Source organism: Acomys minous (genome assembly GCF_964271855.1).
Source record: "Acomys minous genome assembly, chromosome: 9".
Classification (NCBI taxonomy): Eukaryota; Metazoa; Chordata; class Mammalia; order Rodentia; family Muridae; genus Acomys; species Acomys minous.
Genome location: NC_140490.1, coordinates 35,622,354 through 35,748,963, shown reverse-complemented (window position 1 = coordinate 35,748,963; position 126,610 = coordinate 35,622,354). Strand labels below are relative to the sequence as shown.

General features: G+C 45.5%; 3 protein-coding genes, 1 long non-coding RNA gene and 1 pseudogene across 11 annotated transcripts; 1 reads left to right on the top strand and 4 right to left on the bottom strand.

Annotated features, from left to right (window-relative positions):
• Window positions 1-5,131: 5,131 nt before the first annotated feature.
• Window positions 5,132-12,025, bottom strand: LOC311605996 (spermatogenesis-associated protein 31D1-like). The gene is made up of 3 exons (XM_084796893.1): window positions 11,945-12,025; window positions 9,764-9,820; window positions 5,132-8,893 (listed from the first exon to the last, which is right to left on the bottom strand). Exon 3 carries the CDS (start codon window positions 8,873-8,875, stop codon window positions 5,948-5,950), a length of 2,928 nt encoding a protein of 975 aa, XP_084653019.1. The 5' UTR covers window positions 8,876-8,893; window positions 9,764-9,820; window positions 11,945-12,025; the 3' UTR covers window positions 5,132-5,947.
• A 10,081-nt stretch (window positions 12,026-22,106) lies between these two features.
• Window positions 22,107-35,942, bottom strand: ISCA1 (iron-sulfur cluster assembly 1). The gene is made up of 4 exons (XM_084795890.1): window positions 35,757-35,942; window positions 28,855-28,908; window positions 25,504-25,609; window positions 22,107-23,657 (listed from the first exon to the last, which is right to left on the bottom strand). The coding sequence occupies exons 1-4, from the start codon at window positions 35,835-35,837 to the stop codon at window positions 23,509-23,511; spliced, it is 390 nt and encodes a 129-aa protein (XP_084652016.1). The 5' UTR covers window positions 35,838-35,942; the 3' UTR covers window positions 22,107-23,508.
• Window positions 35,943-37,725: 1,783 nt separating this feature from the next.
• Window positions 37,726-94,959, bottom strand: TUT7 (terminal uridylyl transferase 7). 7 transcript variants are annotated; one of them, XM_084795885.1, is made up of 29 exons: window positions 94,443-94,959; window positions 92,629-93,179; window positions 89,167-89,348; window positions 88,771-88,887; window positions 88,146-88,323; window positions 85,351-85,439; window positions 82,099-82,150; window positions 81,177-81,246; window positions 80,043-80,169; window positions 78,853-78,972; window positions 72,943-73,095; window positions 69,781-69,961; window positions 67,433-68,514; window positions 66,563-66,713; window positions 64,603-64,689; window positions 63,659-63,759; window positions 61,157-61,214; window positions 58,112-58,215; window positions 56,277-56,366; window positions 55,839-55,871; window positions 55,653-55,730; window positions 54,768-54,945; window positions 51,808-51,855; window positions 51,633-51,724; window positions 50,511-50,626; window positions 48,781-49,106; window positions 46,380-46,444; window positions 45,987-46,050; window positions 37,726-38,687 (listed from the first exon to the last, which is right to left on the bottom strand). In XM_084795885.1, exons 2-29 carry the CDS (start codon window positions 93,146-93,148, stop codon window positions 38,620-38,622), a joined length of 4,530 nt encoding a protein of 1,509 aa, XP_084652011.1. In that variant the 5' UTR covers window positions 93,149-93,179; window positions 94,443-94,959; the 3' UTR covers window positions 37,726-38,619. The 7 variants fall into 7 exon arrangements, with proteins under 7 accessions (XP_084652011.1, XP_084652009.1, XP_084652008.1 ...); XM_084795883.1 differs by having other exon boundaries at window positions 55,839-55,952; window positions 94,549-94,957; XM_084795882.1 differs by having other exon boundaries at window positions 55,839-55,952; window positions 94,443-94,956.
• On the bottom strand, window positions 64,712-66,548 carry LOC311605390 (guanine nucleotide-binding protein G(I)/G(S)/G(O) subunit gamma-5-like; annotated as a pseudogene). The gene has a single exon. The product of its transcript is annotated as a guanine nucleotide-binding protein G(I)/G(S)/G(O) subunit gamma-5-like (transcript).
• A 26,936-nt stretch (window positions 94,960-121,895) lies between the features above and the next one.
• LOC311605392 lies at window positions 121,896-123,094 on the top strand. The gene is made up of 3 exons (XR_014781921.1): window positions 121,896-121,922; window positions 122,752-122,814; window positions 123,014-123,094. It is a non-coding gene; the product is annotated as an uncharacterized lncRNA (long non-coding RNA).
• Window positions 123,095-126,610: the final 3,516 nt, after the last annotated feature.

The following is a 126,610-nucleotide window of genomic DNA, read 5'->3' as shown; positions in this document are numbered from 1 at the left end:
GAGCAGGACAGGGCAACATTGCTGTCCCTGGTCCCTTGACTACTGTGTCCCTTGTTCAGTGTGGAGTCTCAGACCACAATTGGACAACACACGTCCAGTGTCTCTAGCTTCCGTCATAGTGGGGTTATCCATCTTGCAAACACAATTCGATCCCACAACCAATCCTCCAGGTGATGCACACAAGGCCTCCTAATTCACACAGAGCCCATCTTTGTTTATTAGATTCAGATCACTACAACTACTAACTAAGGAACACTTCCAGTGTGTAACACGGCAGGGTCTCTGCACTTCCAGTGTGTAACACGGCAGAGTACTGCACTTCCAGTGTGTAACACGGCAGAGTACTGCACTTCCAGTGTGTAACACGGCAGGGTCTCTGCACTTCCAGTGTGTAACACGGCAGAGTCTCTGTACTTCCAGTGTGTAACACGGCAGAGTCTCTGCACTTCCAGTGTGTAACACGGCAGAGGTTCTGCACTTCCAGTGTGTAACACGGCAGAGTCTCTGCACTTCCAGTGTGTAACACGGCAGAGTCTCTGCACTTCCAGTGTGTAACACGGCAGAGTCTCTGCACTTCCAGTGTGTAACACGGCAGAGTACTGCACTTCCAGTGTGTAACATGGCAGAGGTTCTGCACTTCCAGTGTGTAACACGGCAGAGTACTGTACTTCCAGTGTGTAACACGGCAGAGTACTGCACTTCCAGTGTGTAACACGGCAGAGTCTCTGCACTTCCAGTGTGTAACACGGCAGAGGTTCTGCACTTCCAGTGTGTAACACGGCAGAGTACTGCACTTCCAGTGTGTAACACGGCAGAGGTTCTGCACTTCCAGTGTGTAACACGGCAGAGTCTCTGCGCTTCCAGTGTGTAACACACAGTTTCTGCACTTCCAGTGTGTAACACACAGTTTCTGCACTTCCAGTGTGTAACACAGCACAGTTTCTACCCTTCTAGTGTATAACACATTGGTGTCTCTGCACTTCTAGTGTGCAACACATTGGTGTTTCTGTCTTTTAGTAAAATCTCCTCTCACCTGTCTTTGATGAAGCATCCTCCCTGCAGGAAACTGAGGAAGGGCTCCAGCCAACAACCAGCAAGCACGTGATTGACAGCCTCAGCTCAGTAGTCTTGAGTTAGGGAACCATGACAGAGTTCCATAAGCAAATGTGGAAATGGGTTGTTCCCCAGTCAAGCCTTCCAATTCCAGCCTTGTCTAAGACTCCAAGGCAGGGAGTGCAGGGCTCACAGACACTGAGGCAGTGGATTAGGTTTAACCACTCAAACTTAAGGTGCCCTTACCACCAATAGGCGATTAATACCTGCTGGGGCCATTGTGACTTCACACAAGGAGGAGATCTTCTCTAAGGAAGGTAGAGGTCCATCCTCAGAGATCTGCACTCCTCAGGGACTGCCCTCGTGCTGTAGATAAATGATAGCATTTACGCTAGAAAGTCCGTGCTGGCCTGCAGAAGTCAGGGACTGTCGCATGGAGGAGGCCTTGAGAATGGGAGGATGGCTTCTCCTCCCACTCTTCTCTTCCTTTCCTCCTCCCAATTCTGACTTTGATTCCCTCTCAGTTTCCTCTTCTCTCAGTCACTGGGTGGCCATGCAGGCCATCTCCTCAGTGACTGCTGAAGGGCCGTTTGTTCTACTGATGTCAAGAAGCCAGCACCCTGGAGAGTTTTCTGGGGTGGGGAGGCTCTTCCTTTCCCCTCAAGTGCCCATCTGTGTAAAAATACCTCATCTTCAAGTTAGGAACAGGACTAGTGTCATTGCCAGAGAGAGCAACAAGCCACCGTAAAAGCCAGTTCCTGGAGCCCAAGCCAGCCCCGATGCAGCAAAATCGATGGACACACATTGTGCACAGTGGCTATGCACTTGTGAAGTATTCAAGCCAGTATTTTATTTAAAATTTTTTTTCTTTTTTTCTTCCTCCTAAGACAGGGTTTCTCTATGTAGCTCTGGCTGTCCTGGACTCAAGTCTATAGACCAGGCTGATCTCGAACTCAGAGATCCACCTGCCTTTGCCTCCCAAGTGCTAGGATTAAAGGTGTATGCCACCACCCTCCTCTCTCAATCCTCCCCCTTCTTGACTTTCCCTCCCCCATTCTCCCCCCACTCTCCCCTCCCCCACTCTCCCTTCCCCCATTCTCCCCTCCCCTTTTCCTCAGAGGAAGGGGAGGTCCTCCATGAGTACTAAGCTGCCCTGGCACACTAAGTCACTGCAGAACTAAGTGTTTCCTCTCCCACTGAGGCCAAATAACAGCCCATTTAGGGGAATGGGGTCCAAAGGGAGGCATCAGAGTCAGAGAGGGCCCCACTCCAGTTGTTGAGGGATCCCCATGATGACCAAGCTGTGCATCTGCTACATTTGTGCAGGGGGCCTATGGCCAGTCTATGCATGCTCTTTGCTTGGTGGTTCAGACTCTGTGAGCCCCCGTGGACCTGGGTTAGTTGACTCTGTAGGTCGTCTTGTGGAGTCCTTGACCCTTCCTGCTCCCTCAGTCATTTCCCCAACACATTCACAGGACTCCCTGAGCTCTGTCTCATGTTTGGTCTTGGGTCTCTGTATCTGTTTCCATCACTGCTGGGTAAAGCCTATCAGAGGACAGCTATGCTAGGCTCCTGTCTACAAACATAACAGAGTAACATTAATACTGTCAGGGGTTGGTTCTCTCCCATGGAATGTGTGTCAAGTAGAGGCATTTGGGTCTGTGGATTGCAGCATGGTTATCCTGTACTTTATGGCTAATACTCACTTATAAGTGAGTACATACCAGGCATGTCTTTTGGGGTTTGGGTTACCTCACTGAGGATGATATTTTCTAGATCCATCTATTTTCCTGCAAATTTCAAGATGTGTCCGTTGTGTCAATGTACCACATTTTCTTCATCCATTCTTTGGTTGAGGGACATCTAGGTTGTTTCCGGTTTCTGACTATTACATGTAAAGCTGCAATGAACATAGTTAAACAAATGTCCTTGTGCTATTACGGGGCATCTTTTGAGTATATGCCCAGGAGTGGTATAGCTGGGTCTTGAGGGAGATCTATTCCTAGTTTTCTGAGGAACCTCCAGATTGATTTCCACAGTGGCTGTCCAAGTTGGCCCTCCCACCTGCAATGGGGGAGTGAAAACTTTCTCCACATCCTCGGCAGCATGTGCTGTCGCTTGAGTTTTTGATCATAGCCATGCTGATGAGTGAAAGATGGAATCTTGGGTCATTTTGATTTGCATTTCCCTGACTAAGGATGCTGAACAATTCCAAGTCGGTACTCTTTAAGAAAAAAGTATCAGAAAAATCTCCCTAGGCCTGGGCCCCTTTACAGCCACAAGCTCTGTCTTTTCTGTGTCTATGAAGAGTAGATATTAAAGCCAGGTGTGGTGGCGCACGCCTTTAATCCCAGCACTCGGGAGGCAGAAGCAGGCGGATCGTTGTGAGGTTGAGGCCAACCCGGTCTACAAAGTGAGTGTAGGACAGCCAAGGCTACACAGAGAAACCCAGTCTTGAAAAAGCAAACAAACGAACAGAGTAGATAGAGGGAAGGGTGCATGCAGACTGTTACCCTTGCCCAGAGTGTCACAAAGAGTGGGAGCAGGGCCCTCACCACAGCCTTCCTGAGGGACAGAAGGATCGCTCCTGTGAGCATGTGATTTTCAATCCCCATGAAAGGATGAGATCAAGCTTTCTCTCCATCACTGACTTCAGAGCCTTGGCTCCATGCTGCCAAAGCAGAACTTTCTGTGGGCCGCAGGAGGCACCTCTGTCTTCATCGTGTCAGAAGATGCCTGCCTCTGTGGCTCTGCTGTGTAGGCCAGTGAGGGTACAAGGGAGCAGCACTGTCAGTTTTCTTTACCGGAAACTGTCTGAGGAGGGTGGTGAAGCTGTCTCAGACTGAGAGCCACTGCTCTTACAGAGGCACCTCACAGCCACCTGCAACTCCAGCTCGAGGGGAATCTGATGTCCTCTTCTGATCTCAGCTGGCACCCACACATAAATACACATACACATGAATAAAAATTTTAGTTTTAGAAAAGGAAGGCAGATCTGTTTGAACCCTGCCTGGTCTACAGAGCAAGTACCATTGCAGGCCAACTAGGGCCACATAGTAAGACCCTATATAATAATAATAATTAAGAAGGTGACTGGGAATTTTCAGAATAAGCCTCTGTATGGGGGAAAAGACACAAAACAGATACATGCCCACTTAGCACAGTAAAAGCAACAACAGGGTTGTCCCCTCTGGCATTTGAACAGTGTTACGGTGCCAGGCACGAAATTCCCTACTTCATGCTTCATGATGCAGTCACATCCATGCAATAGGGTCTGTCACAGCCTGCAAGGCCCAGCACTCGCTGGTTTCTGTTCTCCCCTGCAAGCTGCATAATGCCGCCTTCCAGCCAGAAGCTTCCCAACTGACCCCTTGTAGGGGAGCATGCCGTCGCTTTGGTCAGAGAAGTGTCTTTTGGCAGTGGGCAGCAGCTGATGCAGAGATCCAGAGCTGGGTGAGGTGTTGAGAACAAGAGGCGAGCTGAGCCCTCCATGGGCTGCTCTCAACCAATAAGGCTCAGGGACTCAGGGAAGAGGGGCAGCGAGGAGTGCTTTGACACAGTCACTGAAGGCATGACACCATGGTTACATGCACAAAGCCTATACAAGATCAAGTCAGCCACAATCCACCACAGATGTGGTAGACGATATCCACACCCCACCTACCGAGGAGCTGCTGGCAGTGGAAGGACCATCTTCTAAAGAGATGTATTTACGAGTAAGTATGTATGTTGCCATGTCTGCCACATGTATGGGTGCCCACAGAGGTCCGAAGTCATCATTTCCCCTGAAGCTGGAGTTACATAAGCTGCCTGACGTTATGATGGGAACCAAACTCAGGAATCAAACTCAGGTCCTAGGGTTGAACAGCAAGTACTTTTAATGACTGAGTCACTTCTTTCCTGCCTCCTTTTTTTTTTTTTAACGATTATTTATTTATTACATATACAGTGTTCTGCCTGCATATACACCTGCAGGCCAGAAGAGGGCACCAGATCTCAATAGAGACAGGTTTGAGCCACTACGTGGTTGTTGGGAACTGAACTCAGGATCTCTGGAAAGCAGTCAGTGCTCAACCTCTCAGCTATCTCTCCAGCCATCTAAGTCATTTCTTAAAATAAGATTTATTTATTATTTATAGAGTATTCTGTCTGTATGTGTGCCTGCACGCCAGAAGAGGGCACTAGATCTCATTATAGATGGCTGTGAGTCACCATATGGTTGCTGGGAATTGAACTCACGCCCTTTGGGAGAACAGACAGTGCTCTTAAACTCTGAACCAAAACTCCAGCCCCCAGACTCATTCCTTCTTGAAGATGTGCCTACCAGAAGGTTGCCCATGCTCCAAAGGATGGTCCATTCTTACACATACATGGGCAGTACTAACTGGACCTAGTGGCTTATATAAAAGACGTGAACTTGGGATGGAGTGCGTGGTAGGGGGAACACGTGGAGTCAAGTACTAGTGGTATAGATATACTTCATCATATACATGTGTGAAATTCCCCAAATCAAAAAATGTTTCATAAGCCAGTGAAAGCAAAGGACCCAGAACTAACCTGGAAGGGCATTGCCAATAGCATCCATTTTACTAGAACCTTTTTTATGAAGCATGTGTTGAGAAGTCCCACAACCCAGGCCCGCAGTTCAAGACCCAAAGAACTCCAAGCTAGCAGGAGAAACATTTATTCTTGCTTTTGTTAAGTAGATTATTCTCACCACAGGGTACATTGCTCTGAAAAAAAAAAAGTTTTTAATTTTTTTTAACAAAGAGTGGATTCCACTGTGGAAACTTTACCTTCACACTTTCTGTAGAAGAGTCGGGTGGATCACCATGCCTTTAGTAGATGTGAGGGCAAGGGAAGGCAAATGGCACACCCTCGTGCTCCAATAGGACTAGGACTCCTGGGAGTCAGAGGAGGAGAAGTAACTCCAGAATTGTGGCCGCTTATCAAAGGACACGTGTGGGTGTCTCCGTATGGAACTCAGCATAGGTCTTGGGCCAGGGGAGATGGTTGTCTGGGGACAGGGGCACTTGTTTATTCCTCCTCCGTGTTGGGCAGAGGCAGCCCCGCGGTTGGGCCCCGGCAGGTTCTTCTTCTGGTTCCACTCCGAGAGCTCAGATTTCCGCCCACACAACAACTTATCCTCCAAGAGTTTCCCCAGGGACGCCATGAGCTCATGGGCTTCAGGAGGCCCGCAGCTCATAAAGAGAGCCCTGTCTTTCTCAGATCTGTGTCTTGTGCTGTCTTTGCTGGAATGAAGCCAGTGAAAAAACTGTCCCATCTTTTTTCTGAGGTAACTTTCAGAAGCCTGGGGCTTCTTGCCTTGTTCTACTTTAACAGGCTGGCTCTTCTTTCCTGCTTTAGACGTCTCTAATCCTGGAGTGTCGCCTCTGCCATTTTGTTTTCTGCACTCTGGTAAGTCAGGTGTGAGATTCTTAAAGATTTGTTTGAAGACCGTTGGTTCCTGCCATGGATCCACACTGATCCTTGTGCTATGCAAGTGGGCATGCATGTCTGTGAAAACCGAGACGTCCACACTAGAAATGCTGGTGGAAGAAGACGGGAAGTAACCAGTCAAGCTGTCTGAGGCAAAGGATGCCTCGCTTTCATAGCCTCCAGTCTGGCTCTGGGCCTGACTGGCCACCTTGGACTTCAGCTCCATAAACAACTGTTTCTTAAAGTCTGACACTGCTGGGTTTTCAGGAACTGACATTCCCGATGGACTGTGTTCTGTGCCCACCAGAGAGTCTGGCTTAGTCCTGCCTGCGTTTACCTTTGAGGCACTTCCCCACTTGCTGCTAGAACTGGATCTGGATAGAAGAACGCTCACCTCCTCGTCTGTAAGGATTTCTCTGAGCATGCTAGGCGTCAACATGTGTTTTGGACTCTTCTCCACCCTCTGTCTGTCTTCTGGATGAGAAGAAGTAGTCGCCATCTCACTGTCTGACTCAGGTCCAGCCATTTCGTCCTTTGCGGGCTGCTCCTGTATGGGCCTGTTCTGTGGAGCAGTGTCATTCTGCCTCAGCGTGTCCAGGTTGGTGGGTCTGTCAGCCTCCATTGTCTGGACCTGCTCGGTCACCTCATAGCCAGAGCTAAGGTGAGATGGTCTCAGGGACCTCTCTCCTTCCCTGTCTACATGTGGGACCGTGAGAGGAAGGTGGTCTGTGATGGAGGCCAAGTTTGCTGTTCCCAGCTTGTTGGCGCTTCCTCTGAGGGCACTGGGGAAGTTACTCTTCAAACCTACCCGAGAAATACTGTTTGAAGATGAGGGGAAATAAGACTGACGAAGTGGCCACATTTTGTCTTCTCTCAAAATATAGAATTTTATGGATTCAATAACCCTGAGGGGGAGGCCCCACTTCTGACTCACTCGGAACCTTATAAGATGGGCTTCCAGCATCTTCCGGGTCCTGTGATCAAGAAAAGGTATTTTGGGAATAGAAGTATTGCAGTAAATATTTCCCAGGGGTGAGTTCCAGAGAGGCACGTCCTGAGCAAGCCATGAGCAACACACATTGATTGGGATCCGCCCCATGGTGATCTGCCAGAACTTCCTGCTCACGTGTAACCTGAGGATGCTTCTCGCCTGCCTTTGGTCCAAGCTCTTCCTTGAGACATTCAGGTATCCATTTTCCAAGCTGATCCTCGAGTGGCACACCCATTTCCCTTCTGTCTCAGGCACAGCCCTCAGTCTGTTCAGTGCATAACATCCTGAGATCACGTGTGGGCTGTCTAGTGGACGACATTTCCCTAGGATTTGTCCAACATTCTTGGCTGCATCCTTTCTTAGTGGAGGCTTCACTGAGACCCTCTCACAGAAGCTTTCTGAGTGGCTCAGTTCCCCAGTGCTGTGGCCCCAGTGTACAGAGCAGAAAGGCTTAGCATATTTGAGGCTGTGGAAAGACGTCCCTGTTGGTTTGAACTGAAGGTCCATCACTTCTGATCCTCTTGTCCTTTGGTAGGGCTGAAAGCCCCAGGCTGGGATTAGATTGTTTGGTCCATAGGGCTCGAGGTTGTCCTGAAGTCCACTGCTGTAATGAAAATGGCCAGGCCTGGGGACAGAGGTATAGGTCTGTGATGGCTGTCCGAGCGGTGGCAAGCTGGGAACTAGATGGAAGGCAGTTTCATACTGTTGACATTCAGGGACCAAACCCCACAAACTCTCCTGATGATTCTGCAACAAGTGGTGTTGCAGGTGTTCATTTCCATGTAAGGCGTCAGAGAGTGTCCTGTTCGGTGGTATTTGGAGAGCGCTTCCACAGGGTAGAGACGGCGCTGCCACGGGAGAGAGCGGAGACTGCATGTGGGCCTGAGGGTGAACCTGAGTGAAAGCGAGAGTCTGTGGCTGGGGCTTAGCGTTGGGAAAAGGCTGAGGATGCACGGAACTGAGGGGCATGGGCTGGGGCTGGGGAAGGCCTGGGGACCCGGGGTCCAGTTCTAGGGCTGTAGCAGCTTTACAGACCCCATTGAACAACACAAGCTGAGGCTCTAGAGAGTATCTGCTCAGAGGGACCAGGAGTGTGGCCACAATGGACTCGCTGTGCAGAGAGGGGAGACCCCAAAAGAACTGGCTGTGTCTCTGCCCCAGGTCTCCCCTGAGAATCTTCCCACAGTGGAGCTGATCAGAAATCCCAAACTTCCCTTGTTTCTCTTTGAGCTTCAAGCCAGTTTTGGGGAGTGAGGTGTCCTGGTCAATGACAGCAGGACCCAGCGAGTTCCATGAGGCTGTGTGTTGATATTCTGACCTCTTGGGCTCTGGTGATAGGCCATCCTCCTTTTTAACCTCCTCCAGAGTCTGGAAAGTCATTCTCTTTTTCATTTGTCTCTTTAAGAGTTCCTGTGTGAGAACAATGAAGAAAAAAGTAAGGGGCTGCTCGTGTTTATAAGGCAGCATACATCCCCTACCCCGGGGAGCTTTCTCCTGCTGAGAGCCACAGTGTGGCGATCTCATGAGGCGTGTTTTCTGGTGAGGACTGTGGAGCCACCACATTTGAACAGGAATAAGAGATGAGCTACCTACTGTAGACAAAGTGATCTGGTCAGATAACAGGGTGATTTTTTTTTTTTTTTTTTTTTTTAGTGTGAAGTATTTTCAGGGAGGAAGGGTGTTCGGTTGGGGTAAGGAATGGTACTAAGAATTTCAAATCGAAGGGCGGATTAGGTCCTGGTGTCAGAGAATTAATTACCTAGTGACAATGCAAGAGAGTCTGCCAAGGGGGTGCTCTGGTTAGGTGACAAGATGGAGGGGAAGGTGGGAAAAGGCTCGGACAGAGGGGCTAGTGTTGGCTTTCCAAGGGGGTCTAGGGAGGTTGAGAACAACCACAAGAGCCACAGGGGCCAAAGGGACTAGAGGTGGGGCGGTATGTGCCGGTGATGCCAGGGACCTCAACAGGACAGGGTAGTTACTGCAGGGAGCTGCACACATGATGCCCATGCTTGGGCTTCCAAGAGCGAGGTACAGACTGGCATGAGGACCAATACAAAGACCAGGGGGCCACTGGTGGGCAGCCTCAGCTAGGATCATCTGATGTCTGCCACAGCCTGTTACCTCTCTGACCTAAAAGAAACCTAGTTGCTGCAAATCTCCTAGTCACTCTCAGCGATGATCCCTCCCTCCCAAGACTATTATTGCAGGCTGCCCCGAGCTCTCAGGGTGCACAGAGCACACCAGAAAGGGATCAAGGCTAAAGGAAAATACTTAAGTTACCTTGCAGAACAGACAACTTCTTTCCTTCTTCTGTTTCTCTCTGCAAAGTCCTCCAGCCTGAAAAACAGAAACAGTAGTTTATATGTGATTATTAATCTCAATTGTCATTTTGGTGGGATGTACAGCCCCTAGGAACAAATGCCTGTGGGGCATTTTCTAGATTACAATAATGAGCTGGGAAGACCTGTACTAAATGTCAGCACTGACTGCTGGGGTGGGGCCCTGGACTGCACACTGAGGAGAAAGGTGGCCGAACGCCTCTTGTGTCACTGCTTCCTACTGCAGATGCGATGTAAGGAGCTGCCTCAAGCTCCTGTCACCAGGGTTCCCTGCCAGGGCAGAGTAAGCTTTAACTAGAAACCAAAACAACCCCTTCCTCAAGAGACCTTGGTCCGGGTATTGCTCTGTGGTGGGCTCTGTCGGGGTATTGCTCTATGGTGGGCTGTCAAGGTATTGCTTTGTGGTGGGCTCCGTCAGGGTGGTGACAGTAAAAGTAACTAATCCAGAAATGAAGGCTAAGACACAAGGACACTACAAGAGTCCTTTTCTGGGAAACACAAGGCATCTGAGTGCTCCAGAGCAAGGCGCTTTACATGATGTACCTACATCCAATCAACCAACTGCTTCACACCAATTTCTGTATTAGTTATTGTTTTGCTGCTGTGATAAAATACTACAAACAAGCTGGGCATGGTGGCACACGCCTTTAATCCCAGCACTCGGGAGGCAAAGGCAGGCGGATCACTGTGAGTTTGAGGCGAGCCTAGTCTACAAAGTAAGTCTAGGATAGCCAAGGCTATACAGAGAAACCCTGTCTCGAAAAATTAAAAGAAGAAGAAAAAAAAAAGGAAAAAGAAAAAAAGAAAAAAGAACAAAGCAACTTATAGAAGAAAAAATGTAATTGGGTTTACAGTTCCTGAGGGTTGAGTCCACTGTGCCGAGAATCCTGGCAGCAGGCTGGAGCAGCTGAGAACTCATCGCAAGCAGGAAGCAGAGCGAGCAAACTTAACACGGTGTGAGTCTTTGAGCTCTCCCAGGACATCCCCAGGGTCATACTTTTCCCTCCAACAAGGCCACACCTCCTAAGCCTCCCCCAAAACACCACCACCAACTGGAGACCAAGCATTCAAATGCTTGAGACTAGGGGGGATACCTCATTCGAACTGCCACATTCTGAGAGCCAGGGCTCTGAGAAGTGTCTCAGGGGTGACTCTTAAGCATTTTCTCCGAGAGGACCTATGCCTAGCAAATGACGTCATCAGACCATGGGCCTGGGACCTCAGGAGGGGGCTCCCTGCGGGGCTCAGGTGAGTGGGGGAGAACTTTGGCTTTGAGTGTTACCCACTGTTTTTCCTTTAGTTCTTCCCTGATACCAAGAATAAAAGAATGAGGATAGTATTAGCTTTCTGGGCCATCGAGTCAAGAACAGTGACTTCAAATAACAGTTTCCCTCCACTTACTAACATTGAAAGACAGTCATTTTCAGTTGTTCCTTCTTTGGAAAACTTGATGCTCTCAGCGCCCAGTCCCCTGTTCCAGGCATAGTCTCAGGCCAGCAGCCACAGCTTGGGGACAAAGCTCAGGCTCCAGGTTTTGCTCAGAGGCTTAGGGGCCTCTACTGCAGCCCAGCTAAGGAAAGGCCTGGCGAAGGGTCTTGAGAGGTGGAACAGGGCAGACTGAGTGTCAGAGACACCGCTCTGCAGAGAGCCCACCATGTAGAACCAAGCCAATGAGATTTAGAGTCAGTGCTGGGCCCTAGGTCATGGACTCCCTGTTACACATAGAGAGGTGGACTATGGGTCCAGATGAAAACTTTGCTTCTCCTTGAATATCCGTCCCACCAGACCTCATGCCCTAGGCAAGCAGTGTTCTCTTCTCTCCTCAACATCCCACTTCAGGCATCTCTGTGAGACAACCAAACTCTTTTTTTTTTTTTTTTTTGGTTTTTCGAGACAGGGTCTCTCTGTGTAGCCTTGGCTGTCCTGGACTCACCTTGTAGTCCAGGCTGGCCTCGAACTCACAGTGATCCACCTGCCTCTGCCTCCCGAGTGCTGAGATTAAAGGCATGCGCCACCACGCCCGGCTGACAACCAAACTCTTTAAACTCCCCCCAATAATGTGAGAATAGAAATGAGACACATCAGCAACACTCTTTCTGGGGAGCTCACCATACTGCCTTACCTTTTTGAGGCCTTGGCCTTTCCACAGTGATAAAAATGAAGTCAGTATCAGGTGTGACAGACACAAGAGAAGCAGCCCCTGTACTCAGGAAAGGCCAGTGGGTCAGTGTCCAAGAGCACTGAGCCAAAGCTCAACCGTGGCTTGGCATCGCTTTTCAGAAACGTGAGAACCTTCTGCATGGTGTGACTTTCAGGTGTGGCCGCCTGAGGCAGCTGAGATAGGTCGTGTGAGCCTCAGTGCAAGTACCCAGTCTGCATCACAGAACAAGGAGTCATAGAGGGTTTGTGAGGGCAGGAGGCGGGTAGTGAGGGCAGGGAGGAGGGTGAGACCTCAGCATCCGCTCACCCTCTGGTGGAGGCCTCTGTGGGAGTCTACTGCCTCATCCCCACGCTGCTTCCCTCACTTCGTGCCCCACAGGGAACCTTCCTGTCTGCTCCCTCTGTGGTTGTAGCTTCACCTCAGTCCCCCTTTTAGTTTTTTAGCTCGCAGTTCAGATGCAACTATATTTTACTGTCTTGGAAGCCCAACCGCCTACCTGGAATTCTTGCTTTTGTCTGGATTTTGAGTCTCATTGCCACAAGTGTCCTTTTCACTCAGACTAGGAAGAAAAGCCCTTTTACTCCTTTATAGCGCTGACCAGAACGTCTTCATGTTCCGACCAGTACGTTAGCATCTTTAGTCAGGGTAGACTCAAACCAGTGGAGCTTCAGGTAAACCGAGATGAAGTGGAAGCTTCTGGTTTCTTTGAAGACTCAGCTGTGTCATGTGAATGTGTTTTTTGTTTTGGTCTTAAGTGTGGGATGTGGGAGTGTTTAAAATAGGTTTTTGAAAAATTGAAGCCTACACCAGGACTTAGTCTCTCTCTCTCTCTCTCTCTCTCTCTCTCTCTCTCTCTCTCTCTCTCTCTCTCTCACACACACACATACACACACACAAATCAGTGTACTGTTCTTGTGTGTGAGAAGAGCCAGCCTTCCCTCTTTAGATTTCTCCTACATCATTATTTTGACCCCAGTTTCTGCCACCTCTGCCATGTCAGTGATTGCACAGGTGGTCCATGATTCACTCACAGAGCTGGTTGACAGTAGGCCTTTAGAGTGAGTCCCCAAGTCCTTGGTGACAGAGTGGGAGCCAGGATTGCCAAAGCCAGGGAAGAACCTGGGTTGAAGCATCTCACTGATTACCCCTATACTTGCTATCATCACCCCGTAATGTTCCCAAACTGAAGAGTCTGTCCCCTGTAACACAAGCAGCATTTCTTCTCAGGTTTAAATAAACCCAAGACTGTGTGCCGCACCCTCCCCTACACTTGTTCTCGACTTTCTCCTCTAGACTCTAAGCCCGATATCACTTCATACTATACAGGCCACGCCTCTCAGGAGCTCTCCTGTGATGGGAGCGACTCCAAGCTAGGCAGAGCCCCTGTCAGAGGAGCAGGAAGACAAGCTCCGTTTCCCTGGCTTGCAACCTCGGCCAAGTCTTCACCACTAGTGCCTAGGAGAGAGACATGGCTACCGGGTGGTCACAGGCTCTGCTGTGAGGCTCACAGGCTGGTTGAAGGATGGTATTCCGCAGAGGTCAAAGCCGCATGCCGGAAGAAGAGAGCCCAACCCCTCAACAGCTACAAATTGCCAAGCAACCCGTGGGATAGACTAGGGGCTGTAGGTCAAGACTGCTAGGACACCCCTGCTCAGTGAGGCTTTCCTGCCCTTTTCTTCAGTTTTCTGCTATGAACTAACAGTCCTGTGGGAAAGATGCTTAGACAACACTTGTTGCCTTTTAAAATGACATTACTGGCTAGATATTTTCATGTACAGACCTGTACCAAGAGTTAAAACCTACATGAAGTTCCAACAAAGATTCTTTCCCTCAAATCATAATTTGGTTTGCTTCCAATGCCTTCCAGAAGTTCCTCCAAAGCTAAAGGGAACAAGAAACCAAGGACAGTGTTCTCATGTAGATTTGCAACAACTTTATTAGGATGTAACTGGACACTGTGAGGCATATTTCGCGTTGCCAACAATAGCGCCACTAACATTAAATGATAGGCCATCCTACACTGACTGCCAACTATCTCTGATAATTGCTACCCATCCTACCCAGCACCAATCGCCCAACACCCTTCGTGGGCTCTCTCCACAGCCTGGTGACATCAGACAGGCAGCAGCTGTGAGCATTTTCTCAATAAATAAAACTGAGCACAGAGAGGATAAGTACCTTCTGTAGGTGCCACAGTAAGTCACAGAAACTCACAAATCCCTGCTCTCAACGCACCATTTAAAAATGTTTTTTCTTTTAAATATTTATTTATTATTATGTACACAGTGCTCTGCCTACATGTACACCTGCAGGCCAGAAGAGGGTGTCAGATCACATTATAGAAGGTTGTGAGGCACGATGTGGTTTCTGGGAATTGAACTCAGGACTTCTGAAAGAGCAGTCAGTGCTCTTAACCTCTGAGCCATCTCTCCAGCCCCCTAAACAGCATGTTCTTAACAGGTAGGTCCTAGTCTTGAAATGAAAGCAATTCACAGCCGAGAATATGACTTTAATGTAAAGTATTGACCAATTTTTTGTGTGCTTGGTCATCTGCTATGTTCACAAACTGTCCTGTGTTCTCAGCATGGACAACCCCCTCTGCATTCCTGCTTTTGAGGCCTGTGCTGTACACTCATCTCAGTGAGCTGTGTGCTGATGACGCAGTCACGTATTTACAGCAATCTACCTTTAAGATTTGGATGTGTCAGAGCACTTGCCTTTTAGGAGCTAACAGACAGCAGGGGAGCACCCTGGCACCTCCTGTAGCATTTCCTGGAGGACTCACAGTGCCACATAGAAAAGCGGTCCTGCAGCCCATGGCTAGAGGGCACACTGCTGTGGGTCTGTGTTCTTTGTTTGGGACCACACGCCCAACTTCCTAAGAGTTCTGCTCATGCTCTCCCGCTCTCGTCTGTCCTGTCCCTGGGTTAGGTCAAGTGGAAGCTACAATGCACAGACAGAGAAGCAGACACATACACAAACACATTAGAACAATTGTGTAAGGCTGTTTTGCCTGCATATCTGTCTGTGCAACACATGTACACCTGGGCCTGTGTTCTCCGCCTGTGAGCCACCTCTCCAGCTCTACAAGGTTCTTTTCGCCTGTGTGGAGGTCGCAGTAGTTCTAAGATGCAGAAGGATGATCTGGGGGTGACGAGTCAAAGAGACTTTCACTTCTGTAACAACCTTTGAAATGCCCTTTCCCCCATAGACAGTGCACAGCATTCACTGCACCTTTGGTTTGTAGTAAGAGGATGTGTAGTGTCTACATTTTAGCCACTAGCTTAGCTAGCTATTTTTGCTGAGGAGAAACCATCCACTGTGTTGTGGTGGTGGTGTGTGATGTTGGTGGTGTGTGGTGTTGGTGGTGTTGGTGGTGTGTGTGTGTATGGTGGTGTGTGGTGGTGGTGTGTGTGTGTGTGTATGTGTGGTGTGTGCTGGTGGTGTGTGGTGGTGGTGTGTGTGTGTGTGTATGGTGGTGTGTGTGTGTGTATGGTGGTGTGTGGTGGTGGTGTGTGTGTGTGTGTGTGTGTGTGTGTGTGTGTGGTGTGTAGTGGTGGTGGTGGTGGTGTGTGTGTGTGTATGGTGGTGTGTGGTGGTGGTGGTGTGTGTGTGTGTATGTGTGGTGTGTGGTGGTGGTGGTGTGTGGCCATGGAGCATGTGGAGTAAAAGTGTGACATGCTTCTGTTATTTTTAAAGCATTTCTAAATTTGCATAAGAATAGAGTATATGAAAACGTTTTGAATGCCTATTATGTCAACATAAAGGCCATTCACAGAAAACTTCCAAGCTTTGTATGAATGTAAAAGTACATGTAAATAGCCCCTCCCCTCAAGGCTCAGGCATCTATTTGGAGGAAGGAACAGGAAGCCTGTAAGCATCAGAGGTGATGAAGTGCCCCAAGAAAACCGTGCCCTCCAGACACAGCAGGACTGATGCACACATGAACTCTGCAGACTGTCATAGCGCGCACAAGACCACACAGGTGCCGAGGGGCTGCAGGCAAGCCTGTGGGGCATTTCCGAGATCAGTGATGGCAGTGGGAGGGCCAGTCCATTGTGGGTGCTACCACCCAGGCAGGTGAGCCTAGCTGGTGTAACAGAACAGCAGCACCCCTCCATAGTCTCTGCATTTGCTCCTGCCTCCAGGTGCTTGACCTAGCTTCCCTCAACAGACGTGACTCAGGACATGTAAGCCAAACAAACCATTTCCTTCCAATGGTGTTTTAACACAGTAATAGTAACTCTAACTAAGACAGATTGTGGGGTACTGCTGTCACAGACCTGGCCACGCTGTTTTGGGGAGGACTGAAGAAGAACTGAGGAACTTGTGCTAGAAAAGCCAGGATTTTCAAAGCTTCGTTAGCTGTTATAATAACTGGGAAAAGCCAGAGGCAAGCAGATTTCTGTAAGTTGGAGGCTAGCCTGCTCTATAAAGAGTTCCAGAACAGCCAGGGCTATTACACAGAGATACCCTGTCTTGCCAGATTACAGGATAATGCCGTAAAGCAGGTGAGGAGGCCTGGCTTGTGATGTTTCAGATGGAAGCACAGACTCTTACCAGAGCTACCTGATACTGGAATAAGATTCTGTGGTTTCAGTCAGCCCATTCAAAAATCAGCTGTGTAACAAGAGGCTGGAAGAACCGGAACAAAACCTTTGCTTTCCTGGGGCAATGGAAGCCGCTCAGTTAAGACACTGCGGAGGTTAAGAAGAGACCAGCAGCAGTGGAGTGACATCCTCTGGGAGGGTCACACAAAAAGCTGTTCCAGGGGACCAAGGTTTCATCTCACGCTGGCAGTGTGAACATCACCCAGGGGCTGCTGGGTTTGCTCACATGAAGGGGCGATGGACAGCGAAGTCACGGCGCAGTGTGGCAGGGCTAGTCTCTGAAGAGAGCCCAGGAGAGGCGATGGTGACCCCAGCACTTTAGAGATGGCAGCACCGTGGGATGGACAGCAACAGCAGTGAGGCAAAGCAGGCCGGAACCTACAGGAGAAGCTGTGTGCCGCAGAGGGCAGAGCTGGAGAAGTGGCCCGAGCCTGAACACTGTGAGTCAACCCCAGGCATCAGACAGCAAGTTATTTACACTGCTGAGTTTGTTTTGCTTTGTTCAGAATGTGACTGTACCCTGGCTTTCCCTTTTTTTTTTTTTAAAGACTTGTTTATTTATTTTGCTCTGTCTGCATGCCAAAGGAGGGCACCAGATCTCCTCATAGATAGGTGTGAGCTACCGTGTGGTTGCTGGGAATTGAACTCAGGACCTTTGGAAGAACAGCCCTGTTTTTCCCTTTTGAGGTAAGAAAATTTTAAACTCATTTTTTTATTTTTCAGGATCCTACAGTTGAGAGACTTTGAACTTTTAAAGAGATTTTAGAATTTTAAAAATAGGTTTATTTATTTCACATGAGTACTTTATCTGCATGTACACCTGCATGGCAGAAGAGGGCATCAGATCACATAAATGGTACAAAAAGCAAGCACGCTGGTGAGGCCTGGACACATCCTGTCCTGTCTCCTTGTAAACCAAATAAGGCTGCTCCTCGCCAAGTTGGCTTTGGTTAGTGTTTTATCATAGCAAAGAGGATGCTAACCCTGACACTGAGAACTGAGAACTGAAGGATCAAGCTTCATTTTCTACGTGGTAAGATCACTCTCCCAGCACATGTTGATGTTGCTACCTTTTCTGCAGTGTCTATTTCTTGTCGTCTTTGCCAAGAACCACACAGCTGTAGTTGTATGGATTTGTGTCTGTGGTGTCAATTCTATTCTACTGATGTATGTATCCTTTTGTGCTTGTACCATGATGTTCCTCCGGTGAGGGCCCAGGTGTGCTGCTATGGCTAGCAGCATTCTTTTTTCTTAGTGTTTTCTTTGTTATCTGGGACTTGTACTTTGATATTAATTTTAAGAGTGTTTTTCCATTCCAGGGATGACAGTCCTGGAGTTTTGACTGGGAGTGCATCGGATGTTTAGTGGTAGGATGGTCACTTTCACAATATTGACTTTTCTTGCCCACAAGCATGGGAGGTCTATTCAGTGTCGTCTCAAATTCCCTCTCTAGTGCTACTGTTTTCACTGTAGAGGGCTTTCATTTCCCTGTTAGGTTTATTCTAAGACACATTTTGGTGATTATTATGAATGAGCTTGTTTCCTTGATTTCTTCTGCTATATTTATCGTTGGTAATTTTGATAGGAGTGGAGAAAGTTGACCCCTGGTCACATTCCTGGTCTAAGAGTCTAGAAACCCAATTTCAGTACTAACTACACGAATGTCCCAGTGCAATCCTGACCTCAGGAAGAACTTATTTCTGAGAAGCTAATTCTCGGAGCCCACTAAAACACAAAGTACAGGTGAACAGAGCACAGCCTGTGGGACAGAGGAATTCACTTCCAGTCACACTTGGGCTTTACCTCAGATCATGAAGTCACAGCATTTTAGGGTTTAGGGAGGAAGATGTGTCTTTAAAATTTTTTTTATTTTATTTTATGTGCATTGCTTTGTTTGCAATGTGTCCATATGAGGGTGTCAGTTGGAGTTACAGACAGTTGTGAGCTGCCATGTGGGTGCTGGGAATTGAACCCAGGTCCTCAGGAAAAACAGTAAATGCTCTTAACCACTGAACCATCCCTCCAGCCTCAGGTGTGCTCTTGTTCACCATGAGACTAATTATTTGAGGGCCACTAGCAGAGTTACTGTAGCCACACAGGAAGTACTATCTATTCCTGAGGAGACATCAGGAGGGCCTACCCCTGGCAATACATTAGAATTGCCTTGGTGCTGACTCCAACTGTGTGCGTCTGTCCGTGCGTGTGTGAGTGCATATACGTGTGTGAATGTACTTGGCTCATGAACTATTTCAAAGCTGTGCTAACAAGCTTTCTGTACCCTTTGTCAGAGTCACATTTTTCTAAAAGCAAAAACCTCAAACATGATGCATGATTACATTTTAACCAAGCACAGGAAGCAGGTTCTGAAATTAATCTTGACAGCTTCCCAAACACGTGAGAAATTACCTTCTCAATTCCGAGAGTCATGGGCACCAGCTGGTCATTTCTCTGAACTACCTACCATGAGCTGGGCCATGGATGAGGTCACGACAGTTTCTAAGTGTACCCACTCATAACTTTGCTCAGTTGGCAGAACCTGTGAAACTGCCACATCCGTGGTGGTTGGAATGAGAGTGGCCCCCATGGGCTCACAGGTTTGGATGCTTGGTCCCAGCTCAGCTGAGGAACTGTCAGGGGAAGAGGAGGAGCTGTGGCCTTCGTAGAGGAGGTGTGTCACTTTCAGGCTCTTTTCTTGCTCTCTGCCTAAGGATCAGGATGTAGCTCTCAGCCACTTCTCCAGCAGCTTGGCTGCCAGCTGCCATGGCGACAGAAACAGTACATGGGTCATGACATCATCATCAGATTAGCACCATCCTATTTCTTACCAATGTTAAAAAAAAAAAAAGGGTCCAAAACTGGACAATTCTGGACCTATAGAATACTCACCTGTATTTTTTCTTGGAGCAGTAAGGCGTCCAGTAAGTGCATTTGGCTTGCTCTCTCTCCCACTGCTGCTCTCAAAAGCAACTGTTTCTGTGGAAATCCCAAGACACTGTTCTACTTTTGGCACCCAGCACCACTAGGTGAGATGCAGGGGTGGGGCTGTGGGGGAGGGCAGCAGCTACTTCTTCTCTGTGCATAATTCAGTGTGTCTTTCAGTACTGTGGGGCTATGTATCTATGTAGGGAAGTAGAGAGTAAGCCTCAAAAAGTCATAGGCACAGGCTTTAGGAGGCACATGCTTAATTGTGCTGAGACAGCCCAAGACGAAGCTCCTGAGATTCTGATACTTGGCAGACAGTGTGTACTACACTGCTCTCAGAAACCTCCCAAGCCAGGGGCATAAGGCAATAGAAATCTAGTCTGCATGTGTCTCGAAAGTAGACATCCAAGCTGAAGGTGTCCTAAACCCATGTTCCCCCAAAGGCTGCTGGGAAGGACCTTTTGTATGCTTGCCTTGTAGTTTCTGGCAGCAAACCCTGGCATTCTGGGCTATTGGCTGATTCCAACGTTGTCTATGTAGTCACAAGGCTGTGGCCCTGTTCCCCGTGTGTCTTTCTCTTCTGAGAACACCAGTTGAGGTCAAGGGTAGATGGATCCACGTCAGCTTTCATCCCCAGACCGCTGTGCGTAAGGCTGAGTTTGTGCTGAGTCTTGGCTGAGCTTGCCTCTGGCCCAGGTCACTGCTGCCTTGAGGTCTAAGTGAGTGCTCACAGCTCAGTAAGCTTCACAGACTTGTGTTTCCTGATTGCCCGTACATCAAAACATGGCAAGAAAGGCTATTTTTGAAGTATTTCCTGCTAAATCAATCCTAGGAAGTCCTGGGTATCTTAGGGACCCTCCCCAATCTTGTGGGTTTTTCCCAATCTCCGACTCCCCTTTCCTGTTTGAGGAAAAAAAGCCATTCTTGTTGGTGCAGGGCGGAGGGCTAGGAGACTTCCAGAACAATGAAGCACAGCAGGCTGGCCTTCTGAAAGGCTCTGAGTATTTTTAACCACAGTGGCCTGGCTGGTTGGTTCAGAGCTTCCTGATTGGGACACTGAGTTTTTAACTGAGGTCTCATGAAGCAAGAGATCTGCTAACTTGTGAGGCTCCTGGCACAACATTTGGTAGCCTAATCCAAGTGTCACTTAGGGGTGCCACCAAGGACACCAGGGTTTGTGTGGATATGAGGACTTTCCTGGCTAGGGCTAAGGCTCCGATGATTGGACTGTTAGGAATGCAGGCTGAGCCCTTCTGCTTGGAAGAACGATGCGCCTGTGGAGCAAGAAGGCTGAAGCAGTTGCTGAGTTCCTATCTTCAACATTTTAATATCGGGTAAGAGGAAGAACCGCAAGCTCAAACTGTGGTCCAAATACATCAAAAAGTGACGCTGGTCCCTGCCTGCCCTCCTCAGAGTTTTACAATAGCTCTTTTCTGCTTTCTTCCAGACTGCCTTACTGTGCAAGTGCAGGTTGCTGTTTTCAGTCTTCCATTTTTTCTTTAAGACAAGGTCTTGACACGCACCCATGCACGCACAGGTCTGGTCTTGACTGTTCAGTCTCCCTGCCTCCGCTTCCCCATGCTATGCGTGTAGTCGTGCACCTTGTGTGCTGGAATTCAGTTGTGTTCTGAGGACGCCTTTGCAGAGCCCACAGCCTTGTCCTCCCTGTGCCTCAGTCTTTACATTTTTTCTTTTCCTTTTTTTTGTTTTTTGTTTTTTGAGACAGGGTTTCTCTCTGTAGCCCTGGGCTGTCCTGGACTCACTCTGTAGACCAGCCTCATCTAGAACTCGGAGTGCTGGGATTACAGGTACGTGCCACCACTGCCCAGCCATTTTTTCAAACCAATTAGTTTTGCTCATTCTCCTCTTTTCCGTCACATTTCTTGTCTTTGAAAACTGAGCTCAGAGGATATAACCTTGCGCCCACCTTCCACCTCTGCCACCCGTCTCTAGAGTCATCAAAACATGCAGTATACTGCTCAGGGCACAGGGCCTGCAGCCTGATGTTATGCTTTATTCTCATGTATGAAAAGGATGCTGTCAGACCTATTTATTGCTTGTAACACTTGTGGCATGTATCCACACATAATGGACACATATAGCACCAGTGCCTTTCAATGTGGCCCGGCTCATTGTCAGCTCTAGTTGTGAGGTCAGGGAAGTCTCACAGAATCCGAACTGCTAAGACATTTCTAGAAGGAAGAGTAGCTGAAGCTTGGACAACAAAAGAAAAGGCATCCAGAATGGGGATCATGTTTTCTCCTGAGGTTGTCTACAAGCATGTGTCAGCTGGATGGACGGTGTGTGTGTGTGTGTGTGTGTGTGTGTGATGGTGTGGTGGTTACCACAGTGTCAGCTAGAGGGATGGTGCGGTGGTGGTGGTGGTGGTGGTGGTGGTGGTGGTGGTGGTGGTGACTGGAAGGAATGCAAGTGTAGCTGTGTGTGTTAGTTACCATAACAGGCAGCAAAGCAAGACAGTAGTGTCTCCAATACGCTCTCAGGCTTCTGGAGACAGCAGCATAAAATGGCAGTTACCCATGGCTTTAGCAGCTAACTACCCAAGCCCTCTCCCCCAGCAAGAAAATTCAGTGTTAGGATGACAAAGATGTGTATTTTTAATTGATAACTCAATCTCTACATACAATATTGCACAGATTAAGGATGTATCAATAATTCAATTTACAATACAAATGCATCAACATTCATATGAAACTACGAGTTGGCGCATTTTGGTGGCAGACAGTCTAGTGAGCATTAAACTTGGCTCCAGGAGAGAACTTGGCCTTCCACAAAAGAACTCACAGTTACCTAAGAGGTCCAACGCAAGCCATTCAGGTGCGGCAGCACACACCCCAGGAAGCTGAAGCAGGAGGCTTGTGGGTTCAAGGCTGGCCTTCACTATGCAGCAAAACCATGGCGCAAGAAACTGGTGATAAAAACATTAAAAAACCTAGCAGTTTCATTAGGAACCAGAAAGCATATGCACACTGGGAACTGTCTGAACCTCCATGCTCTGCTCCACAGTCCTGTGCTTGACAGTGATCCCACTGTGGCAGGGTCCGCTGTAAGAACAAACTATTGTTTCCAAGTTCTAAACAAACAAGATGGCAATTCATACAAAAGGGTTTAAATAAGACTTTTCTGCTCAAAAAACTAATGCAATCTCCATAAATTAAGAAGAAATTATCAAAATGCTGACCAGGTGAGGAGGCCAGGCCACCACCCATCGCCACTGTGCGCATCATAGACCCTGGTGTAAGCTGCGGGGGAGGGACAGCTGGGAACTGTCCTAGCTCTTCTAAGTTGCACACAGAGGTGGACACAAAAGCTCTGACACATAGTCTCCGTACATTAGGGCTAAGTGAGCTAGCTGGCTCCTGACCATGAGAGCTTCCAACTGAGCGGTCTAACTAAGCAAACCATCAGGAAGGACGTCCTGGGAGACCCAGGCCTGCGGTTCCCACTCCTGATCATAACCTAGAACTCAAACTTGGAAGGGTCAGCAAATGAGGCCTCTGATTACCACATTTTTGGGATAAAAGGGTAAAAGGCCAGGGCAGAGGTGAGGGCCATTACATTGTTACCCACAGTTGTCCTGCCTGAGGCTGGGAGCTGGCAAAAGGCTGAGAAAGCCCAGGAGACAACTCTCAAGCCATTTACTATGATCTTTGGGTGCACACCTGTTACCCCAGCAAAGCAATGACCACGAAGCTGGTTCTAGCTCAAGCAATTACAGCGTTAAAAGCAGGGTAGGAGTTTCCATACAGAGTGACTTAAGGAAACCAATGGCTTTTCAGGTTCTGTGCCTACAGAGAGTACAGGTACCGTGCTTCTGGGACTCTTCACACGCTGGCTTGATTTCCAAATGCATCACTTTATTTTTCCCACGAGGCAGCCACACATTATAAATTCTGAGCATGTGACAGTCACATGATTTCTTCAGTAAGCTCCAAGGCAGATCCCGGCTCTCCTGGAGCTTGGAGTCCTGAGGTTTCAAATGTTAAAGCTCTCACCACAGCCGCACGTTCCTTTGATGTTGGGGTTATTGAAAACAAACTCACTGGATAGTTTGTCCTCCACATAGTCCATTTCTGTTCCTAAAAGTGTTAGCTGTGCTTTCTTTTCAATGAACACTCTGACTCCTTGGGGAAAAGAAAACACATGTCACAAAGCCTGCAGTGTGCAGAACCTGCAGCTCAAAGCCCAGTGAGTTTCCAGTGAGCACCATCAGCAACCCTACAGCCTCTGGGAGACCCCAGGGTTTCCATACAGGGAGGAGGCACACAGCTTCCTGCTAGTGAATCTATATCCAACCAAATATAATGTGGAAATACCATAGCATTTCTTTGAAACTACAGTTTGCCTTTCACTGTATTTTACCCATTTTTATTTCAATTTGCTATAGGGGAATGTGTAATTTTATGAAATATCTGTACCTGACACTGTCAGGTAAAAGAGCCACTGAACTGTTGTTCCATGGGCCATTTCTAACTAGACCTAAACTAAGACCACACAATGACACGCAGACTTCAGAGAATGCCCATGGGACCAAGAGCTCTAATCTGCTAACCGCTTTATTTTTGTTTGTTGTTGTTTTGAGACAGGATTTCTCTGTGTAGCCTTGGCTATTCTGGACTCGCTTTGTAGACCAGGCTGGGCTCGAACTCACAGAGATCCACCTGCCTCTGCCTCCTGAGTGCTGGGATTACAGAGGTATACTACCACATCTGGCTCTGATGTTTTTTTAAATAATTAAGAACATTTTTAGAGTTTCATGTATATGGGCTGTAGGTATGTGTGCAACGCCTGTCTGTGGAAGAGGACACTGGGAAATAAATCTAGGTCCTCTGGAAGATCCAGAAGCGTTAACCTCTAAGCATCTCTCCAGCTCCAATTTTTTATAATTAAAAAAAGGCTATTATTGCTTAATTTCAGTGAAACATGAGGAAATACTGTTGGGAATATAATTCCTGCTTGTCTCACACCAAAAGGGCTGCAAGTTACTAACAACATGCCTCACATGCACAAACCTGCCCACAGAGCCTGTGTTCTCCCCTTGTCCAAGGCTGCAGTGTTTAAGGTGTCTTACACAGGATCTTACTAGCTCAGGCTGGCCTGACTTTATCCTGAACCCCAAACTTAAGATCCCCATCACCAATGGTAGTAGCATTAAGCCCGAGACACCATACCTCACTCTTGAGTAGGTTTTACAAGATCTGTGTGTGAGTGGTGAAAGGTTCGGGGAGTAAAAGCAGCTTACTGTACAGGGCTGGCTGCGTTCTGAGACCCAGAACCATGGTCAAGTGAGAGAACCAACACCCAAAAGTTGTCTTCTGACTTTCACACATTAACACAACTTGTGAGAATGTGCTTGATGGTAATTATAATTGCAGCCCTCAGGAGGTGCTGGAGGGAGAATCAAGAGTTCCAGGCCGAGCTACACAGGGAAGACCCTGTCTCAAAAACAAACCAACCTCCCCTCAACCTTTCACAATATTTAGAGCTATAACAAAACACAACTGTCTAATTCATTAGAGAGAGAATGGACTGGGTTCAAAGCTTCTCTTGGTCCTTTTCTGGACCTAGAGCTCTCCAGCTATTGAGCCTCTCCTTGCACCGGGTTCAACAGAACCCAGGGAAACCATCGCCTCTCTCATTCCCACGGCGCGTGTAAGTTACATAACAGGTCCTAGAAAGCCTGTCTACCAAGACCAGGTGGCAGCCAGCAGCACTCCACGATTCTGAACACGCCCAGCAGTGCTTACATGGGTTTTGCACAAGGACACAAACCTTCATCAGGACAACGTGCCCAAGGGTAAAGGAACAAAACCCCCACTATCTACCAGAGCCAAGCATGGGAGTATATGCCTATATCCCATCACTGGAGTTAGAGCAGGAATTAAGGTCACTCTTATATCTGGCTACACAGAAGCTCAAGGCTAGCCTGGGCTATAAAAGGACCTGTAGCAAGAAAATAAGAGAGCTCACCATCTTGAATAACTTCTTCATCAGAATCTCCTTTTGTCTTTGTATACTCCAGACTATAAGATAGGCCGTTACAGCCCCTGGTTCGCACGCCAACTTTCAGACCCACCTGAAGAGAATTGAGAATAAATATAAACTTAGTGTTAACAGTACAGCCAAGTGTGGTGACTCACACTTAAATGCTAGTGCCCACTCAGGGGGGTGAGGCATGAGGACTGTGGCAAGCCAGAGGCTAGGCCAGGCCAAAGAGCAAGGTGCAGTCTCAAGAAGGGCTGCATTAGCTCTGAAAAAGGCTACTGGGCCAGCACAAGAACCTAAGGCAGATCTCCAGAATCCAGATAAGAAGCCAGGCCAGGCGACCCAGGCCTGGACTCCGTGCTGGAGAGGGAGGAACAGACAGGCCATTTCTGGGGCTTGCTGACCAGCTCATATTGGTTTACACCTTGAGATCTAGACCAACAATAAACTCTGTTTCTGTGACCTCTGGCCTCAGACACATACATGAACACACATATCTAAATATACACACAAAAATACTAATACAAAATATAAAGCCTAATATACTTACCTGCATACACAGAATAAAAGCAAAAAATAAAGAAAAAAAAAGCAACCTTTGATATTTATTACACTATTTACTTTCTCCTACACTTGGTGCTAAGTAGCAACTTTCTGGTTTACAATGAATGCCCCTGTAGGAAGGACAAACATATCCACAGGAGAGGCACACTGGAGAGCCGCACAAGCCCTGCTGTCCAGGAAAGCACTTTTCCTGTTTTCCAGTTCTGGTCGCAATTGCACCTGGATAGCCTATTACAGCATTCACAAGTTTCATTCCATTTTACTCTGTGGATATAAGACCTCAGATTTACAAGTGTTTGTGTTCTTAACTATAGTTTGGAAGTAACGTGAACATCATGAACATTAGTTGCTTTTCTGCAGTCAGGCTGGCCTCACACTCATAATCCACCTGTTTTATCCTTCAAAGTGCTGGGAGATCATGGGTGTGCATCACCACGCCTGGCTTTTCTTTACCTTTCTTTTTTTTCTCTTTTAGCACAGGGTCTCAAATTAATGGCATCAACTTGCTACATAGCCAAGCCTGGTCTTGACTCATAACCTGCCTGCTGCTACCTCTCAAAGGCTGGGACAGAGAGCATGTGTGCTACCACATCTGGCTTTTTTTTCTTCTTTCCTTTTTTTCAATTTTGAGACAGAGTTTCTCCATGTAGCCCTGGCTGTCCTTGAACTCAGAGACCCACCCGCCTCCACATCTATCTTCTGCTCTTCTTTTGATGGCAGAGATTTTTATTTTGCCTTTAAAACCTGGGCTTCCTTTCAGAGGTTTTGTTCCACTTTTTACTGTGCGATGTTCTCTGGTGGCTTCTGTGACTAGTGAACACAGAGCATGGAGGCTCATACTGTCACCTGGCAACCATCCTGTCTTTTTGCTAGAAGCCTCCTTTCTAGGGCAGTCAGGTAAAATATTCCAAAATACCAGCAAACCAAAGATCTCAGTAGTTTAAAGAAAGGGGGAAGACAGGATCTGAAGCAGAGGCCATGGAAGATGCGGCTTATTGGCTGGCATGGTCCTCATGGCTTGCTCACCTGCTTTCTTACAGCACCTAGGACTGCCCCGCCCCCAATCAATCATAAATTAAGAAAATGTCCTTCAGGCTCCCCTGCAGCCCAACCTTATGCAGGCCTTTTCTCAATTGAGGTTCCTTCCTCTCAGATGGCCCCAGCTGTCTCAAGCTGACATGAACTAGCGAGAACACGCATTCTCTACCTATGCTCTCAGTACTGGTGCCTGCCTTTTCTTTTAAGTAACAGTCAAGCACTAATATTCTGACTCTACCCTACCAGGGTACTCCTCTCCTGTGAGAGAGACACTGTTAGGTGCTTGTTTCATGAGCTCCATCACAAAGGAGTTGTGCTTTTGCAAAGCTTAGAAGAAATTTCTTACTCTGGATGTGATGTGCTGCCTGGATGAATTTCTGGAGTTTTAGTTTCTATCTCTATAAGCAGGAAGCCCTTAAGAAAACCGGAGTCCAAACATCAGGCCGTAGACATTAGAGTGTGCAAGACAGGGTTAGGAGCGCACAGCAGCAGACTGTCTAGAATGTCTCAAGTCCTGTGTTCACTCCCAGAGACAAAAAAAGCAAAAGCAAACAGAAATCCTCTTCAGTATTTGAAAACAGTTTTAAGCCAGGCTTGGCAGCTCACACCTGCAGCCCTAGAACTCGGAAGGTGGATCTCCAGTGAGTTCAAAGGCACCCTTGTCTATGTAGAATTCTAATCCAGGAGGTTTAGGTGACGGGAGTTTTGGGAAAGAAGTTGTTAATGTTATAAAACACACATTTTCACACATGAACAAATACCTTACAAACCTACAAGGCTAATTTCATGGAGTTGTGTGTGTGTGTGTGTGTGTGTGTGTGTGTGTGTGTGTGTGTGTGTTCTTGGTCAATTTATGCACTAGAAAGTCCTGGAGGTGTGAGAAGTCCTGTCAAGCCCAGAGCCTAACAGTGACTACCCACAGACTGTGGCTTGAAGTGATTCAGTGACCCAACTGAAGTGCCCCACATGAAGGGACAGCTCCTCTGTGGGCACAGTAAGCCAGGCTCCCAGGTCTACAACACAGGGCCTGGCTCACTTCACCAACAGCTGGTAAATGATGTCTGTGACAGGCACGAAGACCCAGATACCTTTCATACAGAAGGTTAGTCGAACAAGCCAAACCTTGTCAGGAATATGTGAGGCCATGAAGGGGGGAGGTCTTTAGATGACGAGCTGGAAGGTCTTCAGGCTGGATCGCTAGGGTGAAAACAAGTGTAACCACTGCGTGTACTGCACGCTGTTGTCTACGGAAGAAGACATGCACGCACGCACAAGTACCATGCAAGACAGTGGTTCCAAAGGGAGAAGCTTTGGTTGTTACAACCTAGCGAGAGAGAGGATGCTACTGACATGCGGCAGGCAGAGGCCTGGGATGCTCCAGGACACTGCCAGCCACCCTAAGACATACAGTGGAGGCAGGGGAGTACCAGCCACAGTACACACACAGACAAGCTCAGGCTGCTTCTGGCCTAAGAGTGACAATGTGGAGTCTGGCCGTCTAGGGTCATTGGCAGCTGCTCTGTGGTAATGCTCCCCAGGCAGGATTCAAGAGTTTGGGTGTTGTTCCCCGTAGAGCACTTGCCTGAGGGAGGCCAGGAGTTGAATCTTTAGCAATGTAAAAACTAACAAAAACCAAACACCTTAGGTAATGAAAACATACTTATTTGCAACAAAATGCATTTGTCCTGAGAACAGAACTTTAGCCCTGCTAACGTTTTAGTGGGCATTACTTACATGCTCTGGCTTGTCTTTAAGAAGCTGCTTTATCTTGTTCACAGCTGAGGGGGTCTGGAAAAAAAAAAAAAGAAGAAGAAAGAAACAGTTATTCAGCTCATCTTCTGAATCCCAACTGGCTGAGCCCCCCCACTACAGCAGCCTGCTGTAAGTGCATGTGTGCAGTTTTGCCAGAGGACCGGTGGATTTCATCCAGCAAAGGGAGCCACAGTGAAAGCACGGTGCTATCTACCTGGCAGAAACACACCTTTCCTGGGAAGATGGTATTTTGCGGACACACTGCACGCCCTGCAACAAGCACAGTCCCAGACTGAGATGCCAGTCAGTAGAAAAGCTAACCTCCAGCTGTTTCCCCACTGGGTCAGTCCCCTTCAGCTCCATCTGAATGCAAGGCCAGAAGGCTTCTGGGCCAACAACATGCTTGGATACCGGTGGCAGCCACTTTACTCAGTGACAGAACTAAGTTTGAGGCTGTGTTTTTAAGAAGCAGTTCAGCCTAGTCCAGTGGTCTTCAACATAAGAAAAAAGTCCTGGGCTGGAGAGATGGCTCAATGGTTAAGAGCGCCGCCTGCTCTTCCAAAGGTCCTGAGTTCAATCCCCAGCAACCACATGGTGGTTCACAATGACCTTTAATATGATCTGATGCCCCGCTTCTGGCCTACAGGTGTATAGGCAGGCACAACACTGGATACATAATAATAAATAAATCTTAAAAAAAAAAAAAGTCCTGATGTACTGTCTCAGATCAGTGTCACCAGTCTCATAGAGGATGCTGGGAACCTGGTCTGATCTGTAACATTCCTGGACTGCTTCCTGGGTGTGTCCAAGGGTAGACATCTTGAATACTTTCTTCTAATGTCCAGCTTCCTACTGGGTTAATGGGACAATCCTCTCCCTAGGATTCCTGTGAAGACTGAATACTGAAAGGCAGGGCAGGGAAGGCAGCCCAGACAGAACTACATTCTGAAACTCACGAGGGAAGGGCACAGTGTAATGAAGGTGAGAGTACCACAATAAGGAATGATGTCCTTGCTATGTTGTATTCATCAGCTATTCCAGCTGGCAGGATCCTTTATGGTCAAGCTTAAGGACCATCAGGCAGTGCTGGATGGCTGGGGTGGGGGACCAGGGGTGGGGGACCCGGACAGGACTACAGATCACAGGCTGGCCCTAGACCAAGTTCTCATTTGTAGAAGCGTAGACAGATGATGATGTACAAGTACAATGTGGAACCAAATCAAGAGGGTCATTTGCAACCAACTTACGAAGTACAAAATCCACATGAAAGTGACATGAACCAGGAAGCCGGGTGGGCATTGCAGGCTGGGAAGGCGCTCAGTTGGAAAAGTGCCTGCTTTGCAGTAATGAGGACCTGAGTTCAATCTTCATAAAACTCAACAAACAATAAGCTGGCCAGGTGGGGTGGGGAGGCAGGTAGCCTAGCCTAGTTGGAGAGCTCCAGGCCAGTGAGAGACCTTGTCTCAAATAAGAAGGTGGAGAGCCCTTGAGGAGTAGATGAGACTGGACATGTCCTTCAGCCTCCACACATACGCATGCATGTGCCAGCAACTGCGTCACATGCATACTCCCACACGAAGAGAAAGCCATATAGTATGTATAAAGCAGGTGGCTGATGTTGAGTGCACTATTTAAATTACTGGTGTATAATTTATGTGGATTTTTCTTATTGTGTAGCACTGCAAACAAACAAACAAACAAAGCTAGGGTGATCAGGAAAGGCCTGACCCTCAGTTAAGGTGTTTCAGGCCAAATGAAGCGGCATGAAGGGCTAAAGAAAGGAATGCTGACCTCAAGGAGTTAACAAAAACATTCCTCAAAACGCTTAGCAAGCCAGGCATGGTGGTGGCATGTGCCTTTAGTCCCAGCACTCAGGAGGTAGAGGCAGGTAGATCCCTGAGTTCCAGGACAGCCAGGACCACACAGAAAAACCCTATTTTACCCTTCCACATCCCCCAAACACCTCTAAGTAGTGGGGGCTTGTTAGGAAGAAGAAAGGCTTCAACAGAGAGGGGGTGTGGGATGACAATGACCTAACTCAGGATACAGGTGCATGTCAAAAATTAAAACAAACTGTGCAAGAACTAACAACTCCTAACTTGTGCTCACAGACTAAGTTATAGCAAGACCGTGAACTTTTCTCTGATTATTTGGCAGTTTTAATTATCACAATTTATAAACACAATTTATAAATGTTGCCATTATTTGTACTTCTCATAAAATAAGGCTATGTTGCTGAGCTTGTTCTCCCAGGATTTGAGCATCTTTTGTGAAACAACGCCCCAGGAACTCCAGTGGAGCACAAGGAAAGAGAGACCTGGCCGTTGCTTACCTACCCACCTTAACTGGCAGGCTGTCTGCTCAGGAAAAGCCACTGCACACGCGGGGTATGGAGTGTCATCATGTGCATTAGCCTAGGATACTGCTATTCAGTGACATCAAATGTTGTCAGAATATACCAGTATTTGCTAGTTCACATGTGAAGTGGTCGTTCTACAATATGGCCTAAGAAAAGAAATAACTTTTAAGACAGGTGTGGTGGCGCATGCCTTTAATCCCAGCACTTGGGAGGCAGAGGCAGGTGGATCGATCTCTGAGTTCGAGGCCAGTATGGTTTACAAAAGGAGTCCAGGACAGCCAGGGCTATTACGCAGAGAAACCCTGTCTCAAAACAAAAAACAAAAAACCAATCCCATCCCCTAAAGAAATAACTTTTAAATGCAAATTTGTCTGGGAAGGGATTAAATAAATAAGCAAAAATTTAATATTCTAATAGATGTTTAAATTATCTAAATTTAATTTCATAAAGAAAACATAATTTTAGTAAAAATGAAAGGCTTATTAAGGAGCTGGATGGTGGTGGTGCACACTTTTAATCTAGCACTTGGAAGGCAGAGGCAGGTAGATCTCTGTGAGTTCGAAACCAGCCTGGTCTACAGAGTGAGTTCCAGGATAGCCAGGGATAAGGCAGAGAAATCCTGTCTTGGAGGGAAAAGTTTATCAAGATAACTGGAACATTTAGAAATGTGTTTATTTATTACCCTTCTGACTGCCAATAAGTGCTTCCTTTCCTGTCTTCAGCTGTACATGTGCACATTTCATATAAAAGCGCCAAGGAAATAAGTCTGTTTTCTGGCAACAGAACACAACGTCTGAAAGGAATCTTGCAAGAGAGGCTGCAGAAGATTCCGCGGCTGTGGTTCCGAGCATCACACAGTGGCCCACCACCATCCATAGCTGTAGTTTCAGGGACTCCAATGTCCTCTCCCTACCCCTGGGAGCACCAGGCACTCAGGGTACATGTTCATCTATGTAGGCAAGACACTCATAGACAGAAACAAAAATAACTGAAAACAAAAAAACTTAGAAGAAAAGGCATAGCTTAGGGAAAAGTTTGTTGGAGCTAGAATCTACAGTGGAGCCTGGGTTTGGAATGCACAGGTCGAAGGTGAAATGAAGCCTACTGCACTGTGTCATGAGAACACAGGGGCTTTTTGGTTAACTGGGCTTGAGTTTTATCCCTATAAAGTTGTCTAACTTGTTTTCTTCTTTTCTCAAGTCTTAGAAAACAGTTAAACAACGATGGCCTGTAATTCTGGCGACGGGGGAGGCTGAGGCAGGAGTACCATGAGTCTGAGGTCAGTCTGGTCTACATAGCTAGGTTTGTCTCAAAACAAAACACGTTCAACACAGCAAGAAAAAGTTTGGTGGTAGAACCGTCCACATGTTGAATACAGGGAAAGGCATGCAAGGGAAAAGTAACATTTAAAGAATCCAACTGTCTGCGAGCTGCTGTCAAATGAGCAGAAATGGATCTTAACTTAGCTGTGCTCCTCTGTTACTAAGGAGCTCTGAACCAAGAGGGTGTGAGCAGCTTAAACTGGCCAAGTGGCTGCTCTGTTTCTGTCTTGCTTTGGAGACAGACTCATGTGTACCAGGCTGGACTTAACACTTGACCCTCACGCCTCTGTGAGCTGCCATTGTTCAGCTGAGGGACTGATTAGTTCTGATTAGTCCAAAGAAATGAATGACAGGTCCAACAGCGCTGCAGATGGGGTTGCCCTTTTGTTCTAGGTGTAGCACTGTACTTGGTATTAGACAGAAGCTAAGTACCCTCTTAGCCCCAGGTGTATGTGCACACCCTGGCAATGAGGAGGTTTTCCCTGAACCCCACTGCAAGTCTAGCCACTCTCTGCTGTGTCTGCACCCCCTAGGCCAGCTCAACCTGAACCTTCCCAAGAAATCCAACAAAATTTAACAATGCCTTTTAGTCAGCTCCTTTGTAAACCATAGGAACATGGCTGCTCAAAGTGAGAACACATTGAAGATGTTTTTAAAAATTATTAAAGGGTTGGTGAAGTGGCTCATCAAGTAAAGGAACGTGCCTAAACACCTGAGGGCCAGAGTTTGATCCCTGGGATCCCCACGATGGAAGGAGACTCCCCTGGGTTGCCCTTTGATCATATAATCACAAAGGCACTCATGCCCACATATATGCACGTGCAATAAATAAGTGTAATTTAAAATATTAAAAAAACACAAGCCAAACAATTCTTCCAAGGCTGTTTTGCTGTGAGGATGCTGGGAAATGCTCTTCAAGTGAATGTTTCAGAACTACTTCCCAGGGCTAGCTGGTGCCTGGACACTGGAGCCCCGCCCTCCCTGCTTCCACCCCAGCACTGGGATTACAAGTATGCACCACCCCATCCCCCAACGTCAGCTTTTTTATCTGGGAACCAGAGAGGAAGCTCAGGCCCTCAGGCCCTCAAGCTTCCCAGAACGTTTTCTGCCAGCTGAGGCTCCTCCCCCCTCTGTGTTTGTTTTACACCATTCTTTCAGTCTTACAATTAAATATCTGCAAGGGCTACTAAATTAGTGACCGAAATGTCAACAACTGTAAATACATTCTTTACAATGAATACACAATACGTCACCAAGAGCCTTTCTCCCTCTCACACTGTACCCTATGCAGCTGCTCTACCATTGGACTGGACCCTGGCTGTGCTCTGCAGGTTTTCCTGGTAACAGCTTCTGAACCACGTGCACGTGCTAGCTGCTGTTCCAAAGGTCTTCGGGTCCTACTCCAGCGAAGTAACAGGTCCTCATACACAGGCCTCAGTCGCTCTCAGTCAGGCTGTGCTGGGAAGCTAAGGCCTCCCGTGGCTCCTGTGCAGGGCACTAGCTTCTCAGCACGCATCAGCATGGGCACTAGCTAGGCCCCACCGTTTACTCACAAGGTGAACTTTGTGCCTCTATTCATGAAGTGCACTAACTGTGCCACGTACAACAATTACAAGGATGGAGATCACGCTGCCTGTCAGCCAGGAGGTGCTTAGTGGTCACACTCTCCAGTCACATCTGTCAACTATGTATTAAGGCCTGCCCTGACGGGGGTGGGAAGGCGCCCACTCTCCTTAGATCTCTCTGCAACTCACACTGATGTGGTGAGCTGGAGCCATTCTTGGTGTGAGGACATTACCAGCCTATCCCACCACCCGGTCTGCCAGCCCATCAGTTCTGTCCAGGACTCACACGGCTCAGGGAGATAACCGGGGCTCGTGTTTTTCTTGCAGAGGCTGACATCTAGTTACTACGCACTACAGTGCTCTTCAGATGTCGCAACATGTCAAATTCCCTGCTGTCAACCCCACAAGGCCAGGCGGCATTTAACCCTTATCAGTTTATCTTATTAGTTTACTTTTGTTCTCTCAACCATCACCTCACGGCTTTGGCTTCTGCTATATGCCAGGCTTCAAAATGTTTAACAAACACCTGAAAAACAAACGCAAACCACAACAGCTGCCAACCAGCTGCAGCGCCGTCTCATGTGCTATTCCTCTCATACCAGCTCCCGCGAAAGTCACAGGAAAAGGAGTCTAGGGGCAGGCATAACAAGAAGAATTCAGATGGCAGACTCCACAGCCAAGCCAGGCAACGCGGAGAGGGTGTTTACTGACATCTGCTACGACAGGACATAAGCAAGCAGATTCTACTGCACGGACAGAGACCAGGCCTGTGCAAATGCGATGATACCCCTTGTAAGCATGGCCTCTGGAGGGCGGGATCCGGGTAACCCACTTATTTCTTGTCACGAAACATAGCAGGTCTTGATGATGTGTGCAGAAAAGGTAGGAAAAGAAAGACAGGGAAGCTCAAATATTCCCAAGTATAAAAGTAATATGCCAAATGGTGCTTTACAACAACAACAACAACAACAACACCCCCTAGCCAATCATACAGCAACAGGAGCAGTAGCAGCAGCAACAACTGGTCCGGTAGGCCGAGTTTTCTGGGACCTACTATTTATTACTTGTATGAGGATTTTGTTATAGTCTGAGTAAAATATAGCCAGAATTGTGTTTGCACAGATTCCATGGCATACGTGCGGAGATGAAAACAAGCCTGCTCTAGAGGAGAAAGAATGCAGCCTGATAATTGGGGACAAACTGAAGGGCCCAAACAATAACCTATCATAAAGACAGATTCTGCCACTTGGTCACGACTCCCTTCTATTTTACTTCAACTAATTATTTGGCAAGAGCCTCCCCGTAGGATACTGGGTGGAGCAGATTCCAGGGCCCCATCTAGACGGAATGATTTTCCCGTCTGCACGGATCCTGAGCTTGCCTCCCGGGTGACGGAGGTAACAGTCCTAAATGCCTCCAGGATGGCTACCCAGAGCCGCGAGGCTCCTCAGCGCGTTCCCTGCGTGACCTTTCTCCCAGAACGCTGTGACCTCGGCCGCAAACGGCCGCCCGGCGGCGGCACCTACAGCCCGTCCGCTCCCCAGAGCTCCGCGCACGGCCCGCCGGGAGCCGTAGTCTGCGGGCCAGGCTTGCCCTGCCCGCGCCCCGGGTGGCCGCCTCCCCGCGGACGAGACTCACCAGCGTGAGCGCCGCCCGCGTGGGCTGCAGCTTCCTTTTGCTCACGGCCCGCACCGTGGCGCGGACCAACGACGCCGACATGTTGACGTCGCGGCGCCCGCAGCCTCGGGCTGGAGCGTGGGACCTTCAGCCTCTCTCCATGGACACGGCGGGCGCTTTGACGCCACAAGCTCCTGCGCAGGCGCCACAGGCTCCGCCCTGTACTGCCCGCCCCGCGCCACCATTGGACAGTCCCGGTGAGTGACGGGCCGGGCCGCGTGGCCGTCACCGCTGACGAAGCACGGGACGTGACCTATGACCTTGCGGGCTTCGCGGTCACGGTGCTACCGGAAGTGCAATGGCTTCTTCTGTACGTACGGCGCGTACTAACACCAGGCCCCCGGAAGTGGGGATGGCGTCCTGTGACCCAGAAGCCGCTCCGACAGTAAAACAAGCAGAGCGCATTCGACAGTTTTCCAGTTATTGAAATGACACAGGGTAGCAGATTGTGTCATGAAACCGGGCACGTGACCTAGCAGCCTCGCGACCGACGAGGATGGGCACACTGGCCCGGCGGCGGCTTTATCCTGGCGCTATCTGATCGCGGCCCCGTGCACGTTTAGCTAGCTTTCCTGTAGGCGGCTCCGTTTGACAGGCTGAAGGCACGCGAACACGCCTCGGCATCCTTTGGGGCCTGTGCGCGAGCTTTCGTGATGACTAAGAACAGGAGCTCCTTTATCTCGGAGCAGCAGCTGCCTTGGCGCTGGAACAGAGTGGGCGTGGGAAGTACTGAGGGAGCTCGCTAGCTCTAACCACCCTCCGGGGGGCCAGGAAGGGTGAAGGAGGAAATGGAACTGCACTTGAGGATTCGGCCTCGGGTCTAGGCTCAAGTGGAAACCGAATCCTAAGGCGGGTGGAGGTGGAGGGCTTTGTCATGCTGGAACATTGAGTAAGATGTTCTACGTTGTTGCTGCCTAGGAGCAAAGAAATGTTCTGACCTTTTCTTAATAGCTTTACCAAGAGCAAGTATATCATGTTTTCAACTGTTTTTAATGCCTGCAACACTGCGAACCCCACTCATCCACTGATGCAAGGAATTTGTTTCACTTGGGAAGCTCATCCCCCCCCCCCCCAATTAAAATGGAAACCACTTTTGAAGCAAAAGAAAAATAGACTCAAGCTTGTAGAGAACACTGAAAACACATCTTCCACCATGAAGCTTGCCAAAGCTGTCCACAGTGACCAAGAGACTGGCAAAAAGTGAAGTGGATTCCTAGTTTCCATTGTTTTAGGATGGGAACATGCCATCTGGGACTGGAACTGGGATCGATTGTGAACACGGCTTGACAGGGCCGTGGCTGCTTAGGAGCCAAACAGTCAGTGCGCGCTATCAAACCCCAGCCTGCGGGGCAGAAGTTAAGAATCAAAACAAAACGCAGGAAACCTTTTTAAGGATAGAAGAAAACATGGCAGTTCTGTTTAGGAATAAAGGTTGGTCTGGCCGCATATTTCTCTTGTGCTCTAAAAGCAGAGACAACATAAGAGCTTTGCCAAGTGGGTGTGGCTTTCCTCTGGCCACAGTGGCATGCTGTCACTTCAGAGCAGAGGCAGGAACGCAGGAACAGCAGCTGAGCAGTCACGTAGCAGGGAGGCCCGGGTTGCACAACTCATGAGTTTGTTGGTCACCATTTTTATTTTTTACCATGATTTCCAAATTCTCAAGACTTCATTTTGACAGGACTGTTCCACAGCTATGATATGAGCAGAAGTGCACATACAGAAGCACCTTCCCAGTCCTCAGTCTGGCAGTGTTCTCAGGCAGCTCTCTCCGCCCCCAGCCTCCCGCATCCCAGAGCCAGCACAGTTACCAACAACCCGGGACACATCAGAGGGGAACCTCACAGGCATCCTACTAAGGAGACCTGTACTATCCCAGATCTTCAACTTTTTCTAATGAGGATCCTTTATAAGAAAATAATGTGGATAAAACTACAGGTTGAAAGTTGGATTTTATTTTAAAATGATAAATAAACTGAGGCATAGTTCTGACTGTGTACTATTTCAGAAAGGTGTGTGAAGTTAGAGAGGCCTCCAGTCAGACCCAGACGGATGCCAGAGTTGTGACTGGCAGGGACAGCAGCCTCTGTCATCTTCAGGTTGTACAAGCACTCCACCCTAATCTCTGAGTGCTATAAAAAGTAAAAAGCACATTTATTCTGTCATTTTCCCTTGAAATTTTCTTTTTTAAACCAGCAAACAGGAATACTTGTTTTTATGACTTCATTTTTATGAGAACAACAGTTCTATGTCAATTTACTTAGAGAAGGAAGCCCCCAGAGATATGTCAGTGGTGCTGTGGTCCACCGAGGCCCACATCGACAGGTGCTTGCATTCCACGTTATCACTTCTACAAAAAAAAAAAAAAACCATGAAGAATGCTCATAGGCCCCACGTACAGCAGTACAGTCCACATGGATTTGATGTGCATCCACACCAGGATCCGGTAACAACAGATAGAACCCCTCTTGGAAATCATAAAGGGATGTGTACAAATGGAGGGACCCCTCCTCTGCTGAGCAGCACACTATTTCCAGTGTGCTTTAAAAGAACTAAAAACCATGACGCTGTAGTCATCGAATACTGGCCCCTAGTTATATTTCTTCTTTTAAGTTGACTTTCTATTAAAATCTTCAAACCTATGGGGATTGGTGGTATGGTAAGACTGTATTAAAAATTTTCTTTTCCTCATTAACAATTTCATTAAAAATTTAAAAATCCCGACACCCCCCCTCAACTGTTCTGTTGAGGCCTGACATGTGTCGCTGTCCTGTGACGTGAACCTAATTTTCCTAGTGGCCATTTTCCAGGGCTGCAGCTCCTTCCCTCATGATTCTTGCTGGGTCCTCTTCACTGAGGCTTTCCCCTGAGTCATATATTTACTGGAAAGGCTACCTAGGATGGAAAACAAAATCTAGCATTAATGACAAGAGCCTTACTTGATCAAAGTCACACAATACTTATTGTCAGCTACTCACAGAAGTGTGTCCCACTAGACGGGGCATTTGTCCTGAGACAGGATTTAAGCTGGATATAAACAAGTGTACAGACAGGCTCTTTTCTGTGCAGACAAGTTGCTACAGTGCAGCTGTTTAACCCAGCTGCAGGCTGTGTTCCTAGGCTGGTACTGAGGCCAGAGGAAACCAATGTTTTAGAAGTTCTTTACATAAACCAGGCGTGGTGGCACACGCCTTTAATCCCAGCACTCGGGAGGCAGAGGCAGGTGGATTGCTGTGAGTTCGAGGCCAGCCTGGTCTACAAAGCAAGTCCAGGACAACCAGGGCTACACAGAGAAACCCTGTCTCAAAAAACCAAAAATCAAAACAAAACAAAACAAAACAAAAAGTTATTTACATAGGCCTTCATCTGCAACCAAACAGACGGCAAAGAGTTCTCTGGCTGGGAATTAAATTCTCACACCATTACCCAGTTAGAAATCTGGTGATACCTATGGATGTACACGGAGGAAATAAAATTCACTGCACTTACAGGTGAGGAACAGGAATGAGAATTACTTAGCAGGGAAGCCAGCCACGCCTTATGACACTTGCTGTGCTCTGGTCTGAACACAGAAAGGACAAGGCTCAAGACGGGGAGCTCGAGAGTCCATGTAACTACTACTACGTAATGAGCGCTCTATTCAAACCAACTAAAAGATACACGTATTTAATACTTTGTCAAACACTTTTTTCTTTCTTCTTTTTTTTTTTTTCCCAGACAGGGTTTCTCCGTGTTGGCTTTGGCTGTCCTGGAAGCGATTGCTAGACGAGGCTGGCCTTGAACTCACAGCGATCCGCCTACCTCTGCCTCCTGAGTGCTGGGACTAAAGGCGTGCGCCACCACGCAGCGATCCGCCTACCTCTGCCTCCTGAGTGCTGGGACTAAAGGCATGCGCCACCACGCCCGGCTTCTTTTTATTTTTTCAAAGACAGAGTCTCATTGTGTAGCCTTGGACGGCCTAGAATCCATTATGTGTACTCAGGCTAGCCTGAAAGAGATCTGCCTGCCTCTCAGTGCTGGGATTAAGGGACCATGTCACCGCCACCATACGTGGCTCAAATACATACTTTTTGAGGGGGAGAAGGAAGCTGGCTTCTTTTTTTTTTTTTTTTGCTGGCTTCCTTTTTAAATGGTTCTCTTTGTCATTTCCAAATGAATTGTAGAGTTAAATGTAAATAAGAGAATGTAAAGCATAAGCAGTAGTGGGCATTTTCAAATGCATGGATATGGATTTCCTCTGGAAGAGGCAGACACCGCCTCTGTGTGCTCAGCCCTCACTGTCAACGTGCCCAGGGTTAGCGTGCTCAGGGAGCGTGTCTTCGGCTTGTGTGAGGACAGCCTCAACTGACGGAAGCCCCGGCGGCCCGTGCGCTGGTAGCAGCAGGGGCTTACACAGGCTTCTTGAGGACAGAGGGGAGAATGTCTCTTACACGGTTTTGCTCATTCTATTCTGACAACAAACTCAGCCCCGTGGACAGAACTGTGACCATACTGACATCTACAGCAGTGTGGATGTCTCTAAATCCTAACTTTGTACTTTGTAGAATTCCACTGATGTGTGTATAATCATTACAAGTAATTTTCTGTGTCATGCCACTATAAGATTTTGGGTCACAAATTTAAGAATAAATTCAGGCCAGGCAGTGGTGGCACATGCCTTTAATACCAGCACATGGGAGGCAGAAGCAGGCGGATCTCTGTGATTTTGAGGCCAGCTGGTTTACAAAGCGTGTTCCAGAACAGTCAGAGCTACACACAGAGAAACTGACAGGGTTTCGAGACAGTTGAAAAACCAAAAAGAATGAATTCAGGTAACTAAGTGGCACTAAGTGGAAAAAATATCTTCCATTCCTAACCTCTTAAGCAGCGGTTCTCAACCTGCTGGTCACCACCCCTTTGGGGTCAAACAACCCGTTCATAGTGGTAGCATATCAAGTGTTACATTATGATTCACAACAGTAGCAAAATTAGTTATGAAGTAGCAATGAAAATAATTTTATGGTTGGGGGTTACCACAACATGAACTGTACTGAAGGGCCACAGCACTAGGAAGGTTGAGAACCACTGTAAGTATTTCTATTGCTTTTCATTTGCTCTCTTTAAGACTATTTTAATTTCTCTGTGTTTACAAACTGTGAAACCAAAAACATAAGGAGCAACACACACACACACACACACACACACACACACACACACACACACACGGGGTGGGGTGGGGCATGCGTGGAGACAGGGTAGGGGAGGAAGGGAGAGGCTTATCCAAAGAAAAGAGGAATACTCCTTCACATTATATGAGAGTCATTTTTGGTAAGTGCATAAAATGTAACTTTTAATCAAATTTTATAACATTTATTTTGACCATTTATACAGTCAAAATAAAAAAACCACAGGGGCTGGAGAGATGGCTCAGTGGTTAAGAGTATTGAATGCTATTCCAGAAGACCCAGGCTCAGTTCTTAGCCCCACATGGCATTTCACAATGGTCTCGAACTTCAGTGTCTTGACACCCTTACATAAGACAAGCATGCACACAAAACACCAATGCACATAAAATAAAAATAAATAATTAAAAAAGCACAATGTAGGGGCTGGGGAGATCTGCTCTTCTAGAGGTCCTGAATTCAGTTCCCAGCAACTACGTGGTAGCCCACAACCATCTATAATGTGATCTGATGCCGTCTTCTGGCCTGCAGGTATACATGCAGTTAGGGCACTCATATACATAAAAATAAATAACTTTTTTTTTAAAAGCACAATGTAGGAAAAACTATTATAGCTTGAGATTTAATAAAAAGTTTTAAAATCTTATAACTAATTTTGTTACAGTTATGTATGTCAGAGCAGTCAATAGAAACTATTAGCGAATAAGATATTCATACAAGGGGATTTCAAGTGATAAATAAAAAGAATGACCAGACAAGCTTTTCCTTTCTTCCATTTTAATCCCATGGCTTGAGATTTTAAAAATCAGAGATTTTTTAAAAAGAGATTTGTAGCTTTCTGTCATCCTTTTTATGTATAGTTCATCACTGACCAGAATTTACAAACCCTGTCCCTCCACCCCTAATATGCCTGTGTGTATGATGTTGTTCATGGTTGTGCATGTTTATATGTGTTTGGAGACTGTATGTGTGTACTTGAACATATTGTGACAGCTTGATACTGGATGCCTTCCTCATAGTTTTCTCCTTATATACTGAGGCAGGGTTAATTAGCTATTCAGCTTGCTCTGGCGCTCCCTGCCCTCTACCTCCTGTGTGATGGATTACAAGCAGGCTGCCATATCCACCTAGCATTTGCATAAATGCAAGGATCCAAACTCTGGTCCTCATGCTAGTATGCAAGCATTTTGCTCACTGAGCTATCTCCCCAGCCCCTTCAATGGTCGTTAAAATAATTTAAAACAACAAGTAATATTTGCTGAAACAGAAATGCATCTGTTTCCCAAGATCAGCAAAATCACAAGCCAAGAGTACAGCTGTCCATCAACACATGCTCACTAAAGAAATCACAAGCAGGTCAAAGACACAGGCTACAAAGGGATTCAAGAGAAATTAATTCCACCTATAACACAGATGGTTCACATGCTAACAACATAATTTACACCTGCACACGACAAGACTTACAGTTGTCATTAACCGCATTACTTATTTTATGGGCGAGGACAAACTTTAGCCATCTATAATTTTTCTTGTAGAAAGCAGAAACAATTTGTAATAAAAATTCAAAAAAAATTAAGTTAATAAGTTTTTCAGTTGCGGGATTTTTACCTAGTTGAATAACTAATAATTTCTTTATAACTAAGTAAATGTCAGTCGGCCAAGCCATTTCTAGGTACATAACTAATATCTTCATTTTTCTTTTTCATGACAGGGCTTCTCTGTGTATCCTTGGCTGTCCTGGACTCACTCTGTAGACCAGGCTGACCGCGAATTCACAAAGATCCGTCTGCCTCTGCCTCCCGAGTGCTGGGATTCCAGGTGTGCACCACTGTGCCTGACTTCTTTCACTCTTTTAAAACTTGCAAAATTATAGTTAAAACTCCACTCTCAAGATGTGTAAAGTCTTAATCCCAGCAACACTGGTCTATGCAGACTTGGAGATTGTAGGAATAAGGTCAGTGCAGTCATCACCAGGAGCCTGTTCTCTGCACACACACACACACACCTGCTCAAGTGTTCACACATGGCCTCTCAGCAACCTCAGCAGTCAGTTCTTAATAACCTCTGGTTTATATCTGAGGCAGAGGTGTGTGCAGGTCAAGGATTTTCCCCAGCAATTGAAGTGGAAACTAGACTCATGCAACAAGCTGCAGAGCAGATGTTTACTCTGTTCCTTCGTATGCCTGGCGTCAGTCAGGAACATCAGTATTTTTGCTGTGTAAAATGTTTTGGGATATCTGCTCAGGGTCAAAGTTGCTTAAGATAACATTCTTTTGGTCTGTTTATACATAGTACATCTAGGATCTTCAAACTCCTAGATCTATGGTGAAAACATCCCATTGATTGGTGGTGTCTGTTGCCCCCACCTTCCAGAATGCTGGGGTCACGTGGAAGTCAGTGTGGGTATACTACTGCCCATGTATCCTCCCCACCCATAATCAGCTCAGCTGTGGACACCATTCTGCTTTCACTTCTGTTTACTGGATTGGGAGGGTTCCCAACAGAGCTCTTATTTTGAAATGATGGAGAACAATTACAAATCTTGTGAACTACTGAAGCTTCTGTTCCCTTAAGCTGCTTATTTGTCACGTACAATGTTCTCCTTCAGGTCTAAGGACAGTTCAGACTTGGAGATTTCTGTCTCAGTGGCCTGCCCTTGTTCTGCACAACAGCCTCAACGCTCACGTACTCTGAATTTTGTGTGCTAAGATTTAATACCAGGGGACGTCAGTCAGTAGACAGTGGAGTGCCTGACTGGCGAAGCTGACCTCAGTAGTGCAGTTCTCACCCTCAGCTACACAGTGAATTTAAGGCCACACAAGATCTGAGCTTAGAAAAGAAGAATCTGACATCATTTCAGTGTTTACACACACACACACACACACACACACTAATTGAAAATACTTGAGATAACTTCTCTTGCTATTGAAAAACTTGAGTCAAACAAATTTACAATTCCAGTTTTTTTTTTTCCTTCTCTCTTCATGAGCAGCATTCACAGTAGAAATAATAGAAGTTCCTAGCTCAAGGCTTCCTCAACTTTCCCAGAATGTGGTCAGCATCCTTGTCTGGACAGAAGAGGCCAGAAAGACCAGGAAAGACAGCTGATCGTTTGGAGGAGCCAGGGAATCTGCCATGGTCTGACCTCAGCTAAGACTTCTCTACTAAAGTCAACACTAAAAAGTCAACACTTTGTAGCATTAGATGTCATTCCAAGACTCCCCAATGGAGCCGGAAACTGTAGCTAATCTGTGTTCTACATGTTATGTGCTTGTTTTATACACCCACACTTGTGCCATTGCTGTAGTAAGAGTTACATACTTGTTCTCATTAAAAATGTCACTTTTTGGGCATTGGAGATGGCTCAGCAGTTAAGAGCATTTGCTGCTTTGGCAGGGGGCCAGGCTTAATTTCTACCACCCACATGGTAGCCTAGAAACACCTGTAATGCCAGTTCCTGAGGATTCGACACCATCTTCTGATCTCCACAAACACCATGCACACATGAGGCGCACACAGATGCATGCAGACAGAACACTCATAGATACAAAAAGACAGCCCCATTCATGTTTAATAAACGATGCAAGAACTCGTGCTGGAGCTCTCTGTGCTTGACTCCTTTAAAGAGGTGAGGAGGGGCCAGGACAGGCTAGCTAAGTGAAGCTGCTCAGGCTGTCCCTGCAGGGCTCTGCTGTTGATGACCTGCTTCACAGTTTTGTTATTTCCTATAGCAGCACTGGAAAAGAAATCACTCTTTTCTTTGACCTCAGTTTTGCCCTTTCTTATTTGAGACTCAGAAAAACACTTGAAATGCCAGGAAAAGACCATCTTGCCCTGATGTTCCACCATGTTCTCTTCAGCATCCCTCCAAAGGCCTGGGACATAGCAGAAGGGGGCTCTGCCCTTGATACCACAGTCTAGGCTAGGCAGGCTCCAATTTGTTTTCATGGAGTTCTGAACCTTGTTACCAAAGAAAAGGTTCCTAGCAAAGGGTTCGGTGATTTATTTATTATTATGTATACAGTGCTCTGCCTGCATGTACACCTGCAGGCCAGAAGAGGGCATCAGACCATATTAAAGATGGCATCAGACCATATTAAAGATGGCAGGGAGCCACCATGTGGTTGCTGGGAATTGAACTCAGGACCTCTGGAAGAGCAGTCAGTGCTCTCAACTTCTGAGCCATCTCTCCAGCCCACCCCCCACTCCACCCCTTCTACAGACTTCTCATAGCACCATTCTTCCAGCTAAAAGTTCTGGCAGCTTCTCATCTCACTTAGCAAAAGCCTTCCATTCTCTCTGTCACTGCTGGAGTTTCAAGACACTAGACTCAGCTCCTCCAACCTCATCTCCCACTGCTCTCCCATGTCACCACCATTCCTGCCAGACTCAGGCTAGAGAGCAGAACCAGTAACATTTCAAGGTCTATCGTCCTTTGGCTTGACCCTCATTTCCTGTGACTCGGCTGCCTTGAGACTTAAAGTATCTGTCAGCAGACAGCTGTCCCGTGTCGTAGCTCACTTCTCTCTCTTGTCCACTTCTGACAAGAGTGTAAAGGAGGCATTCAGTGCAGTTACAGGGTCTCAGTAGATATTTACTGAGGGATAAATACATGAAATAGTTGTTTGGATGCAGATTGGAGGGTTCAGGGTATAACTTTCTTTCCTTATTCTGGAGCATGGCAGATAATCTCCACAAGGAGAATACAGCGAGGGCAAGGCAATAGCAATTCCACAACAGTCACAAAACGCACAAGAAAAGATTCTATGGTTGGGTATTGATTCTTCCTCAAGGGAGGCAAAGTCACCTGGAATATCTGAGAACTACACAGGCTGCACTTACCCGTTGATCAATTAGAGTAAGGGTATAAGGTGGAAACAAGGCAAGAGGCTTTTTCTTTTTTTAAAAATTCCCTTGAGAGGTTCTGATATCCCTCTGTCAGAACCACGAAGGAAAGGAAGAGTCTCAAAGGCATGTGGTAAAATATCCAGAAAAGAAAACAACACACATCTGACCCTTTAAAACCACATACCTGACTGGGGACTCAAAAATATGGTTGTTTTTTGTTTCTTTTTGTCTTCATGTAAAAGCACTGCCTAAAAAATGAAATAGACTGGTTTACAAAAACTGAAGGTAAAAGCAACAGAAACAGCCTCACACCGTGTCCAAGAAGAGCTAGGATTAGGCACAGGGTGGCAGAAGTGTGCACGTTAGTTGGAAAGACAGACATGTAAGCAGGAGCCATCCAGCAAGCCCCTACTATTAGGGCCCAACAAGCCTTATCACACAGTACATGTGATGCAGAAGGAGTAAGCACCACAGGCCAGCCAGGAGAGCCCAGTATGCAGCTGCAAGCACTCCAGAAGACTGTGGGGGAGTGAACAGGACAGAGGGGCTCCCCTCTCAGGTTTGGGCTGGCTTTTACCTGAGCAACTGGTCTCAAAGCGCTAGGTGAAGAGTATGCAGACACACAATCTGACTTATACAAACCTACAGAAAAAAAGGAACACTTTTCGTTCCTACTTTAAATTCCCACCAAGTAGTCCTTGCCATACTCTAGACCATGAGTCCCGGATGCTCTCAAGTGCTTACTGTTGGCTTAAGTTGTGGATGCTGCATAGGGAATAGCCAGGTTTTAGAGCAGGGCGTTTTCCTGAAGATTGCTAATCCTTAATGTTAGCCAGGTGTCAGAATTGCCACTCTTAAACTTGTATGTGTGCATGTATGTAAAAATGCATGTGTATGGCTGGGTGTACATATGTCTGTAGAGGCCAGAGAGCAATCTCTGAGTTCATCCCTCAAGAGCAAAAGGGTCTCTCACTGGGACTGTCTTACTCAGGCTAAGCAGGCTGGATAGGGAGTCCCATGGATTTGCCTCTCTCTGCCTCCCCACACTGGGGTTAAAAGCATCCACTGCAATGCCTTGCTTTTCATGTGCACACTGGGGATAGAGTTCAGGTCCTTGTGCAAGCACTTTACTGACTGAGCTAGCTCTTTTGGCCACACTCTAACAGCTCTGAGATATGTTGGTCAGTAACTAAAGCATGTTACTAGTCAATGGAATGCGCCCGACTATGCTGGAGGGGGTGGAGGAGGAAGGGACCACAAAGATCTGCTTCATGCTGTCTGTAAACAGGAACCTGAGTTTTTCTCAAATATAGTATATAAGAATAACTACGTTAAATTATATCTATACGGTTAAGTTCCAACTAGGTTTAAGGAGACAACTTTCTGAGCTAAATGAGATTATCTTTAATTATACTCAATATTGAAATAGTGCCAAACTGGCCCTAAGTAACATGTTAACTGAACGCTAATAGATGTCAATATTACTCCTCCTCCTTTTTTTTTTTTTTCGAGACAGGGTTTCTCTGTGTTAGCCTTGGCTGTCCTGGATTTGCTTTGTAGACCAGGCTGGCCTCGAACTCACAGAGATCCACCTTTCTCTGCCTCCCGAGTGCTAGGATTAAAGGCATGTGCTACCACATCTGGCTGAGACTCCTTCTTACAAAGGAAAATCAATGTGAAAGTTGAGGTTAAATCCTGAGCTCCTTAGAACAACAAGACTAACTCAAGCTGTGGGAGTCTGCCATACAATCACAAATACTCAAGCAATACTTAAAATAAATTCTCCCTCTATAAAGCTCCTTAAAAAATAGATATGGATGAGTTGGGTATTATAGCATAAGCATGTGATGTCAGAATGCAGGCGGCAGGAGGATTCTGAGTTTGAAGCCAGTTAGGACTACATAGTAAGGTCTAGGTTGGCTTTGACTACAATATTGAGTCTCTGCCTCAAAAATCCAAAATGAGGGTGTGGGGAATAGGAAATCTAAAACTTTCAGCCTTAAAAATCTAGACAATCTACCTAGCCGACTTAATATAATAAAATGGAAGAGTGCATCAGTGTTCCCCCGACACGGGGTCTTTGGAGAGAAGGAACTACAGAGCTGCCCTCACTATCAGCAAATGAGCAGTAACAATTACTCTTTAGTGTTCCTTATCTACCATTATCCAATTTCATCCAGGCTTGGCCTATAGATCAGTATAGTATAAATATTGTTTTGAAGATTATAACTTACACATGTTAAAGGTGACCATACCTAACAAGTCGATTCAAAAGGTATCCATCCAGGACACTTAACCTAGTCAGTAAAAACAACCACTTCACATCCAGCAACGTAAGGGTTGATATTTGGGGGTGATTTGGTTTTCTGCTCAAGATAAGGTCACACAGCGTTGCTCAGACTGGTCTCACTCTCCTGGGCTAAGATGTCCTTCTGCTTCAGCCTCTTAGGTAGCTCTGACTACAGACGTGGACCCTTGCATCCAGAAGATTTGTAGCTGACTCTGAAGTGTGGGCTGTTAAAGGCTAAAGATGAAACCCTCTCCAGCTCTCTGCAGACGCCAACATTGTCAATGTCCTTCCCTTCTCTTCCCTACTCACCTGCTTAGAGTACATGAATGAAAATATTGTACATGCAGCATCCTGAGCTTCCTCAGTTACCACCTCGCCCAGGGTCTAGGCAGTGCTGTGATGCTCAGATACAGACGGTGAGCAGCAGCCTCTAGGTGCGACTGTATGGACCGTCACTTCACTGTTCACCTTAGACTTACACAGGACTAACTAAACCTAGGAATAAGCAGTTAAGTCACACAGAGGGTGAGTATTTGAGGTATGTGTGAAGGGGGTGTGTGTCACTTCCTTACACAATCTTCACTGAGTAAGTATATTCCTTAAAAAAAGAAATACAAAATGTGGAAAAACTCTAAAACGTCAACATGCCTTGAACATGAACATCAAGGTTTCCGGAGGGTGTCTGTACCTGGAGAGCCTTTGAACTGTGGACATTCTTTTTTAATGTGTCCTTCTCTTCCACAAATGAAACAGCGCTTCTCTCTTAAGTCTCTGTCATCCTGTCTCTTCCACTTTTCGGCTGGTGTCCTGAGAACCTTCTCCCGCCCCAGGTCAATAGCTGCCCTCGCTGGCTTTGTTTTCACAGCTGTGCACTGTGTAGGCTTATCTTCTTTCACTGACACTTCTTTTTCTGTGTACTTGTTCTGAAGGTCTTTGTCGTCTTTGCTTCTTTTTTCCTTGCTCTCAGAGTGTCTTTGGTTTGGGGTATCATCCTGGTCTCGCCGCCGCCTCACCCTATTGCAGAGAAGATAATAATGGGAACAGTGTCAACAGAAACCAACAAAACATTGAGATATGCCCAAAACCAGAGATAACCAGGGCCAGACAGTGTGACAGGGAAACCTAGACTGACAGTCCGGCTTCTCTATGAACATCTCTGCTGCTCTTTGGCATCCACAGGGTGGGTAACAGGAGGCTCAAACTCAGACCCACAGCTCTCAAGCCCTTGGCCCTCACAGCCCTCTCAGTTACACTGTACTGTGGAGGGGATAACAAGGGACCCAAGTCTGAATATTTTGGAGCTAGATGCACTAGTTTCCAAACATCCTGCTCTGCAGTTGGCCGAAAGTGCAAATGTGAAAGTCTGGGCACAGAGCCTGTCTATCACCAGTGCAGCAAGCCAGTGTTTACTGGGCAGACTCTGGAGCTCAGAGCCTGCTTTGATCCCTGTGTGATGAAACTCAAATCATGTACATGGAGGGCTGCTGATCAGCCTTTCTGATGTATTAGCTTATTAAGACTTGAATTCCACAGAAAAATTTTAACAATGGTTTTAACGGGGTTTATCTTCAAGAATGTTAGCCGTTTTCCTTTATTTTCTAAAACTGATTTTATTTCATTTATATGCTTGTGCAGCACATATATATGTAAATGTCCACAGAGACCCTGGTAGTGGAATTACAGGTGGTTGTGAGCCACCAAATATAGGTGCTAGGAATGGAACCGGGGTCCTGTGCATGAGCAGTAAGTGCTCTTAACTACTGAGACATCTCTCCAGCCCCATTGTTTTCTTTTGAGATAATGTCACATGTAACCAAGGCTGGCTTCATAGTCCCTTTGTAGCTGAGGCTGGCCTCGAACTCATGATTCACTTGCCTCAGCCTCCCAAGTACAGGAAGGAATAGTAAAAAGCACGACACCTGGGCATCAAGATCATTTCTTTCTGCCTGCTGATCACTAACTATTCCTTAAATCCCAGGCCATGACCTGCTCTGCTCAAGTGTGTTTTAAAATGAGAATAGCACTGTTTAATTACGTCAGCCAGGAGAGCAATGACCCAAGCAGACCATAAAAATATCCCCATGCCTCTCACAATCATCATCAGGAGAATGCCTGGTGCCCAGCACCTGGTCTCCTGAGAGCAATCACTAAGGATTAAGTCAATTTAACACCAAACACCACACCTGGCATTAGGAAAGAGCACCTGGAAGGTGGTCATCTTCATATGACCCGGCCCTCAGCATCTGCATCCACAGCCACAGACAGATCACTTAATTTTCTTTTTTAAAAAAAGATGTTAAATTTATCTGAAAACAGCTCAGTTTCATAGGCTGATTGTCTGTACCAAAAGACCCACATTTAGAAACTGGCACAAGAAGTACAGAAAGAACCACCCTTTCAGATGTGAAATGTGCTTACTTTCTCCTCATGGGACAGTCCTTCATGAAGTGTCCAATTTTTCCACAAATTCGGCAGCACCTGTCATTTGGAGCCAGTTCTCCTTCAGTTAGGACATCTGGATCAAAAAAGTATGCCTACAAGAACACAGCTGTATAAAAGGAACTGCAGACAAGACCACAGCACACCACACACCAGCATGAGAGCAGGCTGGTGCTTTAATATTTGTACTGTCCTTCCCAAACAAAGCCTTAACACCAGTGAGAAGCACAGCTGATACAGACTAACCCAAACCCTGTTTCTTTTATTCCCTCAAGTTGGGGATACTGGCAAATAACACACACAAGTGGCTTCAGCACAATAGGAGAAGCTGAGGCCACAAAGAAGGAGTCAGGAAACAAAATGGTTAAACTGCAGTGAACTGAAAAACACAATGTACAAATTCTATATTAAAGCAAAGTAAGGAGTTGGCACTGGTGCTGGTGCTGTGTGTTTCGTGAGGAAAAGCATGGCAAGGACTGCTTCAGCATCTGCTGCAGGAATGTGTGGGAAGCTTCCTCCCACTTGCACACCTACTCAAGAGAGACCTTATCTGAACAGACTGGAGTGCTACCTGACATGAGCACAGTGATTGGTTAAAAGTACCTCACACCCACATGAGGAAGTGGCACCAGTCTTCCTGGCTGGAAGAAGGGAATAGAAAGCTGCTGTAAAGGGGACAAAGTCTGGACAGAGAGACGGAACCTGTGTGGAGAGATCTACTGCAAAGTAGTGGCTACAGTCAATAGCACATGTCAAAATAACTGCATAAAAGTGCCACACCATAAAGTGACACAGGGGAAGACAGACACATTAGCCAGCTTGGTTCAACTGTTTCTTATTGCATACTTATTTGGTACTTAAATTGTGCATCTGAATTGCTTTCTGGCCCTTCTTTCTTTCCTTTTTCTTTTTTTTTTGAGGCGAGGTGGTGATGGTTTGAGACAAGGTTTCTCTGTGTAGCCTTGGCTGTACTGGACTCACTCTGTAGACTAGGCTGGCCTTGAACTCACAGAAATCCACCAGCCTCTGCCTCCCCATGCTGAGATTAAAAGTGTGTACCATGGCTCCTGGCTGCTCTCTGGCATTCCTGACAACACTCACCAGTTTTGAGGGGTGGTCCTTTGGAAGTCCTTTGACTGGAATTCCAAATACTCTTCTACCATTGATAAAAGCTTTCATTATAAAATTAGTCACTATAAAGAAAACAGCAAAAATTCAATTACATGCATTAAGACCACAAGAGATTGCAACAAGTTTACAAGCAAGAGTAACTTACTTTTCCTCGATAATCCAGCACCAAGATTATGATTCAAATCAAAGGGATCTGAGTAAAGAAAGTTGAAGAGACAAATACGATAAAAAAATAGGAAATGCCACCGTGCATCCCATAACCTAGGTACACGTAACAGTAATAAGACAAAAGTGCTACCTACTTTGCTTACTAGTAAGAGTTACGCACAGCTGAGCAACAGACAAACCTATATATGAGGCAAACTCTTCCAAAAGCATTAATCAGAAAAGGGCACTGCATCATCTTTACAACCTTTATAAAGTCCTTCATATTATATAGGTTGCCTACTTCTGGAAAAATACTGAGGCAGACTCACTAACCAGGTGACTTAATGACGTCCATTTTGTGTTCACAATAGAAGTCACAAATGTAAATAAACCAGGCATGGCAGTGCATGTCATGTCTATTATTTCAGCACATGGGAGACAGAAGCAGGAAGACCAGGGATTGGAGGCTAGCCTGGGCTATATAATTGAGTGCCAGGACAATCTGAGCTACAGAGTGACATTGTGAGGGTAAATATTGCTTCTCAACGGCCAAGGAGACAGTTCAGTGTGTTACGTGCTTGTTGCACACTTGTTTTACAAGAACCATGGAGAGACAGATGCAGTGGAAGGGCTGCAGGTGTGCAGGAGGAGCAGGTGTGACAGATGTGGGCTGCGAGGGAGTCATTACTATTAAGCACTGCTTCCAAAGCCAAATATTATTTTATAGATGATTTAAAATACTATACACATGACTAATGATTTGGTCATCATATGATGATAGATATAATTTTCTTCCTAAGACAGTACTGAAAAAGACAAAGGGAAAAACCAGGATGCCTCTTGTTAGAGCCCTCTATGGGGACGTGATGGACTACATATGCACAGCAACACAGAAGGATCCAGGGAGTGAAGCTGGGCACCATGACTTGGCCAATGTGCTTCCAGCTGGACAAGCATCAAGCTGGGGAACGTGACATCAGATGTCACAGACCCCTTCCTTTGGTCTCCCCTTGTAATATGTGCGATGAACCTATCATCCCAGTCAGACCAGTCTCTTCTGCTGGTCTGTGTGCATGTGTTGTATACTGGTTGTTTGCTTGGTTATAAAAGACAGACCATACATTAGTTACCATATGGCTGAAAGTATTGCTACTAAGCCAGGCAAGGTGCTGCATGACTGCAACCGCAGTGCTTGAGAAACTCAGGCAGGACTGTTTGAGGGTAACTTCTCAGTGCAGAGATTACAGATGTGGCCACCTTTTCACACTCTCAATTCTGCTTTTTTTTTTTTTTTAAAGTTCACTTAGTATGCTGACCAACAACAAAAGGCATGGTAATATGAGTAGACTATCCCCTCCCCCAATTCTTGCTTCGATAAAAGAGTCTAAAACACAGGCCCTACAAATAGCCAAATCACTATGGATGTAACATTTACATAACTGATGATTGTCTCATGGTTCTCCCTGCTGTATGTAGTTTGTTTTATTCATGTGTAATAAAATAAATATATATGTAAAAAAAAAAAAAAAAAGAAAGAAAGAAATAAAACACAAGTCCCAGCTGGGTGTAGTGGCACATGCCTTTAATCCCAGCACTCGGGGAGGAAGAAGCATGGATCTCTGTGAGTTTGAGGCCAGCCTGGTCTACAGAGTGAGTCCAGGACAGTCAAGGCTACACAGAAAAACCCTGTCTCGAAAAACTAAACAAACCAAAATGAAAACCAAACCAAACCAAAACCAAACTCCCAAGTCCCTACTCATACAGCCCAGGCTTAGCATCACATCCAACACTATCCAAAGTAATGAAGTAATCATAAAGTCCAAACACCATCTAAATACTAGCAGATTATAAGAAAATGGATCCTGGGGGCTGGAGAGATGGCTCAGCAGTTAAGAACACCCACATGGTAGCTCACAACTTTCTGTAATTCCAGTTCCAGGGGCTCTGATACCCTTACACCAATGCATATAAGATAAAATTAAATAAATTTTAAAATATTATTAAAAAAAAAAAAAAGAAACAAAATGGAACCTATAAAACCAGGAGGATATTTCCTCAGCCTCTTCCTAGCTCATTTTAAAACATTTAACCTTCATTTTTTTTCTTCCTAAAAACGAAATTCCTACCACTTAGAAGCAGCCAATTATAAACATCAATGGGTCCACTGGATCCTTGAATTCAGTAGGGAGACCTGATCCAACTGCCCCAGCCTCTCAGGAGTCACATATGCCCAGCTAGAAGAAAAGGTGTTCCCTTTGATCAACACTAACAAGTTGTTACAGGAAAATTCTTCTCACAACAGTAAGCAAAGGTACTAAAAATTCATTTCTAGTAGCATTTTTCAATCTTCAGTAAAGTCTTATTTTTACTTTAGTTAAAAAAAAATAAACTTTATTATGAACGACCCATGCAAATACATAAAAACATCACACACTAAAATGAACCAGACCCAACCTTTATACAGCTCAATGAATCTCTACACAGGTAGAACAGGTGTACGAATTGGGAGCTGTGAAGCTTCACATTAAAATGCACACATTTAGTATCAAATGTTTTATGCCCTTAGCCATGACCAAAAAGGGAGAAAAACCCATGGCAGAATTAGAACTAGAAGAACAATTCACTTTAGTTTGTAAACATGCCACTATCTTGACACTGTCTCCTCTCTACTGTGGCCCTGTGCTCCTCCATGGGTCCAATAATAGGGAAAAATTTATCTATTCTGCTAAACAAAGACTTTCGGACCCATGCAAGGCCCCACCTGGAGGCATTAATCATTTAAAATGAACCTTTAGGGTGGTATGGGCCACAGCAGGGCTGCTGTACTGCACACTATAGGCAGCAGTTTAGAGATGTGCTGGGCAAAGAGCCAGAAGGTGCTCACAGTTTAGGCTTCACACATCGCCGCTTGCGCATGCTAGGTCAAATACCTCACTTCTAATCTGACTTTATTCATACCTTCAATAACAATGTATTTTGAGGTCCACTGTTTCTTAAAAGTCGTAAGCAAACTTTTTCTTCTGATGCTGATTACGTGTTCCTTAAAGTCAAACTCTTCTGTGTAGAAACGTAGAAGTCCCAACCACAGCTGCCCAACAGATTCTGTATTTTTTCCATATTCTGGCCAGTAAGTGGGCTACAGACAGAATGGAACATGGGGTGTCACTCTATCATAAAAGTGTTAACAGTAGCACTTTAACAGTTAATATTTGCACCTCAAGAGTTAACCTGGACTAATCAATTGGCTTATATACACAAAAACATAATTGTGAGCTGGGCGGGGTGGCGCACCCCTTTAATCCCAGCACTCGGGAGACAGAGGCAGGCGGATCACTGTGAGTTCGAGGCCAGCCTGGTCTACAAAGGCGAGTGTAGGACATCCATGGCTACACAGAGAAACCCTGTCTCAAAAAACAAACAAAACAAAACAAAACAAAAAAAATTGTATAAGTTTTCTTCCATGTTTTAAAACAACATTCCCACGAGGCTATTAATCTCTGCTCTATGACTTCGAGGTAGGGAGAACTCAGAATTTCCAATGATGTATCTCAGAACATGATGGCAGGGGAATCTGTAGAAACTGAAGAGCTCAAATGAACTCAGTGCACATCTACACAAAGTCTTCGTAAGCAGAATCACACAACAAAAGCATGGTCCCCCAGAGTAGTCACTGACTGCCAACAGCCAGCTGACAGTGCTGGCTGAGTCCATGCCTGTGAATGCACCCAGCTTAACGAGGACACTTGTGAATGACAGTCTTCATGGTGATAACAGAAGCTACATCACAGAACAGGAAAACTTTTAAACAAGGCTTAGGAAAATCTTTAGTATAAAGATACGTACCAGTTCATTTATTTGATCGAAAAAGTAAATATTCCAGCCATCAACAAGTATTTCCGGTTTCTTCTCACCTTTGTATATCTGAAATTAATTTAAAAAGTATTATTATAGGATAACAAATTAATGCGTTAAGATTTGACTACAGAACAACAGCACGCTAGCAGGGGACAGTCCCCCGGGGGCACCTACCTCTTGAAGCACGGGGATGATGGGTGGAGACCTCTGCTGAAGAAAATATAGCACCATAAGAGTGTACGCATAGGATGACAAGCTGCCTCGTGACGCGTCGCCAATGTCACACATCTAGAGGGAGGAGACCAGTGCTCTGAAGACCACTTCTACCCCGCTTGTAGCCACCTGCTATCATACTACCTCACTGAGGAACTGAACGTAAGAAAGCAGTAGACTTTTGGCTATAGCGGAGTATCATGGAAAGTCCAGGACACCAGGGCCAGACACTGTGGTGCACACCTTTAACCCCAGCACGGGGGAGGCAGAGGCAGGAGGAGCTTTGTGAATTTGAGGCTCCAAGCTATGGCACGGTGTGGCAGGGTCCCATTTATGCTCTCAGGAAGGTTTGGGAGTGCAGAGCAACCCCCAGATAAACACAAGCAGCAGCGCACCCACCTTCGTGAACACTTTCATGGTGTAGCACAGATACCTCACTCTGGGGTCAATGGCCGAGTATGCAGAGAGGAGCCTTGTGTTATGAAGAGCCTATTGAAAAGAAGAACACTTACAGCCGCGCAGTGGGGGCGCACGCCTACAATCCCCGCACTTGGGAGGCAGAGGCAGGGGCAGGTGGATTGTAGTAAATTTGAGGCCAACCTGGTCTACAAAGTAAGACCAGGCCAGCCAGGGCTACACAAACAAACAAACAAAGGAAAAGAAAAAAAGAAAGAAAGAAAAGCACTTATATGGAAACATGGGACCTGAAAGGTTCATACTGCAATATATTTTAGAGTTCTCTTTTCTTTCTGAAATAAGCTCTGTTAATCTAAGAGATAATGACAAATATATGTAATTTCTGATTTCAAAATAAATCTCTAGTCTGCATAAATTGGGGAAAAAAATCCATTAAAATAAAGCATGCTACTAGGTATAGTGACACAGGCCTGTCGTCCTAGCACTCGGGAGGTGGAGGTGGAAGGATGAGGAGTTTAAGGCCATCGCCAGCATGCGAGGCACTGTCTCAGAACACTAAGGCAGTGAAACCAAATAAAATAAGGGGTTCCTTTAAGTAGATGTAAGGCTCTCCCACTTTCGGTGTGGCATCTGTGTAAAATTCTCTCAGGTTGGGGCTGGAGAGATGGCTCAGTGGTTAAGAGCACTGCCTGCTCTTCTAAAGGTCCTGAGTTCAGTTCCCAGCTACCACATGGTGGTTCACAACCATCTATAATGTAACCTGGTGCCCTCTTCTTGCCTGCAGGCAAAAAAGCAGACAACACTGTATACATAATAATAAAATAAATCTTAAAAAAAATTCTCTCAGGTCCCATTGGGTCTCAAGACAGCCAGGTGAGAGGCCAAAAACAAGGGATACAGAACACACACCAAATTATAGACAGGTTCAAGGCAGGCAGGCAAACCTGCTGCTCTGACTTTATTTGAAGTGAATCTTCACAGGTGCATGGACAGGCAGGCGCACGCAGGCAAGTACTCAGGCACGCATGCGCGCGCGCGCACACACGCACACACACACACTCCCCCTCCCTCCCCTGCCCCTCTCTCTCATATGCACACATACATACTCTCACACTTAAACTGCTGAGCTTCATATTTTTCCCAACTTACTGACTTGATATAAACTAGGGGTAGAATGCTAGGCAAATATCCTACCACAGAGCTACATTCTTAGCCCATGTATATATGAATAGCTACTGAATTCTCCATAGCCCCAGCCTCAGAACACTACAAGGCACACACCAACCACTTAGACTATTCCCCAAGAATAAGTAAAACATGGACAGAGAGCTGCTTACCCATTTGGGGCTAAAATTGACCAGGGTAAGGAAGATGAAATGACTGTCTTATTTCATTTATTTACTCATTTTTAAAGAGACATTCATTCCTCTTTATCTCCCTAAGAAAATGTCTGGAACAGCAGGCATGGTAGGATGTGCTTGCACTGTTATAATTTGTCTGTGGGGCAGAGCCAAGGAAGAGCAGAGCCTTAAGGTCACCAAGAGCTGTTGCAGCAAGTTCACGGCTTGCCTTATGCACAGAATGCTGTCTCCACCTCCCAGCAAAAGAGACCAGACAAGAGGAAGAAAGAAAAGGATGAGGAGAAGCAAGCAAATGGGCCGGGGGAATGAGGGGAGGGAGGGACTCAAGGAACCAAAACGGGAGATCTACGACATGGCAAGTGAGAGGCCAGACTGGGCTAGGCTACTCATTGAGACTCTTTAAAAAAAAAAAAAGATGGAAAATAGACAGGCTGGGTAAGCCCTAAGAAGTCTTACCAATGTGTTATACAGGCTGATGTCCACCTCTAGACCACTTCTTAGATGGAAGAACTTCACGATGGGCACCTTTGCTGTTGTGATAGGCAGGATGTTTCTCAACCCTGTGGGAGAAACAAGGCGCATAAATAAACACAACTTGGGAAAGATGATTGTCATGCTAACACCCCACGATAAACAAAACCTTACTCTGCTGCCTCATTGTGTTCATTACAGCCAATCAAAGAATTCTGTAATTAAATAACCAGGGAGACACCTGGCAAAGTATGTTCTGTTAAACACACCAATATTTGAATCACAAGAACCAAAAAGTCCACTGTCCTCCACAAACCAACCAGCTAATGAGAAATGGAAAGTGAGTGAGTGTGCAAGGGGGCTGTTTCCATACAGGAACTACTGGAGCTTGCACACCTGAGTTCTACTACTCTTTCCATCTGCCTAGTGTCCCATCACCTCAATGCTGGACACAGTCACCATGGGGCTAGAAGCAACGAATGGAAAAGGAATTGACTTTCAGCATGTGAGGAGAATGCCTGAGCTACACTTTGAAGGAACATGCTGAAATAGTGAAGGTGGAGGCCATTTACCAGGCAAAGAAAATGGCACAAAAAGGCTTCAGGGCTCTTCCACGACACTATGTAGGCTGAAGAATGGACTTGAGACGAAGGAACATGTGTTATAAGAACCAGGAGAGAAACAGAAGAATTATCCTTGAGGACTACGAAGCCAATGAGCTGGCATAAGGGCTGGAGAATCATGTAACAGAGAGTTAGAGCATGTTTCTGGCCAACAGTAGGCCAGGGGCACAGTGATAAAAGCAGGGTGACCACTCCTGAAGAATACCTGGACTTGAACTGTCATGGTAGCCTGAGAATGCAGAGGAGAAGGGAGGAAGGTACCACATGTAATGGGGATTCAGAGGGCCCTTCACAGCCAGACCTGGCCTTGCAATAAGGGGTCACTTAGGAACACGCAGCAGTCATGTGCAGCTGGGTGTTGGGCTGATGCCAGAGCAACTTCAACTTCCCTGGCCTATCTATGGACACACCAGCCCAGCAGTCATTTGCCTATTTTGTGGATTCCACAGATGGCCAGTGCTGAAATATAGCCGAGATTTAGAGCAAGAGCAGGGAGAGGAAGCAGAAGGGAAATGTAAAACAAGCAAGCAAGCAAGCAAGCAAGCAAGCAAGCAAGCAAACCCCGATTTGACACAACACAGAACCAGTGAAACCCTCCACAATTTGCTGTGCTCCTTTTTCATAGGGGATCTCCTATGGTAGAGCTCACATGATACTCCCAAGCCTGTCCTTGAAGAATTACCCCTTGCATGTCACCCTGGCTCCACTTTACAACCCCAGAGGCTTCTGTTTCTACCCACACGCCTCTTAACTTTTACATACCAGGCATTCAATGCCATACAGAGCTGGAGAGACTGCCTCTAAAGGCATTAGGTTTTAAATGGAGTCCTCTAGCTGCTGTTAAATTCTTTCTTTGTGTAATCTGTATTTCATTTCTATTATATAGTACTCTATAAATCACTCAACAGAGTCACTTCTGTTCTAAAAACAATCAGTGAACATGGTTTGTCCTTATGAGATGTACACTGATGATGCTTAGGAAGGAACATGTGTCTCAACTCAAATGATCTAGAAAAAGACCCAGAGCAAGCAAGGGTGGGCTACAGTACATGCCAAAGTCCAGTTCAGTACTAAGGCTAAACACTCTCGAATCTAGGAACTTCAGCTTCTTTACATAACCTGGGAGTCCACACAAAATTTATCTTTAGAGATGGACTCTCACTTGGGGAAAACATCTTTTCAACATACAAAGGAAACTGTACCATTGTGTGTGTGTTCACCCATAAGTGTGTGAATGGGGGTCATGTTGCTCACCGTCATACTTTGCTCTTACTACAGAAGTTTAAGAAATTCTTTTTTTTTTGCCCCCCCCCCCTTTTTCTTTGGTTGCTTGTTTTTATTTTTTGAGACAGGCTTTCTCTGTGTAGCTGTGGGTGTCTTGGACTTGCTTTGTAGACCAGGCTGGCCTCAAACTTACTGAGATCCACCTGCATCTGCCTCCCAGAGTGCTGGGATTACATGGGTGTGCCACAGCACCAGGCTCAAAATTAATGTTTAAGAAAGTATTTTGTCAAGAGTGGTGGCTTGCACCTGCAATCCTAGGTACTCAGGAGACTGAGGCAAGAGTTGTGAGTTCCAGGCCAGTTAGAGTGACATGAAACCCTGTCTGAAAAACAATAACTCCTCCCAAACAAACAAACCCATGCCAAGCCAACCAATTAATCAACCAGCCAACCCACCTAGCAAACAGATGGCCAGACATGATAGTGAGCCTATAATCCTAGAAACTGGAGGTGGAGGCAGGCAGATCAAGATTAGCCTCAGTTAAGAGTGAGGCTGAGGCTAGTCTGGGTTACATATTTAAGAAAGAGCTGGGTTTGTAGTTCAGGTGGTAGAACACTGGCCTCTGGTGTGCAAAGACTCAGATTCTACCCCCAGCAATAGACAGACAAGCAAGCAAAACAACATTCACTTTCACTATTTGGTCCACATCTGCCCCAAGAGCATTTCATGTCTGAACATCATCTGCAGGACAGGATGTACACATTTTATATCTCTAAGCACTTCAGAAAGCACCTAGAACCATCTTCTAGATTTGTGATAAGAAAACATCAAGCTAAATTAAGCATCTTGTTTATGGTTCACGGTTGTTGAGCAGAAGGGCTGCAAACACAATTCTGCAGGTCTGAATGCTCTTTACCATGTTACGGGCTTTCAGCAATGCCCACACTTGGATTCACATGTGAAGACACCTGCCTGGACTATGCACTGGAATATACACTCTAACAAAACAGCGAACACGAGCATACACAGGATGGCTAACAGCTCTCTTCCGTATCAGACCACAGAACATTTTAGTGGCACTCAATACTGCACACATTTATAAACGAGTCACATCCTTCTCATTGGCATGGAGAAAGTCCAAGTATATGAAACACTAAAGAAAAAGTAAAGTGTATAGAGGTACCTGAATGCTTTCTGAGGACTCTTGCCAGTTCCTCAATAGTCCTTACGCAGTCCAACCCCTGCAGCAAAGGCACAAACAATGGAAGCTAGATCAGAAAACAAGCTGGGTCTGTTGGTACATACCTGTAATCTTAGCTGCTCAGGAGACTGAGGTAAGACAGTCACCAATTAAAGGGCTGTCCTGGGCTGCGGAGTAAGTTCAAAGCCAGCTTGGGTAACTTAGTGAGACTAAGGGGAAGGGCTGGGATGTAGCTCAGTGCTAGAGTGCTTGCCTGGCTTGTGTGAGGTGTCAGGACATTACACATGTGAAAGACAGCACGCACAGAAGTCTGAGAGCAATGTTCAGCAGTCAGTTTTCTTCTTCCACTGTGGAATTGGGGCCAGGGATCTAGTTCAGTGGTAGACCCTGACAAACTCTAGGCATTAGGGTCCTACTGCAAGCACTTTTACCTGCCGAGCCATCTCATGAGCCCGACTGCAGATAGTTTTTGCTTCCCTCCCAGTGAGTGTCAGTTCCTATACACAGAAAGTACCCTAAGCTAGGCAGTCCTCTAAGATGTTTCATATTCCTTTTGGATGTACAACAACAGCCAAACCAGAGCGTCCAGACAGGCCTCTGAGGCGTGAGGACACTGGCCTTTCTGCTCTATCACTTGGAAGAACACCTGAGGGAAGGGTAAGCAAGAGGCTCCTGTGCTTCGCCTCCTTTGTGCTGGGCAGATCTGCAGACAGTTTAACTAAGAACTGATGAGTTGCTGTGGAGAGACACTGAACTCACTTTCCTTCCTGGTAGGACTAACTACAATTAAAGCCACACAGCAATTCCAAATGGTGTTTTGGCCAAATCATACTTTGTTTTTTCTGTTTTTAGACCAGCCTCTCTGTACAGCCCAGGCTAATCTCAGATTCGAGGCCTATTTCCTGTGTCTCCCAAGTTTTATGATACAAGCACATACCACTGTGCCTTAGCATGTAAGAAACTTGTTTGTGACCCCTACTGGCGTTAAGTCCTTCTGATGGTTATACAGATTCTACAACATATTTAGAATTTTACTTTAGAAACACTGTCAAAAGTAGTTTATAAACCACATTAATGAGAATCAATTTTGAGGAGATAGAGTGGGTCATTCCAGATGGCAGACCTAATCTCACCCTGTATCATTCACCAAATTCCAGAAAGATCTTTTTTTGCCTATTCTCCTGAAGTCAGAAACACACTCAGAATACAGATTCAGAGAAAAAGCTACGAAGAGCTCCTGAGCAGTGACCATAGCTCCTACACCACCGTCACTCCTGCAAAGCGTCCCTTTAGTGACATGTGTGGCTCCAAGTATGGCCTCTGCCTGGCATGCAGAAGGCACTGGATCCCATCTCCAGCACTTTTCAGACTTACTCTGTTATCAGAGAGAAAGCAGCCACAGAGAACACATACAGGATTGGGTGTGGTGCTATGCTAATAAAACTGTAAAAATGTGCTGTTCGAGTGTCATAATGGTACATGCTATAGTCTCAGGATTCAAGCTGAGGCAGGAGGATCAGGAGTTCCAGACTAGCCTGGACTATACAGCAGACCCCCATCTTTAAGGAGAGGGGAAAAGTCAAAACAACAACAAAGGAGGCTCTGCAGGGCATTTCAGCATAAGGCTCTCCTCTGCTGTCTCCTGACACATGATCCAAGCCACCTAAGACAAAACTTCTCAAAGTGACGGGGAATAGAAATTATTATTAATTTTTAATAATGATTTATTTATTTATTATTTATATAGTATTCTGCCTGCATATGAGCCAGCAGGCCAGAAGAGGGTACCAGATCTCATTTCAGATGGTTATGAACCACCATATGGTTTCTGGGAGTTGGAACTCAGGACCTTTGGAAGAACAGCCAGTGCTCTTAACCTCTGAACCATCTCTCCAGCCTGGGAACAGAAATTAATACTTTTGTTATCTACCAGAGGACACATGTTTTGGTGATGATAAGACCAAGTTTGTCTCAAATGCATGTCCTGAGCTATAAAGATAATATTCACCATGTACAAGCAAACCAACAGCACAGATAACTGGGAGTGGGAATAGTGTAGGTGTACTAACTTAATGGCCAAGGCAATGGGCACTGGTGAAGGTGGACAGAATTCAGGCCAATTTGTGCTATACTAAAAAGCCCCTTCAAAGCTATCTAGTCAATGTGGTTTGTTTGTTTGTTTGTTTGTTTATTTTGGGTGAGACAGGCTCTTGCTATGTAGCCCAGGCTGACCTTGAACTTCTAGCAATTCTCCTTCATCAGGCTCCCAGATGCTCGGATCACAGGTGTGTACCACCCATGCCCAGCAAGAGCTTTCTACTCTTCACATCCCCTCCAAGAGTGTCAGTGCAGGTGCAGAGGCTGCGCTTCCTGGTGCACTGCATGTGGAATGCCCGGCACATTCCAGATGCCTCGCAGTTCTGCCAGTGAGGACGGCGCTAACCACATGTTCACAGCACATGTGTGTTCACGTGGCAACCGTACCTCAGCAGTCTCATGTCCGTTAATTGTCATACAGACGTCAAGGTCACTCTGTTTGAACCCAAATCCATTTTTGGAGGAGCCAAACAAGCTCAATTTAGTTCCTGTTAGGGACAGATGACAAGTAATAGCTCATTACCTGAGTACATTTAATTGTTTTTTATTTTTAAAAATGGCCCTTTTATGAATCCAAAATACCAACTGTCTCATAGTTATGGTCTTTAAAATAGTTTACTTATAATTATTTATTTATTGTGTCTCTGTGTGTGTGCACATGGGGGTCAGAGGACAAGATGAACATGCAGGGGGTGGGTTTCCCTTCTGTCATGTGGGTCCTGTACTCAGGTCATCAGGCTTGGCAGCAAGGTTATTTATCTGTTGAGCCATTTTGCCAGGCTCAACGTTTTAACTACACATTTACTCTTAATGATTCCCTTTGTTGACTTAAATGTACAAGCTGTATACAACATGAAGAATTGTAGATATCACTTTATACCAGAATGCAAGAATATTTCTAGGAAAACTGTGGACCATGCTGTAAGAGCAATGCTTCCATGCATTATAAGATAGGTTTTTACTTGTATGTCTGTCCAGATACATGAGTGCACATACCCACAAAGGTCAGAGGTGTCAGATCCCCTGCAGTTGGTCTGCAAGGAGACTGTGCATTCTTAACTGCTAAGCCATTTCTCTAGCTCCTGTAAATATATGTATGAGTTATTATAATTCCAAATGAGTTCACATCTTGTGTGCTAGGTGATCCTACACTGTCATCCTCCTGTTAGTAAAGTAGATGTGGTGGACAAAAGCCCATCCCAGATATATAAGCCATCTCAACTCTGATCCTAATCATCCATGGTTTTCGAATTGCTGCTAAAGTTAATGTGCCTGTAATACCTGTATCCTTTCATTACATTTCTTCTCCTAAAGATAGAGAAATCACTTACCTGGAAAGTCCTGTTTTATGAAGCTTTCTAGGTTTTGCCGGATATGTTCACGAGCCTGATCTTCTACAATAGTTGGAGAAAAATCCTCTGTTTAAAAACAAATAGATACAATGAGTAGGGGAGTGGCTAAAAAAAATTGATATTCTAGAAAAGGCTAAAAAAAATTTTTTTTTGAGAAAAAGAAAACTATACAAGCTTCAAAAACGAGATTTTTTTTTTAAAATGGAGCCAAAAATTTGTATGCTGTTTTATTATATGCTACCACCAGTGTATATAAAATAGTTAAACCTTGTAAAACAGAAATCCATGAAAATTCAGAGAGGTAGATGTTAAGGACTGACAAGTAGAAAACTGTATGTCATGGCACGTGTTACAGAGATTCTTTTGTACAGACTTCAAATTTAGTTCTCTGAATGTTCACTGCTTGAGAAACATGACTACAAGAAGGAGCAGACTTTCTGGGGCCTGAAGGGATTTGTACTTGAAGGTACTCCAGTCAGCAGAGGGTCATGGTGAGTGTTCTGCAGACAGAACTGTTTCAAGTCTGCAGCTGCCTGGGAAACCTTCATGTGGTTGAGCTGGGCCTTAGCCAGAGCTGCTGAACCACCTTTTTCTTGGTGGTGATGCTGGAAGAACCTGACATGGCGCTCGGGACAGCCTTGCCGACTCTTCAGTTCAAGTGAGGAGCCAAAAACCAGATTTGCATACCTCCTCAACAGACAGTGCTAGCAGCAGAACAGCTAGCATGTGTCTCCATCCTGTGGGCACAGACGTAGCTCCAGCACGGGAGGTCCAGGCTAGTGGGACACACAAGGAAGCCCTGCCTCAGAATGAGTCTAACTCCAAGGGCTGCTCTTGAACTAGAAGCTCCTGGGACAAGGGCTGTAAGCCTGGCTTGGCAGAATCCTCTAGAATTTGAACAGAAGTGTCTGTGGGTCATTTTGTTTTGAATTGGGAGTCTAGTTTTCTAACACTTGAAAAAGCTTAACAAAACCAAAATGCCAGCAGTAGATGCACATGGTCGTGCATGTTTCCAGCCCTGGATGTGTGGTGGGCTGAGGTAGAGGATCCCGTGAACCCAAGAACTCTGTAACAGTGAGACACTTGGAAAGAGAGGGAAGGCAGGATTCAGTTGGACATGATAGTACCTGCCTATAATCCGAGCATCCAGGAAGCAAAGGCAAGGCCATTGCAGTTTCAATGGCAGTGTCAGTTGCAGAGAGGGAGAGGCCTAGGGGGAGCTTTTTAAGATTTCTGTCAATGTGGAGCACTGAGTACATCCAGTCTAAGCAGCAGCAGCAGGCTTCATTTGGAAATAGAAACTGAAACTTCTCTCAGTACCAATACTTCCCCAGATGGATGTTCCTTAGAGAGCTTGCATGGGGGCTATTAATTAGTGTTCACTGAAAAGTATTTTTCCTCCGTAAGGCTCAGGAACCATTGCAGAAAAGGCAGCAAGCAAAAAGATCCCAAGAGCCCAAGGTCAAGGAACATCAGATCAAAACAGTGTCTTCTGGCCATGTCAGGGTCACTGCACTCATGAGGCTGCCTGCACAAGAGCAAGCCAGTCAATCCTCTAGCATGGAGGGGTTAAGGAGCCCTCACAGCTACTGAAGACTTACACAGTTGATGGCTTTTGGGGGAAGGAGAGTTAGTTGTTGGTTTTTTTTTTTTTTAAGGATATGGGTCCAGTTTATGGCCTCACAGGCAGGAGTCTATGGGGAGCACAAGCTGGAATCAGTGGGTTATTAAAAAGAACAAAGAGGACAGGAAGTGGGAGTGGATGCAGGATTGGGGAGGCATGGTCACAGCACACTGTGTGCAAGCCTCACAGTGTACCTGCAAGGCTGACAGCGACTGCAGCACGCTGTGTGCAAGCCTCACAGTGTACCTGCAAGGCTGACAGGGAGAGAGTCTTGAGCGCCAATCCTGTGACACATTGGGGACACAGAAGACTTACTGTAACACTGGATGCAAACTTGATCTAAGATACTTGAGAACTTGGGTGTCAGTGGTGGCAAAGGTTCCAGCTGGATTCTCTTGAAGTCCTCAGGGCAGTCCTTCTTTAGATGACCTTCTCGCTTACACAAGCTGCACACCACTGTGGGAGACTGCAGGGATGTGGTGAATCAAAACAAGAGTGAGTGGGACTCTTTGTTTAATAAAGGGTCTTTTAAAAAATTATCTACACATATACTCTAATTAAAAAAAATGTATTATTATGTGTACAGTGTTCTGCCTGCATGTACTGCTGCAGGCCAGAAAAGGCATCTGATCACATTATAGATGGTTGTGGGCCACCATGTGGTTGCTGGGAATTGAACTCAGGACCTCTGGAAGAGCAGTCAGTTTTCTTAACCTCTGACCATCTCTCTAGCCCACATATACCCTAATTTAAAGCCACCCCAAAAGCCTGAGAGGTGGAACATGCTTATGGTGATGACACAAGAAAAGAGAAGTGAACTGTCTGTGGCCTACACATAGCTCAAGGAAGGGCATGGATCAAGTGGCACAAAACAGAAATGTGCTATACCACAACCAAATGGGCAGCTACTGTCCTAGTACACAGAAACTGAAATCAGGGCTGACAAATAGCTCAGCTGTTAAACACCACTTACTGCCAAGCCTGGAAACCTGAGTTCAATTCCTGGGACCCACATAGTGAAAGGAGAGAACCAATCTCCCAAATTGGCCTCAAACATCCACACACGCAATGGCACACATGCCCATTCCTCACAAGTGATAAATGGATACATGTAATGAACAAAACCCACAAACAATAGCCATTGGAATGAGATTCCCCAGATCTAAGTCCACCAACAACCATTACCTTGCCCTTGGTGAAGGTCAGTTTTCTAAATTCATAGAAGAACTCAGGCTGGTCCCCGGGTGAGCTCTCCTCAGTAAAGCTTTCTTCTTTAAGACTTATTCTATTTAGGTCTCTGAGCAAAGCCCCACCCGTGTGTTCTCCACACTCTTCCAGATCTTCACCCTTAGCAAGTTCAGCCAAGTCATCATCTTCAGAGAGTGGATCTTCCTCACCTGACGCAGTGTACCTGTTGTCCACCTGATGTTCATTAGCAACCCCCTCCTCATCTTCTGTAAGGTTAATGCTGAGCCTCCGTTCCTCCTCATCCTCATCCTCATCCTCCTCCTCATCAAAGTGCATGATTGCTGATGTCTGGCCCTGGCCTAAAGGAGAAAAGCAATTCAGAGCTTCTTCTTGGTCATCAGCTCCTTCTGTGCTTTCTTCATTGACATCAGTCTTGTCATCCAGAGAGGCACAGCTGTCACACTCTTCTGCTCCAGGATTCCGGAGCCCTACTAACTCCAGAGTGCTGTCTGCCTGGAGACCACAAAGGCTGCCACAGTTTTGAAGTTCTGGGTGCTTGCTGCTGCTTAAACCTTGATCATCAGTGCTCAATGGATGTCTGACCTTCCTTCTGATTTTCTCGTTGTCACTTCCTGTTTCTTGATGCTCTGCTGTGGCATCGTCATAACCCTCACAGCTGACCTCTGCCTGGCCATTGCCAGAGCTTTCCTGATGGATCTGGCTGTGCACACCTCCCATCTCCTCCTTTGGAGGGCTTCCTGTCTTCTCAGTGCTATTTTTAAGAGCAAGTGGTTGTGCCCTGCAGGTGCCTGAGGTTTGAACACCAGCACCCTGAGCCGCAGCTGCATTCCCCAGTCTATCAGTATCTGTCACATGGAGCTCTGGGCCACAGTTCCTTGCTTCTTTATAAGGGTCTGAGACAGAGGCAACTGGGCTGGGAGGCTTTGTGAGGTTGGGTTTTGTAGCCTTGTGTGGCAGAGCGAAATATTTATATGTTGTCCTCAAACAATGAAGTATGTACTCAAACACAGGTTGGTTATTCAGGGTCCTTGCCACATTTCTTTTAACAGAATAGGGGTCTGTAACAAAGAGAGAGAGAAAAGAAAGCCACCACTTCATACACTTCTAGTTCATTATGCTTCAAGCTAGACTTTCAAAGATGAAGCAGGTACCAGACAGCAGGAACCTGGACCATGCCTCTTACATGCAGGAGTGAGTAGCAGTTTAAGAGCTACAAGCAAGGCTTCTGAGTGTCCTGCTCTCCAGGGAGCACCCACGGGAACTGATTCCTTCCCTAGCTGCTCAGTTACTGGAGGTAAGAAACATCTCTTTGTCAGTGTGGTTCTCAAGCCCTGGGGACTTAGGACTTTCCGACAGGCTTTGTGGCTGAGTGCTCTGCACCCCACTCAGCCAGCCCTGCAGCGTGTCAAGCTTACCTCCACTCTTCCGCCCTGGGAGGCCCCGTCACTGAAGTGGCTGGCCTGAGTTTCAGGGGCGAGAGGGAGGCACCAGGAGGAGACACCACTTCTCTCAATCTTTTCTCCTCCCCTAGAACTCCAGCAGGTTAGGCAATTGGCCAGAAGAGCTGAGCCAGAGAAACTGCAGGGGAGGGTTTAAAATGTGAGATTCCCCATGACTGCACACAGAAGTTATGCAAAAAGAAAAAAAAAAAACTTATGCAACATAAAGCTTGAAAAAAAAATATCAAGCAAAACTGAGATCTCCATGTAGGAGTTTTGCTGTTGTTCTTAAGTTAAAGGAGGAGAGCTAAGATTTCTAGAAGGTTCCAACCTCCTGACTTTGCAAAGCTGAGAGGAGCTCATCCATTCAGTGACACCAACAGTTGTCACCATCTAACAGCTGACTCTGCAAAGTGACAGCCTTCACTACAAAGTGTTTTTCTATGAGGAAGTCACTGCTTTCTCCTTTGAAAACAACTCTGTTCCCTCTTCTGTAGTCAACCAACTTTAAGAAAAAGAACTTCACTCATCTTTGCAAAACTAAACCTCAACAGAATTCCTGAGAGGGTAGAATTTCAAGACACAAAAGTGAGGGCAGCAAGGAGGAAGGTATAAGAGCCTACAGACCACAGGGCAACTGTTAAAGTACCTAAGTTCCTGAGCAACTCACAAAGCAGGGCTCAGATGCCCTTAACCAGTCACCTGACAGTTAAGACACTGTAGCTTAGGGGTAAGCCCTTGGTCCCTGATACCCAATGCACTGCATGCAGGCCCCTAGTGTGTATTTTACCTTCAGGCCAGGCCTACCCCTGGTAGGAACTGTAAAGAGAATGTGATCAAATGGGCTTAGATTGGCACCATGTAAAAGTAATCGAACATTATTACCTTCAATTGCAATGCGCTTTTTGGGCCAGTCCTTTGATTCCCGGGATATCAATTCCTTAACACGAATACTGATCACTAAGTCAGCCAGGTTAAACTCTAAAGCATAGAACCGCAGCAGTTCCACCCAGAGCTGCCCAACGGGCACTGAAGGCTGGCACTTTACATTAAACGTCAACGGCACCTATGAATGACAAGGTACATAGAGGCTAATTCAGACGTTAGAGATCAGACAAATCTAATGACAAATCTGAAGACCCTGGAAACCATGAGCTGGACAATCCATCTAGATAATCTAATCATAGCTTCTGTGTGGTCAGACGTGAACAGCACTGCACTGCACCCTGGGGTTCGAGCATGTTAACACTAAGCCATTTTCCCAGGATTTTCACCACAGGAGCATACAGGACTGCTGTCATGTAGCCAGACAGCACAGCTAACTGAAGTCTTAGCAGGTGGAGAGGCCCCTGCGAAGACTGCTGCTGTGCTCAGGACAGCCTTCACAGGGGTGGATATCCAGAGACCGGCATGCTAAGGCAGGGAGGAGAAAGAAACTCACTGTCAGTGCCCCAACACAGTACACCTGCCAAGTGGCCCTGAGTTGTAAAGTCAAATAATACTTGATGTCAGAAATTGACACTAGTTTGACAAGCTCAAACAACATATGTGACATAATGAAAATTATAAGACTTAAGATAGAAGGGAATGGGGGAAAGGTCCCACTGTGACTCTGCCAGCTCACAGCTAAACTCTTGGTTGGCAACACAGGCAGGATAGTGGCCAGGACAAGTGGCTGTGACAACATTAGTTTAAAATCCACACTCTGCCGAGTACTGGCTGTGATGAGCTTGGTCACAGGCTGTAACCTGTCTAAGGCTTGGATCCCTCACCTGAAACCCAGGGATAACAGTACCCACCTCATAGGGCTGTTGGGAGGACTGAGTGACATAGTGTCTGTAAAGTGCTTAGCACAGTGCCTGGCAGACTGTTCAAAAAATGGTCGCTATCATTATCTGCAGAGTAGGGACGATACACCTATAACACAGGACAGTGATGAGGATTAAATCAGCAGCGAGGGAGAGCAGCTGGAGATGTGCTTGCTCTCTGCACGTTCTCAGGTACTATCTGTTGTAGAAATGCAAACATCACTGAAACACAATGGCACTCCTATAAGATGCTCTTTCAAGGTGATTCAGTTCAACTCTCAGGTGCTACAAGAAGGAGCTGAACTTCCAAGCCGGTCTGTGATTCATTGGTGACACTACTCAGCAGAGGTCAAGCATAGCAGCACTCCAATGCTAAGTATGTTCTAGAGGTTGCTTAACCTCTCCAAAGAACAATTTCTAAATAAATTTCAAAATTTCAAAATAAGTGGACAATAGCAATGACTTCTTCATCACATTATTCTCTAATTCACAATGAATGAAACATTTTTCCATGTGAAGTATATAGATTTGTCTACAATCACACTTCAAAATAAGTGGTATGATACTTCATTAATTAGTAAATCTCCGGCACATGGATTCTGCCAGTCATGGAAGTCACCTGGTGGGGCTGCAAGGCAGTGCTGCGACTTCTGATTGGAATGGACAATGTCTAGGCCACACACACTGTAATCGAGGACATAGGAAGCCCACGAATGTAATTGAATTTCACCTCTTTACCCATAGCCATTCATAGTCTTTTAAGTCTCACTTAAGTGCCTTCAAAGCATCATAGCATCAAAGGAATTTCAAAACACTACTGGCTTTAACCTTTCTTTTCAAAGTGGAGAACATTATTTTCCAAGTAAAGTAAGACTAGCAGCCAGTGCTGACCAAGTGCTGGCCACACGCCTGCACTGAGTTAAACACTCCAGCAGCCAGTGCTGACCAAGTGCTCAGCACACGCCTGCACTGAGTTAAGCACTCTAGGAGTCAGTGCTGTTAGGAGGGCACCAGAATTACCTGTGGACAGGAAGCTGGGGCACAAGAAGGTTAAGTGCCTGCCCAAGGACACACAGCTACAAAGACAGAGCTGGGACACAGATCCACACACTGTCTCAAGAGCCTGAACCACACATACAGCAGGGTGGTGCTGTCAAGGAGAGCAGGGCCAAAGTATCTCCCTGTCTTCCCCAGGTCCAGCAAGCTGGAGTCCACAGCTCACCACTGTCTCATCTGAGGTATCGTAAGCCATGAACTAGAGGAGTGACATGTCGTCTTAGTGTACACTGGGCTTAGAACCATGAATCCCAATCTCAGAAGAATTTTATGGCTAGTACAGTCACCTTACATCAAAGGACTCCACTCAATATCTTTAAAAGGCCTCTGCACAAGGAGGAAGCCAAACAAGTAAGTGGACTAATGATATTGATTTTTCGGCCTTTTTCATTACTTGTTTATTCAAAAGGCTGGATAGAAAGGGAAACAGTCATGAGCTGGCACATCAGTATGTGAGCTCCTTAAGAAATAAACTGGACACCATATGCCCTACGTTCAAAAGTCAGCCTACTACAGGAGGTCTTCAGACCACGTTTACCAATGCAGTACTTGACCATGCTGTGAAATCAGCCTAGGCACATGGATGAAGAAAATATGGTCTCTGTATATAAAATGAAGTTTTATTTGTCCATAAAATGGAAATTATGTTGCTTGCATTAAAATATATAGAACCAGAGATTACCACATTAAAATAGGTCAGTCTCACAAATATGAGCATCTCATATTTTGTCTCATATGGAGAATGGAAGATGAAAATAAGGTAGGACAGTTTTTTTTTTAAATGGAGTCTATAAAGGGACAGGGACAAGGAAAAGGAGTAGAGGACTGGTGGACCAAGAAAGGGTAACAGAGGAATGGACAAGGTCAAAGCATATTATAGTCACACAGAGAAATGCTGTATGCAATGAGACACATTCCTTTGCACTACATCTCAAAAACACTTAAGATACAGCAGGATGGCAGCTCATGCCCACAATCCCAGGACTTCCAGAGGCTGAGGTTGGAAGACCACCATGAGTTCCAGACCACCCTAGGCTACATAATAAGCTCCAAGGTCAGCCAGGGAAACAGAGTAAACAAACGGGTAGTGAAGACAAAGTCAAGGAGACAGATCCAATGCAAACACACCACAAAGAAGACTAAAGGAAAAATCAAAGGTATGACTAAAAAGGAGAAAACAGACCTGTCCCTTCTTTGCTGAAGTCTCTTTTGGAGCCTCCTCTTTGGCCGTGCTGGTATCCCCTGTGGTGTTATCCATGTATTCCCAGATCACAAAGTCTTTCTCAACGCCTTTAAGGCTGAAATTTCCTAATTTATTTAATGAGAATTCTTCAATCTAGAAAAAATAATCAGACATATTGTACTATAAAATATGAACTATTATATGACAACCAGAGAATATTAAAGTGCTGGTAGAGGCGAGCATCGTGACACAGGCCTTTCATCCCATTATTTGAGAGGCAGAGGCAGGTGGGTCTCTGTGAGTGTAAGGGCAGCCTGGTTTACAGAATGAGTTTAGGACAGCCAAGGATACACAGAGAAAGCCTGGCTCAAAAAACCAAAAAGGAAATTTTTAAAAAGTTGGTAGGGATAAAAACAACACATGCTGTATTTCACTGAAGATATGAAAGAGAGGATGGCAAGACAGTGGGCAAAGTACTTGCTGTGTGGGCCTGGTGACCCCGCGTGTGATCCCAAGGTGCTGTGTGGGCCTGGTGACATGCGTGTGATCTCACGGTGCAATAGAGCAGGGGCTCCTGCAGGCTGGCCTCTGATTCCCACACATGTGCACATTCATACACAATAATGAGTAATAAAACTATTAAAACAATACAGACAGCTCATCAACTACTTTGAGATTTGATAACTGAATTCTATTTTTAAGGCAAAGGGCAGAGTTCTGATTTGTAAAAGCTACAGTGACTCTGCAAAGTAAAACTTCAGTATTCTGGGGCACAGCTTAGCTCTAGAGTACTTGCTTGCCTGGCAAGTCTGAGACCCTTCACAGAACTGGAAACCAACATACAAATGAACGGCAAAAAATTTTAGAACTTAAAAAGCATAATTCAGCCAAGTGTGGTGGCACACACCTTTAATCCCAGCACTTGGGAGGCAGAGGCAGGTGGATCTCCAAGTTTGAGGCCAGCTTAGTCTACAGAGCAAGTCCAGGACAGCAAGGCTACACAGAGAAACCCTGCCTCCAAAAACAAAATTTTTAAAAAAGTGTAATTCATTTAAAATTCAAATGATATAGCTTATAGTTTTAGTTATCTATGAAGATTTCACTTCTGAGAATTCCAGTTTTGGTTTACATGTGTAAGTCTCTGACCCATTCTGAGTTAGTCTGGGTATAATGGTTAATGTTTGTTTTCCCCCCATGGATATTCAGTTTTCCCTAGCACTTTTTAAAGACTTCTCTTTTCCTCAAAATTTTGCTTAGATACTTTCATCAAAACCAACTGACCACATGACAATACTGAGCCCACAAAGACACAGTATACCAATTTACCTATGTTTTATTTTGTGTGTGTGCATGAGTTCACACATGTATGCATATTTTATGAAACAAGGTCTCACTATGTGCCAGCACTCAGTATATGGCCCAGGCTGTCACTGAACTTGTAACCCTCGGGCCTGCACCTTCAGAGTAGCAGGTTTGCAGGTCTGTGCCAATGCGTCCAGCTGCTTATGTTTAAGAGCCCCTCAGCGATGCCCTCTAATGCTCAGTTGGAAACTGGGCATGTCTTCTGTTACAATTATTCAGTCAGTACTGTTAGTGGATTTTTTGTTGTTATGAGATAATGTTATCCAAATGGCTTTAAACTCACAATCCTAATGCCTAAGACTAGGTGTTTGTATTACAGGCATACTGCACAAGTGGCTCAATAAAAATTTTGAAACCTAATTATTCAATTACTTGATGCTAGCATGTAAAAGCACAACTATTTTTTTTTTTGCATGTAATTTGTATTCTATGGTCTTTTAAAAATTTTTATTATTTATTTGCTTATTTGTTTGCTTGTTTTCTGTTTGTTTTTGGTTTTTGGAGACAGAGTTTCTCTGTGTAGACTTGGCTGACCTGGACTCACTTTGTAGACCAGGCTGATCTCAAACTCACAGCCATACTTGCCTCTGCCTCCTGAGTGCTGGCATTACAAGCGTGCACCACCATGCCTGGCTTTGGTCTTTTTTTTTTAATTCTAGGAGTTTTTTCTAGTTTAAAAATGTGTCTCTCTCACACACACAAACATTTGCTTCTTCAACTCTTCTTTCCTTACTGCATTGACCAGGGTTTTCTGAACATGCCCAATATTCACTGTGGGTTGGGAGACACCCTCTGCTTCTACTAGCAGAGTAGAAACACCCAGCATTCCACTACTAAGCACAAGGTTTCTGCGTCCACAGGGTGTCCTGGCCAATGCCCTGTGTAGGACCCAAGGCCAAAGACAACCTTGATAGTGTGGGAGGTGCATCATGCATCCATCTTTACTTATTTCTCAGAATTCTGAGGTAGGCGTGCTCTCCCATTTGACAGAAGAAGAAATGAGAATTCAAGTTTCCATTACCTGAGAGAAGTTTTAAATGATAAGCAATACACATGAGCTAAAAGAATTTCTTAAGCTGTGTCATGGTGTGGTAGTCTGAGTATGTTCATAAGCCTCAGACATTTGAATACCTGTCACCAACTGGTGGAGCTGTTTGAAAAGGATTAGGAAGTGTGACCTTGTTGAAGGAAGTGTTTCATTGCCTTCTGCTTCTGGATCAAGATATGAGTTCTTAGCTGCTGCTCCAGTGCCATGCCTGCCGGCCCACCTGGCTGCTGTCATGTTCCCTGCCATGATAGTGATAGACTGGACTCCTATCCCTCTAGAACTGTAAGTCCCAAATAAACCTTTCCTTCTAGAAGTTGCCTTTGTCATGATATGTCCTGGCTAGTTTTATGTCAACTTTACACAAGCTAGAATTATTTTAAGACAAGGTAACCTCAACTGAGAAAATGTTCCCTCCCCCCATATTGGCCTGTGGTGCATTTTCTTGATTGCTGACTGCTGTAGGAAGGTCCGTCTACTGGAGGCAGTGCCATCCCCAGGAAGGTGGTCCTGGTGCTATATAAGAAAGCAGGCAGAGAAAGCCATGGAGAACAAGCCAGTAAGCAGCACTCCTCCATGGCCATTTCTCCTGTTCCTCCCTCCAGATTCCTGGCTTTAGTTCCCAGGGTGATGGACTTATAAGCTATACAGTAAAATAAACCCTTCCTTCTTCAATTTACTTTTGGTCATAGGATTTTATAGAAATAGAAACCGAAAGTAGGATATAGCATTTTATTACAACAATAGAAAAGTAGCTAATACAAAAGTCAGGATATCATAGCAGAAAACAAATTGGCTGCCTGTGGAGGGGACCAGGCATGACAAAGCCACTCTTGTGATCATTAATTTAATTGAAGGTGGCCTCCCAAAAACTCTGTCAGCACACTAATTTTATTAGGTGTAATAGAGAGTTTAAGGACACTCATGCTAAGGTATGCTGGTATGGGTGGTGGCTGGGAAGCACCTTATGAGAAGGAAAAGCAGAAGCTAGCCAGGCGCCTGCAGCCAGTGCACACCAAGACAGTTCCAGGCTGAACGCTGATGCAGCTGCCAGCAATCAAGATGGTATTAGCCTGCACGCCAGTTACATATATGTGTTTTCTTCCAGAACCTTTAAATAAAGGCATTTTTATGTGTCAAAAAAAGAAAGTGTGAAGTTAGCTGTAAATGTTTTCCACAGATTTCTACTGTCACACTAAGGAAGTTGCCTTTTCTTGAAGCCTTATTATTTCAAATTCAACTTCCTTAGTAGAAATAAGGCTTTTGGCTAGGTGTGGTAGCCCATGTCTTTAATCCCAGCACTCAGGAGACAGAGGCAGGTGGATCTCCATGAGTTTGAGGTCAATCTGCTCTACACAGCAAGCTATAGGTTAGCCAATGCTTTTAATGACTGAACCCATCAGTCTTCTTTCTTCGGCCTTCTGACTGCTGGGATTACAAATGTGTCCCACATCTATATCAGTCTTTTATATCCGCGGTGTCTGACAACCACTCATATTTAAGAGAAGTATTGCTATCATTGGCTCTAGGTTAGGCTACTCTATATACTTTCTGTCTCTTGAACTCTTTTATTTTACATCTCATCTTTCATCAAAGTTACCAATGCTGGGCTCAAGTCTTTGATGGCTCTCACCTCTGGGTCACTTTGGAGTCAATGTTATAGTCTGCAACTTATATGTCCCCCAAAGTCCCATATGCTGAAGGCTTAGCTGGCATCTATGGTGCGTCTGGGAGGTGGTAAAACATTTAGAAAGTGTAGACCCGTGAAAAGAAGTGAGATCACTGCAGGCACACAATACATTTAAGGGGTCCTGGGACTTCAGACATCTCTTTCCTGTGTGTGCTTGCGAAAGCATGGGAGGTGTTTCTCAGGAGGTGTCTACACTGATTTTGGAGACAGATCCTATCATTTGGTCTGACACCCACCAAATTAGGCTGTGTGACTGGCCACATTGCTCCAGGGCCCCACGTGTGTTGGTGTACCCAGCAATGGATTGCCAATGGACTTCACAATGGCTAGCTTTTATGTGTGTTTTAGGGATTGGACATGGGCCCTCATGCTTAGATCACCAACCAAAGCCTCTCTACAGCACGTCACACCTCTCTCTGCTGTGGCCATGCTGAGTGAACAGTCTTTTATGCTGTGTTCCTACTGCAATGATGTACACACAGGGCTACTAAAGGCCAAAGTAACAGAGCCAAGACAACATAGAATGAAGCTACAGGCAAGACAACACATGTTTCTGTAAGTTGATCACCAAAAGCCAACTACACAGGACCTGCCCTTGGTCGAAGCTCCTTGGCTTTTTGTATATTAAGCATTTTTAAAAATTGCATTCAAAGTACTATAAACAATTGTTTTATATTGTGAAAAGTTTGGATCCTTTATGCTTTAACAAATGCTGACAGTTTTGTCTGTTTTATCAATTAATTAATTTGGTTAGCAAGTAGCAGGCTCTAACACCTTCTTCATGAAATAACTACTTAGAGACTTTTTTTTTTTTTGAGGGAGGGGGGTACTACTATATAGCCAAGGCTATCCCTGAGTGCACTATTCTCTTGCCTCAGCTTCCAGAGTGCTAGGGTTACAGGTATATACCATCACAAGTAGCTGGGAGACGGTCTGTATGCCTCAGTTCAGTTCCCATTCTCAGTGCGTAAACATAGGGATTCATTAGACAAGTGCTCAACATTTCAACCACATCCTCAGCCTCGCCTTTTTACTTTTTCAAACTATTTTTTAAGACAGGATCTAGTTAGGTAACTGGTTTTGAACTCACTTTAGCCCAGATAAGCTTTGACCTTGTGGTCTTCCTGCCTCAGCCTCCTGTAGAGCTAGATAACAGATGTGTATCCTCAGGTCAGACAAAAGTGTTCTATTGCTAAAGGTGATTGCCATAAAGGTAACTTAAAATACCACTGAAGGAGTGACTGCAAAGCTCTGCATCTCATGGTGCCGGCGATCATCAGTCTCTGCTGCTTTTGGTTTTATAGGATACAGGGAAAGCAGGGATACAAAGCAAACTTCCATACAAAGTGCTATGGAAGTCTGAGACAAGAGGATATGCTGAACCCAGGTACTTGGGAAAGCATGGGCAACAGTGCAACTCACTCTCAAAAACAAATCAACAAATGGTAAAAATAAGACATAGAGATGCTAAATAAGTATCAAATCAGAAAACCAAGCTCAATGAGAAATTCAAACTCACCCCAGAGTTGTTTCAAAACTAAGATTAGTTACTCTTTAAAAATAGTATTGTCCCTACGCAGCATACAAGGTAACATATTGTAATCAAACACTAATATTTCAGTAATGAAATTAGGGTAAAATAATTAGATCTCTTATATATTTGGTTGTGAGCCTAGCATTTAACAGCTGAGCCATCTCTCCAGCCCAAATAATTAGATCTCATTGGCAGAATTAGATATTTCAGGTCAGGTAAAGTGTTTAGATATTTGCATAAGGAATTTAATAAAATAATTATAAGCAGAAAGTGTCATACCCATGATCCTAGATAAACTGGCAAGAGTGGTTCTTTTCTTTGCTGGAGAAAAAAAACAGCCATCAGAGCAAACACATATGGCGGCAGGCCTCCTTCTTCAGGGCGGTCAATGCTACAAAGCTACAGAAAACCAAAGTCACATTAATAATAACACTAGTTTGGGGCTGCCAGATGCTAAAGCCACAGCCTTACTTGTACTAGTAAACCCTCTGACACTGAGGCACACCCCCAGGTCCTGGAGGTTTTTTCAAATTCACCAAGTTAAAACCAGGGAATCCTGTTTATCCAGCTCCCAGAGGTAGTATAGCTGTACCTGACTCAGCGAAAACTTAAGCTTATGAAATCTTTTGCTTTTAACTGATGTTTTGTTCTTGTAGCTATGTTGCTGAGACAAGGTCTTGGTAAGTAGTCACCCAGACTGTCCTTGAGCCTGAGCTTCTCGTCTCAGCCTCCTCAGGGCTGGGATTACCCATGTGTGCAATACCTGGCCAGTTGCCAATTTTACCCTCATGGAGTGATCTTCACTTGACACTGCTTGTCCTGATAGTGCAACACAACTTATCTAGAGCACTATGGAACTGTGAGAAAACCACAACACTTTCTGTCTTTCTGGAATCTCTGCATATGTTACTGAAAATAGTGTAAGAAGCCTTATCTCAGACACTGCCATGCCTCAGAAAAGCCTTCACAAAGAAATTGGAATTCCTTGGGTCATACTCTACAAGACTTGACCCAAATTTGATTTCTAATAAGCATTATAACTCATTCTGTCTTCTGAGGAATAATGAATGTCACACTGAAATAGGAATTCTGAGCTTTCCCTCTGTGTACATTAAGGTTTCTAGTCCAGTATTCTGACACCCACTCTTTTGATGCCTATAAAAAGGCATCTGAAACAAAGCATGGTGGCACACATCTGCAATCTCAGCACTCAGGAGGCAGAGGCAGGAAGATAGCTGAAGCCTGCTAGTAAAATGCAGGCTAGCAGGGCTGCCAAAACAAAATAAAACAAAACAAAAAGAAACAAAATAAACCCAACAAAATCCAAGCAACAATGAACAAACAAATACCCGCAAACAACCCGAAGAAGAAGAAGAAGAAGAAGAAGAAGAAGAAGAAGAAGAAGAAGAACAACAACAACAACAACAACAACAACAACAACAACAACAACAACAACAACGCAATCCTACCTTTGCCCAGTATCTAAACGCAATCACCAGAGGAACCAGCCTTGGCTCTAGTTTTCCAAGAGCCGTTAGGTGCTTTGTGGTCAGACAAGCATTTTCATTTCCTGCACTTACTTTACAAAGAAGACCACTAGTGGGGGAAGGGGAAAGATGGGAGGAGAAAGAGAAAAAAGATTGTTAAATAGGGATTGGTCCTCTACATCAAGTTTATACCAATGATAAAACCTAGACAGAAAGAGCTTAAACTCATGAAGTAATATCTTCACATAAGATATTAGATTTTTAAAAATATTTATTTATGTGTGACTGCTTTGCCTGAATGTATGTTGCATACCATATACAGGCATGGTTCCTAGAAGGTCAGAAGTGGGTGTCTGACCCCTGGAACTGGAGACTCAGGTGCTGGGAACCAAACTCAGCTCCTCTGAAAGAGCAGCAGGTGCTCTTCACCTCTGAGCATCATTCCAGCCCTGAAACTAGAAAAAAAATATGGGAGCTATTTTTGAGTGTGTCTATTTTTCAGAACTAGGACCGTGTGTTTTCAAATATTAAAAATATTTTGGAAAGAGTACAAGAATACAAAAATAGTATCAAAGGCCTACTCTGGTCATCCTAATGGTTCATAGCGTCAGCACAGCCTACAAAGCTCTGGTTGTGGCGGCAGTGCTTTCCTAGGGAAAAGAGTTGCCCATGTGGGGCCACACTATTTCAGATGCCATGAATACTCAAGAGACAATGGCAAAGAAGGCGCTTACAGGAAGCAACTGTTCTGTCAGGCTGTTTTTAGTCTAGTTGAATGAGATACCTCTAATACTTTATTTTCCTTGTCTTTATAAAATGAAAATGGTCAGTAAGAAGTACAAGTGGTGGCCAGATAAGGGCTTTACAATTCTGCCAGTTAGACTCTGAGATTTAACAAAGCACATGTGGCCTTGGCAATGTGAAACCTGGGCATTGTGGTGCAGCCTGTGATCCCAGCTCAGCAGCAGGCACACTGTCACAAGCTGAAGGCCAGACTGGGTTAGATGGTAAACCCAAGGCCATTCTGGCCTGTACAGTTAGACCTTATCTCAAAATCCCCCCACCCACCACCCCCACAAAATAAATCATAAAACAGTATCTTAAAGACTTGGAGACCTTTGCTTATCTCTGCAGACCACCACAGGCACCCGGGCATGGAAATCAGCATCAACATCAATAAAGGAGTCTGAGGAAAGAGGAAAAAACAATCAAACAGGTTAATAAAAAAACCTCTCTGAAAAGACCCAGGGAAGCCTAAGTGCAGTGTGGGTCTGAGAGGCCACTACCACAATCAGCCCTCACGTGACTTAGAAGGAGAGAACACTGTGTCCAAGGACCAAATCACCACAGGCGAAGTCCTACTCTTTCAAAGCAAGTGTCTGGTCAGGAATGACCGCAGTACTGACGCAGCACGTAAGAGCTATGTGGACAACAGAACTAGAAATGTGCACAGGAGACTAAGACAAACCAGTGCAAAAGCTGCGAAATGACGGTGTCAAAATATGTATTGACTGAAACAGGACGAATGTTTACATGTTTCTTATACCAAGAGAAAGAACAAGAATGCCTAACTCAAGGGAAGGGGCAATTTGGTGAGGCCTAGCTACTGAACAAAAGCCATAACCCCAAGGGCTTGCCCCAGTGTATTGGACAAGATAACTGATGAGCCCACTTGGAAACAACTGTCTTTGAGTTCATTAATCAGGGCGGGTCACGCTTATTTACTGCTTATAACATTGATTTAAGCCATTCCATGAACTTACTCCCAGGAGTAAACATCACATATTTTGCATTTTTCAACCATAGTCCAGGGCACATTAGTCCTGAATATGTCACACTAATGGCTGTCTTAGTGGAGGTCTAGAGAGCGTTGGCTGGACTCTAATGCTTCAAGGGCATTTACTTGTATTTTTGCTTTGGATTTTACCCGTAAGTAATTTTAAAAAGTGAAGCTTCTATTTTCATTTTGGTAGTAAGATATAAAATTTATAGACAGAAGACAAAATCAGAAGCAAAATGTGGAAGAATTTGGCCTTACCACTGTTCTTTAAACATTCTTGAACAAGTAAGAGGACATCTGGCTGAGACATCTAGGAAATAAATGAATGAATACATGAAATAATCCCTAAGCACTTTTGTTTTCCTGGTATAGTATAATACAGTCTGAAGTCCCCCAAATTGCTTTCCAAATAAGAAATGCACATTGCTACAGGTGAAGAAAGTAGTCATTAGCCTTTGTAAGGCGGACAAAGAACACTGAGGTTGCGAGCGTAGGCAAACCGCTCACTACAAAGTAACTGTCTACAAACTGGTTCTTGATAGGGTGGGTCCCCTTAGCTGTCTCAATAGCGGTTGAAAGAGGTTATATTGCAACAGTGTTCCTCTCACTATGAAACACTGGAGCAATGCACAGCTTCAACGTCACCTTTCTCAAAACTCTGTTCCCCACTGGACCCAAACCCTTTAAATTTCTACAGTGGGTTCTTAAATGGTTCTTTTGTTGTTGGTTTGAAGTGTTTTTACTTACAGATTTATTTGTGTGTGTGTGTGTGTGTGTGTGTGTGTGTGTGTGTGTGTGTGTGTCCGTCCCCAAAGACATCAGAAGAGGGGTCAAAAACCCCAGAACAGGAGTTACAGGAGGTTGTAAACTACCTGATGTGAAAGCTGAAAGCCAAACTCAGGTCCTCTGGAAAAGCAGAAAGCACACTTAACTATTGAGCCATCACTCTAACCTTTTTGTTTTCTGATACATGGTCTTGTTCTACAGCCCAGGCTGGCCCCCAAATCACAGTACTCTTCCTACCACTGTCTCCCAAATACTACCCTCCCAATTCAAGGGTCCTAAAATTCTTACTGGTAGCATACTGTTGTTAGGTCAAAGTCAAATTCTTACTATACAGCCATCAAGAGCCTGTACAACTGGCCCAGGTCTCTATATTGTAAGCAGACTGCTGTGGAAATGCGCCTTCTTTGAGGAATCTAAGTCTATGGCCAGAGCTTGTCACTCAGCCTTGGTTCTCTGCGTAGCTGTCACTATAATTGATAGTGGAGGAGATAACTTATAAGTGCCAGTAGAGAGCCAGGCCTAGCTTGTTCTTTACAACTAGCATAGTGCCTACATACAGCAGGGGCTTAGTGAAAATCTGCTACATGAATGACACTAAATCAAAATAACTGCTATGGATTTAGATTTACTATTAAGTCACTTATATGAATTTGAAATTTAAAAGAATATTAAGATTGGGGCTGGAGATGGCTCAGCTGTTAAGAGCATGTACTGCTCTCCCAGAGGACGTGAGTTTAGTTTCCAGAGCCCAAAATGGGCATTTCACAACCAACTGTAACTCCAGCTTCTGGGGAGAATCAAAGGCATTTGGCCTTTGAAGGTACACCTACACACACACACACACACACACACACACACTAAATGATTTAAAAAGCAGCAAAATCTATGGGTTACCTACCTAACCAGGCAGCTATAGAATCAAGACCATCAAGGAATGTAACCTCAGAACCTGGTGGTTTCTGTTTAAAAGACAATTTCTCACTATGTAGTCCTGCCTGACCTGGGACTTCACTATGTAGACCAGGCTGGTCTTCAATTCAGAGGGACCTACCTGCTTCTAGGATCAAAGGCATGTGACACCATGACTGGTCTCAGAGTTTATGTTTAGAACAAATAACTAAACTGAACATAACCTAACTGTAAACACAACTGTGGTAAGCAGAGTAGGTAAATAGGTGATCTAACTTTCTACTGGTTTTAAAGTTCTGACTCATCCATATGGTTGGGCTTATATAGCTGGCGTGTGGGTGGGGGAGGGGAAGAGGCAGGGGACCCCCGCACTTCACGCTTGCCCCCAAGCCTGCTTTGTCTGACGCTAGTCTTAAAGTGCTGTTCTTCTGGCCTCCAGCTCTCTAGCAGTGGGATTACAGGTGCATTCCATGATTTGAGGTTAGGTGTGGTTGTTTTTAAAACTGTAATTATTCTTTAAATTACATTTATTCATTGTGTGTATGTGTGTGGGTGTATATATGGACAGTGGACAGTTTATGACACCCAGGGACTGAATTTAAGTCATCAGGCTTGGGGACAAGCACTTTATCCACTAAGCCATCTCTCTGGCCCACCATCACCATCATCATCATTTATTGCTATATAAAAGGGCAACTTGGACACTAATTAGGTTCCCAGGTCATGAATACTTATAAATATACACTATTTGAACATCTGCCTTCCTTTGCTGTTATAGGAAAGTTGATTTTATGAAGAGAATTTAAACTTCCCAAATTCCTAGACACTGACAGACACAGAGAATCCTCACGGGGTTCATATGCTTATAAAACCAGCATTACATGTAAGTAGGAAAGATCGGTTGCAAAATAAGCATGAAAATTTGTAAAAATAAAAAAATAAAATTCTGAAGCTAAAGCCACAGACAGAAAATATAAAAATAAAAACTCTCAGGGAGATCTGTCACTGACACACTGTAAAGATCAAAATCTAGTTACATTTAGTCACATTCAAAAAAATTCCTACATTTTGCCACCAGCCAGCACAAGTCTCAAGTATGCTCCTGGAAAAGCCTGTGCCAGTGGGAACCACAGCAGGCTGATATCAGAGCAGCCCCACCTGGACAGAGCTCAAAAGTCCTCAGAAAGGAGCACAGTGATGCACTGGCAGCGGAGGGCTTGACTTCCTCACAATCCATGTGATCCTGAGGGCTTCATATGGCAAAGTATGTTTGCTTACCAGCAATTACATTCTGAGCATTCATTCTCCAATCAAAAAGCCTTGCCTTGACCTCCCTGAGAGCCTCCAGCTCTCTGGTAAGAAGGTGGCTACCATGTCCATTTTGAGAGGAACAGAAAAAACAAGGATACCAATATCTGCGTGCTTCTGAAAAGGAGCCAAATCACCAACTGCCTGAATAGTCTATGACCAAACAGATCTGCCTGCCTGACTGAAAATATGCACAACAAAGGTGCCCAAGTACTCAAACAACAAAGTCAGCTTAAATAAAGACAGGGGCTCAGGAATTGAGCACTTGCCCTTCCAGAGGTCGAGAGTTCAGATCCCAGCACCCACATCAGGTGGCTCACAAGTTGGCTCACAAGTTTCAAGGCATCTGATATTCCCTCTGTGTGTGGTGTGTGCACATGCACACGCACACACGTAGCAAGGGCATATGAGTTCACAAAGCACATGAATATAAAACTTTTCTTAAAAGCTAAACAAATAAAAGAAGTCTATATGACTACTAGGTCCAGCACATCATATTATACTTACGATAGCTGGAAACTGAACATCAATGTTCACATCTGAGTCTCTGAAGCCGAGCCTGCTACAGGAAGATCCGTACAGCCTAAGAGAACAGTCTAGAAGCAAGCAAGCACATGGAGTTACAAATAGTAGAATCTCTCGGAAGTTGTGATAAAACACTACTACCTAAAACAAAGCCATCAATCAAGACAGTGTCCAGAACCTAGACCATTCTGAGACCAGGAACTCACAAAGGACTGTGAAGTCACATTTGGTCAGCTTTTCGCTGGACTTCAGTCACTCCTCCCATGAGCTGTGAAACATGCTAAAGACTCTTACATGATCATGCTCATATTTTGCGTAAAATCCTGTCATGACTTTTAAAATTCTAATGTTGAATGTTGAAAAGGACACCTGACTTTACAACCTATAGTATAGTCACGAGCTAATTCTAATATCAGAATGCGCACGTAGCTCTAACTTACTACAGAGTGGGTTTCACTAAAAAGTATGGGTTGGTTCCTGCTACTGTTCAGGTTGGCCTTGATCCTGGGCCAATCCTGTCCTCTCACTGTCCCAAAGCTGGATTTACAGGCATGTCTATTATATCCAGCTAGCATTACCACTTCTGTGAGGGGACACATCTTTGAGGCAAGGTCTCAAATAGCTCTGCTGGCTCCTAACTCCTATGTAGCTGAGAATAACAGTGAACTCCTGATGCCCTTGCCTCCCTCCTACTGCTAGAATTGCTGCGGTGTGAGGCTCTAAAGGTACCTTTTAATAAGACTCACTACAGCAAGAACAAAAAGCTCTTCCCATAGCCCAACCCTTCTGAAAACCATTGGGAAAATATTACAGTATAATTTAAAATGGACAAGTTGGAAGTGCTGAGGCTCACACCAAGTCTCCACACTTTAAGACTGAGGAAAAGAGGACTCCCATGAAGAAAAAGACAGAGTCTATTTGTTTCCTAATAAAGGCGTCTCAGTCACTTGTACTTTTACTGTATTTTGCTTGTAAAATCGAATATACTTTCTTACAGAAAACTGTTAAAAATCAAGAAATCACTTGCCATCATTGAATGTGTTTAAAAGGAAAAAGCTCCCTTGATGGTGAAGGTCTTTTGGTCCAATGGAAGCAAGCATTGAGACTGATGACCATAAGTACACACAGGTGACACACATCTGCACCCCCTGCTTAAAGAGAGAGTGCTGCTAGGTGTGGTGTGCATGTCTTTAGTCCCAGCATCTGCGAGGAAGAGGCAGGCAGATCTCTTTATATTTGAGGGCAGCCTGGTCTACATAGTGGGCTTTAATCCAGACAGTGAGTAAGACCTTGTCTCAGGGGGAAAAAAAAGAAAAAAGAAAAGAAAAGGCAGTGTTTTTAATTTTGGCTGTTTGTCACAGGACAGCAGGTGCATGACTTTCAGCATGAGTAATTTAGAGTTGTAATGGAATGTAATTAAGCAATGACTCCAACTGTCCCTCCCTTGACCCCACCTTCACACTGTACTACATAGCACTCAGTCACCTTGATCCTTGTGGCCTTCAGGGCTTTTGGAAGTTGGTTGTCTGCTGTTCAAGGGCAATTCTGCCACAGAGAAAGCCTGAAAGCCTGATTAAGCTACCTCAGTCGTTTGCCTACAGAAGCATAGCAGCATGTGTGGGGTGAGGCTACTGTGCAGGATTGACAGTGACTGTCAGGCAACAGCCCTCAAAGTTAACAAACAGCATACCCCTAGAAGTTATCCCTACAACCTGATGGATCTAAAATTAGAAAGAGGCAAAAGACAGACATAACCTGGAAAAATCATTCCAAGACTAAACAAAATAACATCAACATAATATGTACTAGGCTCCAAAACTCAGTTTCTATACAATTCTTTTATGTTCATTGAAATGGAAATTTACTTTAATGTATATAACCTAAAATTTACTCCAGGGTACCTCTCTTTATTTAACTAGGCTATGGCTAAGTGCAGAACAATTTCCTAATATGTACAAGGTCCTAGATTCAATTTCTAGCACTATAAAAAAATGGTCTAAGCCAGGTGGTGATGGCACATGCCTTTAACCCAGAACTCAAGGGAGGCAGAGGCAGGTGGATTTCTGTGAATTTGAGATCAGCCTGGTCTACAGAGTGAGTTCCAGAACAGCCAAGGATACACAACCCTGTGCTCTAGGTTTGCTCTCAGTACTTAAACACACAACAACAAAGCCCTATGTTAATTCAGACTAAAAAGCAACCAAACATACAATAACCTTACAGTGTCTCAATGTGGGGCATTAATTACTCACACAATGAAAATATATAATGAAAAGAAATGTAAGTTATTTGTTACATTGGGAAAAGCCAGAAATGCACAGACACACATGTGCACGCACACACACTAAAGCTAGATGTGGTGGTAAATGCCTGTAATTCCAGCACACAAGAAACTAAGGGAGGGGATTCATGAGTTCAAGGTCACCCTGGACTACGTAGCAAATTTCAGACCAGCCTCGCCTATTGGAAGAAAGAAGAGAAACAAACCAAAATGAGCCCTGTGCCCCCGCCCCAACAAAACCCTACCAATACCAAAACACTAAAAACAGCCAGATGTAGGAAAAAAAAAGTCTGGCGATTCCTTATGTCTTGAGACAGGGTCTGCTATAGCCCAGACTGGCCTGAAGCTCAGGACCCTGCTACCTCAGCCTCCGTAAGCCGGAATTATGGACAGCAGCCCTGTGACCAGGCTTTAAGTTATTGCTTATTGGGTAAAAGTAACTTGAACTACAAGGTACTTTTAGATGCTAAAATAGAAAAACAAATCTAGAAAATACCTGGTAGTTTGTGCTGGAACACACTTTCCATGACATGCTTAATTTCTAGCCTCTGATCCAAGTTTTCATTGTGTAAACCAAACTCCTGCACCACTCTGTCAATGGCGCTGCCAACTGCATGTATCTGGGAGGGCGCTGGTGGGGGCAATGTGGTGAGCAATTCTTCCTCCTGCTTTTCCTTGTAAGATCAATGGTAAGATTAAAAATGGCTCATATGTAGTTGTTATCTTTCACTTTTCACTGAGACAGTAACCTATAAATTTTTCTGGCATCTTTGTAGCCTTCTTTCTTAGACACAGTGGTCTTCATCCTATCCAACACACACATACAATCTACGTACTTACTATGGATAATAAGGAGCAGGCAGGAATAAGGAGAAGAACATGGGCCACAGCAGGATTTTAGGGGCCTGCTATCTGTGTAAGAACACCCAGGCCCCACCAGTGGCTTCCTATGTCCTGACTCTAGACTTGGGGAAACTCACAAGGCCACCCAGTGAACACGTCTGACTAGTGGAGACGCATCCTGGCTAGAATAAACACAGTCAATCGTTTTAATATCTCAGTGGGTTTAAGGAAAGCTACAACCAAGACAGCTGACATCTATGCAGTCACCAGAGACTCACCTTAAGGTTTTTCTTGTGCCTCTTCTCCTTGATGTGCTTATGAGCAAATGGGATGGAGTCGATCAAAGCATCACACAGTTTGCAGGTGTACTTTGCTGTAGGGCAATTTCGTGGTCGCTACAGTTTAAAAAAATTGATAGAAGAATATATCTCCAAACATTTAGAGAAAATTAGGCAGAGTAATGGTTCCCCCATCACTTTCAAAATTGACAGTCATTCTTATTTAAGTACAATGGCAGTGACTTTGATTTTCTCAGGTCACACCGAGCATCCCTTAACGTACAGACTTACACACTGAAAGGTGGAAAGCCTGATACACTGGGGCAAATATGGCAATTACCAAGTGGTAAGTAAAATACAGATATGACCTAACAGATGTATGCATAAAGATGTTACCCTTTTCAGCCTGTCGATGCAGTCTCTCTTTAGCCGTTCCTCAGCCTGCTGTAGGCCCAGTAGCTCTTTTGTTGAAAGCATAGACTCGTCAATCACAGGACCTTCCAATTCTCCATCCTGTTCACTTTCCTCATTCCTAGTCCTCCGTGGCTTCCGAGGTCTGGACCGTTGTTTCTTGTTTTCTTAAGTTAGGGGACAGTGTTGGCAGTGCTGAATACAACCACTCTCTGAGTAACAAGTAGAACTTCTTCCTTTAAATTCATTGTCTTACACACAGCGCTAGGAACTGGACCCAGTCCTCACCCAAGCCGGCACGTGCTAGGCCCTGAGCTCTACCCCAAGCCCATATGAACGTCTTTCAGTGATCGAATAAGTGACACCTGAACACTGAACATAGGGGAGGTGGCTCCCCACATAAACTGTCACAATGAAAAGGACTGAACACATTACATATGATTTTCTCTCCGCCCACATTACCCTGCTGAGTTCTCATCCAGCAGTGAAGCCTCCTACTGAGGCAGACATAAGGGTGATTCTAATACACCTGATGGATAAGCTACACACATAATACTTTCAGCCAAAATGTAAACGTATCTGTGTTTTATTGAAAAGTACTCATATCTACTTTGATTTTTTTTTTTAAGGGAAGAATCCAAGTGGGGGAAAGTGGACAACACTGCATGTACCTGGAGACTTGGAAATTGTGATCATTTTCTTCTAAGATTTGAATAAAATCATTTAGCTACAAATTCAGCCTTCGATCACAATTGGGTTCCTTCATTAAAAGGAAAAAAATTAAAGCAGTTTTACTGACAGAGAACACACAGTTCCCACTTTACTCTTGTTTTTTAAACATACACTGACAAGCTGATCACATGCCAAGGGGGGATGATTGGCAGTTAAAAACAAAGTTTACCCTATGTAAATGTGCTATGAACTCTTAGTTCTACAATCTTTACAGGCTAGACTTTTCAACCTGTGAAACATATAACATTGTGAGATCGAGCTTTAAAAACTGTGGCAAGCAGTGCTGAGATGCCTATCAGGCTCTGGAAGACATCGTAATATTGGGCTAAAGTGATAGTTATTTCCAAGTGAAAATTCTGATTAAGGGCCTAGAGAGATGGCTCAGTGGAAAGCGCTCTTGCAGAGGACCTGGGTTCTGTTCTAGCAGAGGGACGATTAAGTAGAATTGAGCTACACAGCGAGACTCTGTCTCAAAAAGAAAAAAAAAAATTAAGACATTTTAGTCCCTTTAACTCTTAATGTCATTTTCATACACTGCAAATTTATATAGCAAATTAAACTCCGCACGATTGTATGTAGTCTTATAGACAAGGACTTAACGCTTCCTTTATAAGGGTTTTCAAGGGAAACCATCAACTTCTTCGTTTGGCAAGCTGAAACATGTCTACTATACATCATACAGAAGAATTTAGGCTCTGCAAACACAGGGACAATGTGCTCCCTTTCACACCTGCAGAGGCCCCTCCTAGTCAGTCCTAAAACTGAAAACGAACACACATAAGGGTTTTGGTCCGTAATTTGTCCCTTTAATATTTTTAGCTGCAAAACATTGGTCTATAAATCATTACTATTAGTAGCAGTAATAGTGGTAGTAGTAATTTTAGTCAGGGTCTCACTAGAAATCACTATGTAGATAAGGCTTGTCCTGGAATTCACAGATCTGCCACCCTCTGCCTCTTGTACTCTAGGACTAATGGTGTGTTACAGTCAGCCTGCCTTAAACCTTATCTTAAAAGTGCCTTTTAAGGGCCGGGTGTGGTGGCGCACGCCTTTAATTCCAGCACTCAGGAGGCAGAGGCAGGTGGATCTCTGTGAGTTCAAGGCCAGCCTGGTCTACAAAGTGAGTCCAGGACAGCCAAGGCTACACAGAGAAACGCTGTCTTAAAAAACCAACCAACCAAACAAACAAACAAAAAAAATTGCCTTTTAAGGTAGCCCAGCCAGTTAGTCAGTATAGCATGAGACACCTCCCTTCCCTTTCATTTATTTGTTTTGTTTTGTTCATGAAACCTAGACTGGCCTCTGCCTCCCAAATGTCTTGCTATGTAGTCCAGGCTGGCCTGAAATTCTCCATCTTCCTGCTTTATCCTCCCTAGTTCTGGGTTGCAGGAATGTAACACACATATCTTAATTCTTTAATTTTCAAAAGATCAATATACATAATTTAGTGCCCAGACCTTCATGAAGGCCATGATAGGAGGAGCACTTAAGGTATGCACAAAACTGTAAAACATAACAAACCAAAAGCCCAGAAACCAACAATAAATATTCAGTTTCCTTGTCAGGACTCTAGGTCTTACATGACTGAGGTAATGGCCAGGGTGACAAATGAATCCCCAATTTCAGTTTTGATTTGAGTCTCACTTTCCAATCCAGCACTGCATAAGCACGTCTGGACAATTTTAACCTCTGCAAACTGCAGCTGCCCAATCCAGAGAACTATGGCTTCACATTACTCCAGTATCTCACACAACAGCCTTTCTAGTCTGCCCAACTCAAAGATTTTATTTCATTTATTTTGAGACAGGGTCCTTTTAAAGCTTAATCAGGAAGAAGCAGGAGGATCACTGTGAGGCCAGGCAGCAAGCACTACACATTAAGACATTGTCGTCCCCCCAAAAGGGCAATTTCTAAAGTCCAGTTTCATATTATAAACAGCTTTCATGTTTTGTATCCAATTCATAACTTTATTTCACTTCAGTAAACACACTGACTAGATAGAAATTACTTTCCTGTTTTTTAGAAACAAATGCTATAAAACATCTACTTCCACCTTTCAGAAAAATACACAACCACTTTATATAATTATTATAAAAATGTGAAGTTATTTAGAAATGAGGCTTAACACTTGGAAAATGCAGGCAAGAGAATCTGGCTAAGGTTAGCCTTGGCTACATGAGACCTTGTCTCTAAGTTTCTATTTCCCAATTCTGTTCTCAGGCTTGTGTTTCAATTTCCAGGGCCCTGGGTGAGCTTAGTTAAACAGCAACCCGGGTTCTCCCCACCACCCCAAACTTCCTCTTTTCCTGCCAACTCCTCCCTCCTCTTTGAATATATACAGCCTATATTCTTAACAGTAAATATTTTCAGATTTATACTGTCATGTACATTATAAGCATATTTTAAAATTAAAATTATGAACATAAAATTACATACACACCACTCAGAAACTACAGTATGATCTCCAAGGTTATATGGCCACCCTTTTCCTCTTCCATAAGGTGCTTACTCATGGAAAATGAGCCTCACTTTTTTGGGGGGTGGGGGAGCAGTACTCTACTCTGCCACCCAGCCTGGCTTTGAGGTTGTGATGGTCCAGTGTATGAAATACATTGAAGATGCCCAACTATAGTGCTATATACACTAACATAATCACACTAAATAGCTCATTACTGAAAATAACACAGACACATAACCCAGAGACTTGAAGCATACCTGGGCTTCCTGCTTCCATTTCTGACACGGCTTCAGTGCTGGCAAGATCTTTCTGAAACAGCCTTCTAACGGCTCTGCAGCCTCTCCCATCTGGCCACCTGTGGCCATCCTCACTTTCTTGAAAGGATTCTTTCCTTGACCGGCTTATGACAGGGATCCTAGGCCCGGGCTTGAACTCCCTCCAGCTATCTGCATTCCCAATTAGTTCATCAGATGGCCATTTCTTATTTTGATCTTTGTGGTTATCATTCATCCAAGCAGGCTGACTGTAAATGGGGTTTTTAAATGCATATGGATTGCTGGAAACCACATATGGTCCCTTCCTGGGGGTGTTCCCATAGTTCCCAGGCGATATCTTTTTTTTTGGAAGGCCCTTTTCCATTTTACTGCTATGGCCTTTAGCATAATCATCCATTATTAAATAATCTTGTTGGGGATGACCCCTTCTGAAATCATCATCATCAATAATTCCACGGTCTTTCGTGCGCTTCACAAAGTAAGGTTTGGTAGTGTCTCCCATGGTCTTTGACTTCAACTTTCTTACTTTGTACCTGAAAGAAGGCATTTGGGGAGAAACGACAAGAAAAACCTGTAAAATAATATCATACCAAACACTCAAAGTAACACACTGATGCCCTGAAGTCATTACTTTTCTCCATTTAAAAATTAAATTGTTAGCCGGGCATAATGGCACACGACTTTAATCCCAGTACTCCGGAGGCAGAGACAGGCAGGTCACTGTGAGTTGGAGGCCAGCATGGTCTACAAAGCGAGTCTAGGACAGCCAAGGCTACACAGAGAAACCCTGTCTCGAAAAATCAAAATAAAAAAAACAAAAGACAAAAATTAAACTGTTATCACATTCCTAGTAATTAGTGCATCCCAGAAGTTGGGCTTAGCCCTAGTGTTCATAAAAACTAGCCCTTGCGCAGGGCGTGGTGGCGCACGCCTTTAATCTCACTCAACACTCAGGCGGCAGAGGCAAGGGGATCTCTGTGAGTTTTAGGCCAGCCTGGTCCACAAAGACAGTTCAGGGCGTCAGGGCTACACAGAGAAACTCTGGTTCGAGAAACCACAACAAACAAACAAACAAATACCGCCCCCAAAAAAAGACAAAAACAAACAAAACTCGTCCTTGTATGAAGACTAAATCTGAAGACCTTTCTATAACCTCGAAAACTAAAGTAGTAGCTTCTTTGTAACAAAGTATCTCTCTTCAAAGTAAACATCCTAAGTCAACAATGTTACAAAACTCTCCAATTCTTTTTTTTTTTTAAGTTGGCAATTACTTTTAAGAGTCATAGTAGCCGAAACTGCGTGAGCAGACTTTCAGTTTCGATCAACTCCACTCTTTGCTTTACTTCCAACCCGGCGCGACCGCAGGGCGAAGGGGCAGCACTTCCCACTAAGGTACCACTCTTAAGGGGCCGGGCTTCCGACCAAGGGACGCGCCAGCTGACTTACCCGATTTCTTAGTCCCCAGCCCCAGACAAGTCCAGTTTCGTCACCAACCACAATCCTCCGCAGAATGACACTCCTTTTCCTTCCCCATTCGGATGCCCCACCCCTGTATGCCTCAGTTTCCACAAGCGGAGTCCCCGGGCGGAGAAGGAGGGTGAGGCGGCCCCTCACCACTGGCTACGAAGTCGCCTTGGGGGCAAGGAAGCAGGGAAGCACCCGGCCATTGACAGGGTTCCGGGGTCCCTTGGGCCAGGGCCGGAGCCTGGACACAAAGTGAAGACATGGACTCGAACCCAAGGGCTCCGGGCGCGCAGCCGGGCCGAGGCGTCCCGAGAAGGACGGCGCCAACGTACCTCGGGGCCGGGCAGATACGCTCCTCGGGAACGGGAGGTACCCACGGGCCCAGCCCGGAGGCGAGTCCGGGAGGGACGCGACGAGACGGCGCCCGGGAGCACTCACCAGCGCCGCGGAGGTCCCCCGCCGCTTCCTGTCCGGGCCCGGCTCCTCTCCGTGTTTTCCTTCGGCCCCACTTCCGGCGCTCAGCGCCGGCTCATTGTGCGCGATTGGAAGCCGGCCGTGCCCCCGCCCCGCGCTCCGCCGCTGGCCGGAAGCGCGCACCGGAAACGCGCGCCACCCAGCTTCCTCCCAGCGCCGGGCGCGCGCGCGCGCGCGGCGAGGGCGGGCCCGAGAGGTCTCTATTGCTAACTACCTGCTAGCTCTGGCAGTAAGCGCTTACGGATTTCCCTGACGCTCCATCTATGGCTTCTGGGGAAACTGAACCAGACTGCTGGGCCTTTTTTATAATTCCAAGTGACTCAATGCTTCAGTGAGGGCTTCAATACAGATCTTGAAGAAAGTCTAGCGGCCTTAGTCTTCCGGCTTATCCAGCTTTCATGCTCAAGGGGACCGCTCCTTCCTACAAGATCTTGTCTATAAATAAATAAATAAATAAATAAATAAATAAATAAATAAAAAGAAGGCCGTATTTTGAAGACTACAAGTAGTGGTAAACGATGGTGGCCTGGGGGTAGAAATTCATTTTCCCCCCCTAACTGAACATTTATTGTAATCTAAGTGTTCTAATGCCTCGAAAACATGAAGCAACTAATAAATAGGAAGTGTTGGGGAAACGAGGCAGTTTTTATTTCTACCCCTGCAACAATAAATTTAAATGTATTTTGGTTCTTTAGCCAACAATCTTAAAGTAAGGAATGCATACAGCCTTGGCTATTCCAAGACACTGTCCTGAAACTCAATCCTACTAATTACGAAATAAAGGAATAAAATAGAAATTTAGAAAGCAAAAGAGAGCCGGACATGACGGTGCACACCTTTAATCCCAGCACTCGGGAAACAGAGGCAAGTGGATCTCTGAGCTTGAGGCCAGCCTGGTCTACAAAGTGAGTCCAGGACAGCCGGGGGATGTTACACAGAGACACTGTCTCCAAAACCCACCAAAAAAAACAAAACCAACCAAGCAAACAAAATCAAAAGCGAAAGAGACGTAGCTAAATGGGAGACAGTCTACAAACAACTTGTTAGCGTTGGTTTTCTCCTTCTGCTCTGTAGGTCTTGGGGATCACCTGAGGTTCTACAGCAGTCTTAATTCGTTGAGCCATCTCGAGGGTCCCACAAAGTTAGTAGTTGTTCTGCTAAACATGAACTGAGCGTTCCTGTCACTTGGAGTAAAAGTTACACCCAACCAAATGTGACTGCCAAGCAATGTATCGCACCCTTCTGTAGATGTGTTTAAAGAGCGAGCCGGCGGAGGGGATGGGGGAAGGGGGAAGCGGGGATAGGGTAGAGCACGCCTGCTGCTTTTGCAGAGGACCAAAGCTCACTCCCCATCACCCAAGGTGGGTGTTCACAGCTGCTTATTTGTTTTGGTTTTTCTTTTTTTCGAGACAGGGTTTCTCTGTGTAGCCTTGGCTGTCCTGGACTCACTTCGTAGACCAGGCTAGCCTCGAACTCACAGCGATCCTCCTGCCTCTGCCTCCCGAGTGCTGGGGTTCACAGCTGCTTATAACTTCACTCTTTTGGGCTCCACCACCAGCACCTGCATGCCCCCACACAGACAAAAAACACCTGCATGCCCCCACACAGACAAAAAAAAAAGCATCTTTTCGAAAGGAGGAAGGCACACTAGAAACTGTGGTAGGAAACCACAATTATCCCCCCTTCTGCGATGGTAAAGCCTAGTCCTTAAGGAAGCCAGACTGAAATCCAAAACTTCAGTAGCTGGAAGAATGTGTTTCTGTGCGTTTGTGTGTGACTTGAAACACACTCTTAAAAAATTTGTGATCGTCTCTTATGTAGATGCTTTTGTTTCTGAAAATTCATGGGAGCCAAACTAATAATCTGTTTGCCTGGCAGACAGTGGCATTTCATAGAGTCCAGAGGGAGTGGGTGATGCATCATTATATTTATTGTGGGCCACAGCAGCGTCACCACACCCAAGTGAGTAATCCCTGCACCAAAGTCCTAGCTTGGGTAAGCTAGACTCCATTCCTAGAACCCTAGAGGAAGGACACAGCATACACTGTTTAAAGAATTTAAAATACTTTTATTTGCATTTTCTTCAATATGTATCCATAGTCTTTTCCTATTGTAAACAGTTGCTTTTATGATTCACGTTGAGTGCTGGAGAGTTGGCTCAGTTGTTAAGAGAATTTGTTGCCATTGAGCCCACATGGCAGTTCCCTACTGTCATAACTCCAGTTCCACAGGCTCCACAACCATCTTCTGACCTCAGTGGGGGCACCAGACACACACGTGTATAGACATATATGTGAGCAAAGCACTCATACACATAAAAAGTAAATCTTAAAAAGAGATTTCTCTTCAGGGGCTGAAGGAGTGGAGTGACTCATGACTAACAGCAGTGGCTGCCCTTGCAGAAGACTCACGTTCAGTTCCAACGGCCTGTGACTCCAGCTCCAGGGGGACACAATGCTTCTGCACTCACATGCACACACATAATAAAAGTAAACCAAATCTGTAAAACAGCATTCATTTGAGGATGCAGCTCAGTTGGGAGAATGCTTTGGATTCCCTCCCCAGCACTGAAAAAAACCAAAACCCAAACCAAAAAAACCCCAACTTACGGCCCACCTTGTACTAATAAAAAATCACTGTCAGCAAGATAACCCTGTCAGAATATATTGAAGATTTACATTGCTCCTGGAAATTCTAGTGCAGTTAAAAGGTTTGCTTGGATTTCCTTGAAGTCCTTAAGAGGAAGACTGAGTTTCTTAAGATGTTTGTGGCATGACTTCAATAACCTGGGAAAGAAATGTAGGGTCAGGAAACAGGATTGTTACAGATTGTTCTGAGACTAGTGAGGCTGCTCTTCATACTACAATGTATCTTCTGCAGGGAATGCGAGTTGTAACAAACTCGGTGTCCTTTGCTCAGTAGGTCCGAGGGCTCAGAAATCTGCACAATTGCCTTCATAGTTTTATCTGCTAGCTTCTCTCTCTCTCTCTCTCTCTCTCTCTCTCTCTCTCTCTCTCTCTCTCCCTCCCTCCATCTCTCTCTCTCTCTCTCTCTCTCTGCTTTTTTGGTTTTTTTGCCCACTTTGTTAGCTAACTATTTTGACTCTTCCTTTAAATACATACACCTAAGGGGGGAAAAAAACACTTTAAAGAAAGATAAACCTGTCCAAAGTCCAGTGAGTTCTTACCACCTCTCCAGCCTGCAACCTGGGGGCAGCTGTCAATCACCAGCCTGGCTTGGCTGGCTTGCCACAGTCAGCTGCTTCCAGAGACCTAGGCTTGTCTTAAGTTTTTGTTGCTTCTAAGAGTAACCATAGGTTCATAAAGTGTGCTCCATTTGCCTTCAGATACACATTTACTACCCTTCATGAAGGTAAAACCTGCCGTGTACTTGGCCTTTGTTTCTTGTCTTGCTTTGTTTTAATACAAGTAGGCTACAAGAAGATTAAGATGCTTGAAGCCAGGTTCACAGTGCATTCCTATATACGCAGAAAACTGAGGCAGGAAATTCTGTGTTTGAGGACATCTTGGGACACACACACACACACATACACACACACACACACACACAGAGAGAGAGAGAGAGAGAGAGAGAGAGAGAGAGAGAGAGAGAGAGAGAGAGAGAAAGCGCTAGCCGTAAATCTAGTATTTGAGACAGGAGGACTACCACGAGTTGAAGGTCAGTTTGGTCTACACAGCAAGTATCAGGATACCAGGACTATACAGCAAGATCCTATCTCAAATGAAAAGAAAGTTTTTTTTTAATAGTTTGACTGTGAATGTGGTTTATGATCTTGTTTGTGAGGTTCAAAGAAGAGCACAGTTCTATTTGTCCTTCCGAATGCCAAGCAAGCGTCCTCCCTGGGGCTCTCCTTGTTATTTAGCCTCTTTAGGTCTGTGGGTTGTACTATGGTTATCTTGTATTATATGGCTAATGTCCACTTGTAAGTGAGTTCATTCTATGTGTATCTTTCTGGCTCTGTGTTACCTCACTCAGGATGATCTTTTCTAGTTCCATCCACTTGCCTGCAAATAGACACCGGAAGCTGTTGAAGAGAGGGAACAGGATGGGATCCTAACATAGATGTCCTCAGAAAGACTCCACCCAGCAGGGAATCAAAGCAGATGCTAAGACTCACAGCTAAACTTTGGGCAAAGTAGTGGGAGACTTACAGAAGAGAGGGGGAATAGAAGGGCCCAGAAGTGACAGGAGCTCCACAAGGAGACCAACAAAATCAACAAATCTGGACCCAGAGGGCCCTGCAGAGACTAATGCATCAACCAAGGACCATGCATGGAGAGAACCTAGACCCCCCTGTTCAGATGTAGGTGATGGGCAACTCAGTCTCCATGTGGGTCTCCTAGCAAGTGGAGCAGGCACTATCTCTGACATGGACTCTGGTGCCTGCTTTTGATCACCACCACCACCACCCCCATCCCCACCCCCATGGGTCAGCCTTGCCAGGTCACAGAGGAAGAGGATGCAGGCACTCCTAATGAGACCTGATAGGCTAGAGTCAGATGGTAGGAGAGGAGGCTCCCCTTTCCAAGGACTAGGGGAGGGGGAAGGGGAATGGGGGGGACGAGGGAGGGAGGGTGGGAACGGGAGGAGACGAGCGAGGGGGTTACAAACAGCATGAAATGTGAATAAACAATAAAAATAAAAATGAGAGTACAGATTTTTCAGTTAGTCATCACAATTATTTGTTGTCATCTTCCTCCAATACTTACATATTTTTTTGAATTTTTAAAAATTGAAAATAGACTCTACTTTCTTATCCAATACATCTGAACCACAGTTTTCACTCCCTCCAATCCTTGTAGCTCCCTGACACCTTCCCTCTCCCATTGACCCACTCCCCCTCTGTTTCCTCTTCAGCAAAGAGTGTCAGGTCTTTAAGAGACTGCAGAGACTAATGCATCAACCAAGGTCAAGCCAGACAGGCCAAAACAAGATACAATAATACAAGGCAAAAGCTCTCATATCAAGGCTGGACAAGCAACCAATAGGAGAAAAAGACCCAAGAGCAGGCAAAGAGCCAGAGACACACCCACTCCCATTGTTAGGAGTCTCACAAGAACACCAAGCTAACAGCCATAGCACATATGAACGCAGAGGATCTGCTGCAGACCCGTGCAGACCCTGTGCTTGCTGCTTCAGCCTCTGTGAGCCCATGTGAGCCCTGCTCAGTTGACTCAGAAGGGCCGTGTTCTCTTGGTGTCCTTCATTCCCTTCAAATCCTACAGTCTTTTCTCCCCCACTTCCACAGGGTTCCCCGATCTCTGGAGGGCTGTGACTCTCTTTGTTGAGTCTTTGTGTAGTTTGGGTATCAGGGTGACTGTGGCCTCATAAAATGAATTTGGCAATGTTCCTTCTGTTTCTGTTTTCTGAAATAATTTGAGGAGTATTGGTATTAGCTCTTTGAATGTTTGGTAGAATTTTGAGCTAAAACCATCTGTCTCTAGGGTTTAATTCATGATGGTCTTAGAGGATACAGGGAGTTATTTCAATTTTCTTTTATCTATTGAGACTTGCTTTGTGTCCCAAAATGTGGCTAATTATGGAGAAAGTTCTGTGAGGTGCTGATAAGAAGGTGGATCCTTTTGTGCTTGGGTAGAATGCTCTGTAAGTTTCTATTTGGTCCATTTGGTTCACAATGTCTGTGAGCTCCAGCATTTCTCTGTTTAGTTTTTCTTGGATGACCTGTCCATTGATGAGAGTTGAGTATCCCAGGATCAGTGTGTGAGGTTCAATGTGTGATTTAAGCTGTAGGAGTGCTTCTTTTTCAAATGTAGGTGCCCTTGTGTTCAGGACATAGATGTTAAAAAGTAAAATACCATCTTGGTGGATTTTTCCTTTGATAAGTATGTAGTGTCCTTCCATATCTTTTTTGATTAATTTTGATTTGAAACCTATTTAATTAGTTATTAGAGTAGCTACACCAGTTTGCTTATTAGGTCCATTTACTTGGAATATCTTTTTCAACCTTGCAGGCTTAGAGTTTTCAAAACCTAGTTTATTTACAGTTCTTAAACACTTCAATCTCTTCTTCTTCTTCTTCTTCTTCTTCTTCTTCTTCTTCTTCTTCTTCTTCTTCTTCTTCTTTTTGGTTTTTTGAGACAGGGCTTTTCCATGTAGCCTTGGCTGTCCTAGACTCACTTTGTAGACCAGGCTGGCCTCAAACTCACAGCGATCCACCTGCCTCTGACTCCTGAGTGCTGGGATTAAAGGCCTGGCTCAACCTCACTTCTAACCCACCAACCAGAGGAAGGGGAGAAAGAATGTTAATAGGAAAAAGGAGTTGTGGACCTGTTTAGATGATGTAGTTCCTTGGGCCAATTCCACTCTGCATTGTCAGGATACCAGCAGTCCAGTCCGATGGCCAACACCAAACAGCAACAGGAATACGTAGCAGAGGCACAATCCAGCAGAAACAGCAAGGGTCCACTGACTCAGCACGTGTCAATGGAAGTGGCCAGAGTCAGCCAGAGTGCCATGAGTTCTCTGATACATTTCTGTCTGTGAAGTGAAGACTAACAAAGACCAGTGAAGAGTTGCGTGGCATAGCAGTGAAGCAATGCAAAAAGTGTCATCCCACTGCCTGTGGTCCTATCTACACTCCTTCCAACCATCACGTGCTCTCTCACGTGTCTGCTCCCAGAAAAACATCACATACAACATCACGTGCCCTCTCCCAAAACAGCGCCCAGAAAAATATTACATGACACAACCGAGTCTTCAAAAAACATCCAGAAACTTCCACTTCACAACCCTTTACTCTGAGGTAATGTTTATCCTTGATGTAGAGGTGTATTTCTTGTATACAGCAAAAGGATGGGCCCTGTTCTCATGTCAATTCTGTTCATCTGCCTGTAAAAGTAACTTTTATTCTCCTGGCTCAATTGTTGCCTGGAAGGCTTACTTCCTCCTTCTGCTAACCTAGGCCTAGTCCTGGAAGCTTCTGGCCTGTGTACAAGCTAACCTAGGCCTAGAATGTTTCAGCCTCCGGCACTTACTGCTTAACCAGCTCATCCTTGCTTGTTCTTACTGAGCTCTGGCCTGGCTGGTTCAACTCAGCTGTTCTGGCTCTTCTCCCAGCTCATTTATTTAATCTGGCCTCTCTCTCTTGGCCCAGATCTGCTCTGCTTGGCCTCAAAGTAACTCAGGAATCTGCTCTAATCTGGCTTCTCAATTTCTGGCCTGTTCTGTCTTCACCTGAATTCTCTCTCTCTGCAAACCATCTCTGTATTACTGTCCCTGTAAAAAAAAACTGCTTCCTGTTTCTGAAAAACTGCCTTCCCTTTCTTCTCTCTTCTTGTGAGAATTGAGGGTATCCTATTCTGTCAAATCTTCTCTGATTTGTCACCCTTTCTGCCACTCATTAGACATCACTTTCAAACATGGGTGCTTCCTTCTACCAACTAACTTTACCTTTGTTTGGGATTAAAGGCATTTATCACCACGCCTGGATCTAAGCTTTTCTTTAGCTGATACTTGTTCTATACCCGACTGGTCTTGAACTCAAATCTGTTTGCCTCTGTCTCCTGGATTAAAGCCATGTTTATATTCCAAATGGCTCATACAAACCTAGAAGGTCTTTGGATGTGATCTCTTGCCAGAACAGCCATGTTCTGAATTAATATTCCTCTACATCTGTCTTTTTATTGGGAGGATTGAGGACATTGACACCACTGAGAGATATCGATGAAAGTGATTGTTAATTTCTGTTATTTTGTTTTTATTGGTGGTTGTAGTAACGGTTGTGTGTGTGTGTTTCCTCTTTTCTTAGTTTTGCTGGTGTGAGATTATTTATTTCCTGTGTTTTCATGTATGTAGTTAACCTCCTTGGTTTGGAATTTTTCTTCTAGCACTTTCTGTAAGACTGGATTTGTAAATAGATATTGTTTAAATTGGACTTCCTCATGAAATATCTTATTTTCTCCATCTATGCTGATTGAAAGTTTTCCTGGGTATTATAATCTGTGCTAGCACCTGTGGTCTCTTAAGAGTCTGCAACACATGTGTCCAGGCCCTTCTGGCTTTCAGGGCCTCCGCTGAGAAATCAGGTATAATTGTAGTAGTTCTGCCTTTATGTTACTTGGCATTTTTTTCTTGCAACTTTTATATTTTTGTTCTGTATGTTTAGTGTTTTGATTATTATTTGGTAAGGGGAATTTCTTTTTTGGTTTAATTCTATTTGGTATTCTGTAAGCTTCTTGTACCTTTATAGGCACCTTCTTTATATTAGGAAAAAATTCTGTGATTTTGTTGAAAATATTTTCTGGGCCTTTGAGCTGTTATTCTTCTTCTTCCTGTCTTCCTAATTTTCAGTGATTTGGTCTTTTCAAAGTGTCCCAGATTACCTGGATGTTCTGTGTCAGGAAGTTTTCAGATTTAACATTTTCTTTGACAGATGTGCTTGTTTCTTCAATTGTATCTTCAATTCCTGAGATTCTCTCTCCCATCTCTTGTATTCTGTTGGTGAAGCTCGCCTCTGCAGTTGCTGTTTGCGTTTCTAAAGTTTTCATTTGCAGGATTCCTTTGGTTTTTGTTTTCTTTATTGTTTCTATTTCCATTTCAGGTCTTGAACAGTTTTATTTGTTTCCTTTAACTGTTTGTTTTTTCTTGGTTTTCTTTGAAGGATTTATTAATTTCCTCTTTAAAGTCTTCTATCAATCATCTTCATATAGTTCTAAGGTCTTCATCTTGTTGTAATATTCAGGACCTGCTGTGACAGGATAGCGGGGCTGTGGTGGAGACGTAGTGCCCTGGCCGTTACTGACTGTGTTTTTTTTTTTTTTTTTAAGATTTATTTATTATTTATACACTAGTCTGCCCACACGTGTGCCCGCCCACCACAAGAAGGCACCAGATCTCATTACAGGTGGTTGTGAGCAACCATGTAGTTGCTGGGAATCGAACTCGGGACCTTCGGAAGAGCAGATGGTGCTCTTAACCTCTGAGCCATCTCTCTAGCCCCTGACTGTGTTCTTATGCTGGCATCTAGGCATCTGTGTTTGGGGTGATTATAGGTCAGAGTGCTTATTGCTGGGTTTGTCTTCGTTGGGTGGGAGTTTTGTCCCTTGGATCCTGTCTGGTCTCTGGATTTTCAGAGAATGTGTTGGCTGAGTGTTGTCTATTTTACTGGCCTGCTTGGCTGCTGTGCTCATGGCAGAATGTTGTTGGTGTTAGAGGCTGGGAAGAGAGTGCAGGGGGAGATGGTTTTAAAGATCCACAGAAGGTGTGGACAGGGGGTAAGGGAAACTGCCCCTAATGTTCTGTCGTAGTGCTAGGGACTACCCTGAGAATTGGGTCTGGGTAATAGAGTAGGGGAGGTCTGTGGGCAGCCTACCTGGTCTCTGGCACGTGTTGTCATGTGGTTGAGCAGGAGGTGTCCACCCAGGTTGGGGGCTGGGACACAGCAATGAGTCATGAATGACAAGGCTGCAAGGGGATGTTCTGTGGGACCCACAGGAGGTGTGCACAGCGAGGAGGGAGATCTGTAGCTGGTGTTCTGTTGTAGCACTAGGGAAGACCCTGAGAATTGGGTCTGGGGTAATAGTGAGAGTAGGGAAGGTCTGAGGGCAGCCTACCTGGTCTTCTGGCAGGCACTGTCTGTGGCTGAGCAGGAGGTGCTCAGCTGGGTTCAAATATAGATTTCTTCTTCTCCTTCTCCTCTTCCTCCTCCTCCTTCTCTTTCTCCTTTTCCTTCTCCTCCTCCTTCTCCTCTTCCTTTTCCCTTCTCCTCCTCCTCCTCCTCCTTCTTTCAAGACAGGGATTCTCTGTGTACCCTTGGCTGTCCTGGAACTCACTCTGTAGACCAGGCTGGCCTCAAACTCAGAGATCTGCCTGCCTCTGCCTCCAAGTGTTGGGATTAAAGGTATGCGCCACCCTGCCCAGCTTAAATATAGATTTTGAAAGCTCAGAGGCTTGCCTAGTTTGTTTACATCCTCTAGGACCTAGAGGTAGCTGGGTAATGACATTTACTGGGATGATTTGTGGAATGAATGGGAGTTATGGATCAAGTCAGTTTCTGGTCAGTGGTCCTCATGAACATCTGGTTCCCTTTAGGTCATTTTTCTTTGACATAGGGTCTCCTTAAGTGACCTAGATGGTTTCTAACCTTTGGGCTCCCTGAGTCTTCCGCCTCACCTTCTCAAATACTACTGAGTCCTCCCTTTTGTTTTTGTAGTTTGTGGAACGTGGTTTTCTTCTCTTTCTTTCATTCTTTTTCTTTTCTTTTGTTATGGGTTCAAGAATAGCCACACACTGACCACTCAAACACCAGTCTCAGATTGATGGAAGTTTATTTGAACACTGAACAAAAACTGGGGCCATAACCTGGGCTTGAGAGCCAGACTATGATGCCGGTCTGTTTCTGCCTTTGTTTGTTTGTTTGCTTATTGGGTCAGGTCTGCTTTTAAAGCAGGTTTTTTTTTTTTTATAAGAAAAGCCATAACCAGGTAATAGCCAGGTAACCAGGTGGAAAGCAAGGGGAGGGCAGCATTACATCATTTTGATTAGCTAAGTATATGAAGAATTGATTTTGTTCTGAGCACGATTTTGCTCTAGCGCTCAGGTAGCTGAACAAAGCATTGTAAGTTGATTGGCTTGGAATTTAGGGTAGGGGAGCTCTTGGGGGCTTTCCATCTCTTTGGGAGTAAGCAACATAGTGGGATGTTGTAGCCTTAGCTCTAATAGAACATCATTTATCTTTAACCCAAGCAGAACATGCACCTCTCATCTATTGTTTTATTCTAAGCAGCAAGCATTGAACCTTCCTGGTTTTAGGCATATAGGGCCTGAGAACTTGACCTTAACTTCACCTTATAATCAGAATGGATACTTGCAGATTGTTAACTGTGAGTCCCCAGGCCAGCAAGAGATTCTTAGTAAGACCCTGTTTCAAAAAAGCAACAACAAAAGAACCCCAGTTACCCCCTCCACCCCTGCAGCCAGCCTGGAGTTTTCAACAGGCACAAAAGGTCTAGCCTTTGGGCTTTTGTTATTTGCTTTGTTTTCTCAGTACTAGAGACAAGCAAGCACTCTATCACAAAGTTGTATGCTTAGCCCTCTGTACTTAAAACAAACAACAAATACAGAATAAAAAAAAAAACAAAACAAGTTTCTCAAGTAGACTTGAATTGTCAGAACTTCTGCCTCAGCTTTCCCGTATAACAGACCCATGCCATCAGACTCAGATACGTAGCTGTTTGCCCCAGAGTCCCCTTGTAGCCCAGGGTAACCTGGAACTCATAATTCTTATGGTTCATCCTTCCAAACACAATTATGTTTTTGTTTTTGTTTTGTTTTGTTTTTTTCGAGACAGGGTTTCTTTATGTTATCTTGGCTATCCTGGACTAGTTTGTAGACCAGGTTGGCCTTGAACTCACAGAGATCCACCTGCCTCTGCCTCCCCAGTGCTGGGATTACAGGCATGCGCCACCATGCCTGACCCAAACACAGTTTTTACTAGTCTGTGTCACCATACACAGCCACTGCTTTCATTAAAAAAAAAAAAAAAATTCCCCATAGAGTGTAGTAGTGCTCACCTTTAATCTCAGCACTTGGGAAGCTGAGGCAGGAGGATGTTTGTGAGTTTGAGGCTACACAGGTTACATAGCCAGTTCAAGACCACCCAGGACTACATAGGGAGACCTTGTATTTGTGTGTGTGTGTGTGTGTGTGTGTGTGTGTGTGTGTGTGTGTATAGGGAGTGGGGGTGGGGTAAAAATAAAGCAAGAAGATCACTAGCATGAGGCTAATCTGGGCTACATAGTGAAGTGCTGTCTCGAAAACAATCTAAATAGGCATTTTAGGTTTTCACATTTTATGTATATGAGTATTTTGCTCACATATGTGTATGTGTGCCATATATGTGCCTAGTAACCACGGAGGTTGGAGAGGGTATCTGATCCCCCCTGAAACTGGAGTTACAGGCGATTGTGATCCTTACTGTAGATGCTGGGAATGGACCATCACTTCAGGCCCTCAAATCCTTTCTCCCCATTGAGATATCAATCTCCCCAAACACCATCCGGGTTCCCCCATCCACTTTTCTTGGATGACACTTAGGGATGTGATCAACACGAACTCATAATTATGAAGAAAAGACAACACACACACACACACACACAAAGACAGACATACAGATACACATGCATATACACACAGTTATACAGACGCACAGAGAAATGCACAGAGATACACAGACAGAGGTGCACTCATAGAGAGACATACAGACACACACAACTGTTTGAGTGACACTCTTACCTCTCTGGCCTCTGCAGAGAAGTCAGTGTTAAAGAGGTCCCTAGAGCAGCCAGACAGCAGGGGAGACATCAAAAGGAGTTGGCTAAAGTCCCTTTGTACAGAACTGAACCTCAGATGCTTTTCTGACCTTTGGGTAAATTAGGGTAAGTGAGATAGCAGCCAGTTTTCAAGACAGGTCAATTTTAACTGCTGTGGCCACGGAAGTGCCCTCTGCTCTAGTTCTTATACAGAAAGCTATGCTCAGGTGGCTCGATGCTGGGCATCTGTGAGGCTTTCTTTTCTGTCTGCACTTCGCAAAGGAAGATGCCAGGCTTCAGACCCTGGGCAAGCAGCTTGAGGTACCTTTTAAACCAAGGCGGACCATATCTCCAGGTTCTCCCAGAATCCCTCAGTCCCTACCTGTTACAGGGCGTGGCCGGCATACCGCACCCTCTACCCTGAACTCTCTAACCCAGGGCCAGGGGCTTCCCCTCTCTCAGAGGCTCTTCACTATCTATTATGGAGATTTTGGTTACCTTCTCTCTCTTTCTGCGCTCTCTGCTCTCCCTCTCTCCTCTCTCTGCGCATGTTCTTTCTCTTCCCCTGCTTTTCAGTCTCCCCATGCATGGCTGCTTCCCTGGCCCCATTCCTTGGGACCAGTGAACTGGCCTATAGCTGTCCCCCAAATAAACCTGCATTTAAATACTTTAACGTGTCTTGAATTAGCTCATTTTACTGGTGAAAAGAGAGATCACCTAGCAAAAGTGACTTTGAAGTGGCCAGTCTGCTTTGCTCTCTCCAGCCTTTCTTTTCTTTTTTTTTTTTGTTTTTTTTTTCAAGACACGGTTTCTCTATGTAGCCTTAGCTGTCCTGGACTCACTTTGTAGACCAGGCTGGCCTCCAACTCACAGAGATCCATCTGCCTCTGCCTCCCGAGTGCTGGGATTAATGCACAACCACGCCTGGTTTATAGTTTTCTTTAGAAATCCATGGAATTCGAGCCAGGCAGGTAGCCCACGGTCGCCAGACATGCGCATAGTGCACAGATATACATGCAGACAAAACACCCATGCACATGAAGCAGAAATAAATAATCATTAAATAATTATTCTAAAAATGATATGGTTGAGCTGAGGCGGTATAAGGTGTCAGGGAGAGAAAATGCTCAGGAGTAAATAATAAGGCTCTCCACCCTTAGGGGTTAGGAAAGATAAGAGATGCTGTGCCAAGACACCCGTGAGAGGCAGCAGGTGCCAACCAGCCCAGTCGGGGCGTTGCCGCTAATGATATTGGGCAGGCTAACACACCGATATTTAGACCCACAGGCAACCCAGGCTCGCCCCGACCGGCAGGCTTTTGATTGTTGTGCCAGAGTGGTGGAAGTTGAGCAGAGAGAAAGGTTCTGAAGAGAGTGGGAAAGGAGCATGTTTGGAAGTTAAAGGCAACGATGGTACAGGGGAGCTTTGTAATTCGATTTTTAAAAAGCCTAGATGGGGGGATGGCCACCATGAAGAGGACAGAGGACTTGGAGCCTTCTCCAGAGAACACACATTTTGATGAACTAAAACCAGCAAAACACAGCCAGTTCTAACCGTAAACTATCCCCTTGATATGTTTGAGAACAATTTCCTCTTGCCCCTGAGACACATTCCTCCCACTTGGCCGGGGCGCAGGGACCCCCCCCCCCCCCCCCCCGTCCCCCGCACCCTCTCCCTCCCCTACCCCCGCCCCATGCTACCTTCCAGCCTTTCCCTTCTCAGGCAGCTTTTGCTTTTACTCCAGGGAAACTAGCAGATGAGATTACATTTTCAAGCAGTCCTGTTAGGACCCTTGGACAGAATCAAGTGGGGTGGGGGAGGGGCAGGCCATTTAAAATTTTAGGATTCCTCGGAAAGGCCCGCTGCCAGTTCCCGGGCCTACGTGGTTAGGCCGGCTTCCCTCGGAGCTTTTGCACATAACTTTTCCCTTGTCATATGTAACTTTTCTTCTGTAAACCCCATTTCCTTACCCAGAGCTGCTGCTGTTGCAAGCACTAAGGGGTGTTATTTTCTTCACTCTAGGCTTTGAGGATTTAGTATGGTTTACTTTATTTATTTTTACTGTCCTTGGGTTTGGGCCCAGGGCCTTGTCCACGCTAAGTGAGTGCAATACCACTGAGCTACATCCAAGCCTAGAGTTTGAAGTTCTTCTTTAGAAATAAAAGAAAAAGAAAAAGAAAGAAAGAAAGAAAGAAAGAAAGAAAGAAAGAAAAAAAAGAAAAAACCCCCCCAAAAAAATCCAAACCCATAATTTTTCTTTATTCTTTGAAAATTCGACACACGTGGTCAATGTATTTTATCATTATCCATCCCTACTCACCCCCTGCAGACCCCTCAGCGTACCCGCAAGCCAACTTTAAGTCTTTTCTTTTTAAATAGCCCACTGAGTTCAGTGTGGGCTGCCCACATCTGCATGGCTGCGAGGACATCCACTGCAACATGGGCAACCTGCCACAGTGCCACAGCCCCCCAAAAGAAAACGGCTCTTGCTCGCTGGTTAGCCTAGAATTTACCATGGGGCCTGCTTACCTCTGCCTTCTGACTGCTGGGATTAAAGGCGTTTGCTACTGTGCCCGGCCCTTCCCTATGAATTTTAAGATGTGAAGAAAAAAAAATCCATGAAGAATGTCAATGGGATTTGATTAGTGTCGCTTTGCATCTGCAGGCTGCTTTGGTTAACACAACTGTTTATACACTATCGAGTCTTGGAATTCCTGGTCACGGTGGGTCTTCTCATCTTTTAGTGTTTTCCTCAATTTCTACTTTTTTTTTTAATGTTTTGAAGTTTTCATATTAGAGGTCTTTCACATCCGTGGTTAGGTTGTTTCCAAGGTATTTAGAACAAAACAGTTGTGAAGGGGAGTGGCTCCCCGACTTCTCTCTCCCAGTGTGTTTGTCCATTGGTACAAGGCAGCGGTTCTCAACCTGCGGGTTAGGAGCCTTCTAGCAAACCTCCATCTCCAAAACTACTTACGTGGCAATTCACAACAGCAGCAAAACCACAGTTATGAAGTAGCCATGGAGATAATGGTGTGGTCAGTGGTCACCACGACAGGAGGAACTGTATCAAAGGGCCACAGCATTAGGAAGTTGAGAACCACTGGGATATAGGAAGGCTATTTGTTTTTATGTATTAATTTTGTGACCTGCCTCTGCTGAAAGGGCTTATGAATTCTAACATTCTCTGGTGGGGTCTTTAGGATCTCTTACGTGCAGAATCATTATCACCTGCACATAGAGATACTTTGATGTTTTTGTGTTCTGTTTGTATGCCTTTAATATTGGCTTCTCCAGTCTTACTGATCTAGCTAAGCAAAGCTTGGATTGCCTGATGCCAAAACCAAAGATGTAATGAAAAGAGGAAACTACAGACCAATTTCCCTGGTGAGCACAGAGGGAAAAATTCTCAACAAAATATTTACCAAACACATTCAAGACCACATTAGAAACATACTCACCACGATCAAACTGACTTTATTGCAGAAAGGAAGGACGGTTCAATATACAGGAAATGTTACAAATGACATAACAGACTGAAATGGACTCTGAGTAAGGTGGAGGGAGTAAATCCCTTGTCTCAGTCTCATTCCTACGGTCTTAGCTTTTCCTCATTTCACATAATATTGGGTGTAGGTTTGTCGTCTACAGCCTTTATTATGTGGAGATATATTCTTTCCAGATTCTGGTTTTTTTTCCCCCCCAGAATTTTATCATGAAGGCATTCAAATTTATTAAAGAGCCTTTTCTGCGACTACTGAGATGACTGTGTGTCTCTACTATGTAGCCCTGGGTGTCCTGGAACTCACTCTGTAGACCAGATTGGCCTCAGACTCACAGAGATCTACTTGCTTCTGCCTCCTGAGTGCTGAGATTAAAGATATGCACCATCACACCCAGCTTGCTTTGTGTCTTAATATGAGATATACTTCAGAGAAAGTTCCAAGGGATGCTGGGGAAAATGTGTATTTTGAAGTGTTTGGATGGAATATTCTTTTTTTTTTTTAAGACTTATTTATTATTTATACAGTGGTTTACATGTACATCTGCAAGCCAGAAGAGGGCATGAGGTTACATTATAGATGGTTGGGAGCCACCATGTAGTTGCTGGGAATTTAACTCAGGACCTCTGGAAGAGCAGTCAATGCTCTTAAACTCTGAGCCATCTCCAGCCCAGGACAGAATATTCTTTTTTTTTTTTTTTTTTTGGTTTTTTTCAAGACAGGGTTTCTCTGTGTAGTCTTGGCTGTCCTGGACTCACTTTGTAGACCAGGCTGTCCTCAAACTCACAGTGATCTGCCTGCCTCTGTCTCCCAAGTGCTACGATTAAAGACGTGAGCCACCAGGCCTGGCTTTCTTTCAGAACTTTAAATACATCATTCCAGGCCCTTCTGGATTTTAAAGTTTCAGATGAGTAATTTTATTTGAATGCTGTTATTCTTTCAGCCTACCTTCATATGTGACTCAGAATCTCTCTTTTGGCACTTTCAATATGCTTTTTTTCTTCTGTGTGCTTAGGGCTTTAACTACAATATGAGGGGAGGTACTTTTCTGGTCTTGTCTGGTTGCCGTCCTAAACACCTCCTGTATCTGCAGTGGCATCTCTTCCTGACCCTTAGCAGTTCCATGATTCTTCTTTTGAAAATGTTTTCTATGCCTTTAGACAGAGATTCCTCTCCTCCTTCCACACTAAGATGTATAGACTTGGTCTCTTGGAACTCCACTGATGCCTTCTTACTTTTTAAACCTCTGAAATTGTTGGCTTGTGCCTGTCCGGCTTGTCTTCATGCTCAGATCTTCTCTCCTCCACTTGATCCATCATTCTATTACCAAGATTTTCTGCAGAGGTTTTGGTTTGACTTGCTATCCTTTTTTTTTTTTTAAGATTTATTTTAAAATTTTAGCTTTGTGTATGTGTGTGTATCTGAGTGCATATGTGCTGTGTATGTGTGTGTGTGTGTTTTCTGTATGTGGATGTCTGTAAAAGCCAGGTATAAAGTTACTCCTGGGAATGTGAACCAGGACAGGTTAGGCTAAGGATTAAGTGTTGGATCCATTTTGAAAAGGAAAAAAAAATGGAAGTGGATAAAGTAGCTGAGAAGAAAGGTTGGCATCCTGGTAGGTCTATAGATTTTAAATAGTACTAAATCTATGGAAAGTTACAGTTAAGAAGAACAAGGAGGAGGGATAAGGATGAGAAAAAGGAGAAAAGTGGTAAGAATGAGAGGGAAGTTCATGAGATCTGGCTGAAGAGACTAGTTAAGAGCACCTCCTAGTAAACTGGGCAGCGAAATGCAAACTCCAGGTCTAAAATCTAACCGAACAATAAACCAACAAACGCAAAGCAATCATGAGACATGTATGCCAGGGTGGGGATTAAATAATAATTTTTTAAAAAGCAAGGAATAAAAAATTACCTTTGGAGTAAACTGCAGGCACAGCTGTGCTCAGTTTCAAAGTACTCAGATTCCTCTGGTTCAGCTAGGTTCCACAAGGTGTGTGTGTGTGTGTGTGTGTGTGTGTGTGTGTGTGTGTGCGCGCGCGCACGCGCGCACATGCATGTGTGTGTGACTTTTTATTTATTTATTTAATTTATTTATTTTTTAGATGTATGTTATGTGTTTTGCTTACATACATGTATGTACACCACCTGTGTGTAGTACCCTTGGAGGCCAGAAGAGGGCATCAGATCCTCTGGAACTGGAGTTAGAGATTGTTGTGAGCCTCTATGTGGGTGCTAGGAACCAAATCCAAGTCCTCTGGAGGACCAGCCAGTGTTCTTAACTGCTGAGCCATCTCCAGCTCCTTGTTTTATTTTTTGATACTGGGTCTTATGTAGCCCAGGCTGGCCTTGAATTCACCATCTAGTTGAGGATGGGGTTAAACCTCTAGTCCTCCTGCCTCTATCTCCCAAGTGCTGGGGCTGACCACCAAGCTTGGCCTGCTGTCTTATTTTGAGACAGGATTTTAGGAGGTATCCAGGCTGGCTTTGAACTTGAGATTCTCCTGCACCAGTCAGGAGTTCAAGGTTATCTTTGAGTATATGATGAGTTTGAAGCCAGTCAGGGCTACATAAGACCATGTCTTAAAAACAACAATGGCAAAGGCTGGTGACACAAGCCAGTGGAAGAATGCTTGCCTGCCTAGCAAGCACACGACTCTAGGTTCAGTCATCAGAAAAAAGGAAAAAATTGTAAACTTTCCGTAGTCTGCAAGCATCCAGTAATTAAAGTGACTGAGAGATGATGTTGAGCTGTGTGAGTGGAGGTGAGACCAGGCGGGGCCCGCTGTGGAGCACTTGTGAACCAGCATGCAGAGGGCAGGAGTCTAGTCGAGGAGAAAACTGGAGTGACTCAGAATACAGATGTTCTTGAGCTGCCTGGGGCAGTGCCCAGCGTGTCCTAGAATCATCAGTTCTTATCGCTTCTTCAGCTGCTTCTCTTTTTAGAACTATCAGGGACATGTCAGCTGAAAAAGACACCAGCTGCTGGAGGTGGCGCATGCGTGCGTGAGTGCGTGTGTGTGTGTGTGTGTGTGTGTGTGTGTGTGTGTGTGTATGTGTGTGTGTGTTCTCTTTTTCCCTTTACATAGAGATGCAGGGAGAGGAGCACAGGCAGGGTTGGGGTGGGGTGGGGCGCTCTGCAAGCAGGTAAATGGGATTGGCAGGTGGCAAGGCTTAGATAAGCAGAGAAAGGCTTCCTTAGGGAACTAAAGGTGGCTTGGTATCCAGAGAGAGGCCTGGGGGATGGGGGATGGGAGGTGGGGGTGGGGGGTGGGGCGGAGGAAGTATGGGCTCTTGAGCCCAGACACTCAGGCCAGGAGACGCTGGGCACTAGGCTGAGAACACTTGGCAGAGGATGAAGATGACCAGGAAGTTTCCATGGCATTTCCTGGACCAGACACCTACCATATCCATGTGGTGTTATACATGAGCGTCTCAGCATGCCTCAGAGTACAGGGTATCTAGAGTCAGAATACAAAGATGATGGTGGTGAGGCAGTGTGCCACGGTGGCCCAAGCAGGACCAAATTCCCCTAATTCTTGCCATGCCTTCTGCAGTACCCAGGGATGGTGAGCAGCCATTTGGTTCCTGGACAGTCTTCGTGGTCACCTCACTGGTTGAGAAATGCTTCTGACCTGTGTCCCACCCCCCACCCCCCATTCTTTAGGACTGTGCATTTATCCAACCAGTATGCCCCGGGCTTGGGGACAGGACTGTGAACGACACAGCCAGGCAGTGCATCACATTGTGAAATGTATAACACAGTTGGGTGACAGATGGGCGTCAGGGGGTCACTGAGGAAATGTGGCCAATGAAGGGGAAGAGTGTGCTTTCCTGAGACCGGAGGATGTTGGCCTGAGTGCTTCAAAGAGGGCTTCCTGGAAGAAGTGACCTCCGATCCGAGAGCTGCAGGAAGAAGAGGGGAGAGGCCAGCACCCTGCACTTCCTTCTGGTCTCTCAGCCCTGGTGTCTCCAGTTCCCCAGACTTGGCCATGCCCATTCTCTTCAGTGAGCCTCAGTCTGCTGCGTGCACAGGGGTGCAGAGAGGCTCAAGGCTTACCTCGACTCACGTGTCCACTGAGCAACAAAAACAGCCATCTTCCCAGCTTCCTGTTTTCAGGATCCTACACCGACCTCAAAGCCTTTCTCTTCACGCTATCTGGGGTTGCCTCTTGACCACCCCCTAATCTTTCCTGAACACAGGCAGGGGGAGGAACATAGGCCGGAAAATGAGCTAACGAGAAACAGGGACCTGATGGATGCAGATACCTAGAGGCTTAATGCTAACCTTGGAGGATGTAAAGTGAGCCTGTGAGCTTCAGGAAGATACGATAATTTCTATTTTAATAACCTTAATGAAGGTATACCAACACAAAAGGAGATGAACCAGAGAAACCTGAATTTGTTGGCAGCCTTAGGAATAAAAAGAAACTGGGTGGGGCCGATTACAAAATCATTTTCGGTGCCTAGTGCTGCAAGGGTACGCCACTCCATGTACTTTTTCCATTTGCAAGTAAGCCATCTCAGTAGAGCAGACTGGATTCAAAACTTGCAGTGCTCCTGCCTCAGCCTCCCTGTACTGTAATCACAGGCAGGTGCTGTCAGACCCAGCAGCGTCTTTGCTTTGGACACACAGGCAATGCTGAGTGCTGTTCACTTATGCTATGTCCAGCATCACAGGCTTCCTGTGATCTCTCTGTTTTGGACAAATAGAAATGGTGTTTATTTGAGTGGAAAGATAGCCAGCGGTTGCTAGGGAGTCACACTGTCTCTTTAGAAAAGCAACAGGAGTCAAAAGTCAGAGAATATCTGCAAATGAAAATGTGTTCTGCCCACGAGAAAGGGTGTCAGTCACGAAGCACAAACCACACAAATACACGCACTTGCTCAATTCTAGAGTGGGCCCACCCTTGCTTCATTTATTTCTTTTGCTCCCTTATTTCATGCACACCTAGCAAGTGCTTACCATGCCTGTGCCAGGATTTACTGTTAGTGCGCACAACAGGAAGGAAAAAAAACAAGAACAGCCAGACATCTGCCTTCCCGAGCTCATATTCCTGCAGGAAGAGCAAGCATAAAGATAAACCCGTCATCCTAGGAAAGGGAGTGGCCTGGCGGGAGCGGCAGGGAGGGCGTCAGTACTGTGTTTGCATGGGGGCAACTCTAGTGTCGGGGGCTAAGTGGAATAGGGCATTTTTGGTGGGGTGGGAGGTGGGGTTGGGGAGAGTTGAAGCCCTTTTTTTTTCTCAGTGTTGGGGGAACTTGGGACCTTATATAGATGAGAGAACACTCTACTGTTGAGTTATAACTTCAGGTTATAGTCCCTAGGTCCCTAGGACCTTTAGTTTTTGTTTTATTTATTATAAATAAAAAAAAACATTTATTGTTATGTGCATGGATTTTTTTTTTTTTGCCTGCATCTGTGTCTGTGCATGGTATGTATGCAATACTGGAGGAGATCAGAAGAGGGAGGGGCACCAGATCCCCAGGGACTGGCGTTGTCATCTCCCATGTGGATGTTGGGTACCACATTCTGGTCCCCTGGAAGAGCAGCCATTGTTCCTGACTGCTGGACCATCTCTCCAGCCACTGTTTTTTTGACGCAGGGTCTCATTCCGTAGTCCAGGCTGGTCCGGAACTTACTATGTAACCCAGCCTTCCTTTGAATTTTCATTAATCTCCCCTCCTTCTGCCTCTTGAGAATTGATATTCTAGGTGCTTGATATATATGTATATGCTACGTATAAAAATCACTCTTGGCCATCTCGTTTCTGAAACACCCTTGGCTGAGTTACATAAAACAGTGCTTTTTAGCTCACTGTTCTGGTGGCCTCAGCTGTAGCCAGGATGGCATTAGCATCCCCACCAGGTGCTTTTGGCTGTGCCAGAGTGTGGAGCACCAGGACAGGTATTAGCCAGCTGCAGCACGGTCATGTGGTATGAAGGACGTTAGACTGATTTATGACTCTATTTTCTCTTTTTGTTCTTTAGTTTTTAAAGACAGGGTTTCTCTGTGTAATAGGCCTGGCTGTCCTGGGCTCGCTTTGTATACCAGGCTGGCCTCGAACTCACAGAGATTCACCTGCCTCTGCCTCCGACTAGTGCTGGGACCAAAGGTGTGTGTCACCACACCTGGCCTTTCTTTTATTCTTACCCACCTTTAACCTGCAACATCTCCTCTTCATTCTTTTTCCTGTCTCCTTCTCAGTTCCTCCTTCACTTCCTGGTTTCTCTGGCTTCCTTCTTCTTCTAGCTGATCACACCGGGAAGTAGATCAAGTTCTGATTATACAGCAAGGGCCTCTTTGAGTGGGTCACTGGAAACCCAAACCTAATTTTACCTATTGCTTTCAGGATAATTAATATGGAGGAAATATATTTTCCCATATAGATATATAGGAAATATAGGAATATAAGGAAAATATAGCATACATTTTGGGGTTTTATTAGACATTTAATTAATTTATATTGATTAGAAATTTTATTATTCACTTTATTAGAAATTTTACTTAATATACAGCAAAGCAAGAAGACAGGGTAGGTACAGAGTTTATTTTTAAGTAAAGCACAAGTTTTACATTCTAGATTAACAATCATTTATTTTTTTAAGAACAGCACTTAGAATTGTTTTTGTCCACTAGGTGGCAGTAGAATAAAAGAAAAAAAATCTGTCCATCAACAGTCACTCTAGAAACCAGAGGCAACCCAACAAGACTCCCCAGTACCTGGTGTGACGTTTCTTGTCTGGAGTTGTTAGTCCGAAGTGCCCTGAAGACCAAGAATATAGCCTATTGCCATTGCTCCTGGCTGCTCACCAGAACTTGATGGCAAGACCTAACTGCTGAAGACATCACACTCAGTGGTCATAGGACGTGGAGACATCACACTGGTGATGACCAGGAAGCTCCTGGCTGGTGTTCACAGCACTGTAATATGCAGTGCAGGCTGCTGGGAGATAAAAGCCAGCTGTGAACCCTGTGAGCTTCAGTAATGACTGGCACAGGAAGACATGTTTGTGAGTGCAGTAGTGGCACAGATGTTATAGGGGTAAACAACAGTTTTCTGATTGGATTCAAGCTCTGCTCCACAGGAGAAAACACATGCCTAGCACTGTACCTCTGGCCGATAACTCATAATTGGGAAGCTCAAGGGCCCAGGGAGAACTATTACCCTGTTAAACAGAAGTCTCAAAATGTCCTCTAAATTATTAATTTCTACCCATAGATTAGTTCTGCTCTCAGAACTGCCAGCTATTTCTGCAAATCAAAGGGTCTCTTCGCTCAGTGGATGCTGGTTAACACAGAAACTCCACTTGTTAAGTGCAGGGAACAGGCATTTTCAGAGTGCTCAGCCACAAACGTGACATGCACTCCCCCCTGTTGCCCGTTTACAGAGTGCTCAGCCACAAACGTGACACTCCCCCCCCCCCCGCCCCCGTTGCCCAGGCTTAGGGACCATAATGGAGAATGAAAAGAGGTTGGAGAAGACCAAGCGAAACAGTGTCTTCTGGAAGTTACAGGACCTCGGCACTCACGAACTCACAGCAGTCGTGTTTGCCTGCACAAGATCTGTACAAGGTCAGGTCAGTCAGCATCCTAGCAAGGAAGGGAGGGTCTGTTTTCCTTAGGGTGTGATCCCTGGTAAGACAACTATGCTTCAGTGGATGCCTCCCCCGCTCCCCTAATATATGAGCAGCACAAATTGGAGTCCATGGGTTATTAAAAATGAAAAGTTGTATAGGGGGAGGATTTGGGAGAAGTCAGAGGAGTGGTGGTGGATATGATTAAAATATATTAATCAAAGGATTAATAAAAAATACTTAAAAACAAAGTGGAACAACAAGAGCTTTCTACAGGGATTTGGTGACCTTTCCCACAATGCTTCAGTGAAGAGGGTGTTCTAGCAGAATGTATACAAAGAAAAATTACCCACTTGGGGGTGGAGGCAGGGGGATTAGAAGTTCAAGGTCATCACGGCCACAGAGCATGTGAGACCTTGTTTCAAAAGAGAAAAGAAAAGAAGCCAGGTGTGGTGTCCATGCCTTCAATCCCAGCACTCAGAGGCAAGCAGACCTCCGAGTTCAAGGCCAGCCTGGCCTGCAGAGCAAGTTCTAGGACAGCCATGGTTTCACAGAGAAACCCTGTCTTGAAAAATAGAACAAAGAGGTGCTGCTAGGCAGAAGGCACCCAGAGGCCTGTCCACTGCTACACCGGGTGGGCGGGCTGGAGCCACTACAATAGGCAAGGATGAGGTGGAGAGAAGCCCATGGTTTGTGCACCAGGAGGAGAGGCAGAAGTGAGGCTGGTGAGGAGCAACCTGACATTGAGTGGCCTGTGTTGTCACCTGAGATCATGGTGATGTGCTGGCCTGTGCTGCCGCCAGGAGCCACGTCTCCGTCCATGGCCCAGAAGCATCAGTCGTCTTTGTCTCGTGTTACCACCAAAGGCCATGTGGGTGTCCCTGGTCTGGGTGACCACCTGGGGCCATGTTGGTGTCCAAGGGTGTCATGGACCTGGCTCTGCCCCTCACCAGCTGTGGTGCTAGGGAGAACTCGCCCTGAGGGTGTGAGAGCAGGAGAACTGGCCTAGGTACCTCAGTGGCTGCTGTCCTTGGCTGAGCCTGGGCAGCGCAGTAGAGCTGGCCCTGGTAGTGCAGGTACAGATGAACCAGTGTGATGACCAGACTGACTCAGCTCCCACCCAGGCCCAGATCCAGGGCTTTGAGTTGGCCCCACCCCAACACCTACCCTATCTATGAACTGCCAGATTCATGAAGGGGCCAGTCCTGCAGATCCAAAGCTGCAGGATCTCCATGACACAGGGCAACAACAAGACAGCCAAGAGGAGTCCTGGTGAGGATCCAGTATTGATGGTGTAGCAGAAGCCAGAGGCCTCGAACCAGACCAATGTCTCATTGCAATGCACATTTGCAAGTCAAGTTGCTATTTGGGCATAAGTTTGTGACACAACACAGTTTCCATGTGAGATTAAAAAAATTTTTTTGTTCTTTTATTTTTTGGGGCGTAAGGAATTTGCAAGGGCAGAGGACAGATATGGAAGGATGGGGAGATGAGTAGGGTTGGGGTACATGATATGAATTTAATCAAAGAATCAATAAAAAAAACCCACAAAGAATCAATACAAAGTCAAAGCAAAACAAACTTGCCATGGTTGCACAGCATGGCACTCTACCACAAAATAGCACTGTAACGTGTCCTCTGCTTATCTTGGCACATATAGTCTGTCACTGTAGTCATAGGCTGCTGTGAGCCACCTAATGTGAGTGCTTGGAGCTGAACTTGGTTCCTGGGTAAGAGCAGCAAGTGCTCTTCACTGGTGGCTGTTAACTCGCCATTATCCTGAAGGTGACTCCTGGCTTTAACTGTTCTCTTTTTCTCTTCTCTTTGTGGTGTTGGGGATTGAGTCCCGAGGCCTTCCACCTGTGAGGCATAGCTCTACTGCTGAACTTCATGGAATCCCTGCCCTGCTGCCCCTCCCCCCCCCCCCCCCGGGCCCCATGCCCCCACCCCCACTTTGGTGATTAAAGGAAGACCACTGATCTCAGTGGCCGTTTAATGTGAAAACGGTGACTCCCAGGAAGTTAGTTCTTTAGAGGAGTTTGAAATTCAGGAGGAATATTATTAAGATCTGTAAAATAACAAAACAAAAGTGACAAAAGAAACATGCTGAGCTGTTGGCCATTGGCGAACCCAGTGGAGCAAACACGGACTTACGGAGCTACTATCCAGTGAGCAACTCCCGACAGGCATTGAGGCGGTGGGCACCGTAGACTGTCTCTGCATTCCTGTTCTGTACAAGAATGAAAACTAAGCGGGAAGCCAGGACTGTGAGAGTAGGAGTGTCGTGGCTTCTGCTGGAAGTCTGAGGGAGAGAGATAGCTTGTCCTTTTCAGGTGGAAGGTCCCTAGTAACTGGACACACAGGGCACGTGTGAGGAAGAGTCTCAGGTCCAAGAGACAAAGCAAGGTGCCCTCTCCTTGAGGTCTCTTTGGGAGAGGAAGGAAGTAGGGAGGTCTTGCCTCTTGAGGACATAGAGGCTTAGTTAATGTGTGATCTGTGCCCGTGAGGCAGAGCAACACAGGCCGTGTGGCAGGGGTCACGTGGATAGGGAAGTGGGGCTGGTTTGATTGCAGTCAAATTACCTTGAACCCCAGCAGGGAGGAGGTGAGCCCCCCCTACCCCCCACCTGCTTGGTTACCTGGAAAGTCCATGCTTTCTGGGGATGCCTGAGGTAGGGTGGTCAGGGTGTTGTTGAGCTTGGGGGTTGTAGATTGTGCAACAAACCACGTTTAGCCACACAGATCCAGTAAGTCAGTTAAGTCAAATTAATAGAGTTAGTAGCCGGAAGCAGAATAGGGGGCCGATTAAATGTGGCTGCATTGGGAAGAAGAACAAAGATCTACCAAATTCCTCAAAGTCCATCTTCTGGGTCCAGAGGTGAGATCAGAGCTTAATAGAGGACCCAGGCTATGTGCATCTAAACTGTCCTGGTCAAGGTGTGGTCCTAGTCAAGGTGTAGTCAAGGTGTGGTCCTAGTCAAGGTGTAGTCTCAAGGTGTAGTTAAGGTATGGTTCTAGTCAAGGTGTGGTCAAGGTGTGATCCTGGTCAAGGTGCAGTCAAGATTCTGTCCTGATCAAAGTGTGGTCCTGGCCCAGGTACAGTCAAGATTCTGTCCTGCCCCAGGTGAGGTCAAGGTCAAGGTGCGGTCCTGTCTCCCCCATGCCCATCAGCGTCTGTGCAGTGGTTTGAAAAGTTGTTAGAACTGTGTGAAATCACTTTCTGGGAGTCAAGTAAGGCACCTCTCTGGTGCCTTTTCCTTCTCTCTGCAGGAGAGTCTGGGAGAAATTCCCACTTCTTCTGGCTCTATTGTTTCTGCAGTCTGAGAGTCAGATTGAGAGACAAGTGTCTGCCAGGCCACTCACTGTGGTGTTGGATACACCCGAGGAAGTCTACTGTGTACTGAGGAAGCTTTGAGGCAGAGGACACGTGCCTGATGTGTCAGATGAGCTAGATAACCTGGTGAAGAGAGGACCAGGAGCCGGGTGGGAGGTGGAGTGGGCAGGTTCTGTGGCCAGACCACAGTTTTGTTACTGTGTGAGAGCATGTGAACACTGAGAAAACAAATATTCATGTTCAACATCTTTTTTATCAAACAAATTCATGGTTCCTCAAAAAGTTAAATACAGCGTAATCACATCGCCTGGTAACACAGTTTCTAGATCTACACCACAAAAGCATTACATACATCAGCCACGGGGTGGCAGCAAACCATGCCAATTGGCAAGCCGTGTTGGGTGTGTAACCAGTGTTGTGTCCCTAATGCTTAAGAAGGAAAAGGAAGGCCAGCCTGGTGTACAAAGCAAGTATAGGACAGTCAGAGAAACCCTGTCTCGAAAAACCCAGAAGGAGAAGAAGGAGGAGGAGGAGGAGGAAGAAGAGGAGGAGGAAGAAGAGGAGGAGGAGGACTCTGAGTGAAGGAGGTGGACATTGTATGGAGAGGCCTAAAGTTAGGCAAGTTCCTGGATGCAGAGGTTAGGACAAAGGTCACTGATGGTTGTAGAAAGGGAGGATGCAGAGGTTGTTTGTTTGTTTGTTTGTTTGTTTGTTTTGCAAATTAAATCCCCCCTAGGGTTTCTCTGTGTAGCCTTGGTTGACCTAGAACTCACTCTGTAGACCAGGCTGGCCTCATACTCGGAGATCTATCTGCCTCTGCCTAGTAAGTGCTGGGATTAAAGGCGTGCCCCACCACCTACTGGATAAATACCACACCCATACACCCCAGGCAAGGTTTCTCTGTGTAGCCTTGGCTGTCCTGGAACTTGCTCTATAGATCAGGTGGACCTCGAACTCACAGATTTCCAAATGCTGGGATTAAAGTTAGGCACCACCAAGTGTTTTGTCTGCTTGTGTGTCTGTGCACCACATGTGAGCCTGGGAGAAGGCTTCAGATCTCTTGGAACTTGAGTGAGAGATCATTGAGAGCTACATGTGGGTGTTGGGAACTGAAGCCAGGTACTCTGTAGGAACTGCCAGCACAGTTAACTATTGGGCCATATCTCCAGCCTTGGGATCCTTTTTAATTTTAATTTTTCAAATGGATTAAAAAGCATTTCAGTTAGAGATTATGAAGAAGTTCTGGAAATGACTACCTGTGGCAGTTGCAGAGCTCTGTGAGCTTACATACCATCACTGCATTGTCATTTCGGATGGGATGTTTACACCAGACAATGGATATGCTGGTGGCACTGCTGTTGTTTACTGTAGGTGTTGGAAGACAAAGCAGAATGCTGTGTTTCCCAGTGATTTATAATATGTCTAACAATTTTCCTTTTGTACTGGGGGTCTGACTCTGGGCCTCAGGAATGCCACACACACATGCCACCACTGAGACACACTTCAGCCCTCTAGCAGTGTTGGCATCTGGTGAGTTATACTTACTAGTTGGTTATATTATTCTTTGAACCACTTCTGTCATGACCAAAATTTTCCATAGTAAAAAAAAAATATATATGTCACCATAGTAACAGACTTGACTCCTGACCTGCATACACTAAGACAAATTTTGTTTATAGTGTGTCTGAACCCTGAGACTCAGAATTGAAGACTGTGTATGTCCACACAGGCTTTTATTTTTGAAGAAAGAAACCCCTCAGTTAAGTCAAACTAAACAGAAAACCTGGCCTGAAATTCTGAATGGATTTTGAGAATACTTCATCCACTGGAAGTCTTATTTTGGTAAGTGTGTGTGTGTGTGTGTGTGTGTGTGTGTGTGTGTGTGTGTGATGTCAATCATGTGTTGGCGTCACCTGATTTAGCTGTGGTGTAACTAAGTCTGGAAGGCTTATGGGGGAGTGTTTTTAACCTTCCCTACCGCCAAGCATGACTGTGGTTATGTGAGACTTCGGGCCTTGAAAGGGGAGATCTGTGGCTCTAGTTACTTAAACCATGTATTTTTCCAGCTCCTCCTTGTTTTGTTTGTAATGTCATGTCTGCTGCCACCACAATCACATGACTAAGGGACAGGCAGGTCAGGCTGTCTCCCAGCATGCAAGGATGTTGAATCTGCTTTGTGCAGTCAGTTGAAATAGCATATTCCATCTTGTTTTAGCAAGAGTCTAGCATAGCTTAGAAAACATGGGGACACTCGTGTCGTGCTTAGTATGTACTTAGTATTTAGTAATTTAAAAAAAAAATGGGGGATGATGGAGATGCTGGGCTGTAGCTTCAGTGGCAGAGTGCTTGTCTGACAGGCATGTGGTCCCCAGCTCTGCATAAGCCAGGTTGGTGGCACACACCTGTAATCTAAAAGTTAGGAGGATCAGGAGGTCAGGGTCATATGGAGGTCCATAATGAATTTGAGGCCAGTCTGGGATAAGTGAGACTTTGTCTCACACAAACAATAATTTGCAAAGAGTTACCATGAAAACTACGGTGGCATTTCAAACCCAGGACAAGGGGCTGGGGTGCCTCCCAGCATCCCTCAGTCTCTACCTGTTACAGGATATGGCTGGCATACCCTGCCCTCTACCATGAGCTCTCCAGTGCAGGGGCTGGGCTGCACTTCCCCTAGAGGCTCTCTCCTACATAATCCGGACATTTTGGTTACCCACCCTCCTTTTGTACCTTTGGCCTCCTGGATGCTGGACTTGGTTCCCCTCCCTCCTTCCCGCTCTTCCTCACATGGTTCAGGGTCATGACCACTCTGGACTCTCCCACATGTGTCTGCTTCTGGCTATGTCTCCCTTTAAAAAAAGATTGATTGATTGACTGACTGGTTGATTGATTTAGTGCTCTGCCTGTACATATACCTGCAGGCCAGAAGAGGGCACCAGATCACATTATAGATGCTTGGGAATCACCATGTGGTTGCTGGGAATTGAACTCAGGACCTTGGAAGAACAGCCAGTGCTGTCACCCTCTGAGCGATCTCTCCAGCCCTATGTCTCCTTTTTATCTAGATTGAAAGTTCTCTTCCACAGTACCTAGGAGCAGCCATGTCCTTTCCTTTTTCTTTCTTTCTTTCTTTCTTTCTTTCTTTCTTTCTTTCTTTTTCTTTCTTTCTTCGAGACAGGGTTTCTCTGTGTAGCCGTGGCTGTCCTGGACTTGCTTTGTAGACCAGGCTGGCCTCGAACTCACATCAGTCCACCTGCCTCTGCCTCCCGAGTGCTGGGATTAAAGGCGTGCGCCACCATGTCTGGCTCCTTTCTTTCTTTCTTTCTTTCTTTCTTTCTTTCTTTCTTTCTTTCTTTCTTCCATTCAGCTACTAGTTTTAAAAGGCAGTACTGAATTTGGGTTATAGCTCAGTGGTTTTGCACTGGCCCATGTGCTCAAGATCCTGGGTTTAAACTCACCAGCACTGAAGAAAATACTGCAGTGGGGAGGGTAACCCAGAAGGCAGCATTGTGGCAGAGACTAGGTACCCAGTGGGTACAAGGAGAAAATGAGCCATCACGGGCATTCATCCCCCTCCCCCTTCCTCCATCTCTCCCTCCCTCCCCCCTCTCTCCCCTCTCTCCCCTCCTCTCCCTCTTCTCTCTCCCCTCTCCTCCCTTCCCCTCCCCCTCCTTCTTGTGCTCTCTCCCATCCATCTCTCCCATCTTCTGCTTCCCCTCCCCTCACTGTGGTGGAATGAGGTGTCTGAAGCTGCGAGGTCTCTCCTCTAAACTGCCTCTTTTGGGTACTCAGCACACCGACCCTAGCACTTGAAAACTGCCTGTCTCCACCCTCAGCGCTGGGTCACAGGCACATCCAGCCACTCTGGGATTTCTGGGTGAGCGTGGCACACGCGCTCATTGTCTTGTAGCAGCTGTGCAACTAAATCCAAGTCTTTGGAGATTCTGAATCTCTGTTAAACTCCTTGGAGAAATGAGGATGATGGCGCCCATCTTCCAGGCCTGTGGCAGCAGAAGCAGCTAATACTGCGCTCAAGAACTAGTGGGGATCTGCCCGGTGGGGGTGGGGGTGGGGGTAGTGGTGGGGTGGGGCAGAGATGGAGCAGTATCTTCAAGCATGGAGTCTGAGGGTAAATGAGGAGCCTTTGGTTTGCAAGCGCTTTTCAGTTGTACTTTGTATACCTCTGTCTTGTCAACCGTGACACTAAGAACAGAACAGTCGTTCAGTTATTATGTCTCTGTAGGTTCAGTTATTATGTCTCTGTAGGTTCAATTTTTATGGCTCCATAGGTTCAGTTATTACGTCTCTGTAGGTTGCAACAAAGTCCTGTAGGCCCCAGCTGGTGACTCTGCCTCCCAGGTGCCACCATGCAGGTGTTTCATGTCCATTTTGTTGTTATTTTAATCTATATTCTGCTAGAGATTGAGCCTAGGGCTCTGTGAGTGCAAGACGCACATGCAAGACGCAACACTCCCTGTGGCCAGGCGTGTTGGCACATGCCTTTAGTCCCAGCACTCAGGAGGCAGAGGCAGGCGGATCGCTGTGAGTTCGAGGCCAGCCTGGTCTACAAAATGAGTCCAGAACAGCCAAGGCTACACAGAGAAACCCTGTCTCGAAAAACAAACCAACAAAACCCCCAAAAGATAGCACACCCTACTGAAGCCTTTTCTGGGGCTGGCGAAATGGCCAGTGGGTGAGAGGACGTGTCTGCCCCATGAGGGCTTGAGGTGGACGCCCAGCATGGACAGAGAAGTCCCAGGGTGGTTGCGTGTGCCTTTGACCCAACATGGAGGGTAGAGGACAGACAGATGCCAAGAACAACTGGCCAGTCAGTACAGAGCAGATGCTTAATACGTATTCACATGAGCTGACTTCTTCCCGTCCTCACTGTACCACACAGACTACAAACACAATAGAAGGAGGAAACAACACGAAGCAAAACACAACCAAACCTTTTTTTTTTTCTTTAAGTTTGAGCTTATTTTAAAATAGATAGCAAAACCGGTTCTGGTATAAAACAAGACCGAATCAAAGAAGAAATAAATGTGCAGGTTTCATCACACTGCGATAAATGTAAAACTCGAGGATGGCTGAGAGGCAAAGAGTGCACTGGTAGGATGGACCGGTGAGCAGGAAGGCAGGTGAAAGGGGCAAGAAGGAGGAAAGGAAACCGAGGCACACAGGCAGCCCCCTTGGCTGTGCCCATCCTGGGTGACCCAGTAGGCTGTAGCAAGGTCTTGTGGGGGTCCTTGATTTTTATTTCAGTGGCTGTTGGGTTCATTACATTAAAAATAAAAGATACATAAAATGAAGTAGTAATAAAAAG

Bases quoted from the DNA above. Each gene is read 5' to 3' on its own strand.
- ISCA1 (XM_084795890.1), bottom strand. From the start codon at position 35,837: ATGTCGGCGTCGTTGGTCCGCGCCACGGTGCGGGCCGTGAGCAAAAGG. The intron at 28,909-35,756 runs GTGAGTCTCGTC...TTTTTTTTCCAG, and splicing joins CGCGGGCGGCGCTCACGCTG to ACCCCCTCAGCTGTGAACAA. The intron at 25,610-28,854 runs GTAAGTAATGCC...AATTCTCTTCAG, and splicing joins TTAAAGACAAGCCAGAGCAT to GTGGGTCTGAAAGTTGGCGT.
- TUT7 (XM_084795883.1), bottom strand. From the start codon at position 93,148: ATGGGAGACACTACCAAACCTTACTTTGTGAAGCGCACGAAAGACCGT. The intron at 89,349-92,628 runs GTATGCTTCAAG...CCCTAACTTAAG, and splicing joins AATGGAAGCAGGAAGCCCAG to AAAACAAGAAACAACGGTCC. The intron at 81,247-82,098 runs GTAAGGCCAAAT...CTCTTTCCTCAG, and splicing joins AGAATGTTTAAAGAACAGTG to ACTCCTTTATTGATGTTGAT.
- LOC311605996 (XM_084796893.1), bottom strand. From the start codon at position 8,875: ATGAAAAAGAGAATGACTTTCCAGACTCTGGAGGAGGTTAAAAAGGAG.